Here is a 119,575-nt window from a genome sequence, read left to right as displayed (position 1 = left end):
TGGCTTAAAGCAAGGCACACCTGCATTTAAAAAAATTTTTATTACTTATTTATGTATTTATTGGTGAAGATTTGGTGCCTTGAAACTGTATTTCAAGTGGTGTACCCAAGGTGCTGATTTTCAGCTCAGGCTGAGGACTGTCCCCTCCTCCCCAATCCCCAAGTTCCCAGCGCCAGCTGTTTCCTGGGCTGGGGGGTCTCCATACAGAGACATAGGTTTGGGCTGGATGACCCTTGTCCCCAGCCTACTGCTGGCTTTCGGAGCCTCCTGCCTTCCCACGTGTGTTACTTAATGTTGTGCAAGATCCTCTGGTCTGCCCCAGGGGAGGTGCCGCAAGGAACCTCAGACACTAGAACTTGCTGATTCATCTGCAGAGCCAAGGGCAGGTTAAGGGGACTGAGTCCCGGAAAAGGAAGTGACACCTGTCTGGCAGCCTCACCAACACTCCCCTCATGCCTGACTGCCTCCTCTTTCTCCCTGGCTCAATGTCTGTGGAGACCGAGCACCATGCAGGGAGCGGGGAACCACACCTTCTGCCTGCTCATCCCCAGCCCTGCAGCGGTCCCTTTCCAAGGTCAGGTCTTCCGCTCCCCCGCTCTGGGAGCGTCAACATCTACTTAGCCGCAGTACCTCCCGGTGAGGTTTATGATCGAGCTGTTAGGACTGCTCTCGGCCTGGTGAAATTGCACCGGATGTAGCTGGATCCTACCACTATCCACAAAATCACAGCTCCTGGCCAACTCCTAGGTCTGTCCTAGGGAGCATTCCATGGAGAATCACCAAGACAGAGTCCCTCCCGCACTTATTCGTTCGTGTATGAATGTTGATCGCATACCTGCTATGTATCTGGAACTATTCTAAGCACCAGGGGCACAGACAATTTTGCCCTTGTGGAACTCGCATCTAATGGGGGAGGCAACCAACAAGTAAATATATCAAGTCCCGGAAGGCGATATGTGTTACAGGGAATAGAGCAGGGAAGGGTACTGCGAGGGAGGGAGGGGTGATCCTAAATCAAGGGCAGTTGGAAGCCTCGCTGATGAGGTGCGGGGCACAGTGGTGCAGACAGCTGGGGAAGAGCCTTCCAGCAGAGGAAAACAAACAGCAGGAGGCCAGTGTGTGCATGGAGTTGAGTGAGCTCGCGGTGGGGGGAGGGCTGGAAGGATAGAGGTATTATCCAGGGAGGAGCAGGTTTGAAGGATGAAGTTTAGTGCTGTGAAGATTTTCCTAAAGTCTAACTCAAGTCCCTCAAGCCAGTTAGTTTAATTAAGCTGGGTTAAGGGTTCAGGTGCTGATTTGTTCTTTCTTTGACTCTAACCTCATCTCACATCTCTGGGGAGAGTGGCTGAGTTTCCCCTGTAAGGCAGTGTTTCCTGAGTTCCTGCCCAGGCCCGGCCTTCCTCCTGCCTCTCCACACCGCCCCCCACCCTGCCCTTTCCCACTCCCCCGGCATCCAAGGTTGACCCACCTGCCTGCCCACCTGCCTTAACCCCTCCCAGCACACACACACCTAATGTCCTTATCACTTCTGCATCTTCTCTCTCCAGCTAGACTGAGAGCCCCGGCAGACGGGACTAGTTTTTTCAACTGCTTGGAGTTTATTGCACTGGGCACCACAGAGGTCTCCATAAATACGCTTGAATTGATTCGGATGTGGATGCTCAACGCGGGCCAGCTCTCTTCTTGGGGACGCATGGGCTCCAAGCAGCCTTCTTTGTACAGCAGCCCCCCCACCCCCCCATGGGCTTGAGGGATGTGAGGAGGGCTGGAGGTTACCAAGCATGGTGGGGGCGGGATCCGGGGCTCACGCTGGGAGAGTTGAGCTGGAATTTCTGATTCCCTTCCCCCACCTTGGACTTGACTGTCTGCCTACTAAATTCCTGTCACCTCTAGGATGTCCCACAAGATGAGACGGTGGTCTTTCAACCCCTGGGTTCCAAGGTGTCCCAGGGGCTGCTGTAGGGCAGGGGAGGCTCAGTGAGATCCCTCTGCCCCACTCCCACTCTGACAGGGGGAGGAACTCTGCTTTTATTTATTCTACATGTGTGTTTCCAGGGATGGTTTCATTTCAAAAGAGGATTTCCTTCCAAGGACACACACACACACACACACACACACACACACAGAGCAAAACATCGATGTAGCTGAAAGTGATAGAAACCCTGGCTCTAGGGGCGCCTGGGTGGCTCAGTGGGTTAAGCGTCTGCCTTCGGCTCCAGTCATGATCCCAGGGTCCTGGGATCAAGCCCCGCATCGGGCTCCCTGCTCAGCGGGAAGCCTGCTTCTCCCTCTGCCTGCCGCTCCCCCTGCTTGTGTTCCCTCTCTCTCAAATAAATAAATATAATCTTTAAAAAAAGGAAGGAAGGGAGAAAGGAAAGAAAGAAAAAGAAAGAAGAAAGAAGAAAGAAAGAAAGAAAAGAAAAGAAGAGACCCTGCTCTAAGAGCTGGCGTTATCTGACCAGGGCTGGCCTCCTCCTCATCTAGAAACAGGAGGAACATATGGAAATATTTCTCCAACCGTAGGATGGTAGCTGTCATGTTCCTCAAAGCAGCATTTTCTGACTTTAATGTTCACGACCTGGGGAGCAGACACTCTGGTGATTCTGACCCAGGTAACCTGTACACCACGTCTTGACCCTGAACGTGCCCGATCTTGTCTGATCTCAGAAGCTAAGCAGGGTCGGACCTGGTTAGTACTTGGATGGGAGACAAACATTGCTTTTTTAAAAATTTCCTAAAAGAGAATGATTTCTGGAAGGATCTGTAAGGAACAAGTAAGGGCGGTTACCTCTGGGGAGGAGAGCTGGGAGGCTTGAAGGTGGGGGAGGCAGGTATTCTCGAATTCTGTACCACGTGCATGTGTAGTTGAACCACATACATGTATAAATAAATGTAAGTTTCTTTGAAAAATAAAATTAAAACATTCAAGTACAAGGTAAAAAAACCAACACCCTGAATATAGCCCTCGCCTTGTTCCCACTGCAGATTGGAGCTGAACCACAGGGAAAGCCAGCAAACTTGCTCCCGAGGACTCTGGGAGGACAGAGTGACCCGGGGATCTTGACAGGAGGGGCGGGGGAGTCACCCAGCCAACCTCTCCCTCGGGCGCAGCAGAAGGTGGGCGAGAGGGGTGGTCCGTGTCTCCCCGGAGGGGGCTGCCAGTGATAGCAGACGTGCTGAAGGGACAGACCAGGCAAGCCAGCAAACCCCCTGGGCTCCGGACAACTGCCTTGAGGCGTGGTGCTAATCTGCACGCTGGGCTCTTCCCTCGCTCCAGTGTCAGTCCCTCCAGGGCACAGCCCGTGTCTTGCTCGTCCTGCGCCCGGATGCACAGGCCTGAGGAGGCCCCTCGTGCCCCCCGCCCGGCGGAGGGGTGCTGCTGCGGCCACAGCCCCTTGTCACCGGCAGCTTTTCCATCCCAGCTGGGCCCCCGATCACCCTGACAGGCCGACGTTACCAACATCTTCATCCAAAATTGAGGGAACGGTCTTGCGTCTACCATCTTGTATTTTGTGGTTCTCCTGGCTGAGCCACTTCACTTCTTTGGTTTTGTCATCTGTCAAAGGGGAGCCCTGGTTTCTGATTTAGCCACAGGCCAGGGAACACCTAAGAATCCAGGGGTTCAAAGAGGCAGTAAGGGAGGGGCAGAGACCCGGTTCAGACCAGCTTCTGAACTGAAATATTTCTGCTGCCCCATCAGCCTGGGGAGGTGGCCGGCTGCCCCTTATCACTGATGCGGAGATACTCGGAAAGGGTTGATAAACCCACTTATTTTCTCCTGTCGCTTTGGTTATTATTAGGAATTTGTTAGGAGAGAGGGACAGGCAAAGGTATACTTTTATGCTTATTTAATAACCTTTTTTTTTGCATATTCCTGTGGCCACAGGCGCTGGGCAGGCAAGTATAATTACAATACAGAGAAAAGGAAGAACATTTAACTCCTTATGGCCGGCCCTTGCCTGCAGAGAAAGTATCCAGGAATATGAGGGCGGGAAGGCTTCTCTCACAGAGATGGGACAACTAAGGCCAGGATTCCGAAGGGGCTTGCCCAAGTTCCACCAGTCGGAAGGCTCCGGCGATCTTTAATGGGATTTATTAAGGAGAAAATAGGAGTGTTGGTTCTTAGCCCAGTCCTAATGGAGTGAAGCAGGGAAAGGTGGAGCCTGGGGGACAGACAGGAGGCGGAGGGTGGTGTCGCCCTACAAAAGGAGGGTGGGGAGCCCAGAACAGGATCCAGGACCTCGGTCCTCCCTCACGCTTGCAGATCCTTGAAGACTGCCGTTTCCTCACCGGAGGACGCAGGCGGCCAAAGAGGGAGATTGTCTGTCCACTCCTGAGCCCAGAGCCTCACCCCGAGGAACGACAGGGGCGGATAGGCGTTCTCCCATTTCTGCTAGTTCTGTTAAGTTCTCCTGATGTGCTTCTGGCCAAGTGCCTTCGCCCCTCAGTCTTGCCACCTGCAAAATGGGGTCACCGCCCCTGCCCCACCGCGCGGGCCAGGAGGGCCTAGGAGGAGGGGTTCGGGGCCTGGCTGCCGGGCAACAGGTTCCTCCCCGCTCCCCCAGGGCCCGGCCCAGAGAGGCGTCTGGAAATTGCACCGAGCCAGCCAGTCTGGGAGGGAAACAATCAGCAGCCCCGACGCGGGGATCAGAGCAGCTCCGCGGACGGCGGGGCGGGGGGGCCGGGCGGGCGGCGCAGGGCGGAGAAAGGCGCGTGTCGCACGCAGCGCCCCCCCCCCCCCGGCCCGTCCCCGCCGGTGGCCGCGGCCGCCCTTCCTCCCGGCGCTCGGCTCGGCGCGCGGCCCGCACGGTCCCGGCCCCGCTCGGCTCGGGCTCCCGCCGGGCGTTCCCCCCGCCCGCCCCCCGCTGCCTGGCGTGTGGCCCGGGGCGCCGAGCCGGTCACGTCCGGGAAGGAGGGGACCCGGCGGGCAGCGGCCCCCGCGCAGCCCCGGGCACGCCCCTGCGGGCGCCACGTCCCGGCGCGGGTGCGGTCCCAGGGCGCGACGCCCTCTCGGGGGCCCCGGGGTGGGATGGGGGGGAGCCCCGCGCCCGCCGGACGCCCCTGTCCCCAAGAGGTGGCGCTTCCCGGAGCCCCCTTCACCGCCCCGACCCTCGGTCAGCTGAGAGCTGGCAACTTGGGGGCCAGAAGCAAAGCCAACCGGGAGGAAGGGGCGCCAACGACCGGAGCTGGGGTCCCCTCCTCCGCTGCCGGGGCGGCTGGCGAGCGTTTCCTCCGCTCGGTACCGCCGCCCTGCCCCCGAACGAGCCAGAACTCGCCCTTGAACTGTAGGACGACCTCCTAGGCGGAGGAGGGTGGAGAGAGCCTCCGGGTCAACCTTGTGGTTTGATGAATGAGGAAACCCAGGCCCCGAGAAGGGCCCTGACTTGCTTACGGTCCCCACTGCAAGGTAGCGCCTAGGCCACGTCTTTGTCGCCCAGCCCAGGGCCCTTTCTCCGACACCCCGTACCCTACTTCAAATTAAAACAAATCCACCCTTGGGCTAAGGGCAGCCAGACTTTTTGCCAAGAGTGGTTTGGCTAAATTAGTGAAATGCCAGGGGGAAAAAAAAAGGAAGGTTTCTAATAAAAGCTGTCTCCACTCTCCGGGGTGTTCTCGCCGCTTACCGACCGGCTCCACAAATCACCTGCACAGCCTCGCTGGACACCAGCAGCCTGGCAGCAACAGGCCCCCCCCCCCTTTCTTGCCCCACCCCCCTCCCCACACACGGTGGCATTTTCTTCTCTGGTACCTGGAAGGGGCACAAATGCCCAGCGACCTGATTTGATCCCTTGCTGCCTGTGTTGTTTTCTCTGCCTTTAGAAAGTGGCCAGGGCTGGGAAAGTGGGGCTAGGAGACGGATTTGATTCTTCTACTGTCTTTTACTTCTAGCTAGGGTTCTTGCGTTCTACCCAGGGCAGATCTCAAACTGTGTCCCATGATTATATTTAGACATCCCTTCCTTCCCAGTCTTTAGGGAGGGCTAATTTAGCTATTGTCCAAACACACCAAGGCAGGGTTTCAAACCACACCAAGGATGACCCTTTGCTTAAAAGTCCCACATCAAAAGTAGCTCCTCCTAGATCCCCACCCTGCCCCCTGACAATTCAGTGAGGCAATGGCCAGCTGCTGGGTGGTGGTAGATTACAAAACTTAGCTTGGCCAAGACTTTCTGGGTCAGGGTAACCCAGAGGGGGAACTGAGAACCCGAGCTCAAAATCTAGATCATCCTCAACATGTGTGTGGTTGAGCAGATCATTCAACCCCTGGAGGACTTTGCCTCCATCCCCACTCTCTTGGAGAACCATTCCATCTTCTCAACTGTTAGAGAAACAACATCTCATCTTGAGCGTGATGACTGACCTCAAAATACTTTCGGGTGATTGATCTACACTCACAGAAGGAAGAGAGGCACATCTGACCCCCCAATCCTTGTCATACCTGTGTGTATAATGTATATATGGAATTCTGTGTCCCAGAGAGCCACTTGAGGGTTTAGGAATCCTGGGTCTTTCACCTTTCTGTGCTTCTCACCTCAGTCACTGAGACTGAGGTCCTCACAGACCTTTAAATAGGGAAGCCACCTTCAAGATCATGCATCCTGGTCCTTTGTTTCTTTCTTTTTTTTTTTAAGATTTCATTTATTTGAGAGGGAATGAGTGAGAGAGAGAGAGAGAGAGAGAGAGCACAAGCCAGGGGAGAGGCAGAGGGAGAGGCAGACTCCTCTGCGCTGAGCAAGAGCTCCATGTGAGGCTCGATCCCAGGACCCTGAGATCATGACCTGAGCCGAAGGCAGACGCTTAACTGACGGAGCCACCCAGGCGCCCCCACTGACCCTTTTCATTTTGAAATGATTCCATAATTATTAATTTGTATATTGAGTACCTGCCATGTGTTACAGCCGAAGACTGTTCTCTTCACTCAGGCCCACAGCGGGACTAGGAGACAAACAAGTCAGACGTTAGTTATAAACAATGTGAGAAGACGTGTGACAGTCATGTGCGGAGCGTAGGAGGGACCAAGGAGGGACCAGCTCTGCTTGGGGAAGAATCCGATATACAAAGGAGGTGATACCTGAGCTGGATTTTGAAGGATAAATGGTTGGCCCAGAAAGGTGGGTTGGGATAGAGGCTGAGTTAGGACTACAACCCTGTTTCCTAGGCTGGCTGGTGCTCTTTCCTCACATGGCCACTATTTCTATCACCTTGAGATGACTCTCTAGGGAATCTGAAGAGCTGAATTCCCAGCTGCCTCACGTGGGGCAGCCATGCTGTAGTCTGGGAAAGGCCATGATGCTGTTCAGCCTTGACCCTGCATCCAGCAGCAAGACCAAATCAGCCTGGGCAATAGAGGGAGGAAATAAGAGACAACCGATCAAGCAGACAGACCATGCCAGGCAGCAGTGAAGATTTGAATCTTTGAAACTCTTGACATAGCCTAGTTTTGTTTTGCCTAGGCAAGGAGAGCAAAGGTAGATTCTATTTCTTTCTCCACTCGTAGGCACCAGAAGTGTAGCCTGGTGAATCCAAACAGTGGATTCTTGGTTGTCTGTGTGTGGCTTTTCCACTAGTGGAGAAACTCTTTCCCAGACTTCCTGGTCCCTGCCATCTGGCATGGGGTGCTCAGAGGAGGCAGATGTCTTAGTTCAAGACAAACCCAACTCAGAATGGCAACTGGCTGGGCTAAACATGCAATTATAGAATGAAAATCCAACAAAAAATGAAGTTGGAACCTATTGCTCTTTTTGGATCAGTCTCTATATTGCTTCTCGTCCTTTAAAATATGAACGAATTAGAATTTTTACATTATTTTAAAAGACTGGAATATGAGCACTAGGTGTTATACGCAACTGATGAATCACTAAACTCTACCTCTGAAACTAAGAATACACTCTATGTTAATTAATTGATTTTAAATTTAAAAAAAGACTGGCATAAGAGAAACACGTAAGCGAAAGGATGAGGTCCTGGGACTGACTTCCTGAGAGGCAGAGCGGCAGCAAGGCCGTGAACTTGCAGGCTGGCTTAATGGCCACTTCACTCTGGGGGAGTCAGTTTCCTTACCTAGAACACGAGAGCTGAGACCCCAGGACCCTGAGATCATGACCTGAAATGAAGGCAGATGCTTAACTGATGGAGCCACCCAGGTGTCCCTATAGAGTTCTGACTCTTGAACCTACCCCTCACCTGCCTAATTCTGTCCTCCACCGTGTGGAAAACAGTGTGTCCTGGTGACCGTCTCGCACATCAGTCTAGAACGCCAGAGTGAAGGAACGTGGTGAGGGTGGAGAAGGAGAAGCATGTGCCCAGGGCCCAGACCTGAGAGAGCATGTGCAGAGGGAGGACGGGGAGGATGGTCTCAGGGACAGGCAGAGGGGCTGTAGGTGGTGGTGGGGGTGGCCAGAGGGAAGCAGGGGAGGCAGAAGAAGGGCCGTAGACAGGTCTGCCCGTTGCTGGTCAGGTGGCCTTGATGGTACCTGCTCTCCTGTCATTCCCACAAACTGTGGTTCAACTCATGGGGCAGCTCTAGGGATTCACCAGAGTGGGTCCCCCACTTGGGTGGAGGTTTCAGAGTCTCCATCATTGGTGTCCTGAGCCGAAGTCCCCAGCTCTCTCCCTGACCTGTCCCCAGGGTCTAAACACTTGGATCATGAAGAAGTGGAAAAACCCAAAACTCTTGAAAAGCATTCTGTTCTTTCACTCAAGACAGTGGTGTGAGTCTTAATAGACCCAACCCAAACATGTCACATCATCCCCAAACACATAATTGCACTCCTTCTCCTTGTGGTAGGGATCTGGGCAGAAAGATGGGGCTCCCCCACGACGAGGACGGTAAATAAAGGAGTCTTAATTTGTAACCAGCTCCTGTTTGAAGTTCTAATTTTGTAGCTTTCCAGGGTGAGCATTATTCTGTGGTCTAAGATTGGCTGGCATCTTATTTGCTAACCCAAGCCACCATCATTCACCTCAGCCGGCCTACATTCCTGTTCTTTAAACATTCTGCTGCTCCAGGCCTGCATTGGGCTGGCATTTCCCTGATGAGTTCGCTGGATTTTCATCCACCACCGAGCTGGCTGCCAGCAGTGGATGTCCTCCCACCTGGGCCCCGCGGGAGACCTCGCAAAACCCAGCTGTGAAGCTGGTGCGTCCTAAACTGATTGTCACAAAGTCACAACCGGAAAGCAAGGAAAGTCACTTCCACACACCGAATACCCACTGTTCTCATTTTTCAGGTCAATATTCCTGACTCCAGGGGAGCGTCCCTCATTCCTCCAACGGATCGGTCTCTCATTCCTCTGCTCCTGGCCCCCTTGATGTGGTCACTTCACACTTGAGGGGCTGCTGGGGGCTGTGCTCCTGCATTCATCCTGTGGGGACCCCTGACCCCCCACCCCAAACATCAACGCCTGTCCATTTCCCCAAGGCGGTGTGTGTGTGTTGGGGGGGATACTTCCCAGGAAAAGTCTTCTTTGGCTTGATCTGTGCCCACCCATTCAGGCTGGCCACACTCTGTGGTTTCCATTCCTATCATCCACTGACAACATCACAGAATGGGACTTACCACCATTAACACTGCGCACCAGCGGACAGCACAGAATCCTGGTCTGCGCGGTTGTGGTCCTGAATGGTTTTCTTCTTGCCTGGTCTCCTCTTTCCCATCAAGTCCATAGTAGTGGATACCACACAACAGGTGCTTGGGACAGGTTAGCTGTGGCCTTGCGTTGGGTTCCCTGGAAACTGGTGATTTGGGAGCAGGAGGCTTACTGCTCACTCCATTACTCCTCTTTTTTTTTTTTTTTTTTAAATAAGTCCTCAGAGAGTGATGCTGACATAGGCCCCGTCTCAGTCAGGGCTCTAGCGGAGAAACAGACCAGGAGGAGGTATTTCTCTCTCTAGCTGTATCTTCATCTCCATATCTAGCTGTATCATCTATCTGGAGATTTACTGCACCGGACTGGCATGCACAACTGTGGGGGCCAGCCAGACAAATCCAAAATTCAGCAGGCAGGCCCACAGGCTGAAACTCTAAGGCAGGAGCAAACGCAGAATTTCTTCTTCAGGGAAACCTTGGTGTTGATCTTAAGGTCTTTCAACTGATGAGACGGGGCCCACCAAATTACCAAGGATGATCTCCTTTACTTAAAGTAGTTAGATAAAGATGTTATTAAATAGCATCACAGCAACACCTAGATTAGCATTTGGCTGAATAAGGGTACTCTAGCCTAGCCAAGTTGGCACACAGAACTCACCATCACAAGCCCTGTGGCAGGAAAGGCAAACCCATTCTCGGAATATGTGTTGATTCCAATCATGATTAATTGTTGCTTCATTAATTGGGAGGGATCCAATCTAATCAACTTATCATCAAGTGGCTAGTTGATCTTTTTGAGGGATGGTGATGCCATCTTAGAGGCGTGGCACTGGTCTCTTATTGAGAGATTGGTTGATAGTAGCTAGATGAGTCTTGGTGAGTGGGAGCTCATGCTAGTTGGCCCACTTATAACTTTCATTATTTACTCCCGTGGATCTCCATTCATGTACCCATTGAGTGAGCACCAGGCTGACCAATGAGAGGGGCTCGTTAATGTCCACTGGCCCGGCCATTCGGTCTACTTAGTTACGTAAGTGCATCTACCATGGTGGATGCCAATGATGGGCATTAATGTGTAATGACATGTTCTGTTAATCCCCTCCCCACATCTCATGCCCCTTCCCACAGGCCTGTACCCCTATCTCATTACCATGCCTCTTTGTCCCTGATCTTCCAAACTTTCTCTCTCAAGCCCCACTTGATGATAAGTTGATTAGATTGGATCCCTCCCAATTAATGAAGCAACTAGTCAAGTCATTTGCTGCCATCCATGTCTCTGGTATATTCTTACCTTGGGCTATTTTTCTTTCCACACATAGTGAATGCCCAGGTGTACTGCCAAAGCTCTGCCCACTGGGAGTTCCCCTCACTGCTGTTTTTCAGAATCACCCAGAGTAGGACTGTAGTGCACACAATGTCTATTCCCAGCTTGCGTCCAGCAAGCCAACCCATCTGTGAACCAAGCTCTGCGTTTTCCCCCTCTACCTTCAGATGATCATAAAGGACCCTCCACCCTCTGCCTCCACCCCCGCTCTCAAGTAGCCAGCACACATGTAAGCTGAAGGAGAGGTGCCAGTGTCATGGTGGTGGATTGCACGGGGGGTTGGGCCACATGCTTGTGTAGCTTGCTTCCACGTCTTACTCGTGTCCCCTGTTTTTGCCAAGTTCACTCCTGGATATATTCTTTGCATCTTAGAGTGCTGCTAGGCCCATGCGACTTTATGAATTGGTGGGTCTGGCAGCATTGAGCTCACGAGGGAAAGTTCTGGCTGCATGAACACTGATGGCCATGGTCACGTGTTCTGTTTCTACCAGCATCCAGCAGCATTCCAGAAGCTGTTTTGCCAGAAGTTTCTAATGATCTTACACAGATGGCATGGCCCCGTGTCTACACAATTCTCCTAATGGGGCTTGCCATAACCTCCGCATAATTTCTTCATAGATGCCTCCAATATCACAGCTGTGAGGCCCTTCCCTGGCGGGTGGTAGGCCTGCTCGCACATGGCCTGGACCCACCGAAGAACCCTTTCGTATTCTGGACCCCACTTGAAGTGGGCGTCCCTCTATGCCATCAGTGTTACGAGTTGAAGCAGCATGACTAAAGTATGGAAAGATCCAGAAAGGCCTACTAGGCATTGCACTTGTTTCTTTGGGGTGGGAAGTGCAGGATGAAGTAATGTGTCCTTTATTTCAGACGCCCTGGGTCACTGGACATGTCACTGCCATTGCAGGACCGTAAATCGCAAGGCTTGTTTTCCACCCTCTAGAGTGTATGTGTCTTAGCAAAGCCTCAACATACTTACCGCTGCTAGCCCATCCAGTCTGATTAACATGATGTCCCCAAGAGTGGGTCACTGTGATGCTCTGCAGGATGTTAGGTAGGTCCCTTTGGACCATATTATATCAGAGTGGGGGGGGTAACACAGGTAGAGGGTAGGGGGAATTAGACAATAACATATACTTTTATCTGTCTAAATGAATGTAAGTTTTTCCTAATTCTCCTTGGCAGGGATGGGGAAGAAAGCATTCATTAGATCAGTGGCCATAAAGCAGGCGCCCAAGGCCATGTCAGTCAGCCTTAGCCAAGATACCACATCTGTGTCAGCGGGCCTACTACTTGTTGAGTTTGCCGTGGTTGTTTGAGCCCCGTAGGCTCTGTCCGGTCTTTGCAGAGGCCAGACCGGTGAATTTATGAGGCTATCATGGAGATGACCGCTCCTGACATGTTCTGTTAATCCCCTCCGCAGCCCTCTGCAGATCAGCACCCCCCACCCCCCTGATCTGACACGGCCCCTCATTATGATCACTGAACTCACCTGCTTCTGATGTTTGCTGCCATCTGGCCTCTATCATGTAAGGATCCCATCATTCCCGTTGCTGCTGGGGAGTCTAGTCCAACCTTATAGCACCCTACAGCCCTTGATCCCAGCCCAAACCTTGTCCCGGCTCCATACGTGGCAGCTGGGTCCTGCAACTTCACGATACAGAGCCTGTGTCAGTCAGAGTCCAGTCGGGAGACAGAAACCATGGAGTCATCTGAACGGGGAAAGTTTAATATGTAAGTAATGAAGTCTAACGGGGACCTGGAGTAATGAAGGATTGGCTAGTAAAAAAACAAACAAACAAAGAGAACTCAAAAGTATCTCACAATAGCAGATGAAAGGACCAGCCACTGCCCCATAATGCGGAGATAGAGCCCTTTAGTGGCCTCCCCAGGGCTGAGACCTCGATCTCATCAAGAGGACACAGTCATGGCTCATCGGATGGCAGGGAAGTCGTCGTGCTGAGCAGGTGGGTCTTGCGGGAAATTTGCCCTGCAGAACTCACCAAAATCTGCCCTCTGGGATGCCTGGAAATCCAGGGAGGTCGGTCATTGGAGGCAGTCCCCACTGAAGTGTCTGATGAGGGTGCTGGGGAGGCTGCTGGTCTCTGAGTGCTGCCGACTGCCAGGTCTTTACCAGACCATTGGTAAGCTGCCCAGGCCACGGAAGCCAGGGGCTGGAGAAGCTGCAGGAGCCTGCCAAAAGCTTCACCCTAGAACTAGGAAGAGAATCCCTTTCTCCTGCAATGAGGCAAAAATTGACAACTGGCCCAGTCCTTTTCTTCCTTTAACAAGGCCAGCATTTCCCTAGCTGGGTTGTGACTTGGTTACTGGTCTGGTGGCCAGGAGAAGAGGTTGGGTAGATCCAGAGAGGTGGCTCTGCATCTGCTTTCAGCAAGAGGGGAACATTATCCTTTTGCGGGAGGGGTGAACCACTTCTGCAGTCCCAGAGGGTTAAAGGAGATCTGGAACTTACTGGACCCAGATGTCCCCAAAACAAATGCCAGAGTCCCACCCCTTCCCAACCAGGCCCCTGACCTTGTCATAGTAGGTTCTCAATGGATAAGAATTCAGCTTTATTTGGAGCTCTGCTACTTTTATAATTAAGTCTTGGGCCCGATCTTCAGCTCTTCTGCTTGCTGGCCGCAAGAGATGAAAGTTGCTCCTTATGTTCCCGAGGCAGTTAGTTTTCTATTGCTGCATAAAAATTACCACAAGCAGGGGCACCTGGGTGGTGCAGTCGGTTAAGCATTGAACTCTTGGTTTTGGCTCAGGTCATGATCTCAGGGTCATGGGATCAAGCCCCGTGTGGGGCTCTGTGCTCAGTGCAGAGTCTGCTAGAGATTCTCTCTCTCCCTCTCCCTCTGCTCCTCCCCCTGCTCTCTCTCTCTCTCAAATAAATAAATAAATAAACAAACAAATAAAATCTTTTTAAAAAATTACCACAATCAGCTGTTTAAAACACCATCCACTGATTATCACGCAATTCTGTAGGAATCTGGGGAGGCTGGACTGGGTTCTGCTCGGAGTATCAGGTCAGCTGTGCCATGAAACAGAGCATGATCGTGGGAGTAGAATTTCATCACAGTGACAGGTTTGGGGATTAGGACGTGGAATCTTGGGGGGCCACTTGTAGACTTCTGCTGACCATGCTCCTGCAGATTCACGTCCCTCCCAAATGCAGAATACACTCACCCCCCTCCAGGTTTCCACGGGTCTCATCCTATTATGGCATCAATTCAAAGTCCAAAATCTCATCAAAGTATCATCAGCTCCAAAGTCCAAACCTGCATCATCTAAATCAGACACAGATGAGGCCCCTGAGTACAGCCCCTTCAGGGCAGCTCCTGGACGCAGCTCCTCTCCATTTATGGGCTCACGAAACTAAAGAATTAAGTTATGTAGCCCCACATTCCCAACATATGGGGTGAGACAGGCATAAAAGAACAGTTAGAGTCTGGTTCAAAAAGGGGGAAATGTCACCAGTCCAAAGGAGTTTTCAAATCGAGTCAAGCACACTCTGTTAGGTTTCAGGCCTGGGAATAACCCTTCGTGGCTCACGACTCTGCTCCCTGGGCTCGTGGATCTTTGATCCTTGAGTCACTCTTCCTTTCTCATGAAAGACAGCACATGTTTGCTGCATGTCTTCCCAAACTGCTTTCTGTCAGTAAAATGTGGGGAAGCCGAAAGCTTCTTTCATTTTCTACTGTCCCTCTCAGTCCATCCTCATGCTGTTTCTCCAGGTATACTTTTCAAGAACCTGTGGGCTTTGCATGGAATACACAGGGATCTGCTCCATTAGACGAAAGTCTCTCCCCACAGATCTTTCCGGGATGATCCCTTCTATTTGACTTCTGCTGAGAAGGCTAAGGGGCAACACCCCCTAAGCTTCCTAGAGCCCCCCCCCCCGTTTGATTGAGACTATGAAGAATACCCTTGATATAGATTGAATTGTGTCCCCCTGAAATTCATATCCTTGAAATCCTAACCCCCAGCACCTCAGAAGGTGACTTTATTTGGAAATAGGGTTGTTGCAGAGATGATTCGCTAAGATGAGGTCAACCTGGAATAGGATGGACTCTTAATCCAATATGCCTGGTGTCCTTATAAAAGTGGGAAAGTTGGACATACACACACTGGGGAGCGCCATGTAGAGATGGAGACAGACATGGGTGACGCTTCTACAAGCCAAGGAAGGCCAAAGATCGCCAGCAGCCCAGCAGAAGCTGGAAGAGAGGCAAGGGACGGATGCTCAGCTTCAGAAGGAACCAGCCCCGCTGACACTTCCATCTTGGTTTTGTGGCGGAGACAATACATTTTCATTACATAAGCCGCCCAGCTTGTAGTCCTTCGTCGCGGCAGCCCTAGCACACTGATGCAACCCTTGCTCTCCTGTGACTGGCCTTTGGGTCCTTCTCAAGTTTCAGCAAAAGGTTGTAGAGTCACATACCCGAACTTCGCTCCTCGCCAGTGCTGGGTGGCCACTTCTGAATGTTAGTATCGTCTGCGTTCTGGGTAGGCTGAGCCTTTCCCAGATCATCACGTCCTGGCTCCTTTTTAAAAGTTTTCCCCTTAATTTCTTTCTCTCCTCTTGTATTTTATTTTATTTATTCATTTATTTTTAAAGATTTTATTTATTTATTTGACAGGGAGAGACACAGCAAGAGCAGGAACACAAGCAGGGGGAGTGGGAGAAGGAGAAGTGGGCTCCCCGCCGAGCAGGGAGCCCGATGCGGGGCTCGATCCCAGGACCCTGGGACCATGACCTGAGCCAAAGGCAGACGCTTAACGACTGAGCCACCCAGGTGCCCCATTGCAGTGGATTTAAACAAGCCAAGGCCCCATGACTTTCCCATTTGCCTTTCATGGGTGACTAAATACCTCAGCCATTCATTATCTTTCCCTGCTACATCAGCAGCACTCACCAACAGCCTTCTGATTCTACTGTCCTTAGATTGGTGCTCCCCCCAGCCTCCCAAAAGCCTGTGGTATTGCCCTCTCCCCACACCAAGTGCATCCCTTCTCCCAGTTCACCACAAGTGAAAATTCGACCAACGGCACCACTCCAGCAGGAAAGCATGTCCGTTCCACTTACCACTAGTGACAGAGTCTTCAGCACCCACTGCCCGGCGAGGGTCCCAAATCCCAGCTTAGACTCTGCTTCCCCAAATCAATCCTGGCACCAACTCTGTCAGATCAGGCTCCTTGGGAAGGGACTTGAGTGCTGAGAATCAAAACCTGGAGAGTCTTCAGTGAAGTAGGCTTGGACAGGGGTCAAGTTGGACCCAGAGTTGAACTGTTTCTGAAAGGGGGAGAATCTGGGTGGTGCCCCACAGCATCCACCATAATTACTGTCTTCTGTATCTCCTAAGAGCTAATATTTGTACTTTGTATTGTCTATTGCTGCTTAATAAATTACTCCCAAACTTAGTAGCAAAGAGCAGCAACTCATCATCACATAGTTTCTGTTGGTCATGAATCTGAACTCAGATGAGCATCTCTAGCTCAGGTCTCTCATTAGGTCATCAAGCTATAGTCACCTCAAGACGGCTGTAGCTGGTGAGCCCACTTCTAAGCTCACTCATGTGGCTGTTGGCAGGCCTCAGAAGACCACTTCCAAGTTCACTCACGTGGTTGCTAGCAAGCTTCTGTTCCTGGCCATGTCCTCCATAGGCGGCTTGTGTTTTCGTGACAGAGCAGCTGGTGATTGGAAAGAGAGAGGCCACACCCAATCTTTCTGTAACTAATCTTGGAAATGACATCTATCCCTTTGGTCATATTCTATTCCATAGAAGCAAGTCACTGAATCCAGCCCAACCAAAGGGGAGAGGACCACACAAGGGCATGAACACCAGGAGGTAGGGATCACTGGGGCCATCTTGGAGCTGCCTGTCACAGGCACGACCTGCCAAACACTGAGCTGAGCATTTTACCTGCATTGCTTTATTTAATCATCACCATGACCTTAACGGAGCTGCTATTAATATCCTGTTGGCAGATGTGGAAATAGGCTCAGAGTGGTTAAACAGCTTGCTTATAGGTACACAGATTACTGTGTGGGAGAGAAAAGATTGAGCCCAGATTTGCCTGTGAACAAGCCCGTGTTCCTCTTTTACTACAGGGTCTCCCTCAATAACACCTCCGGAAGGATCAAAGTCGTTGTAGGACGTTGAAGCTAAATAGGGTGTCACTATGCTTTCAGTGCCGGGACCGAGGCTGAGATGTACCAGTCAGGGCTCTAAAGCCAGGCATTCCCTCACTGAGGAAGTTCAGGAATAAGGCTGGGAACACAGAAGAGCAGGCCAGAGGCCTGGCTGGAGAGGGAACGCTGGAAATCAGCTGCGGATGTGAGGAAATCCTCCTTCCTTTCCAGTTTGTAGATCATTAGTAGACATATGTATGGACTGGAAATGGAGCAGGAACCTCAAAACAAATGAGCTATAGCCATTATTCAGATATGGCCAGAAAAGGTTAAGCTTCTTGCATAAGGACCTATGCAAACTTACAAGCTCTTAGTAACGGCTTGACCGAAATCCAAGGGCTGTTCCAAGTTATCCACTGCTGTGTAACAAGCCACCTCAAATCTTAGTGGCTTACTGCAATAATAATTTACTTCTGGTGATTCTTCGGGTTGGCTGGGCAGTTATTCTGCTGGTCTCACCTGGGCTCCTAAGCATGCATTCAATTGGAGGGTCAGCTAAGCTGAAGGGTCTGCGATGTCCTCACCCACGTGTCTGGAGCCTTGGCAGGGACGGCTGGGACCTCTCTCTCCACACAGGCATCATTCAGTGGTCTAGCCTGGGCTTCTGGTCTCACTGGGCAGTCATGTTCCAAGAAAATAAAGGCAGAAGCTACAAGACAGCTTGAAGCATAGGCTCCAGAACTGGTACCCCATTTTTGCTATTCTACTGGTCAAAGCAGCCACAAGCCCAGATTCGGGAGAGTGGAGAATGGCCACACCACTAAATGGGAGCTTACTGGAAGGAAGGTCAGGGACACACTATAACAGGGTGGGAACACTAGGACATGAGACTCAACCAGGGTCATTGTTAGTTCCATTTACAACGGAGGCCTTGAAAGAGAGTTCATCTTTGAATTGTGATGAAGTACAGTTGACCCTAGACCCACATGGGTTTGAATTGCGCAGGTCCACTCATCATGTGGATTTAGGGGAAACAGCACAGTACTGTAAATGTATTTTCTCTTCCTTATGATTTTCTTAACATTTTTTCTCTAGCTTACTTTATTCTAAGAATCCAGTAAAAATGCGTATCTAAAATATGTGTGAATTGACTGTTATCGGTAAGACTTCCAGTCCACAGAAGGCTAGTAATAGTTAAGTTTGGTGGGTTGGGGGTGGGGGAGAGTCCAAAGTTACACACGGATTTGTGACTGCACAGGGGGTCAGCACCCATAGCCCCCATGCTGTTCAAGGGTCAACTGTGGTCCTGGTGACCCTGGTACTGGCAGTGAGTCACAGGCCCCACGAGACAGGACTGCAATGTGCCTGCGATTTGAACGGTCTCCACTGCAGGGTGCTGGAATGAGCAATGGGCTAATCTGTAGGGAGCTTCAGAGTTGGGACCTAGTCAGAAATAGAAACCCATAAGACTTAAGATGTTGGATGTTCCAGGGGCGCCTGGGTGGCTCAGTCGTTAAGCGTCTGCCTTCGGCTCGGGTCATGATCCCAGGGTCCTGGGATCGAGCCCCACATCGGGCTCCCTGCTCGGCGGGAAGCCTGCTTCTCCCTCTCCCACTCACCCTGCTTGTGTTTCCTCTCTAGCTGTCTCTCTCTGTCAAATAAAAAAAAAAAAAAATCTTAAAAAAAAAAAGATGTTGGATGTTCCAGACACAACAGATGCTGTATGAAAGTGAATTCAGGCTGCTGTTGGAATAAAATAATACACATATACACTGCTTTAGAACAGGATTCTTCAAACTACAGGTAGGACTTAGGAAAGATATTTGCCTTGAATTTTTAATTCACTTATATAAATAAGCTTATAGATCTGCATCTTGGATTAGCTGAGTAATGAGAAGATACATTTCTTACCAAGGGTCACAAAGTTTGAAAGCCACTGATTTAGTATATATTGAGGCGGGGGGGGGGAGGGGGAGTATCTACTCTATACCCGTGGAAAAAAAGTGTGTTAACCTCACTTGTCCGAGTTACAAGATGACAAAGAGCAAGAGTGGTAGTTCTATGATTTGGACAGTTTTGTTCCATTCTAAGAGGGCTTAAAGGGCACTTGAGTAGTAAGATTTCTTTCCCACATCCTTCACTCCCTCGCTGGAATCCTGAGCCGGAACAAAACAGGGTGGATCCCGAGCTGGGAAGGCTTGTGACAGAAAACAGTTGATCTTGCACTTGGCTACGGTCATAGCTCTGAGGGCAAGCCTCACCCAGCATCTCACCACCTCACAATGTATCAGATCATTATTTATTGTTGAGTCTCTACCACTCAGGACAGAAGTTCCATGGTCTTGTTCACCGCGTGAATTCCCAGTGGCTAGATTAGTGCCCAGCACATACGAGGCATTCAAAGAACATTCGTGGGCTACACAAACGAGTGAGGGGGTGAACGGGGGTGGGTGTAGCAAGAGGAGCCTCGGCCTGAGCGCCGTATTTTATGATCCTTGCTTTTTGCTGAAGATACTCCAGTAAGCTGCTTCCATCCGGGCTTCCTGTTCTTCAGACTGCTTCAGATCTCAATTGGGATCCTTTTCTCAAATACTGTTTTCGAGGATATGTTCAGATCGCCGCTCAGCTGTGGCCAGGAGGGCGTTCCTGAAACCCATCATCCTGAGGCAGGCGGCCCCGGCAGACGAGAACTCATCACGTTAACTCGGGCCAGCAGCCCTGAAAACGTGTCATCCTTCAGAAGGAGGCCATTGGGTTTGTGAGCTGGGCACGACTAAAGGCCACAGATGACAGCAGATCAGTACTGTTCATCTCACAGAAAACAAGGACAATTCACTGAGCAAGGACACCTCAAAATGTTGCTGACAAGAGGGTGAAGAAGAAAGAAAGTTAAGAAAGACACACAACAAATATGGCTACTTTTTTTTTTTCTTTTTACTTTGAACATTAGCATTAAGTTTGTTACCGTACACATCCAAAGGCCCAGCATGTCGGAAATATCATGAAGTGGCACGCCTTGTACCAGAGTCTCACAAGAATAAAATAGACAATGCTACATCGAGTGGTTAAAAATACACAAAAAAAGTAGTTTTAAAAGTCTATAAATTTTTTATACTTAAAATCATGATTGAGTTGAAATAAAAAAGTGCATTTCAATTGCTAAAAAAATAATATTGGTATAGTTAACACAAGGGGGGAAATCAGTACGTTGAGGGATCTGACAGGATGCTGGAAAAGAGATGACTCAGGGAAGCTAGGCTAGCTGGGAGATGCGGGGGGAGCTTGGTTCTGCCTCGCCACAGCTCCCTGGGGCCATCCCTGGGGCCATGAGCTCTCCTCTCCCCAGTATCTTCCCCATCTGAAGAGATCCTGTCTTACCTACCTGTCACCTCCCCAACTGAAAGACTCCTCTACACTTCTTTGCAGCAAGAGAGGTACCTGCCCCACACGAGTCCAACTTGACCTTCAATTGCGTCTTCGCAGAGGTAGGAGAGGGACACTGCCCCCTTCTGGACTTGACACAAGTACCCCAGCCGCATGGCCTGAATCCTTGGGACCTAGCAGGCGGAACAGGGACCAAGCAGCTTCTGTTTTGTCAAACTCCTTTGGACAAATGTTCAACATTCAACAACAAGCTTTGTAAACCTAACGCTAAACAATTCCTGGCAAGCAAACTGGATTTTCTTTAAGAAATGAGGAAAAGTGCAAGTGATTGCAGTATTGTTGGGGAAAACAAAAATAAAAACCAACAAGTTACACCTGGCCACCTGTTACCTCAACCAATCACAGCTTCAGTTTCGCTTTGTCAAGTGTGGGAGTGGGTCAGACTTGGCCGGGGCTGGGGTGGCGGGGGAAGGAGCCAGGCAGAGATCCGGTAAGAAGGCCACTCCTGCCTCTCTGGTGTAAACAGTGATGATCGTTTGCCCTCAGTTATGACCAACCAGCTCACTGTGAGGAAGATGTTGCAGTGAGTACAACAAACTCGAGGTCAGAGCCCTGACGAGGGTCAGGAGCTGCAGGACAAGTCCCGGACAGAGAGGGAACACACAGACCGAATTCCAACCTGGAGAAGCGGCTGCTGCTGGGGACCTCCCCAGGGTCAGGATGCAGGGTCTGACCCCCCGAGGACTTGCTCCCAGGCATACCAGACCTGCCCTGCAGCAGAGGGGAGAAGCATTTCCTCTTTCCTACTCCAGAGCCAGGCCCGCTGCTTGTCCCTCTCCGAGACGTGATCATCCTGTGCTGCTGGTGGGGTGTGTGAGAAAGAAGCAAGCGGGGCTGCCTTCCTGCTCTGCACAACCGAGCCCCCAAGGGAGGATCCTAAGCTTTCCATCTTGGGGCACTGTTGTTTAAAGCGGCTAATTAAGATGCCTGACCCATGAGGACCTGTGACCCACTCATCAATCTTTGCATCCTGAAGGCTGAGCAACTACTGGACTTAGCAATAAGGGAACATGTCTTAAAAACAAAGATCTATAAACAAGCACGGAGCCAAGAGAGGATATTCTGTTAAGAGACTTAAAAGCGGGATCTTCCAAAGTTTGAGAATAAAGAAGCTAAAGGACTTCGTTGCTCTCTTGTGGACACAGCCAGTACTGCGGATGGAAGAGAATCACACAGCCCTTGGCAAGAAATGAATAAAATGCGTACTGAAACTGATGGAAGATTGAGAGGAATTCATCTGACTTTCAGAGGCTGCAGATCTATCCTCTGGGATACAACTTTAGAAGTAAACACCTAAACCATGCCACACAGTCTCTTTCTTTTTCCCTTTTGGAAAAACCTAATGAGTTGCATCATCAAGCACAGAAAAGGATATTTCCAGGAGTGTCAGAGATTCTAAAAGAATAAAATATTTCCCACCAACTTTCAAATGCAATTAAACGCAGCCTGGAGTCCTCTGCAGGATGCGATGCGACGTCTCTGTCTCTGCCCTTCTGACCACACGGACCCTATTCACCTGTGAAAGACAGGCCGGGAGGAAGCTGGGTTCGCTCAGGGGAGCTGGATATTCAGAAACAACTTGATTCTTTGGCACATCCGAGTCAGAGAGAGGCTCTCTGGCTGATCAAAACCAGCAAATGCAAGTATTACATTTCCTTCTGAAGTGAAGCAAAATTCAGCTTCTGCCCCTTCTTGCCCCATTCCCATTTCCTACGTGTCCCCGAAATTGTTTTCAAGTAATCTGTATCATCCCTGATCTCACCGGAGAAGCTCGAACAGTGTGAAAGGAACCTGGAACTAGAATGTGGAGGAGACACTTCTCAGGGCCCTTTGATACTTACGCCAAGCGTGCCCTATCCTAGAAGACATGGAACAAGAACAGTCTGTCTCAGGGGTGTGGCTCCTCCAAGTGTGAGGCCGCCATGACTCTCCCCAACCTGTTGCACTGCTTCTGACTTCAGAGAGAAGCCACATGTTTCAAAGTGGTTACTTTAGGTAGCCAGTTACAAGAAAAGAGGCAAACTTCTAGGTCAATAACGGGGACCATCAAGGCAAATTAAGGTGGAAAGGATTTAAAACATGAAACTCTTGTTACTTATTTCTGTAGTCTACTTTTTTGCATTCTGGAAACTGGTCTTTCAATTCCAAATAGCCGGGGAGGCCTTCAGATGTCTTGAATTCATTCCTTACCAAACATAACCAATTGTCCCAATTTTGCACTGTCTTACCAGTTAACATATTGTCACCAGGCAAAAAGGGTTAGGAATTTATTAACAGCTGCCTTCATAGACCCCCACTTTGTGTGGTTATTAGTCTCGAAAACCTGAGTATTAGTATTATTAACTTTAAGAAGAAGGGACATGGCATTTTGGGTCAGAAAGGAAAAATTTTTGACTAAGACCAAAATACTCAACTTAATAGCTTTCATTCACTTAAAGAAAAGAAAATGCAACCCAATTTCCTCATTTTAAAGAGTTCTATTTGTTTTCAGTTTTGGAGGAGATCCGAACAGGAGCAAGGGACCCGCACAACGACACACACACACGTCAGTTCTGACTGTGAAAGATTAGCCGATTGCTACAATGGTTTATCAAGAAGGTGCTCCTATCACATGGAGAACACACACTGCAACCCCCTTTTTATTACATCCTTCATATATCATGTATCAATCACACTCTAAAAATTAATGAGATGAGAACAAGTAGAAAAGAAGGTAACTGGAAGTCTCTGAGGGACAGGCGGATGAGAGAGGCAGATCAACAACCAATAAAGGACTTCTGATTAACCCAGAGAGCGATTTCAAATTCATCTGACTCAACTAGAATTATGGGTACAATCTTCCAGAATGTTTCTGGAAGAGAGAGGGCATGCAGGAGCAGGGCCAGCAACAGCAGTATTCGGGATCCCTTCATCAGAAAGGGGAGGCATTCAGGGAGACCCACCAGGAGATGTTCCAAAGAGGTGCTCAGTGACCTTTAATTTTAAAGGAACATCTCATTTCTGGTGAAAGAAAAAACAAGGAGTAAAGATAAAATCTTTCATCATTAACGATGGAATAGGTCAAGAAATAAGATCGAAGCAAAAGCATAAAATATAATCTGAAAGTGACATGGGTAAACAGAACAGGAATAGGTCCAGAATTCGCATCTAAGGGCCTAGTTTGTAGAGCCAAACCAACGGGAATAAGGGTGACTTCCAACACTCAGGAGAATGAAATAATCAGAGGTAGGATTCAGACCAGGGAAAGAATGTTCCAGGATGCTGGCTTTTTGAAGGCACTCAAGAACAGAGTGAAAGACTGAGCTGCAGTGAGCTAACGGGGCGGGGGAGGGGGCCTGGGGGGGGGATCAGGGGGAAGTGTGGACTCACGTATCTGTCACAAGGAAATAAACACAACTCCAGGAACGTTGTGACAATACATGTATTATCGAGGAATACATAGAGTAACAAGGTAGTAGAAATCCACTTTATAAGTAGTTTCTTACAACAAATATAGCTTCTACTTAGGGAATAAGAAAGAGAAGTCTGTTTTCTGGATATGCCACTCTGCAAAATAGCTGTGACTTAAATCAAGAATTGGATTAAATGGTACATTATCTGGTCCTTTAAACAAATTTACTGAAGCTAAGGCTTCAAAGTTGGGACAACCAAGGAGTTTGCTTTTCCTTTGAATCTTGCAAAACCTATCCTCTAAGACAAAAAGATCTGATCATAGAGTCTATAAAAAGTCTAGAGAGTATAAAAGTATAGAACTATGAAAGTGGACATATTGATGGCAACTTGTATGGCTTCCATAGAAAGTGTGGAGAGGATCTCTGGTTTGCTTTGTCGAGGTAGCGTCCAGGGCTGGAAGGCCATCATTATTTAGTAAAAATGCTACAGATGACAGGAGCAGGGTAGTTCAGTTGTTCTTATTGCATAAAAACGCCACTGTCTCTCGTGGCTAATGACCTTTCATTCCTGAAAAGAAATGATCTCTTGGGAAATTTCCTATCTCGGTTTAGGCAAAGAGAAATTAAAACCCGGTATTTGTTGGCTCAATGTTATCGTCTGAAGAATTCCAAGCGAGCCGGTTTTTGTCGCGCTAGAATAGTTGATAAAATTCTTGAATGTAACTTATCCCCCTTTTCATTAAAATACTTCCCGTACCGTCTAGAACAGCACCAAAATGTTGGTCACGTGGATCGGCAACGTCATACAAGTTGTCTCTTCTAGACAGTAGCTCAAACAGAACGGTTTCCCCTAATTTCTGTTTTCTTCCTTCTTCTTCCTCTTCTTTTTACAATAAAACCCTACCTACCATTCTGTTTCACTGACTGAAATCTGCAAGATGGGGAAAATAAATACCATCGGCAATGGATTTCTATTTCTGCCTGATCTTCTCAAAATTTAAAACTTCCAGTGACATAAAAATAAAACACACATATCCATTCGACAAACAGAAGAACTGAAAACAATTTCAAGAACTAGAAAATTCAGTCGACGAGCGTTTCTTTAGCGTATTTTGGCTTCAGTTAGTATCCTAGGGACAATCAAATTATAGGGAGCCTCTAACCACAATGAAAAGGTACTTCCAAACAAAGGTAGTTTTTAAAAAGATGGTACAACCACGGTAATGTCATGCTCAGTCATCAATTTAGAACAATTCATGTAAATGGTAGACTGTGAAAGTATACATAACTGACTTGCAAAAGATTTCTTTGAACTTCCATAAAGTCTTATGTGGAGACTCCCGGCTTGCTAAAAAATAAGAATCAAATCACAAATATACACGGAAATGAAGCCACGTGCCTTTAAACTTTTCATCTTATTTTCTTCATTCAAATTAAAAAATCTAACTCAGTATGAGCCTACCTGACTCAATTTGAGAAAGCAGCAAGCAGCCTTTCGTTAAGGCTAAGGAAGAGTTCATATTTGAATGATAAATCTACGAGAAAAGCATAGAAAAAGAAAAAAAAAAAAAAGCAATGTCAGCTCAAGAAAGTCCTTGGGGGATTTTCCTCGAGTAAGCCTTAACCCTACCAACGATACAAGCCTTTGAGGACAGTAAAATTAAGTAATGAGAAAAAGCCTCAATTGTATATCTATATAACGCTGAAATGTGGCCTTTGTTGTCTTTAAAAGACGAAGGACAGATAAGGGCTGAGAACTCAAACTCCTCCATGGTTCTTTTTTTCATAAACAGATAGCAAGCAGGCATGAAGTTCTGAAGTCACAGGGAGCTGTGCTCTCTGTCAGAGGGAACACACCACAGAATGCAACTTTCATCCTAGTGAAGGACCCCAATCAAATTTCCAACCCTGAGTTCGAGTCTTAAGCACATTAAACCTGAAGCACATATATGTTTAAGGCTTAATCCTGTAGTTCTTGTATTCAGAAGCATGAATGTTACAAATATTCTTAATGCATTTCATTATTTATATGTGATATGACACTGATGAGGAGTCATTATGTTCTGAGCAGTGTTCCTGAAGACCACAAATCCCAAGTCAGGGAAGGTAATACTTATCTAGGGAAAAAAAAAATTAGAGGTTTCCAGATTGTTCCACAATACATTTCACTGTGAAATGTATTATGTGACAATGCTGATTTAAAAAAAAAAAAATCCTTTTTTTGCTTCTGTTAAGGGTGGTGGTGATTATTTGCTTAATACTGGTTTTCCTATGTAGTAGGCATTTTCTTATGGCTATATTCACTTGGATGAAAAAATCAAATATGACTACCTGAATTTTCCAGTGTATAATTATAGTACACTTCATAAAATGGTTGATTTAATGGTCTCAAGTCTGGAATTCAGAATTGCTGCCCAATATGGTAAATTTATGTAGAATAAAATAAGGTACTATAACCAATTAATTAAGTTGCAATTTACATCTTTAAAAAAACCATCTTAATATTATAGGCTTGGCCATTAAGTAATGATACGTCTACATGATGGTGTAGATCCACCCACAAACTTTTCATGGAATGGGAAGGAGATTGTGGAGTAAGAGGAGGCAGCCACTAAAGAAATAATGGTCACAAACAAATTAACTTTCCTTATCGGTTTGGGTACCCGGGTGTCCAAAAACTGTATACAAAGATTTAAAATAACATTCTTTAGAAATTACATCCACAAACAGGAAGAAAAGTAGGTCTTGGGCTACTTTTCTGCCTCATTCCAAAATTTTCCTATGCTCATCATAGAAGAGGAAAGGCAATAATCAAAAGGAAAAAGTGTGGAAATTTTAAACCAAAAAGCTAGTAGAGAACGTGATATTTACAAAACAGGGACTTGACCTCACTTGAGAGTTCCATTTTTTCCTACCACAGAGCTAATCAGCCAGAAAAGTGCTTGAAGCATATCTGCACATTTAATATCAAAAATTAAAAATAAATAAAAGCCAGGGTTCTGATTTAGGCAATGATCTAAGAGCCTGAGGAAAGAAAAATGAAGAAATAACCAGATTAAAACACAGAGGGAGAGAGAGAAAGAAAGCAGACCTAGCTTTGGAACTCAGTTCTCTGAGATGAAAAAAAAAAAATACACAATTTTTAGCTATACTGAGTCTGGAGAAATCTGATCAGTTAAATACGAGCAATAGGTTAGCCCTTCTCTTCAGCCTTTCCTATATAAGCTCCTGATTGATCGTGCTCTTTCGAAGCTTCCCAAACCTGGAAAAGTAACCTGTCTTAAAGGTGTTAGAGACGCTGCTCTCACCACCTGTCAACACTGTGTCACGTAATTACCTGCAGAGAACTGGGCAGCAAAATGTAGTTTTCTTTCCCTCGCTACAATTTAAACTGTGATAGAATAGCTCAAAGTTGTGGATATATCCATGGATGAAGAGACATTTGAAAACTCACAGTCAATTTGTTCTCATGCCAACTTCTCAGCTACTGTCAGCAACATCACGTTTGTGATTTTAGTGTACTATTTTATCTTGTCACAACAATTCTAGAAAAACACAGCAACCTCAAAACGAGCAGTGTATCATGAGACTTCCATTTGTCGTCGCCACAGGTGGAACACGGGCAAGCTCTGGGGACAGTGAGAAACAGCCATGACTGAGGACAACCCCCCCCCCCCCCACAACCCGCTTCCTCCTCCTGACAGTGAACAGCTTGACTCAGAGTTTTAAAACCCGCAAGCTTTAGGTGACTTCCCTGGGAAAGATCCAACTCCTTGCCAATCGTTCCATTCAACGCGGTGACCCCACCAAGTGAAACGCGGAGGACAGGAGCGTGTCAACAAGCCTAACACACTGACACTTGAGTGTGATGCAGAGATTTGAAAAACTAGCAAGGACTTACGCCAAGTTCTGAAAGCAAAACCTCACCGTGCAGTAACCTGGTGTCTGGAGACCCTCTCAGATACAGCTAGTCTCTGAAGCACCTTTGAGTTGTACGGATGTAAGAATAACTTTGAACTATAGAAGTTATATGCATCTTTAAGAATCACATTTTGATGATTATAAAAATTTTTTTTCTATTTTACAACATAGGCCCAGCTACACTGAAAAAATTACACCGCTTATTGAAATACATTTCATTTTAGAAACAGACCACTAAAGAAGTCCATACAAAAACTCTAAAATAATTTCTGTAGTAAAATAAAGAGTGCGTTAGGAGAGCTACACAAAGAAGAAACTTCCCGTCTTTCTCTATAATGCTGGATATACTGGGAAACACTGCCGGCTCCATTCTGAAGCCAGCACCAAAAGCTGAAAAGAATTTGTTACGATACACAGTGATACAATTAATGCTCTGGATTAATCTCACAGCCTTCCCGATTAGTACAAAGGAAACCAGGCCTGTCCCCTCTTTGAGGAGAAGTCCAGGATATAAAAGCAAGCATACCTCATCAGCTGATATGAAATTATAAAATTCCACAAGTCTGAGTATTTGAAATTTATAAAAGTCACCAGAAAATGCAAGCAAATTGGGCTTTAGTTCGGTGGTTCCCCTGGTTTAGATGACAGTTCCCTCCATGAGCTCAAGGTGGTCTTCGCGTTCATTCCCTTGGATGTGTTGATTCACCAAGACAATGACAAAGCTCTTGTGGAGGCTGAGGAGAGTCTGACAGCTACAGAAATGCTCACCAACTCCCTCTCTGCAAACTCACACGGGCACACAACTCGTGGAGAACACACTTAAGGAGATGGATGTTAATGATGCTGTGCTGAACTGTTCTTCTCGGCCAGGTGCCGCAGAAAGTTGTCCTCACCCGGGCCTCTATGATTTAAAGGCTCGCTCTTAAAGAGAGCTGGAGGTGGGGGGAGGTGAGGGACCGGAGGGATGGGGAGGTGGTGGGGGTGGTGAGGGTGTGGGTGGATGTGGAGGTGTGAGAAGGGGTGGGGGATGGGCCGGGGGGGAAGAGTGCTCACAGGATTCATACTGATCGGAGGGGTGGGGGTCGTGGGTGTGTTCACCACAGAAGGAACTGGGGTGGCCGGGGAAGTTGTGAGTGGGATCTGGACAGCAGGCGGCACATTCACGGGGCTGGTCACCCGAAAGCACTTCTCCTTGTGGGCCTTAAGCATGTTGGAGAAGCGGAACCGCTGGCCACACACGTCACACGGATAGGGCTTCTCGCCTGTGTGAGTTCTGCGGTGCCTCTTCATGTTGGGGCGGCTGGTGAAGCTTTTGCCACAGATTTCACAGATAAAGGGTTTCTCTCCTGAGATGAACACAGACACAAAAAAATGATTAACATACTAGGCGGTAATTACATGCTCACGCTATTCCTCATATTTAACCAGGAGATTAGCACTCCTCTCCCTTACAGCATGTCATATTCAAAGAGTCTCCCAAAGTTGGGAATTAACAAGTAAGAGCAGATAGGAGTAAAACTTACATACAACCTACCATCTGGGCATGATTAAAAAAAAAAAAAAAGGCATCTACAGTAGTGATCCTTCACATCCTACGTGAAGAACCGTTCTAGTCAGTTCCCTGTGCTCAAGGCGGCTAAGACCGCGGCCATATCTCTGCCTCTTAAGTTTAGGCAAAGTTCGTCTGTTAGCCATTTCTGAATTCCAGACAAAAGAAAGACTGCTAGAAATGTCCCGTGGAGCAAAGAAGCCTCTTGGTGTCTACCCGCACGTAATTAGCGTGTGGCATACTTTTTGGTGTTGGGACTTGGAAAATGCTGGATGGCTCACTGGCCGCCAGGACTCCCACGCTGCAGAGACTCCCAGTGGGAGAGCTGCGGGCATTTCTGCAGACAGTTTCTTCATTCTGTGGGAGTACCTGGCACATCTGAAGAGCACGTGGCGCTCCTAGTGCCAGCCTACTAGCTGCCCCCAAGAGATTCTGACAACCCAAACTGTCCCTACACCACTCCCAAATGTCCATGGGTGTGGGGAGGGTTGGGAGGGGACTCCTGGCCCTGGCTGAGAAGCATGGGGCCGATGAGTCAAAAAGGAAACCAAATTCCATAATTCTAAAGGCACCGAGGGAGGAAATAAGGGCTTCATTTTTAGGGTTCCTAACTTTTCTTTGCACAACGACACGGTTCCATGCTGTCTGCTGCTTTTCTACCTGGGCCACGGCGGGAAACAAGATGGCTTTTGAACATGTATGTCCGTTCGCCACTTCATACGGAATGCCAGGGTGAGCACCTGTGTACACGTGTTTCTGTGGCCATCTGCTTGTACTGATGAATTCCTTCGTCAGCTCTCAGGGTACAGCTCGTACCTTTACCGTAACTCCTGCTGCAAGGGGCTGTTCTCGCCTCAGGTACGGCTCCCTTTGGTTCTGACGGCATCCTTGCTCTACTCTGCAGAGATAACAGCTATGGTGTATGGAGGCTTCCTGTGTGCCTGGTACCGTTCTAACCGCTTTCCATCTATGAATTCTGGTGATCCTCACAGCGACAGCCCGTATGAGGCAGCTGTGATCATCTCTACATTACTGATGTGGGGAAATTAAGGAACTTGCCCACAGTTCTACAGCTAGAGGAGAGCCAGGAGTTCTAACTGCAGTCTGGTTCCCCCCAGAGCGTGCTTTGACACATAAAACACGGCACTGCACACCCTGATGCTTTGTGCATCCCCGCACAACGAGGGAAAATAACATCCCTCCTGTTCTCCACTCTGGACCCCTTCGTACACGAGCAGAGAACACCTCTTCACCCATATCATAGTCCTTATTTCTTCTGTCCTTGGAAACTGACAGCCCCCGTTGCCCTCCTTCTCTGAAAGCCAGAATTTTCCTCGCTTCCTCAAGAGACTAGACTGTGCAGTCAGGAGGGATCAGTCTTGTATTCAACTTTTTATTTTATTATTTTTTAAAGATTTTATTTATTTATTTGACAGAGAGAGACACAGCGACAGAGGGAACACAAGCAGGGGGAGTGGGAGAGGGAGAAGCAGGCTTCCCACGGAGCAGGGAACCCGACGCGGGGCTCGATCCCAGCACCCTGGGACCATGACCTGAGCCGAAGGCAGACGCTCAACGACTGAGCCACCCAGGGCCCCTGTATTCAACTTTTTAGATAACTTCAGAGCCCACCTTGTTTTCCATCTTTTTAATCCATTTCCTCCAATTACCTTAAAAACTTCAAATCTCAAGATGGCATACCCATCTGATGAACAGCGTCATTAAAAACAGTATAACGAAAGTATAGAAATCGAATTACTAACATGAAAATCCATAATCTATGAAGCTTCTAGTCTATTAAGTAAAATGAGCAAGTTATGAAAATGCACACATGGTATTATCCACTTTTAGTTAAAAACAGGTATAGAAAAAACATGAAAAGAACTACAACAAATGTCAGTGATTCTCTCTAGGTAATGGGATGATGAGTGATGTTTTATTTTTTATGCCTACATGCACTTTCTGTTTCTCTCAAATAAACACAATTTACTTGTATAATATAATATTTTAAAAGCACACCTGTTTGACAACCTCTCAAACCCCCCTGGGCTCTCCAGAGTTAGTATTCTTTACTCCCAACAGCTATATGGAAACAGAGCCAAAGGACTCACTCTCTGAATTATTAGTCTAATTGGAGCAAACACTCTCACTTGATTCACTAATCACTTCTTAGGCACACTAGACCCTACATCCACAAACAGGATTCATTGTAAGCTTACTGAAATATATGGACATTAACTTTCTGTTGTGTGTTCCGACCTGGATCAAATCCGGGATCTCTCTATCCATCGCCTGTTTGTAGTCTTGTAGGCTATAATGATTGGCCACAGAAAGGCCAAAAACTATTAGAACCCGCCTATCACAAATCCATGGGTTCAAATTAAAAATGGGTCCTTTTTGGGGCACCTGGGTGGCTCAGTCGTGAAGCGTCTGCCTTCGGCTCAGGTCATGATCCCAGGGTCCTGGGATCAAGCCCCGCATCGGGCTCCCTGCTCAGCGGGAAGCCTGCTTCTCCCTCTCCCACTCCCCCTGCTTGTGTTCCCTCTCTCGCTGTCTCTCTCTGTCAAGTAAATATTTATCCTTTTTATTGCTTAGTAATCTTTTATTCATTTCTTAAAGTCCTACCCAATTTTCCACATTTGTTGTTCCAGAAGTAAGCCTACAATCCCACTTACCTCTAACTCTCACTACTCATCAGGCCCCATCTCCTAATTGTACTAATAATGAGTGATGTTAAGGTCTCCGTGAGACCTCAAGATTGTAATGAGGCTGAAGTAAGGAAAAATAAAAACGTAACATTTGCAATCAACCACCTGCACAACGTCCCACTTTAAGGAAGCGCTGGTAACTGGGTGGCTGGAAGATACATTAAAGCTAAGTCCATCGAGGTAACTAGAAAAGTATCGATATCAACATCAACACACCTAAGGACATGACCTAGCTGCTACATATAAAGCTAAGCTGATTGTAAGAAGCAGTACTGTAATGAGTCTGAACAAAGAACATTACACATGAAGGCAGAGCGTTTACAGGAAGATAGAAAAGAACAAGAATTTGGCTGGCTACCTAGCTGTTTTTTGCACTGTTCAAAGGGACAAGCGATCTGGCTTCCAGTCTACTTAGTATGAATATCCTTGAGTAGCGATCAGAAATCTACATATCCATATATGCAGCTGAAATCTCTCTAAAGTCTTCAGCTTTAAACCCATTTTGCAAACTGCCTACTGGGTATTTCCACATGAACGTCCTGTAGAGGTCTCACAACTAACAAGTGCAACGTTAAATTCATTATCCTACTTAGCAAACCTGCTCCTCCCTCTACCATTCTCTGTCTTGACAAATGGCATTCAAGAGCCAAATCTGGGACTATCCTTTGGTTCTTCCCTCCTGCACCACTTTTATCCAATCAGTCCCCCTGTTCAGCTGACCCTATCTTGTGTATCACTTTCATTTCACCCACTGCCATCACCGCAGTCCATAATCATCACCCCATTCCCCTAGGTTACTGTGACATCCACCTGACTGGTGTTGCCTTCTCTTTTATTGCTCCCCACCTCCCCGCCCATTCTCTACCCCGTAGGCAGGGTGAACTTTCAGACTCGTGTCACAATCTGCTCAAAACCATTCAAGAAATTCCCACTGTCCTTAGAATAAAGTCCAAACTTTTTTCATGGCTTATGGGTTTTTTGGTGACCTGGCACCTGCTTACTGCTCTCTGGTATCATGTCTCATCAGACTTCCTGCCCAGCCGCCCCCATCCACCAAACTCCAGCCAACTTCATTTAGTTCCATGTACTTGCTCTGTGCTCTTCAGCGAACCTTGCGTGTCTACCCAGCCTGACTGTGAGCCCTGTGAACCTAGGGTTGTTTTAGTCCAGTTCACTACAATAGCCCAATTTAGTAGGTTCTTAGTTAATGTTTATAAATCAAAATTTGTTAATTCTAAGACATGCATTCCCTGGCATACTGACATCTCTGAGATGGACATATATCTTACACTTGATGGCATGCCATTTTTATTTGCAGCCTTTTCTCAGCAGTGTACAAATTAAGTTTGTCTTACAAGGGATGGCTTCTTGGATTTGAGGATGTATGGTACTCACCATTATGATCACTCAAGTATCTTCCTCTGCTGTAATGCCCTGTCCCTATCAATTTTCTGATGATAATTTAGCTTCTAACATACATTTTTACTTAGGCAAAGAACATGCTGACCAAAGAAATAAGAGTTCTGAACCATCTGCCACTCAGCTTTTTCACTGTAAATCAACAAACCAGCAATATGTCATTAAGACGATTTAACACAATCCCTCTGATCCTGATCTGCTTGAGTGCACTGCCTCATTCTGGATGCTGAGAACAGACTCTGGAATGGTGCTTTTTGCCCTCATGATGTCCTGTATATCCCTCCATTTTATGACTTGCTACATTAAATTATATCAGAATCATTAAAATATGTGGTTCTGGAGTCAGGCTGCCTTGGACAAGTTATTTGATCTCTGAGCCTGAGTTTCCCCGTTTGATAAATGAAGATCATAATAATAGGCGATTGTGAGCAGTTGAAAATACAAGGAAAGCACTCAGAACAGTATCAGGCACATAGCAGACACTCAGTACATTGTAGTGCTTCTATGATTATGATTACTATTATTACCACCACCATCCCTGTCCCTGAAGTGTAAGCTCCTTGAGGACAAAAACCAGGTCTGAATTCATCCTTGTGTTGCCAGGCACTTAGCGCTGTACCTGGTACAAGGAGAATCAGCAATCATTCTATGTTGAACTCACCCCACATCCACACCGTCCTAGGAAACCCTGCCTCAGGGCTGGGCAGCCTCCCTGGACAGGGTCTGCCTCACTTCTCTTTAACTGCAAAGAAACAGCCCTATCAGTGGCAGTTCCTGCAATGGCCGTAATCCCCAACAAAACATACTCTAAATGTGGTTACTTCCAGCCTCAAAAGAGCTATCTCTTTTCTTCAATGCTAAGCCTGCTCCTTGTATTCTCCCAGGTGCTCCTGTCATCCTTATTTAACACCAAGGAACCAGAGACCCGCGGAGGCTGTAGAGAATGCAGAGCCAGGCGTGTCCAACCCCACCAGCCGGCCACTTTCCCAATTTGAGTATTACGAGCAATATTTTTTTTTTAAGATTTTATTTATTTATTTATTTATTAATATTTTATTTATTTGTCAGAATGAGAGCGAGAGAGCGAGCACAAGCAGGGCGAGCAGCAGGCAGAGGGAGAAGCAGGCTCCCCGCTGAGCAAGGAGCCCGATGCAGGACTCGATCCCAGGATCCTGGCATCACGACCTGAGCCGAAGGCAGACGCTTAACCGACTGAGCCACCCAGGCGTCCCAAGATTTTATTTATTTATTTGAGAGAGAGAGAATGAGAGAGAGAGAGCACATGAGAGGGGGGAGGGTCAGAGGATGAAGCAGACTCCCCGCCAAGCAGGGAGCCTGATGCGGGACTCGATCCAGGGACTCCAGGATCATGACCTGAGCCGAAGGCAGTTGTTCAACCAACTGAGCCACCCAGGCACCCTATTACAAGCAATATTAAAAGGCAGATGACAAACCAGGGGAAAGTACTTTAATATTGGCGTGAAACGAGGTCCAGGGTATGTAAATATATATAAAGAAGTATTAGAAACAATAAAAAAAAGTCAAACACTGCAATGGCAAGATGAATACAAAAAAGACACAAGCAATTCAGGAAGGAAAATATACTGACACTCAATAAGCGCATGAAAAAATGTCCAATCTCACTTAGCAATGAATTAAATGCAAATTAATACAATAAGAAACCATTTTCCACCTATCAAATCAGCAAGGGTTTTATTTAGCATTGGAAAGGGTTGGGAAGATGGGTATTTTCATGCACAGCTAGTAAGAGTGTATGTGGATGGCTATTTTGCAATACATACCACCAAATCTTAAAAATGTGCACATCTCTTTGCCCTAATAATCCCATTTCCAGGAATTTATCCTAAGTGAATAATCATGGATGTGTTAACCACAAAGCTGTTTATCACAGTATTATTTATAACAGTAGAAAAATTGGAAACAGAAATCATCTAAGTCCAGTAGGGAAATGGCTATATAAAATGGAAACAACATCCTTTACTTTATAGGACTATTGTAGAAGTTACACTGATTATATGAGGTAATGTAGGTAAAGCACTTAAGATAGTGCCCGGCATATATGTGCATAATAAATGATGGGTATTATTACAGCAAATTTACCAGAAGGAATATTATACAACCATTAAAATGATATTGCTGTTACCACTTTGGAAAACAGTATGGAGGTTCCTCAAAAAGTTGAAAATAGAGCTACCATATGATCCAGCAATTGCACTACTGGGTATCTACCCCAAAGATACAAATGTAGGGATCTGAAGGGGTACGTGCACCCCGATGTTTATAGCAGCAATGTCCACAATAGCCAAACTGTGGAAAGAGCCAAGATGTCCATCGACAGATGAATGGATAAAGAAGATGTGGTATATATATACAATGGAATATTATGCAGCCATCAAAAGGAATAAGATCTTGCCATTTGCAACAACGTGGATGGAACTGGAGGGTGTTATGCTGAGCGAAATAAGTCAATCAGAGAAAGACATGTATCATATGACCTCACTGATATGAGGAATTCTTAATCTCAGGAAACAAACTGAGGGTTGCTGGAGTGGGGGGGGTGGGAGGGATGCGGTGGCTGGGTGATAGACACTGGGGAGGGTATGTGCTATGGTGAGCGCTGTGAATTGTGCAAGACTGTTGAATCACAGATCTGTACCTCTGAAACCAATAATGCAATATATGTTAAAAAAAAAAAGAAGATAGCAGGAGGGGAAGAACAAAGGGGGAAATCGGAGGGGGAGACGAACCATGAGAGATGATGGACTCTGAAAAACAAACTGAGGGCTCTAGAGGGGAGGGGGGTGGGAGGATGGGTTAGCCTGGTGATGGGTATTAAAGAGGGCACGTTCTGCATGGAGCACGGGGTGTTATGCACAAACAATGAATCATGGAACACTACATCAAAAACTAATGATGTAATGTATGGTGATTAACATAACAATAAAAAATTTTAAAAATGATATTGCTGTTAATGACATAATACAGTCAAAAGAAGAGCCAGTTATAATAAAGACCCAATTTTCATTTTACGTCTATATACATGAATACATAAACACTTATGTATAGTATCTATCTATATGTGTATTAAGAAACTAAAGAATTTTTTAAAAATGTATGCCAAAATATTGACAGTAAGGTTTCAGTGATGATCAGTTTTGTTATTAACTTTCACATTTTCTCATATTCTTTTTAGTAAGTATGTACTACTCTTTTAATGAGAAGGCTATTGGGTGGCTATATTTCTTTGGAAGAAATAGGGAATGTTGAGCTTGCCTATTTGGCCAAAGAAGAATATTTAACATAAAATTTTATTCAACAAACATGACAGTCACAAAATATATACTCTGGTTTCATATTATGGACATTTCAGGTCTACAGGAAGAAGGACAAAGGGGAAGGCAGGAGGAGGTGAGAAGAGGGAACCGGGAGAAAGACGCCCAGGAGAGGCGCAAGGAAGAGGAGGGCAGGGCAGTGCAGAGGTGTTAGGGGCTCCCGGTTCCTTCCAGTAAATGATGCGGCCACGGCCAACATCTCTGGGGCCACCATGTCCCAAGCATCGTGTGTGAGAGTGACACAACTTCTGCCTTCAAAAAAGCTTATTTTCTATCTAGTTCCTCAGCTTCCTGCTTTACAACAAAAAACTGAATCCTAAAAGCGACTCGGAACTAAGAGCCTGTCCAAAAGCCACCAAATTAGAAGAGGAGAATTTGTTAATTACTCTGCTATATCCTGCCGTCCATCCACTTAGGCTTCAAAGTTCTCAGTACCCTTTAAGGGGCAATTTATCTAAGTAAACTCTTCTCCTGACTCTTCATCTAGACTAATCCTTAAAATCGGAGGGTGCTCTGCTCTGAATGGGGAGGAAGCCCACTGGGCAGGCATTTTTCTCTGGACTTCAACAGAAAATTGGGAACTAAAGCGATCCAGCCATGGCAGAGTTTCTTCACCTCTGGTTGAACAAAAAAGAGCAAGGGGCTACGCAAGATCATCTCTTGTGGTTCTTTCTAGCTTTGCTACTCTATGGACAAACAGAATGTAGAATCCTATGATTAGATTTTATGCTGAAATCCGAAAAATGGTTCATACTGTTCAATTTGTACAAAGACTAGCTAAGCCCGGAATACCAAGTTAAGGCTGAGATACAATGATGCAGTGTTCACAGGAGGAGCTAGCTACTTCAGCCAGTTCCCTGCAAGCTGGGTAGTCAAATGCTTACAAGATTCACATCCATGCTAGGAAGCAAAAACCTCTACAAACACAAAATGGTTAAAATACGATTTAACTTCATCTGATGGGAGTTGTTCCTGAAAAGTGGTAATTTGGGGGAAATCCAATCCGATCAAACTTTAAGCACACTGAGAGGGTATTCTATTTAAAGCAGTCAGTGTCCTTCAGTTTTGAAAGGTCCAGAAGCCTTTCCCTTAAAAAACATCACACATATTGTGCACAGTGCACATACACAAATCAAGCCGCATACAATTTTAGGAGATCCTGTGCCCTGAGCAAAGAATCCAGCATCTTGAAGGGACCCACAGTTAAAAGGCACTCACAAATAATCCTTTTTTTAAATGAACAGAGTGATGAAAGCCCAATTTTTCAGGCTAATAAATCCGTATTTTTATATGCCAGGTGAAATAATTCAAGTAGAATTTGCCCTTGGAATGCAAAGTCGTGCTTTCGGTTTTTACATAAACAGACTCACAGGTGATCATCGACAAGTGCTTGAGACATATCTGTACTTTTCCCAAGAAATTCTTACCAGTGTGTGTTTTCATGTGTTCGTCGAAGTACTGCTTCATGTTGAAGTCCTTGCCACACCACTGGCACATGAACTGTTTGTGCCCAATGTGGATGCTCATGTGGGAGCGCAGCTGGTACTTGTACTGAAACCTTTCGTCACAGTTCTGCATTGGACACAGTGGAGATTTTTGAATGCCAAGCATAGGAGCTTTACTTGAGCCCACCCTACAAAGTCTCTGAGATTAGGTTCCTTTTTCACGCTTAAAATAGGACCTGCTGTGTCAACTGTTTGGCTCTGCTATATTTCTACGGCTCAGTTATTCATAAAAGGGGAGTTTTCTCAAATAATTAGCACTGAAGTTTCCCCCAACTTCTCTGGATTACTGAAGGAAGACAAATAACTCATCGTGTGTTACTCCCGGGCTTAACCTAGTCTGAAAGGGTTAAGATGACCTTTCTCTGTCTGGCCGTGAGCTGACACAGGGCACTCGCTCAGAGCGGGTATCTGGAGGGCCTCTCGCCTGTACTGCGCACGCCTCTCCCTCACTGCTCACCACGAATACAAAAGCTCGTCCCTAGGCCTGGGCCTGGGCGGCAGCACGCTCCTTACCTCGCATCTGAAGGGCTTCTCTCCAGAATGCTGCAAGGAGTGCACCTTGAGGGACATGCTGCGTTTGAACGACTTTCCACAGGTTTCGCATGTAAATGGCATGTCTTTCGTGTGTGCTGCAACACAGAATGCACTATACTCAAAATAAGCCCACCGAAAAGCTCCAGCCGGGAAAGACTCAGGTCCTTCACTGGGACTGCAAGGAACTCATGCCATCTGGACTTTCTACACTTTAATTTGTGAGGTCTTAATAGCAACGTTCTGAAGAGAAACAAATCACAAGGTTGGAAAGGAACCTGTCCCGGGCCAGTCGGTGATGCTTGCTGAGGACATGCTGCAGTTAGTTTCGACAAGTCAGAATGGATTAAAGGAAGGCCGTTCCTCGGATCCTGCCCCATCTGAAGTGTAAAACACACCAAAAAACAAGGACAAATTATAGGCATGAGAGAAAAAGCAGAAGAAACTTACCAACCATGTGTTTCCGCACATGAGCCATGGTATAGAATTTCTTCTCACAAATTTCACAGGAAAACTTCTTTTCTGCATATCCATGGACGATCTTGATGTGTTCATGAAGGGACCAGAGTTTCTTGAACGATTTGTTACAGGAAACACACTGAGCAGGATAAATAGAAATAATCTTTATTTACAGGGGCTTGCAGAAAGCCGGAGCTGCCTACTGGCTGATGAAACGGGCATGCTAGAGATTCATGGCACAAGGCCAGAATCCAAACAAACAAATGCCAGTCCTCCGAGGAGTCCAGATGCCAACACCAACATCTGTATGTTCTATTTTTCAAGATGCATCTTTTAGAGATGCTTTGGGAGTACGAAAACAATGGCAAAAAGTAAGACAAAGAGAAATGGAAAGTTCCGCTAATTGAAAAGACTTGACTGCTTTTAATCAGTATAGTACCAATGGAGAAGAACCAAGTTTTTAAAAATAAATGGATTACCAAGAGCAGCTGCCTCCTACACATAGGTCACTAAGCAGTTAACAGGTATTTACCAGGGAATACAAACTAATTTTAAATGAGCATAAATAAAAATGAGATAAAACACATATTAACAGTTATAGATCTGTGGAAGTATAACAATGTTTCTGTACCTTAAAGAAGGCATCTGAAGCTTTCATTAACACAAATTATTGAGATTTTATTATATTTTCCCATATCTAATTTACTCTATGGGACATGTCCCTTCTAAGCCACCAGTATCATCTTCCCTTTCCCTGGTAGCCAGCCCCAGATCTCTGGTACACACGTCTACAGGAAACACACGCAACAGTGCCTAGTTTCTTGTATTATGAATCAGTAATAGTCTGGAATATCAGGCCTAAAGTGTATCAGAATAAAGTGCTTCTGGTTAAAGCAAAACAATACTAGAAAGTTCTGGGTAACCACCGACTCGGAGACATTTAAGGGAACAAGTTAGCTATTCACTGGAAATAAAAATCTCTGAACATTAGTCACTTCAGGAAACAAGGACTCTGAGAGGAGTGAAAAAAATAAATAAGCCTCTGGTTGGACCCGCTCGAGAGAAGGACAGACCTACCCCTACAAGCCACTGTGCAGGGCAGGGTTTCAATTTTTACTCGTTACTAGGCCGCCAGGATCATGAGGATTTATATGTATGAACAAAGCAGTATTCTTCAGGAATGTAAAGAGAGCTCTTTCAGCAGAATCCACAAAACCTGAATGCAAGTTGAAGTGCCTTATGGTGAGCAACAGTGAGGAAAGTCACAGAATGAGGATGTATTAAATGTTTTCTTTCTGTAACTTAATAAAGCAAATTTAAGTAAAAAAAAAACCAAACAAACAAAAACCCCACAACTTTATGGACATCAATAGATATACCTTTCAGCAATGAGTCATCAGAGAACCCAAGTCTGACCCCTAGGGTGCAGCACTGCATCACACTCCCCTCGGCCTGAACTGTCACAACCAACTCATAACCAAGCAAGGCCAGTGGTAGTTACCGGAGGGTCTGGGCGCCACGACTCAGCCTTCTTTTATTACCAAGCGTGTAAGAGACCAAGTCACAACTGATGAACCAAAAAGCAATGAATTTTTGGCAAACATAGTTTATATTTAAAAAATCTCTTTAAAGTAAAGCAATGATCTCAGTTGTTGATTAAAAGCGAGAGGTGAAGTGAAAAAGAAGGAGCACTCCAGATCAAGCGCACTCCAAGAAACAAACCAAAACAAAACAGTTGCATTTTTCAAAAGAAGTTTGACTTAAATATGGCACAACACATTTGTATTTTACATATCTGATGGAGACAGTAATAGACTTACCTTTTATGAATATTCATTAATATGCACTCACAGGTACAAACCAATACAGCTCAACATAATATAATTCACTTGACATAATATAATTAGCACACCTCTTAACCTGTCACAATATAGTCCTTTCAAGACATCAGCCTGGTTTGAAAACCACATTCTGTTACCTTAATAATGTAGCATTACGTAACCCTACCACCAGGTGGGCAACATTTTCAACCAGCTCAGCCTCTGTTTAAAGTTTGCATATTCCCATGGGCTCAGCCTCTTGATAAATTTAATGTTGTCATCTCTCCACTGGTAAAAGCAAACTCACTCCTGGAGATCTTCCATTTTCACCGGTCTGAGTCATTATGGTTTTTGTCCCCATCAGCTGCACTAGAATCTGGCATCCTTCCAAACCTAGAAGGGGACCTCTCTCTATTCCTGACCTTCACTCAGTATCTCCCACCTTGACAGAGAAGATGCCAGAATGAATTATATATTACACGTCTCACAACAGTGAATCTCAGTGCAAAGTCGGTGTTGACTTTACCTCCTGGGCAATCAGTCACCTACAACAGATTACCCCTTCCAGTGTACCTGCGTTCCCACTAGTCCAGCGTCAGGTAAGTGTAATGCTTTTGAAAGAAAAGGTTAAGCCCGGGTTTTGAAAAGACCAAAGCAGGAGCTTTTAAAAAGATACATCGGTGAAAACTGTCCCTTCAGCCTCTACTGTATTTATTCTCTTGGGCAGATACCAGGTGAGTCTGAACAGCCAGGTGCTATCCTGGAAAGTGTGCCCTCTCGGTGGTGAAACCTACCTGAATATTTTTTTCACAGTCTGTTTGCTGGTGAAGGGACAGCTCACTTTCCAGGACAAACTTCTTGCCACACTTATCACAAATCTGCATGCGCCTGTGAGTAACGTTCATGTGCTTCTCCAGGTACCAGCGAGTATTAAACACCCTGGGGCACTTCTCACAGGTCAGAGTCTCTTTCTCTTCACACTTAGCTTTCTGGACCGGCGCTTTGGGCTCCTTGGCAGCCCGCTTCTTACGCTTAGGCGGCTCTACGCTCTTCCTACGCCCTCTTGTCGTCCTGGGAGTTGGGGAAGTGGTGGCCGTGGCCACGGAGCCGGCTCTCCTGGTTCTCCTGTGTGTGACGCTGGCCTTCTCCGCTGTCTTCTCCTTCTTCTTCTGCCTTCTGTTCTCTCCATAGTCATTGCTGTCATCGGTGGCCTCTTCCTCACTCTCCTCCTCCTCCTCCTCCTCGCTGCTTGTCTTAAGAACAGGAGTCTCTTTGGACTGAGAAGAGACACCCTTTTCCCCTTTAGATACATTTAACGTTTGGTTATTAAGGTTTACCTCCACTATGATCTGCTCCCTTTTGTAAGAAACCTCCTCCTCCTCCTCCTCCTCCGTGTCATCAGAATTCTCCCGGTCTTCCTTAACAGCATGCACATCAGACACTGCCCTTGGCTCCCTGAAATACGGCTGTTCCTCGGCTTCGTGGAGATGGGGCTTGCTCATCTTGGGGTCCACTAACACAGAATAAGGACTTCCCGATTCCCTTTTGTACACTTTGGTGGACAGGTCAAGTTCTTGGTTGGCACCATGATAAAAGGCAGATGGCACTGGAGCCCGACGGCTATCTTCTTGGGCCATCCCTGCTGCATGCACAGCGCAGCTTTCCACCCGCTCCTGGCGAGAGCTGGCTGCGTGGCTCATGGGGGAGCGGCCCGATGCAGAACGCAGATCAGACTGTAGAGAAATAGCTTTAAAACAGGGTAATTATTAAGACTCAAATCTTTTTCCATCCACAAAGAATCACTCAAAAAAAAAAAAAAAAAAAAAAAAGGTATTCCTGGAACCTGTGTGCAATTCTTCCAGTGTGGCAGCACCGAAGCGTAAGTCAGAAGGTTTGGTATTATGGCAAGAGCAGAGCGCTAGTGACTTTTCTTCTGAAGGGAGCTGCAATTGACTTGGAGCATCTTATCTACAAAGAAAAGCAAAGAGGAAAAAAAGGTCAGATACCATGATTTCCTTCTCACAGCATGGACATACATCATACAACACAGCTGAAAATGATTCAACTCTTTACAGAGGCAATTCTTTATGCTGCTTAAATGGTTCGGTGTGGGCCATTATTTTACTGGGCTACTGGTTTACTAAACTCAACACAATTTTGTTAGAATGTACATTCTGAGATAGCAGCAGGAGTCTACCTGTCCAGTGCCCTGAGGATCCTTACAGCTTAGCACAGTGCCAAGCACTTAGGTGTTCAGTACGTATCTGATGACAAAATGAATATGTACTATTGCATGGCATTCATTGTGCTAGATGCTACAGGACACGCTGATATGACAGAATATATGGTCTCTGTCCACAGGGAGTTTATAGTCTTGTCATATAAACAGGTGTCCTAGGTGAAACACACAAGAGCTTTCTGCTGGCTGGCTTTGTTTTCAACATCAGTCACTACCATCCACCACAGTTAGGGCTCAAAGAACAAAGCTGGCTGTGAGCTAGGCACTGTGGACCAGGGAAATAAAACAGCTAGTTGACGTAAGAAGAGACAGAAGAGACAGAAAATGTCCGTGGCCTTAAATAATGTACAATCTCGGTAGGGATATTATTATAGATATTACTGGTTTCAGATTCATCAGAGTAATTTCAAAGTTGCTAAGTATTTTTAAGTTTGTTCCATGCATAGCTCACTAAATCCACTCGAGAGCCGGGGAATTTTTCATGTGTCAGTTGCACAGAAGTCTAATAAATTCTAAGAAACAGTAACCATCAGGTTGATATGGTTCCAAGAAAAATGAAACCATCCATTAAAAAAAAAAAAAGAGAGAGAAGGGCGCCTAAATTGCTTTGTGACACAGCTCACATTGCTGTTTAACCACCCACCTCATCCCTGAGTCATACGACTGTCACTGCAAGCACATACCCCGTCTAGCTGACGGAAGGAAACTAGCATTCGCTGAGGGCCTGCCATGTGCACCAGCAGGCAAAGGTGCTTCTCCTTATTCCTATTTAACAGCCACCACAAGACTCTGGGGGTGGTTTTTAAACTCATTTTTGATTCTTTTATCGAAGTGATCACTAAAAAAGAAAAGCACACATCATTTGTCCAAGTCACATACACGGCAAGGTTTCTAACAAAAAGAGTAGCCCTCTGCCGACTCCATCCTATCTGATCCCGTAGCCTGGAAACGAAAATGTTCAACTACATTAGCTCCTCCTCCCCAGCATTTCCTTCCATATTTTTCTTTTTAAAGATTTTTATTTATTTATTTGACAGAGAGAGAGAAAGAGAGCACAAGCAGGGGGAGTGGCAGGCAGAGGGAGAGGGAGAAGCAGGCTCCCCGCTGAGCAGGGAGCCCGATGCAGGGCTCGATCCCAGGACCCTGGGATCATGACCTGAGCCGAAGGCAGACGCTTAACCGACTGAGCCACCCAGGCGCCCCTCCTTCCATATTTCTAAACATGATTATATTTCTATTTCTTGATTTTTTCATTTTAAGATGTTACTACTTGTCTCCCACTATAGTTTTTCTTACCTTATTGCTCACAATCCTCCCTCCAGCCTCCCGACACAGTTCTATCATAGCTTTTTCTTAAATCAATATTTATTCTTACATTATGATGACTCTACTATGTGGTCCACAACTACTCTGTCATTCCTCTGTTCCTATCTTCTGTTTTCTTTGTCCTTATGGATTTGTTCTTTTAAAAAAAGTGATTTTGGGATGCCTGTCTGGCTCAGTCGGTTGAGTGTCCAATTCTTGATTTTGGCTCGGGTCATGAGATCGAGCCCTGTGTCGGGCTCCGTGCTTTGCGTGGAGCCTGCTTGGGATTCTCTCTCTCTCTCCCGCTCCTGCCCTTCCCCCCACTACCCCCCCCCCGCTTACAAAAAATAAATAAAAAATTTTTAAAAAATTTAAAAATAGGGATGCCTGGGTGGCTCAGTAGGTTAAGCGTCTGCCTTCGGCTCAGGTCATGATCCCGGGGTCCTGGGATCGAGCCCTGCGTCAGGCTCCCTGCTCAGCAGGGAGTCTGCTTCTCCCTCTGCCTGCCACTCCCCCTGCTTGTGCTCTCTCTGACAAATAAACAAAATCTTTTTAAAAAATTAAAAACTAAAAAATTAAAAAGTGATTTTACTTTCATTTCAGAAAGCCCTGGTGATAAATGCTGCCATGTTTTACTTGACATCTGTAAATGTATTTGTACTTGTTTGTATTTATAAATGAGGAAATTATGCCTCTAAGAGGCTAAATAATTTGTCTAAGATTACATATCTCTTAAATGACAGAAGCAGTGCTTGACCAGGCCTGCCTGACTCCACGGCTCATGGTCTATTTCTATTCTGGTAAATGACACTCCAAAATAACTTAAACTTGGTTGTCCCTATAACCACATATTTTGCACATATCAAAATTTCACACCTCATATTTTAAGTAGGACGATCTCAGTGGCTTTTAATTCTACTTAGCCTTATTTTGCATGTGCCAAAACTTCTGACCCATGGAAACTAATCTAAACTACTACAAATACCATTAAACTTACTCACATAATTATCTCAAATTAAGCAAGGGAGGAGAGATAGTAAAATTCAATTAACCAGCAACAGCTAGGAATTAAAAAAAAAGCAGGAAGACAGAGAAAAATAATTGAGGGGAAATCCTCTGTGGTCATAATGAATGTGTTCTTCCCAAAGACCTCTGGGCTCTCAGCCTCTGGGCTCGTGGCGGGACTGCAGGTCCTGACCCTGACCCCGCCCCCTCCCCTGCCGTGGGGTGGGGCCATGTGACTACTGCGGGAAGGTAGCGCCTCCTGAGTAGAAGTGGCATGCAGAAGGACAGGATATTTTCTAACCCATGAGACCCTCTAGATCTCTTTTCCCTCTGCCACAGGGACCACCAATCTTCAAGATGACAACTGCTGTCACTGCTATCCACCCAGGTCCTGGAGTGACGGAAATGATTTACAGGCTGCGCACGGTGCAGTGGATTTTCTCTTTCTTTTTCATTTAATTTTACACAGAGTGTGTTTTTAAAACCTCTGCGACCTTGTGTTGGTTAGTACTGTAGCATCATGCATAACCTGGCCTCTCCTAGCTGATACAGATGGAATCCAGAAGTGGGTGCTGCCTCATCCAGAAAACTCAAATATATGGCAAAGGCTTAGGAGCTGGTGAAAACGGGCAAGGAAACGGGTACAGGAGGCTAACAGGCAGCAGTGGGGACATTCTCGGTGACACTGTCACCTATTTATCTCAAGATAGAGAACTCACAGCTCTAACAGGAAAATGGACTGGGAAGACAGTGTGTTGGTTGCTGTTGGCCGTATGTGACAAATAATTACATGAAAAGGATGAATTCAGAAAAGAACTGATTGGTTTATAATCAGGATTAAAGGAGTTCAGAAAGTCAGCGATTTGTAAGGCTGGAAGAAGCAGATGCTTAATAAAAACAGAGAAGGTCTTGAGCTACAAATGGTAACTAGAATTCAGTCTTGAGGCAGGATCAAGCCAAAGATGTGCCTCTACAACCCTGATAAAACCTCCTGATGGATTAAGGCGGTGCCCAGGAAAACAGCTTTTCTAAAAGAGACACCGGGGGGTCCTCTCACCAAAGCAGTTTCTTAGCGTATTTTGCTACAAAGCCTATTTCTCTAATGTGAATTAGTTCAAATGCTATTAGTAAATGGGGAAATGATGTCCGTGTAACACCAAAGTCCTGTTGGTTAATATGAGATTTTCCCCTGCAAGTTAATGTTTAAAAGGATCAAGAGAAGGCTTTCTCACAATGAACAAGATAGCCTGAGCAATACACGAAGACCTTAAGAAAAAAGCTGAACATCCTACTTCTGTACCTTCCTTTAATCCAAGTAGTGGTTGGTTCACCTGCTCCGTGAACCACTAAGCTTTCCACTTTACATCTGGTGAGGTTGAGGGCATATGTTTCCCCTCCTGTATTTAAAGAAGTTTTCGATGGGGCCTCTGGGTGGCTCAGATGGTTAAGCGTCTGCCTTCGGCTCAGGTCATGGTCCCAGGGCCCTGGGATCAAGCCCCGCATCGGGCTCCCTGCTCGGTGGGGAGCCTGCTTCTCCCTCTGCCTGCCGCTCCCCCTGTTTGTGCTCTCTGTCAAATAAATAAATAAATAAATCTTCAAAAAAATTTTTAAAAAGTTTTTTTTTTTTTTTTTTTTAAAGATTTAATTTATTTATTCATGAGAGACAGAGAGAGAGAGAGAGGCAGAGGGAGAAGCAGGCTCCCAAGGAGCAGGGAGCCCGATGCGGGACTCGATCCCAGGACGCTGGGATCATGACCTGAGCCGAAGGCAGACGCTTAACCATCTGAGCCACCCAGGCACCCTAAAAAAAAGTTTTTGATCACCAAAGCCTCCACATCTCATACGTCAAATTTTTAATTATAATGAAATTGGTCCCTATTGTAAGCGAATGTCTTCAAGACCCCAATCTCAGAGGAGGAAACAACCACCCAGGGGATTAAGCCTGGAAAGGTTCAACTGACTGATGCTGGGTGCGTATGCCAATGGAGATTTAGTATATTTATAATATATATTTAATATATTTATTTATTGTAATACATTTATTATAATTATTGTTGTTTTTACTAGTGTACTGGTTACAATGTTTCACAGATTTTGAGTGCCCTGCCCCAATCTGATTTTTTCCATAAGCCCCATTTATTTTAATGTATGACTTTGCAGAATCCAGGAAGGCCTATATGGCATTATAGCAGAAATACCTGTACTCAAAATCAAGTCAAGGAAGAAGTATGGGCCCATTAAGACAGACAGCTATGTAGCAAATTTAAGTATGATTAGGAAAGAACTGTGGCTGGGGCTAAGGCCCATGGAGCTGACTGGAAACTAATAAATAAAAAGCCAATTAAATTTTCGAGAGTTATACTGCCAAAAGAACCTCCAGACTGGGTTAAAAGAGACGGTGACTGTTCAAGACTTAAAGTGGTCTCTGGGTTCTCAAGCATCTATGGCAGGAAGTAGTTAGATTAGAAAGCTGTCCATTCCCCTAAGGGGGAATATTCTTCATTGTCCATTTCACATACAACCAAAGAAGATAACAGGAAAAGAAGAAAAGGGGGAAGCAAGCTAGGGAGGAAAGAAAACAGACAAGTGAGCTACTCCTAATGAGCCAAATTAGGGTCTATTCGAGAACATTCCCCAACCCTGAGGAGGCCCTCTCAATGACTGCTCAGAGTTCAGAATTTGCTACATATCTCCTATTCTTCCCCCTTTCAAATGGGAGTATTTTTATTTGCTGCTGATAGTCCTGATTGCATTTTGTATGTTGGGGCAGTGATCATGTGTCCGTTTCTTTCAGAAGTCTCTGGACCGAGAAGAGCAACCTCTGGATCCAACATGGAGACTACCGTGCATCATCTCCTCACCGACAGACCACCAGTCATCATACCCTTGCGTCACTCAAGAGATCCTGGACTTTGATGCCATGACTGGAGAGGACCTTGGGGTTCCCTACCTTGCGGAGGGAGGGAGTATATTTTGCCTATGACCAGAAGGATGGCGCTGTTTATCAAGCGTTTTCGGCTGTCTCTCCGGCGAAGGCAAGCCGCACTGGCCGTCCCTGCCGTCGTCGTGCAGGACTACCTGACTAGTTCTGGCCATCATGTTGTGAAATAAGAGACGTGCATCACTGCAGAGCTATTGCATTTCATCGCTAACGAGAGACCCTCCAGGCCTCTTTCTCGTCTCCGGCATGGTGACCAGTAATGTACAAGAAGACGGTTGTTCCATCAACCTGCATCACGGAGTGACAGGAACAGAGCTTCTCTGCTGATTGATCATGGCCATGCAGGGGGAAAGAAAGCCTTCACTGATTTAAGCCACTGAGACTGGGGAGTGATTTGTTACAGCAGCATCACCTAGCTAATGTAGTTCTCTGTGAATATGTACATGGATCAGCTATCTCAGTCCTCAGCTAGACAGCACAGAAAAAATTACTAAGTGAAAAGGGCTGCATTCACAGGGGAAGTTAGAAAATAAGACTCTTCTTTCTTTTAAAAAATTACAGTTAGAGCGCTTTATTCTATTTTAAATGACGCACACATATATGCATTCCCATATAAACCTGAGACTGGTATCTCCCCATTATTACAGTAAGGGAAACTCACAAAAGCATCAATAAACCACACGGTCACAACAGAAGATGTAGTCTGTTCACTTTGAAACACACATAGGCTTTCTGCCCACATATTACTTTGTTCATTCGATTTTGGCACCTTTTCCCTTATCTCAGTTTTGATGATCATCTTCCTTTATTCTCCTTCCAGAAGATTTAAACTATCTCCTAAGAGCACAATTGAGTAACCTTTACAAAACCAAAAGCACGGGCGCCTGGGTGGCTCAGTTGGTTAAGCGACTGCCTTCGGCTCAGGTCATGATCCTGGAGTCCCTGGATCGAGTCCCGCATCGGGCTCCCTGCTCGGCAGGGAGTCTGCTTCTCCCTCTGACCCTCCCCCCTCTCATGTGCTTGCTCTCTCTCATTCTCTCTCTCTCAAATAAATAAATAAAAAATCTTAAAAAAAAAAAAAAAAAACCAAAAGCACGTTAGGGAAATTAGAACATTCCATGTTTCATTATCCAACTCTTAATGTGTATCCTCAGTTCTAACTTACTTATTACAAATCATCTTAACTTCATTTTTTAGAATACTCCCTAGGTGAATACATGGAGCTCTAAGAACCTGAAAGCAGACAGAAGCAGCAAATAAGAAATAACCCTCATTGATATTTAAAGCTGTTTAAATTCATCTCTCTTTGGTATTAAAACAAGTTCTTAGAGATCATTTTCTCCTGCTTCTTAAAATAAATTCCAAACTAAAGTGGGTCATTCCTTAGTGTCTTGCTATAATTAACATTACACAACTTAGGAAAATATGTGATATGTTTGTTAAAGGATATACAAATTGAGAAGCAACCAGTCCTGGCACTCTACGTGCTTGACCAGCTACTGCGAAGAAAATACAATCTTAAGAAAAAAATTAGGGGCGCCTGGGTGTCTCAGTTGGTTAAGCTTCTGACTTTAGCTCAGGTCGTGATCCCAGGGTCCTGGGGTTGAGCACGGCATCGGGCTCCTTGCTGAGCAGGGAGTCTGCTTCTCCCTCCCTCTCCCTCTGTCCCTCCCTCCGCTCATGCTCTCTCTCTAATTAATAAATAAAATCTTTAAAATAAATAAATAAATCTTAAAAAAAGAAAGAATTAGAAAATATAATAGCATATTATAGATAGTAAAGTACAACTTCCAGAATGCGCTTCTTTCTCATGCCATTTTTTTCCCAAGTGGACTGCAAAATAAGTTTACACAGTCTTCAAAAATGTTTATTTACATTTAGTCTTAAAAGAAAAATAACTTTGTTCCCCAAAACGTTTTAACAGTTAATTTTTGAAAAATCCAACAGTTTTCTTTCTATTAAAATATGTACCTATACATCCTCCTCCTATGTTAAAAAGATTCTATTTGGGGCGAGTCTTTTCAAGTTGAAAGGGCAACTCTGTAAAGCGTATCACTCTGCCACCTATGCTTATCCCACCTGCAGAACCACTTCCATCAGCCCATTTCCAAAGCTTGAACTACCCATGCACTGCCAGACCGTGGTCCTGCTGAGTGCAGAGGTTTCTAAAGCGTACAACTATCCATGAGGATCAGGCCAGAAGTACAACTATCAAGAAATGGAAAGGAGCAAGGAGGGAAAGAGGAGTGCATATCAGCAAAATTCATCCCCAAAAAAAGATCCACTAGGAAGAATGGGCAGGATGACAGTCAGGTCTGTGATAATAATGGTCTGATAGTTTACTCAAAGCTTATGGCTTTTGCAGAAGGCTACTCACTTCTTTCTTATTAGGAAAGTATGTTAGTGACACATTTGCCAAGTAACAACTAATCTCAAAGTCTTTGGACAGTCACATAACTATTTAACAACTACTATTCACTTGAGTAAAAAAAAAAAAAGTAGAAATCTGAAAGTTTAGAAGAGAAAAATCACATCTAGTTGGGAGAAATCAGGAAAAGTCGCTAAGGACAGTGTATTTATTTCAGCAAAGATTGAAGGGCAGATATATATATGTATATTATATTACATGTAATAAAACAAACACAATTAAGCAAGATAAAATAAATTAAAAATAAGTAAAAAAATTGAAGTAGGAAAGATGATACTGGGAATTAGGATAAAATAAAAGCACAAACCATTTTATACTAAATAATCTATCAGTACTGACATAAATAAAAATTTAAATATCTGAATTATAATTTTAAAAACTTTTTTACAAGAATGTGTTCCTTATGAAATAATTATTTCATTTCCCTACCCGGTAATTAAGTTGAGTTTAAAACTCATGTCCACACTAAAAGCTTAATTTTTTTTAACATTTATTTATTTGAGAGAGAGAATGAGAGAGAGTGTGTGAGTGGGGGAAAGGGGCAGAGGGAAAGGGAGAGAGAGAATCCTCAAGCAGACTCCATGTAGAGTGCAGAGCCCGACCCAGGGCTGGATCCCAGGACCCTGAGATCATGACCTGAGCTGAAATCAATAGCTGACCGCTTAACCAACTGAGCCACCCAGGTGCTCCTAATTTTTTTTTTTTAAGATTTTATTTATTTATTTGAGAGAGATAGAGAGAGCACAAGCAGGCGGAGAGGGAGTGGGAGAGGGAGAAGCAGACTCCCTGCTGAGCAGAGAGCCCAATGTGGGGCTTGATCCCAGGACCCTGGGATCATGATCTGAGCCGAAGGCAGATGCTTAACCAACTGAGCCACCCAGGCACCCCTAATTTTTTTCTTAATACAGTAGGTTCTACTTGTCTGAAATGAATGAAATCTTACTGTGTCCTTGTCTTTTTCTTAAAAAGAACCTCTAAGAGTAAAACAACCTTCAAGATACTGACAATGGAAATCTGACTACTTAAGATCCTAAACCGCTACGTAATTTTAACAAGTACAGTAAGAATCATTCAGACCTCTCTGATCTTGTTCTTTTATATAAAACAAGCTATATTATTATGGCAAAGAATGTGTGACCAAACAGGCTTAATGATGGGACCAATAACAATAGTTTATTTTTAACACGAGCTTTGGTACTGTCAACCCTGAAATTTTACCAATCTATCCCTCAGCCACCTTGAAATGTGGGGGCCAAGAAAACAAACTGCACAGCTGAAAGCTCGGGGAACTGTACTCTCTGACTGACCAAGTGTATATGGTAGTGGTGATAATAACCTGCGTTTATATGCTGTTTTTCAGTTTGCACAGAGCACATTTATCATACATCTGTTAAACATGTATTCGGCATTGTAGAAGCTGGAGCCATCAAGGTGTTCAAAGGTCTAACTAGGGAGGCAGACACGAAAACCAGTAATCACAGTACAACGTAATAAGGACAACTACAAAAGACAGCACAGCCCAGGGGTGAAGAGCCCACACTGAAGCCTGACCACCTGCACTGGAAACCTGGCTCTGACACATACTAGAGCTAGGTGGCCTTGGGAGAATTATTTAACCTCTCTACGTCTCATTTTCTGCATCTGTAAAATGGGGATAATAATTGTGTCTACCTCATGGTGTGTTACCGGGATTAAATGAGTTAAGTATAGATGCTTACAGAGCACTGCTGTAAGTGTTTCTTGAATGAACACACTCACCTCTACATATAAGGTACAGAGACAGCACAGAAAATGGAGGTGATTAACTGCTGTAAAAGGTGGTGGACCCGGCAGAGGAAGTTTCAGAGATGAGACAAAACTGGAGCTGGTTTTGAAGGACAAGCAGAAGTCGGAGAGATGGAGAAGGGAAGCAGGCAAGTTGCATGCAAGAAACTCAACATGAACAAGACAGGAATGAAACCACACAGGGTTTTGTTTGTAAGCATCACTGCCCTACAATGACTTGGGACTGTTGTTCCTATTTCACAGCTGAGGCTCAGTTTAATAACTTTCCCCCTGTCATTGCTTGTTAAGTGATGGAGTAAGGACTGGAATTCTTGTTTTCTAACTCCTTGTCCCAGTTTACCAACCATCTCCTATTGAGCTAACATGGTAGATAACAATTACTTCAAAAGATGTATTTAGGCCTTGAACAAAAAAATATCTCTAATGACACAAAGTAAAAAATAAAATTCTAGACTAGTATTCAAGGGTCTAAGGTTTTAACCTTAGCTAGTGAATGCCCACCTCCCTCCACAACGCCTTGAATGTTGGATTAATTCACATGGAGGGCGCCTGGGTGACGCAGTCAGTTAAGCATCTGACTTCGGCTCAGCTCATGATCTTGGGGTCCTAGGATCGAGCCCTGCATCGGGCTCCGTGATCAGCGAGGAGCCAGCTTATCCCCTCTGCCTCTGCCCCTGCTGTGCTCGCTCTCTCTCTCAAATAAATAAATAAGAAATCTTTGGGCGCCTGGGTGGCTTAGTCGTTAAGCGTCCGCCTTCGGCTCAGGTCATGATCCCGGGGTCCTGGGATCGAGCCCCATGTCAGGCTCCCTGCTCGGCGGGAGGCCTGCTGCTCCCTCTCCCACTCCCCCTGCTGTGTTCCCTCTCTCGCTGTGTCTCTCTCTAATAAATAAAATCTTTAAAAAATAAAATAAAAATTTTTTTTTTTTTAAAGATTTTATTTATTTATTTGACAGAGAGAGAGATAGCGAGAGCAGGAACACAAGCAGGGGGAGTGGGAGAGGGAGAAGCAGGCTTCCTGCCGAGCAGGGAGCCCGATGTGGGACTCGATCCCAGGACTCCGGGATCATGACCTGAGCCGAAGGCAGACGCTTAACGACTGAGCCACCCAGGCGCCCCCCAAAAAATAAAATCTTTAAAAAAAAATTCACAGATACATTTCAGTTTTCAGAGTGACTCATCCGCACTTTGTGTGTTTCAGTTCATCTTCTTCCATCAAAATTGTTAGGTTTTCAATGGATGAAACCTAAATAAATCTGTGGACTTTAAACTTGATGTGTAAAGTGCAAGTTACAGATACAAACTTTACAGTGAAAAAAGTGTATCACAAGATCTGTAGCATACTATAAATGTCCTTCATTTCCAAGGGTGAGCACAAAATCAACCTGGGTTGCACGAGAAACCCTACCAACACAACATGTGGGAGTCAACTTTACAACAAGTAAAACCTCAAATGACACACATCACTGTGCCATATTTTAGATAAATATTGTAAAATGTTCTCAGATGCCTATATTTCATATAGTTGAAAAATACAACCAATTTTAATGCAATCTCACCTAATACAATTTCATACATCAATTATTTTTTAAGCAGTCCATCTAATCTATTATCTGTAAGAAATGGAACTGAGAAATGCCTGTCACCTTCAGTTTTAGACAAAGCTTTTGTAAAAATAAAATTCCACTGTAGTTTTTTTACACGCGCATTTAAATGAGACTGCCATTGTGTTTCCTCAGTAATACGCAGGAGAAGCTAGGAGAAAGAGGACAAAGAAGAGGTGCTCCTCCTAAGGTACTACCTAATTACCTTCAAGCATCAACAGTCCCCACATTTCCATAGAAGACAATAAAAACGAGTATGCATTACTCATCACAATGGCTTAAGCAACCTCAACTTTCACCCCTAACCCCCTAGGGCCAAAGAAGAAATAAAATACTAAGTAGGCTACACTGCAGGACCTGGATAATCACATGGTATATTCAGAACATCTTTCCATTATTCAATTCACAGACATCATCTACAGACAGGAGAATGTAATTTAAACAAAGGAGTTCTTTTTAAAAGAAGAGTAAGAATTTTGTATTACTGCTATCTTTTCCATTAAAAGTCTGACTAAGTCCTGACTACAGGAATGCTCAAATGAAATTCTATGCCCTTAAACGGTCAGAACATACCCACAAGATACATAATCTTGGAAAGTCTCAGTCTGGCCTTGACCAAAGTTGCTTTATGGAATGCAACTAGTTAATGCACTAGTCTGTTTTCAAAATGGCTACCTGTGTGAGTACCCTGATCATTATTAACTGATATCCTGCTCATTAGCTTTATTAAGAAAAATTAGAGACTTTAAAGGCCTTGTGAATCTTTCTTCACACTGTGGCTATGATGAGAGGCTTATCTATATGTCAAATGAAGAGATCATCATGAACTTGAATGAAAAACTCATTCAGAAAATGAAAATAACTGAGAAAGGCCCTCATTACATTCTTACATTTACAGAAATAAAAATCACAAATATTTCAGACATGTAAACAATATCAGAAAATGCTAGAATTTACACATTAGACCTACCAAAAGACAAAGGACTGTTACTGTTTTCTAATTAACAGAAAATATTTTACACTTCAAAAATTAACACTTGTGGGGCGCCTGGATGGCTCACTCGGTTAAGCTTCTGACTTTGGCTCACATCATGATCCCAGAGTCCTGGGATCAAGCCCTGAGTCTGGCTCCCTGCTCAGCAGGGAGTCAGCAGAGAGTCTGCTGCTCCCTCTCCCTCGGCCCCTCCTCCTGCTCGTGCTCTGTCTCTCAAATAAATAAATAAAATCTTTTAAAAAAATTAATACTTGGAAAAAAAAGTTTAACAGAAATAGTCTTCAATCAGCAGGTATAAACAAATAGTCTAAAACAAAAATATTTGACAGCAGATGAGAAGGTTTAACCCAAACCATAACATACCCAAAACATGGCCAATGGGAAAAAACAAATGATAACATACCACCTGCCTTTTCCTTCCCATAGGTAGTATGTTACTCTTCTTAGCAGCAATTCTTGAACTTTTGAGAATCTTTGGAAAATTAAAAATCTTCTCCCCCAGAAAAATGAACATACAAAAATTTATATGCAATTTCAAGGAGTTTGCCCATTTCCAGAAACCCATCCATGGAACCCCTAGGGATCCAAAAACCCCAAGCTAAGACTCATATCAGAGAGAAGATTTTACTTCTCCTTATTTGTAATGTATATTTAGATTAGGTTTATAAATTAATTTTTTCTCCTCTTCCTACCCTCCTTCCTCTCAATCTCTACAGCATATCCATGATCATAAGTGAATTAACAGTTGAATGAAAGAACAGTGACGAGTAACATTAAATGTAAAATAAAAGATCTTGTATGAACCCCAATATACTACTTATCCAGGTATATGACTTTGGACAAGGCAATTGATCGCACCCAGTTTCACCCTGTAAAACCAGAATAATAGTACCCACAATGATAGAATCTGATAACAGGCAAAGCTCCCAGTAGGTCTGGGGGAGGGGTTCACTGCTGGCTCCTTTCTCCTTCTTAATTGAGAAACTCTTAAAGAAGTTACAAATTATGGGTGGCAAAGGAGAGATTTATGTAATTTTAGAGTTTGCTGCACACATTTTTCCACAGTGAACATGAGGTAATGAAGATGAAAAAAGGCAAAAGATAGGGAAGGGAAAATAAGTTTGAAAAATGAAATGGGCGGAGTGCCCTGGTGGCTCAGTTGGTTAAGCGTCCAACTCTTGATTTCGGCTCAAGTCATGATCTCAGGGTGGTGAGATCAAGCCCGGCATCGGGCTCCACACTCAGCGTGGAGCCTAATTAAAATTCTCTCTCTCCCTCTCCCTCTGCCCCCCACTCATTCACTCTCTCTCTCTCCCTCCCTATAAATAAATATATATAGAATGAAATGGGCTAAACAGACATATGAAAAGATGCTCATCATTCATCATCAGGGAAATGCAAATCAAAACCACAATGAGATACCACCTCACACCTGTCAGAAGGGCTAAAACCAAAAACACAAGAAACAACAAATGTTGGCGACGATGTGGAGAAAAAGGAACCCTCGTGCACTGTTGATGGGAATACGAACTGGTGCAGCCACTGTGGAAAACAGCTTGACAGTTCCTCAAAAATGTTAAACACAGAGTTACCATATGACCCAGCAATTTCACTCTTAGGTATATGCTCAAGAGAAGTGAAAATAAATGTTCATACAAAAACTTGTTCATAGCGTTACTCATAATGGCCCCAAAGTGGAAACCATCCTAATATACATGAACGGACGAATGCATGAATAAAATGTTATCCATACAATGGAATATTATCAGTCAAAAAGAAGGAATGAAGTACTGATACAGAGTACAACATGGATGGATCCTGAAAACATTACGCTAAGTGAAAAAAGCCAGACCCAAAAGGCTACACGTTGTACAATTCCATTTATATGAAGTGGTCAGAATAAGCAAATCCCTGGAGACAGAAAGTAAATTAGTGACTGACAGGAGCTGGGGGTAGGCAGGAGAGGACTGCTAATGGGTTCCAGGTTTCTTTTCGGGGGATGAAAATATTTTGGAACTAGATACTGGTGATGGTTGCACAACCTTGTGAATATACTAAAAACCACGGAGCTGTACATTTTTTAAATGGTGAATTATGTGGTTGATGAATTCTATCTCAACAAAAGGGGGAAAATGAAATAGGCTATCTGGACACTAACAGTGTCAAGGTGGTCTGAAAAAATATTATCTGAAAATTACGATAGTTTACATAAAAATGACACTACTGGATGGCGAGGCAGGCCAGAAACTAAGAGCTGGGTTCTAACAGCAGGGACGCGGTGACCCTGAACGAACGGCGACCACACCCTGCCCCACGAGCTGGGCTCTGCTGCGCTCTTCCGCTCCGCTGGGCAGGCGACTTCACCTTGCCAGTTAAGGGGTTCCCTTCCAGCACTGACATTTACTGTTTGTGTTATTTGTTTCCCTTCTTTTGCCTAATCCATCTGGTCACCCAACCTTTTCAACAGGAAGGGATGTCACACCCGCCCCTCTCCACCCCCAACTCCCCCACCAGATTCCCACCGAGCACTACTTTTACAATATTGTCTCAGAATTTGCATTTAGATCATACTTTTTTATTTCTTACTAACCAAACATAAAAAAAAAAAACCCAGCCATTTAACTTTTTGGTTAAACTGTCCAGCTTTACTATAATTTCCTTTTGACTTTTGAACATTAAAATTAGCTTACTGGGGTGCCTGGGTGGCTCAGTCGGCTAAGCATCTGCCTTCGGCTCAGGTCATGATCTCAGGGTCCTGGGATTGAGCCCCGCATCGGGCTCTCTGCTCAGGGGGAGCCTGCTTCTCCCTCTCCCTCTGCACCTCCCCCCAACTCATGCTCACTCTCTCTCTCAAATAAATAAATAAAATCTTTAAAATTAGCTCATGAATCTCAGGTTGGGGATGCCTGGGTTAAGGGAATATATTATGTATGGTCTTGAAATAAGTATGATACAAATGAGATCAAGCCCACAACCTTACCCATGGTATAGGTTAGGTTTTTCCAAAAACAGTTTTTCCAAAACTGGGTCCACCACACTTTCTCAGGGTAGAGAGACATGACCACACTTAACACCATTCCTTGGATGATTCTACTCAGTCCTTTGCCTTAGCAAGAAAGCATTTAAGGCAAGATGCCCAACAGGATGTGGAAGAAATCCATGAAGCCTCAGATACTGGCCAATATCCACTACTGCCTTTTCCTTTTTTTAATGGTCCTTAAAAAAAAAAAATATGTTGCAGGCTGAATGAAATAAAACCAGGTGACCATGCCACACCTATGTCAAAATTAAAGGCAAAAGTGATGGCATAGAGCACAACTTTATTCAGTAGAGGTGTTCTATACTGGATGCTGGCAAATGGACCCAATGGATCCTCTCTCCCTTTTGGGAAGTAGAGCTGAGCACAGAAAAGAAGTGGATGACCAGGGTTGGGGTTATGAATCTCACAAGACAGTGAATTACAGTTATGAATCTCACAAGACAGTATATTCAGCATCTCACAGTCTTGGAAGTGATGGGACTCTGTTTACTAAAACAGTTACTCAAACACAAGGTTTATTTATGAATGCCCAGATCTCCTTTTTTTCCTCCAAAGAGAGAAATAGCTTTTTGATTTTTCTTCTGATTATAAAAGTGACATCTATACTTAAAAAGGGTTTATACATTAAGCATTTTTTAAAAGATTTATTTATTTGAGAGAAAGAGAGTTGGGGGGAGGGGCAGACGGAGAGAGAGTCTTAAGCCCACTCGGTGCTGACCGTGGAGCCCCATGCAGAGCTTGATCTCACGACCCTGAGATCACCACCTGAGCGGAAACCAAGAGTGGGACACTTAACCGACTGCGCCGCCCAGGCGCCCCCATGAAGCATTTTCTGTCCAATTCTCACACTCTACTTTTTTTTTTTTTTTTTAAAGATTTTGTTTATTTATTTGACGGAGAGAGACACAGTGAGAGCAGGAACACAAACGGGGGGAGTGGGAGAGGGAGAAGCAGGCTTCCCGCTGAGCAGGGAGCCCGATGCGGGGCTCGATCCCAGGACCCTGGGATCCTGACCTGAGCCGAAGGCAGACGCTTAACGACTGAGCCACCCAGGCGCCCCTCTACTTTTTATTCATAAGCTTTGACTATCGTCTACATACAAAGCACCAAGAATCTAATATATGGAGAAGATATTAATTACTCATTCCTTCAAATAATTACTGTGTTGGCTCTAATCTTCACAAGCTTAAAGTGTGTTTGGAGAGCAAGCGACTATACAGAAAAAATAAGTCGCAATTGCCAAATAAAAGAAATGCTATTTCTTTTAAAGGTGCCATATAATTATTTAAAAGGGCAAGAAAGATGTCGGATGCACAGGCTATGGAAGGCCCTGTGCAGGGCATGAGATCTGAGCTAGGCCCTGACAAATGGGAGGGATCTGAAAAGGCAGAGAGGAAACGAAAAGACAGGTGGAGGAGAGGGCTGTGTGAGTAGAGGTGTCATCAGGAATAAGCACAGTATCTTCTGGGGCTGATGAAGACAAAGGCCCAGCCAAAGGAGTCTGGCCGGCGATTAGGAGGTGGTAACGTTGTAAATACAGAGTAGGGACAGAAAATGGAGGGTTCTGATTGCAGGGCTGAGAAATACATGCAACACCAAAGGTGGCAGAGAGGCAAAAAAGGAGAAGTCAACAGAATTTGCTTATTAGATGTGATGGATAAAGGAAGAACTAGATCAAAGATGATATACACAATTTAAATTTCCATTCCTACAGCTAAGAGGAAAACACAGGTGGGAGAGGCAAAACAAAAAATATAAATAAGACAATCAGCTTCAAATTCAAAGAGAGTACCTCTTTTGCACAGTGACTAGAGAACCCTTTTGCTAAATACTGCTAAAATTCCTTTATAGTGACAACCACTACCGAAAAATTAAGGCCAAACCTCCTTCGAGGTTAGACCCCTCACCTTACCCTCTCTAATCTCATTTCCCTCCACATCCCCCCACAAATCCTATGCAACAGCTTTAGGGTCTACTCAGTGTTTCCTGAGCATCCTCGAATTTCTCTATGCCAGTCATCAGTGTATCCTGCCCCATCTGCCAAGAATGCCCTTATCCCCTCCCTAACAAGTGAACCTCGCTAATTTTTCAATATTCAGTTCAAGCACTACTTATTCTTTCTGAAATTCCCCAGCCCCATCACTTCTCCTGTATTTGTAACTACTACCTCTAGTATCATTATTCATTCTATTTTGTATAAAAATTGTTTACATGTCCATATTCCCATTGCCAGTGATTGGTGTAGGGGTGGGCCCATGACCAAGTTTTGGTTAGTGAGATTTATGTGGAAGTCAGCTGGGAGGCTTCTGAGAAAGATTTCCAAACACTTTAAAAGCAAAATAAAGCAATAACCACCCCCTGCTGGATGTCCTCTTGTCTGGGCGTGATGCCTTGAATGGAGGGGCCCATCTTGCACACATGATGGGAGATGGCCAAAGGACAAAGGAGACATCTCCAAGATGGCAGAGTAGAAAGGTGGAAAGAACATGGGTCCTTAATGATGTCACTAAACCAGACTTAAACCAATCCTAGACTGAGGCATCTGTTACTTGTAATGATACATTTTCTCTATTTTAACATTATTTTGAATTGGATTTCCAAGCATCCTACTAGATACAGTCACGTTTAAGATGCAAACCAGACTTCTAAATACCGATGCCAAGTAGTCAGTTGGCTAGAAGAGTGTGGAGATCAAGGGGGAGTCAGGCCTGGAGGTGAATATTTAGGAGACATTGGCAAACAGAAAGAATTTAAATTTGGGGGCTGGGAAGACAGGATAAAGAAAGAAAAGAAAGCTTTGGGGCACCCTCAGGGCAGAGGAGAAAGAGCCAACAAAGAAGAACAGAGAAATGAACACGGAGGTAAAAGGAAACACTAAACTGCAGGGCACAGAAGCCAGGACATAAACACATTTTCTCAAGAAAGAAGAACTGATCAACTGTAGCAAATGCTGCTAAAACCCTGAGTAAGACAGAGAAAATTGACCACTGAATTTAGTGGCTGAATCATTCCCTAACCTGAAGGCCCCCTTGGCCTTCGGCGAGCCTCCTGTTCCCTGAAAAAACAGCAGTCTTTAGTTAATTAGTATACTGGCTCAGGGCTCAGACTTGGGCTGGGTTCTTGAGCTCTCACTCCCTAGCTGTGGGCCTTCTCAACCAGCTAGCGAGGGTGTGACCAGGAGGGAATGGAAGCTGAGGAACAGAAGCTGGAGTCGGAGTCAAAACAGGGAAAAGGTTTGAGTTTGGTTTTGAAAGATGAGAGAGACCTGGATGTGTTTGAATGCTGATGGGAAGGAACACCTCTTAGCACAAAGAATCCATTACATGAAAACATTGTGCAATTCATTATACTGGGAGGTTGGATCGTTAAGCTTTTAAAACATTGTATATAGGAGAAAAAGTATGATAAAGCCACAGTCTTAAACTCCACCTCATTTCAGAACCTATCAACCCAAAGAAATAAGATGGTACGTTACAAAAAGGAGTAACAGTAAACAGTAAATGGAAAGCGCCTAATTTTCTCTTGGTTATACTATAAAGATGGTTCTAACATTAAAACACAAAGTACTAAATCGCAAAAGTCCAGATATCAAAAGCGAAGGAAATCTAGATATCAAAAGCAAAGGAAATCTATTATACAGCTACCTCCTAAAACACTGTCAGTCTTCAATACTTTCCCAAATCTTAAGTATTTTTTTCTTTTGGTCTTACTGAAGAAATGTGTTGTCTGGAGATAAGCTTTCTATAAACTTATGTACAACAACCACATAAGAAAATATTAAAACATTTTATGTTCACTTCAGGAAATTCTAAAATTTAAAACCACTCCAAGTTAAAATATGACCACTTCAAAGAATAAGGGATAATCTCAAAGTTAAGACCAAAACAGCTTTTGATACAAACCACTGCATGTTACAGAAACAGTAACCTAGTTTCATTTTGAGTATAGTGTTTGTTGCCCTCAAGGTACCTGCAACTTTCGAGCAAGTTTTTTTCATTAAATGCCAGATAACAGGTAAAGCATGGGGGCGGGCGGAGCGTGGAAATTTTAATACATCTTCATGCAACAACTCATCTTAACTCTTCAGGTTAAGGAAAGAAAGGCCCAATCCTTATGAACACACACACACACACACACACACACACACACGCACGCACCATACTGACAAACCTCTGTAACTGGTGACATAACACTGAAATTTTAACTCCAGGCTAACCTACAGAACATGTAGCAATTTAACAATCTGCTTGTTAGGAGGAAAAAAAAAAACCCTCAGCATCACACAAAATTATTCTATTTGCTTCCTGGCCCAACAGCTGGTCAGTAATAACCTGAGCAGGAAAAGCTGACGGAAGACATTCAAATACAAAAGTTATTTTTCCACATAGAATTCTTAATTACATTTTCCCCAAATACGGTTCTCTATAGTGAATTGTGAATGTGCATGTTTCAGTAAGACAAAATCCCAAACATCCAGGTTTCTGAATGAACAACCTGTTTTAAGACACTATCTGCTCATAAACTCCAGAGAAGTTACTTTTAGGGTATGAAATAAATTAATTAGTAACAATACACACTTTAGAGATTTATATTTCAACTGCACTGGAATGTCTAAAAAAATGAGCCTATGAACAGCAAAGGCACCGAGCTCAAGAGGAAGTGAACAGACTCCTGGCTTGCAGACAAATGAGTAGGTGGAGGAAACATTTATGTGGGGAGGATGATTTTTATATAATGTTTCTTAATCTAAGGAAAACCACAGCTCTTCACAATATATGTGCTATAAATAGATGTAATAAAAAACCTGAATAAGTATTTATTTGCTTGCTTGTTTTGTTTTTTAAATAACTTTTGTCATTACTCAAATCCAGTCAGTGGTCAAGAAAACCAAGCCAACATGACCAAGCAGGTTGCCCAGTCAGAGGCCTGAGGACATATGACTAAATTTAATTTCCCTTCGTCTATTTATGTTGGAGAAAAGATTTCAGTCAGTAATGTGGACTCTGACTCCACATATACTTCCCTTACCACAATCAAAGAATTTTCAAAGTAGTTCACATCAATGCAAATTTTCTATCACTACTTTTGGCAATATCTTTAAGAAATGTGGCTAGAGCGACCAAAGATAGTTCTGATCACAGAAACATTTTTCAAGTAATCACTCTCTCCTTCCTCAGCTCCTCCCCGCTAAAAAACCACATTTATCTAAGAGTCACAAAGTTCCTGTCAGATAAGTACTAGTCTCTTTTATAAATGGAGGAAACTAAGGCCCACTGGCTAAAAGGTGAGTCAGAGGGATTCTGAAAGAAAGAGCAAGAACTAGTTGAATATATAACTGCTATGCTCTTTTCTCCCTTAAAATCCAACCAGAAGACAGATGACTTTGTTTTTTTTTTCTGGAAGTGGAGGGGAGAGGTGGTGGTAAGGAGATTATCTAGATTTTCTCATATTTTTATAATGAACATATATTTCTATAATAAACAAAACATCTAATTGTGCTAAATTACAAACTAAAAAAATAAATGAATTCATCATACCCATTCAGATTCAATATACAGGTCATTTAGATGCAAGTGTTAATGAAAGAAAGTTGGAAAAAAAGTGCAATCATAATTTAAGCACAAAAAACACTTAAAATCTACACCAAGCCTCCAAATATCAGCAGGCTCTTAGTCAACAAATACTTATTGAGCACCAATAATATGTGAGGTGCCACAGACATTATTGTGAACGTAATAGATACAATCCCTGGTCTCAGGAGGCTTATGGATATTGTCAATTAGTTTATAAGTAGGGTGAGCATATGTTCTACTTTGCTGGGCAAAGTCGTGGTTTATACCTGTTTCTCCCAAAGTAATTATTAAGAATGCCCCTCTCACGTATCTCCCAGTCTGGACAATAAATTATATGGTTACCTACTCATGCAAAAACAAACTACTCTTCCCACAGGGTAACATGTTTGTAAAATATATATCATTTCAAGGCTTTATCTTTCTTTTTAAATTCATTTATTCCTTTTTATTACACATTAAATTTTCTTAAATTATAAAAAGTTACTTATTTTATTTTTTAAAGATTTCATTTATTTATTTGATAGAGAGATAGAGAGCACAAGTAGGCAGAGTGGCAGGGAGAGGGAGAGGGAGAAGAAGGCTCTCCGATGAGCAGGGAGCCCGATGCGGGGCTTGATCCCAGGATCCTGGGATCATGACCTGAGCCGAAGGCAGCCGCTTAACTGACTGAGCCACCCAGGCGCCCCAAAAAGTTACTTATTTTAGATATCATCTCACTTTGCTATATGTACTTGTTATACAATGAAATCAAAGACTGGCTTTAATTGAGTAAGAGGAAATCAAAATCTGATTTTATCACATCAAAAAACGTATACAAATAAATCAAATGAATAAAAAAACCAAAAACTTTAAAGACTATGAACCCCTGAGGGCAGGTAGTTCTTTTCAAAATACTACTTCAACATTCTAACCTGTGTTTAGCTCAGTACTGAGAATGTATTGTGGTTTTCAGATATTTCCTATTAAAAGGAAAGAGGACAGAAAATGTATAAGATGAGTCTGGAACATCTTGTCATAATGGGAAGCAAGGAAGCTATCAAAGACTACGAGGGCTGTTTCAAAAGACTCAGGGGGCGTCTGGGTGGTTCAGTCAGTGGACTGGCTGAGCGTCTGACTCTTGATCTCAGCTCAGGTCTTGATCTCAGGGTGGTGAGTTCAAGCCCCACGTTGGGCTCCGCACTGGGCATGGAGACTACTTAAAAAAATAAATAATAAAAATAAAATAAAATAAAATGCAACTCTGTGACACTGAACATTAAAAAACAAAACAAAACAAAAAAGACACAGGAGCCAGCCTGATAAGCTCCTAATGGACAAAGATAGAACAACTGAGTATCAACAAGGATTAACAACAGCACTGGATTGAAACACATCAAATATGTTTAAATCCATTGGTTATCTTTAGCGGATACTAAAAGAACCAACTCATTCTTTTGAAAACTGGTAAATGAAGGGCAAGAATCAAGCATTTAGTCTGCCACTCCTATCAGATCTATACCTTAAAGAAACTAAATACCTGTTGAGGGGAAATTTCTTTTTATAGAGGTATTCCAGCTAATAGTTGAAGAAGAAATTATAGCATTTGATATTATTTTGCAACCCCTAATGAGTAGATATAGGAAAAGATCATCACTGGCTGATTAACAGTACCAAAAAAGAAACAACCAACACTATATGTCTCCGGGTAGAATTGTATGCCGGCACTTATTGAACAGTCTTCCCCTGACATCCACAAGAAAAACTGAACCTCAGTCTCATCAAGCTTGTAGATCTAAAAACCAACCAATTTATAAAAAATAAAAGGGACTGAGGAACATGTTAAATGACACCACATGGATACAATCGGCAAAATCCAGACTATGAGAAATTATACAACAAATGATCCGGATTCTTCAACTAAAACTGCAAGAAAAAAAAAAAGAGAAGGAAGGAAGGAGCACCCACAGATTAAAGAGACTTAACAGGCATATTAACTAATCATTCTTCTTTGGACTCTAATTCAACATTCTAGCCAGTGTCTGTCGAAAAAACAAATTGAAAAAACAATTATGAGTTCACTGGAAAATATAAACACTGATTGAATACTTAATGATGTTCAGGAAGTTTTTTAGTGTAATAACGGTATTGCAGTTGTCTTATAAAGAAAGAATTCTTATTATTTATAAAGAATATGATATGATGTCTAGAATTTTTTTTAAGTAATTTCTACACCCAGCATGGGGCTCGAACTCACAACCCAGAGATCATGAGTCAGATGCTCTACCAACTAAGCCAGCTAGGTGCCCCTAGAATTGCTTCAAAGTAATTGGAGAGGGGAGTGTAGTGAGGGTGGATATATATGAAACAGACTGGCCATGGGAAATGGGCATATTAGGTTTGTCACACTTTTTATTTTTTATTATTTTTTTAAGATTTTATTTATTTATTTGAGAGAGAGAATGAGAGAGAGAAAGAAAGAGAGCACAAGAGGGGGAAGGGTCAGAGGGAGAAGTGGGCTCCCTGATGTGGGACTCGATCCCGGGACTCCAGGATCATGACCTGAGCCGAAGGCAGTCGCTTAACCAACTGAGCCACCCAGGCGCCCGACACTTTTTATTTTTTATATTTGAGAATTTCTATAATATAAATATAAAAAGGCTTTCTTTTCAAAAGCAGCATTATCTCCTTTGAAAGACCAAAAACAGTATCACAATTTAGAAACATAATAGGACCCTAACCTGACATTGGAGAAAAAAACATTCTAACAACTACAATTAAATCTAAGTTAACTTTTTGGTATGACTAAGGAATTAGAGAGCAAGTAAAATATAGTGTGAAAATCCCTTCATACTAGGACTACTGTATATTTTATACAACTTAAACTCGTATCTCTAAAAACTGTAATGCAGGCAATATGGTACATTTCTGATTTAATAAAATTTTGATACCATATATGCTCACACATAATGATCACACATAAAGGAAAAATTAAACATGTTAGAAGTGAAACAATTCACCTAGGAAGGTCACCACTCAGTCAAGATTAGAATCCAACCTTCTGGACAGTAGCCACCACTACATTTTGCTTTGAATTTTCCAAGGACAGAATAAAACCAAGCCCCAAACTATGTCCTTCTGTGGAACTAAGCAGATCCGGCTGCAGGTGAGGCTGCAGATCCATATCGCTCAAGTGCACAACCAGTGTTTCCGCAGGAACTGGCATTCAAGCTGCTTTCTATGTGTTCTCGAGCTGATACATTACACAGCGGGTTCTGCCACCTTTGTATACACAGGTCCACCTAAGAGACTGTTAGGCAAACACAGAACACACACATTTACAGACACACAGGCACGAGCAGAAGATCATTCCATATGGGTTTCTAAATTTGCCACACTGGGGGCGCCTGGGTGGCTCAGTTGGTTAAGCGACTGCCTTCGGCTCAGGTCATGATTCTGGAGTCCCAGGATCGAGTCCCGCATTGGGCTCCCTGCTCAGCGGGGGGTCTGCTTCTCCCTCTGACCCTCTTCCCTCTCGTGCTCTCTGTCTCTCATTCTCTCTCTCAAATAAATAAATAAAATCTTTAAAATAAATAAATAAATAAATAAATAAATTTGCCACACTGTGAGATGACCGGGATTCTCTTCTTATTCAGTACTGTGGTGGTGGCATTACTGTGAGCACAACGGTTTGAAGCGTTTCACTGCACAAAAATCGGACGTAAGCACAGGTGATAACCACAGTTCTCACTGTTGAATAAAAACCCACCTTCCGGGGCGCCTGGGTGGCTCAGTTGGTTAAGCGACTGCCTTCGGCTCAGGTCATGATCCTGGAGTCCCTGGATCGAGTCCCACATCGGGCTCCCTGCTCAGCAAGGAGCCTGCTTCTCCCTCTGACCCTCTCCCCTCTCATGTGCTCTCTCTCTCTCATTCTCTCTGTCTCAAATAAATAAATAAAATCTTTAAAAAAAAAAAAAAAAACCCACCTTCCTCCCTTCCTGGTTTGCTCCCTCCATCCTAAGTCAGCAAATATCACGTGTCCTCAATTCTGAGCCATACATTTGTTTCTAAAACAAGACTGCTACATTATTTTCCCTCAGTTCTAGGATGCTACTGATTTTAAGTGTTTATTTTATGGTCAAGTCTATGGAAGATCCAAATGAATCAGCTATAGTCTCTGGCTGAGGCTCCAACCCTCCTGCTCATTTTTGGCTGTTCCCTCTCCTGTACCCCACTATGTAATGAACCAACAAGTCTAGGTTTACAAACTGCCTTGTCCTCCCTGTTCCAACTGCTAATACAACCTCCCAGTTCAGGCCCTAATCACCTCATACACAGATTATAACAGGCTCTCTGACTCCCTCTTTTAAACCACTTTACATAGAGATCATCTAAACTGCATTTCCCTAAAGAATTTGGATCATGTAACTCCCTAGCTACAAAACCTTTATTGGTTTCTAAAGCCTTGGAATAAAATACAGCTCCTCAACAGAGCATTCCAAAAGCCCTCCACCATCTGAGCCCCACTTTTTCTGTCTTGGCTCCCAAAGGCCTCCTCTCCTAACATCCTCGTACTATTCCTCAAACACACCTTGATTTTTTTCCACCTCTAAACCTTTGACTATGTCATTCTTTCCTTCCACCTAAAACATGGCTCCCCTGCTGTTCGATGATAAAATCCTAGCCATCTTTCAAGACCTAGCTCAAATGCACCTCCTTCTTGAAGCTTTTCTTGACCACATTTTTGTTTCCTAGAATGCTTAAGAGGATTCTTTTGTTTAGAAAAAAATGTGGCATGTTAATAGAGGGAATACTCAAGAGTTCCACTTATTTTGGGAGGAGAGTGATTTTTAAAAATCCACATCTACTTGATGTTGCCAATTCCTTTCTCCCCTTCCATAAATCAAACAGTTTCAAGGAATGATTCAAAGTAATATCATGAGTTTAGATGCCATGGTTTGCCTTAGGAGGTATTCTTTGCATTAGCAAGTGTGGAGTGAAAGATACCCAAGTACTTCCCTGTCTATCATGGTATTCCGCCTCAAGGCCAGCACCTTATTCTGAAGAGCCATCTAATACTTAAATTCTCTCAGAGCCAGTCATCACAGAGTGTGAAACCATCCACCATAGTAGACTGGTGACTACCACTTGCGATTAACAGACAAGTTAATTTCCTGGTAAACAAAAGATGGTTGTGTCCCATGTGCTCTTGGAGACAGCAACTTGTAACTATACTGGAAAGGGACCACTGAGCAAGAGTTACACTCACCCACATTATAGATCATGTTTTTATATGGAACACAGAGGGGTGGGGAAAAAATCTTCAAGCGTACCCTAAAACGTACCCTAAAATGGCCTTGGGCAGAACTGTCTGTAAATGCCAAAAGATAACTTTCAAGGTATTAATGTTAAAGATAACTTAATCTAAGTGGAGATCTAGACACATTATATATGATATATATATACCATGTATGACTAAAATTAATCTATGAACAGATATTCGAGCTCATTTAAGCATAGAGTTTAAAAGCCTGATTTAGGATGTTTCCAAATAGAAAAGGGATATTGAAAACGTAGTGAAATCTGAATTAACTCTGGAGTTGGCAGTAATATACCAATGCTGGTTCCTCAGTTTATGTAACACTTTAACATGGTTAGGTAAGAATTTAACAATCAGGGGAACTGGATGAGGGGTATACAAATACTCTTCCTGCAACTTTTCTATAAACCTCAAGCTATTCCAAAATTAAAAACTTATTTTAAAAAATTTAAAAAGAGGGGCACCTGGCTGGCTCAGTCGGTGGAGCATGCAACTCTCGATCTCGGGGTTGTGAGTTCAAGCCCCACATTGGGTGTAGAGATTATTTAAAAATAAAATCTTAAAAAAATTTAAAAAGAGACTTATTGGGATAACACAAATTGAGTTATAATCACTTTAATTAAAAGGTTTTCTTTGAATTAAAAAAGCATGTTGCTTTATCTGTTTACTTTTCTCCAAAGTGAGATTTTTAAAAACTGACTTTGTCTTTTCAAGCTTTGCTGTTTTTAAACATTCTCAGGTTTACTTGGTAAAGACTATCAATTAGCAAATAGGCTGGGTTTTTTCAACAGGATCATGTACAAACATGTGTACATATGGTTTGTGGCTTGAATCCCAAATTGGCTAATACCAAGATAGCCTGACTGATGTATGACATTACCTGGCACAGCCCATTATCAAAGTATGGTGGAACCTTCCCGAGAGGGGCTCAGTGCTATTTTCCTAAGTGTGAAGTGTGCATACTTTTGGACCCAGCCATCAAAGAATTCACCGTTAGAAGATAATGCCACAAGCATAAAAAGATGTGTATACAAGGGCATTCACTGTAGCATTATTTATTATAACAAAAAACTTGAAACCTAAACAATGGTATGCACAGACATTGGCACACTACGTAGCCATCCAGATGATGATATAGATTTATATTAATTAACAAAGAAATAAGTCCACATCGGGAAAAAAAAAAAAAAGACTAAATGGTAGGATCATGCCATCTCATTAATGTAAAAACCATGTCCTTACATGATATGTACAGTCATACCCAGAGATATCTCAGGATGGGGTGAGGGTGGGGAAGGAGAGACTTTATTTCTTTGTATTTTTCTGTAATCCTTAAATAGTTTTAAATAAGCATGGATAATTTTTTTTAGAAAAATAATAAAGCTATTCTTCTTCATGCTATATAGAAGCAATTTGTCTCAAACTCAAAAAAGTCATTAAGGGCAAGTTCCTAAATATGTAATCTTTTAAAAAAGTGATCCCCCATTCATGACAGGAAATGGCAAAATATTTGTGATTAAATTTTATAAACTGTAACCCTAGAAAGCTAAGAAATAGTTATATTATAAAAACATCAGACATTAGCCAAAAGATTCTAGGTTGTCAATGTTAACAGTAACATTAGCTATGTCATTTTTGCTTCTAGATGTGACACACACCATCACAATATTATGTTTAGCTCCAAAAGACAAACTATAGTTATAAGTATCAAGTAATTCATATGGATTCTATTTATAAATATGTATACTGCTTACAGTGTTTTTACTTTAGCTCAGAAGATCTGTCAAGAGACTTTTGGTGCATAAGCGAACACAAATCTGTCCTCTTGCCAAGGATTTCTCTTTCCACATCAATGAATTTGGGAATTACAGGAGAACTTACAGCACATTCAATACTCCCTATTATATGAGAGACAAGCAAACAAGATGCTCAGAAAAGTTAAAGGGCTCCTTTAAGTCAGTAGCTAGTTGACGGCAGAGTTGGACCTACCACCCAGATTCTTGTCATAAGGCTCAAAATGAATTATTTCTCTACACCTGTTAGAACGGCTAAAATGAAAAATACTGACAATATCAGGTGCTAACAAAGATCCAGAACAACTGGAACTTTCATGTTTCCGGTGGGGATGCAAAAGAGCACATTCGCTCTGGAAAACAGACTGACATACGGACTACACGACCCAGTGATCCTGTTCCCAGGGAGTCACTCTAGAGAAATGAAAACTCACATTCACCCTGAAACCTGTCCATGAATATTTCTGGAGGCTTGGTTCATAATCACCTCAAAATGGAAACAATCCAAATGTCCTTCAACAGGTGAATGGAAAAACAATCTGTAATCCATCCACAGAATGGAATATTACTTGGCAATAAAAAGGAACTGCTGATACACACAAAAACTGGGATGAATCTCAAAGGCATAATGCCAAAAAAAGTCAGTCTCAAAAGGTTACATATGGCATGATTCCATTTACAGAACATTCTCCAGAAGAGAAAAGGATAGGTATGAGCAACAGGTCACCGCTTGCCAGGGATGCGGTGTGGGGGAGTGTATGAAGGCAGCAGCAGGAAGTTTTTCAGGTGATGGAATTGTTCTGCATCCTGACTGTGGTGGTGGTTACATGAATCGCTAACATGTACTGATATTCACAGAACTGTACACACCACAATGTCAATTTTACTGTACGTTAATTTAAAAATTAAAACAAATGACTTATTCAGTCTCTGGTTTCTAAAAGCCAGAAATATTTATGGATTTTTAAATTCTATTTTTTAAGCTTCAGTTTTTTTTTTTTTTTTTGAAGACTTATTTAGTTGAGAGAGAGAGCATGTGTGTGTGCAAGTGAGCAGGAGGAAGGGGCAGAGGGAGAGAATCTTCAAGCAGACTCCTTGCTGCGTCAGAGCCCGGTGCGGGGCTCGAACTCACAACCCTGAGATCATGACTTGAGCCGAAATCAAGAGTCAGATGCTTAAATGAGACTGAGCTGCCCAGGTGCCCCTAAACTTCAGGGTTTTGTTGTTGTTTTTTTTTTAAGAATTTTCGTTTATTTATTTGACAGAGACAGCGAGAGGGAACACAAGCAGGGGGAGAGGGAGAAGGAGAAGCAGGTCCCCCGCTGAGCAGGGAGCCCGATGCAGGGCCCAATCCCAGGACCCCGGGACTATGACCTGAGCCGAAGGCGGACACTCAACGACTGAGCCACCCAGGTGCCCCAACTTCAGTTTTTAATTAGCAAAATAAAATGATTTAACAGGTCCTTGCTTATGAAATCTCTTTGCCAAGAAAAGAACATATTTAACTTGGCAAGTTACATAACCTCACTTTGTCTCAATTTCCCTGCTGGTAAAATGGGGCAATAATAATACACTACCTCAAAAGGTTATAGAGGATTAAATGGCAAATGTTTTGTAAAGGTTGATGAATAACAAAACTACAGACAGTATATAACTCTGGGACAGAAATGAAAGACAATGCCAACCAAGTAACTTTAAAGTTTTATCCTTCTGGAGAACTAGGTTCTGATGGGTGCTTTTCTGATAGAGCTGTCTCTAAAATACAGTCCAACCCTGGAATCAGATTTTCACACAGAAGTAAACGCTCACTACTGAGTCGTTGGTAGATTTTTATTCTGTAACCATTCTACATAAGCAAATTATTGTCTAAACCAGGCTCTGTGTTAAAGAAAGTCATATTATAGAGTTTAAAAAAAAAATCTTTCCACATATTCGTTAATCCCCTCAGTTCTACCTAACTTAATAAACAAACAGGTAGAGTGTGTGTGTGTGTGTGTGTGTGTGTGTGTGTGTGTACTAGGCAATAGTAGGGGTACTACCTCTTGGAAGACCATAGCTTAAAACACTAAGCAAGGGGCGCCTGGGTGGCTCAGTCGTTAAGCGTCTGCCTTCGACTCAGGTCATGGTCCCAGGGTCCTGGGATCCAGCCTCGCATCAGGCTCCCTGCTCTGCGGGAAGCCTGCCTCTCCCTCGCCCACTCCCCCTGCTTGTGTTCCCTCTCTCACTGTGTCTCTCTCTGTCAAATAAATAAAATCTTAAAAAAAAAAAAAAACACTAGGCAAAATGAGGATCCAACCTCAACCCTTCTAGAGTTTTTGGTCTTTAAGAATTACCTTTCTACATGGAATAAGGTCATAAATACAATGATTTTCTTCATGCCACATGACTTGGATTTCTACTTCAAACATAAAATTCTAAGCATAGCTTTTAATTTGAGCACTCTCCCAACCCCTTTAACCCAATAAGCATTTGTTTAGCATCTACTTCAAGAAAATAATTTTCGTTAAGCACAAAAGGATGATTTTCACATAGGGTGATTTTCAAACTGCCTGACCCACCCCAATTTTGCAAAATGAAATGGAATAAAAAAACAACAGACTGCCTAACGACCAGTAAGGGTAAGTACTGTTTCATGAAGTTTTTGTTTCAATTGTGGGTGGGGGTATGAATGTGAGAGAACACACGTGACCACACGTGTACTGCTTCTTACTGGGGGTCATGGTCAAAAAGCTTAAGAAAGAGTGCTAGAGGGAATTCAATAAACAGTTCTGGATTGAGAACGGTCCATTTCTGCAATATCTGGCTTCTGTGGACAAGTCTTTTAGTGCTCACTGCACCACCTGACCTTAGAGACAGAAGTGATCTTCAAAGAAAAAGAAAATCTAACTTTCCATTTGAGTTGATGAAAAGGTTGAAGAGAGACTGGGAGGTGGGACAAACTGTCTTTTGGATATTATTATAATACCTGACAAGGCGGAATAGATGCAGACGTGTATACATTCTTTTTTTTTAAGATTTTATTTATTTATTTATTTGAGAGCGCACGCATGCACGCAGTGGGGGGAGGGGAGGAGGGGCAGAGGAAGAAGGAGAGAAAGAATCTCAGGCAGACTCCCCGCTGAGCAGGGAGCCCAGACCTCACAACCTAAGCCAAAACCAAGAGCTGGTCACTTAACCAACTGAGCCACTCAGGCGCCCCAGAAGTGCATACATTCTTTCCCACAACCTGACAGGAAGTAACTAGCCATTTGAAAGTAGAACATTTTTGTACTATGCATGTATTTTCCAAATTTAATTTAAACATTGTGTCACTTACCAATATTATTTAACTTACCACATTATACAAGATTTAAATATACTTTATGTCAAACAACCAAATATTTTCTTTTAGAGCAGAACAAGATACACCTTAGGATCATAACAGTTAAAATGTATCTGCTTTGAAAAAAAAAGTCTTCACACTGTGTAATATATATAGACTTTTTCTCTTTGTGAATAATCTTGTAGATAAGAACTATCTTCCAAAATAATCTGGTTTTACCCACTAGGAGACTATAAATAGGTTTATTTTTTAATAAAAAGATCACTAGGAGCGCCTGGCTGGCTTAGTCAGTAGAGCATGCGATTGATTCTTAGATTTGGGGTCATGAGTCCAGCCCCACGTTGGGGGTAGTGCTTACTTAATAATAAAAAAATAATAAAAAAAATTTTTTGAGAGGACTCGTCCACTAAAACTTATACTAAAATCAGTTTTCATATTTAAAACCTTATTACAGGGGCGCCTGTAAAAAATTGTATTTTTTTTAAAGATTTTATTTATTTATTTGACAGAGAGAGATACAGTGAGAGAGGGAACACAAGCAGGGAGGAGTGGGAGAGGGAGAAGCTGACTCCCAGCTGAGCAGGGAGCCCGATGCGGGGCTCCATCCCGGGACCCCGAGATCATGACCGGAGCCAAAGGCAGACGCTTAATGGCTGAGCCACCCAGGTGCCCTTCTTATTACAATTTAGACAATTTCCTAGCTTATTTCTTCTCCAGACCAGATAAGCTAAATATGACTTTCATGTGCTAAATCTAACAAAGTCAATGCTAAAATTGCTACCTGCCTCGGAGCATCAGCTTAGGGAGCTGCTGTAGGGCAGTGTTTCTCAACCTCAGCACAGCTGACGTTTTAGACCAGATCATTCTTTGTTGCGAGGGGCTGTCCTGTGCACTGTAGGATGATCCGCAGCCTCCCAGGCCTCTGCCCGCTGGATGCCAGCAGCCCCCCCAGAGCCTCACTTGTGTCAATCAAAGGTATCTCCAGACAGTGCCCAACGCCTCCTGGAGGCAAAACTGCCCTTGGTTGAGAACCACTGCTTTACAGGTTTATATTTTAATCATTATTTCCATGTTTGGGCAATAAGGAGGAGAAAATGACAATAGTGCAATTACAGCAAAAAAAGGTGACCAAATGCACTTTTCAACAGAAATGATGGCGCCCCAGCAGTGATTACAGCACCTGGGCCCGCAGGAGCACCTTCCCCACCAGGCTCGGCGGCAGGCCCACTGCACTTCACAATATTCCAAACCAGGTTAACGATACTTAAGTAAGTTTCTCCTGTTGCTATTTGTTTAAAACCTTGGGTTTCCAAAAAGTTTAAATATACCACAGTTATAAAAATATTAAGTAAACATTTTTAATAATTAGCAATGCAAGAGGGATTATTATATCATTATTATGAAATGAAGCAATGAAAGAAATATTTATCAGGTACAAAGATCTTTCAAGAGACGTAACTATTTTTAAGACATATTCTGTCATATTTAACCCCTCTTTAAGGATAAAAATATATAGGGTTTGCTCTCAGGTTGACTTGGGGATTTTCTTAATATTGTAAAAATCCAAGCTAGGTCTTTGAGAATGTACTCAAAAAAAAAAAGGTTTGAAGTTATTTTGCCCCACTAAATATTTCAATATTTAATTTAAAATAGGACATTATAATTTTCCTATGGATAGTTGAGGGATACTTTTTAAACGAAAAATTATTTAGTGGGTATACATTCACATGGATCAAAAAAATTTTTTTTAAGATTTTATTTATTTATTTGACAGAGAGACAGCGAGAGAGGGAACACAAGCAGGGGGAGTGGGAGAGGGAGAAGCAGGCTTCCCGCAGAGCAGAGAGCCCGATGTGGGACTCGATCCCAGGACCCTGGGATCATGACCTGAGCCGAAGGCAGACGCTTAACAACTGAGCCACCCAGCCGTCCCGGATCAAAATTTTTAAGTACAGAAGAAAATATAGTGAATAGAGCACCATTACACATGATAGCCCAAATCAGAAATAATCTAAATGTCCATCAATGGTAGAATGGACAAATAAATTATAATACATGCATACATTTGCATATTATATGAGGAAAAACTAATTATTGTTATACACGAAAATATGAGTGAATTTTATAAACATTAAGTTTGAGCTAAGGACACCATGCACAAATGAGTACATACTGTATTCCACTTATGTATAGCTTAGAGATTTTCCCACAGCAACACATGAAGAGTTTCCTCATTCTTTTTTGCAGTTATAAAATTTATTCTACTGCATGAATATACCCTAATTTATTTACAATTCTATTCTGACATACATTAGGTTTTTCCCAAACTTTTGTTGAGTTTATTTAGATGAATTTGTAGGCTAGAAAGAAAACTGTAAGGCTCTCTACAAGGAGGATCTTTTAGGCAAGGTAACTTCAAATCCCAGCTTGAACAGTATATTATTACAGGAAAAGTCTCTGGACATCTGGGTCACAGTCTTAAGAGGAATTGGGGAAAATACATAGATTTACCTATACAACTAAGACCACACTCTCCTCATCCCCTCAAAACAAAACAAAATCAAACAACCCAACACTTCATCATGTGTTTCAATGTTCACAGGCCACTGACGTTACTTTATGAAAACAACTCATAAGGGCCTAGTGATAAATCTCATTTTGTAGGCCACACAGTGCAATTAGTAAGTTATATTCCATTGAATCTCCAAAACTGAATCAAAATTCCAAAGCTGAAAAGTCTAAATTCCAAAGCAGTTAAAGACTCTATTCTTCACTAGCATTAAAGACAAAAGGAATCACCCAACACTGTATATCTTTGTGAAATCCAGCTAAGAGTAAGAACCCTCTGATACCACATGCATAGCAAGATCAAGAAATCAGGCTCTGGAGCCACACTCCGCATCATTTCTATTTCTGTTCCCTTCCAACAGTCCCTTCTCGCTACACACTGATTGGTTTATCAAGAAACTGACAGGAGCAACTAGATCTCCACTAGGCCATTTGACTCCAGTAAACCAGAAAAAATAACAGTTAAAAAAAAAAAATAGCACCCTCCTCCCCAGAAAAAGTTTTCTTAGCAAAATGTATTATCATTGAGAAAAAAAATATGTAACTCAATCATCTAAATTTTATTTGTTTAGTTAGTCTGGGCTCACATAGCGTAAGTGCTCTTATTATTATTATACATCTGGGTGAGATTAAATTTTTTCAAGTGTTCTGCAAAATCTAAGGCAAGTCTAAGACCATTATTTGCCAATCCTTCTTTATCAGCAATCCAATACTAGTGACTGATTCCATTGATGGGAAAGCCCTAGGTGGCTCAATAATAAAGAAAATACGGATTAGCACAGTCCCCTGAGGTAAATCCTAATGCATTACTGATGTGTCTACCTTATCAGAAAAGTCTCTAGGTAACTCTTGGGGGTTCACAGACTTATCACAATGATATCCTGCAAAAATGACAGAATAATTCTACAGAAGCCAAGAAATTCTATTTTTAAAACTGTATACATGCCCCTGAATCTACTCTCCAAAGCAATCTCTTAAACTATATTTTAAAGAGGAAAAAAATGTCGTATTTTACCATAAAATTACCTTTCAGGATAAAAACAAGGCTAGGGAATACACACACACAATCTGTAGGTATAGGCCTAAAGTGGAGAGTTGATAAAATTTGACAGGTAAGGGAACTTTACTTTTCTTTCCTTCACCCACCAAAGCAAAAATGCCTAAGGCACTCAAACTTATAACCCTAATAACAGTTTATGATCAAAACCTCAGATGAGCAATGGGAATTCTTCAGGAGAAAATGTTCATAAGTGTTTTTTAAAATCATACATAACTGCTATATAAACAAACATTAACTAAAATAAGCATCTGATGTCTTCACTGATTCTACCAAGCACTTTATGGCTTGCATTAACCATGAAAATTTACACAAGGCTTTGCACGTGATTCAACTCTGGACACAGAACTCATTGAGACACGTTTATGTCCTAAAACACCCCTTTCACCACACAAGCTCTGAATAGGCTTAAAACAAGACAGCCTGTGGGTAGCACTGCAGAATTTGGAGCTAAGTTTTATTGTCTCTACCACGTTCAGCCAGCCATAGAGCAACAAATCAAAGTTCCAATATGCACACTGCACCTGCAAGACTTAGGTATGCTCCAAGTCAAATATTTGCAATTTTTTCATCCCAAATCTGCGCAAATGAAAGTATGCAGGTCGTAGCACCAGACCTCTTGTCAGCCAAAATGATCTCTATTTCCCATATCAGCCGTGTCCTACTGTTTTTGAGTCCTTCAAACGGACATGTGCCAGGAACTGTGCTAGCAGCTTGCATGTATTATCTCTAATCCTTAAAACAAATCCCATTCTACTGTTGAGCTAAGTGAGGCCAGAGAGGTCAAGGTGATTTGCTCAATGCCGTAGAGTCAGTAACTGGTGGAGCTGATTCAAATCCTGTTCTGCCAGGCTCGGAAGGACCATCTCCCTGATCCTCCTTCAGCTAAATTCACTACCTGCAACACCGGTTCCCTCTATCAAAGTAAATTCAAGCGTTAATTGTCAGAAATGGTGACAACAGCTGAGAAGACTATCATACCTAAAGCTGGAGCACAAGACCCAAGAGTTCCCTGCCAGGAAATGCAGTCACCTCCTTTAGAATAACTAGTTCCAAAGGCTATGGTTCAAAATATAAGAGAATTCACAGGGGTTTTTGTTGTTGTTGTTGGCTGTCTCTTCACGGACTTTTTACAACAAGGGAAATGAAACTCAAGAGTATATTCACATTCTTGGTGAAATTATCTAAAACCCTTGAGTAAAGGGTGATTTTTTTTTTTAACACTTTCTTTATCACTTTTACAGGTTACTTCTTCGACAGGCTCTAGACATTCAAAAACAAAATCAAATCAGTAGCATTACTAATCAACTTTTTTCTACAGACTTGAAAAGTATTTTCTTACCACACTACAAGATTACTTCCCATACTTTGAGCAGAAATGGAAACAGCTCTGGGTGTCACGAATTACATCTTGAGGCCACAGTTGCAGAAAGTAGGTGCTGTTTCCCTTGAGTAGGAGCCGCTGATCTGAAACCTCCTAAGGGAAGGGTGTCTGAGGAAGAGTGCTGAAGAAACTAAAGCAAGCTGTTTATATTAATGAGGGAGCTGCTGGCCCCACTACTCCTTAAGTGTTTCACTGCCATGCAATTGTTTTCCAGCCTCCAAGCTCTGAATCTGGCAGACAGAATGCTGTTCTCACAGCCATACGTGTTCTATGATCAGCTGCTCTGTGGTGTGTGGGTGTTTAACTAGGTAAGTGACTGGTTAGAAGAGGTTCTGCAATATTAAATCAAGGAAGCACACTGTCCCCTGAGATTTCAGTGATCTGTCACTCCACGACGCTGACAAAGTAACATATTTGCAACGTTGAAATGGTCTGGGTTTAGGATAGGCAAATAATTTCCGACAGTAAAGCTTCAGGCATGACATGAACAAAAAATATAACCTGTAATATAAGCCACTTCAAGCATGTTTATTAGATAATAAAAAATGCAATATTTGCCATCTCAGCATGCTTTCAAACTTCATAGGGTACACTGCCTAATTATTAGAATAAATGCTATTCTTCAGGTGTGTGGAACAGGTTCTATGCAAGATTCCAAGCCTCCCCCACTGCCTTCCAAAACAAGTTAATACCATGAATTGGGTAGCCTCTCAGAACCCCAAAAATGTAAAAAATAAATAAATAAAAGGTCTCAAAGGATTCTTTAAGTAAAAAATATTGTCAGAGCTGTAAGGTCCTGGAGAGCTGGGGACTATGTTTCTTTAATGTCACTGCCCATCACAACACCTATCACAAGTGGAATAAATCCCCCTTGGTTGAAATATAATCAAAAGGCAAAAGCTGGATGCAGAGTGATTTAAACAAGAATAGCTGATATTTATCCCCTGCTTGTTGATAGAATAGTGCAACGTTCATCCCTTGTTCTAAATTCTAAACACGGGGACTGAATTCCCTAACTGCAATTAAGATCCTCCCATTAAAACAAAACTTTAAAATGGATGGTTCTGGTGGCAGTGTCACCCTGAATAAAGACATGAAATCATATTTAATAAAGTTGAAAAAATCTGCACAGAGCAGGTGCTCTACTATGGGAATGATAAAGCCTTCTTTTAAGAAATCAAGTCAACCTCCATCAACACATCATGGATAGGTATCATGAAACAGACCACTGACTTTGCTGTTGAAATATGCTACATTTAGAAAACAGTGCAAGGAACATACATCATCAACTGGTCAAATTCAGACCAATTATTCTGACTCCAGTTTTAACTTTTTCTGAAATTCTCACATACATCTCCTTTTTACAGGAAGACAGGGAACGTAATGGAAGAACAAAACACAAGGATACATATATCATCTACTTTGTTGCTTACTGCTCAGGACCAAAGTACTGTAATGCCAATCCTCAAGAAACAAAACAAAACACAAAACTCAAGTTCCTTTCACTTTTGCATAATAGAGATCTCAACCTGACTGTCCCAGGACTAGCTTCAAGAGGACTGTAATTGCATACAAAAATCATGAGAGTCTCTTTCATGAAAAAGAGGACCCTAAAGGCTTTCATGATTCTCAAAGAAAGGTTAAGAACCACTGAAGCAGACATTTCCAGAATCACTAAAACTCAGAGGTGATCATTTTAAACAAAATTATACTAAAGGTAGTATCTATCAGAATACATGTGCACAGTCCTGACACAGGACTGTAGCTGACCACTCTCAAATCAGCCCTAGGCGGGAACATCCCCTGCATTCGTTGCACGCACATGCTAGCCACAGCAGCTCGTCATTCCTTAAGCATACACATGTTGTCAACAAAGCATGTGCTAGTTGCCATTCCCAGAACAATACACAGGCCTGGCCATCTCTGGGGAAAAAAAAAAAAATACACATTCTTCCCAAAACACCACCCTATGTAGTTACTATGCCTTGACGACCGATCTTACATATTAAAACAAAATAAATGGAAATGCCCACACACATGTATCTAATCGACTGAGGAAAAAAGCATCACTCAGGTATTACTCAGGGCACACCAGAGATGCAGATCAGGAAAACACTATGATAACGATGCTTGAACATGGGGACAATCAAAGACAGACTCACGCAGGAACATCCTGAGAACATGGTTGTGGAAAGAACCCCTCTCCAAAAGCAAAAGCACATTCCTTTGATTGGCACAAGCCATTCCTGACAATGGATCCGGAATGACAGGGGCTGCTCTGGCAATCCGGAAGAGTGTGTGTGTGTGTGTGTGTGTGTGTGGTTGTGTGTGTGTGTGTGGTTGTGTGTGTGTGTGTGTGTGTGTGTGTGGGGGAGGGATGTACTTAAATGTGATCAAAGACTGGCCCTCTTCAAAGAAGAGCATATGGGATCTCAAATCGTGAAGACAGACTTCGAGGGTGAGGCAGGGGCATTTATCATTTCTACAGGAGACATCCCTCGACAATGAACATGTTATGTGCAGATGTAACGGGGGTGTCACCACCTTTAGTGTCTCCCATCTAAGAATCTTAAGTAGAGCCTGATTGGAGGGGAGGAGGAGGTGGGGGTGGAGAAAGGTCTGCATTACCCTCTGGGGTGAGTGTTGGGCGGGTGTACACTGGATGCATTTTATCTCGAGCGGCACAATACTCCCAGGGGTTGGAGGTTTGGGCGCAACCGCAGGGCCCGGGAGGCAATGGGTGCACGCCACCAGCTGCAGGGCAGGGGAACGCTCGCTGGAGGACCGGTGCAAACCTCTCCTTCGGCCCGCTAACCCAGGCAACCCCAGCCTCCCCTCGGGCCTCGGGGCGAGCGGGCTCTCTGCAAAACTGGAGCCCGGCCCGGGTCCGGGAGCGAGGGGCCGAAGGAGCAGAAGCGGGCGCCCCCGGCCCGAGCTCGCGGCCAGAGGAGCGCAGCGCCCCGGGCCTCCCCGCCGGATGGGGGCTGCTCCGGCCTAGTGCACGCAGCTGCCTCGGCGAAGGGTTAACCCGGCGCCCGAGCCCCGGCCGGCCCGGCGGGCGGCGGAGAGGAAGGGCTGCTGCAAGGGGCGCAGCCGCGACTGTGGCGTGTGCGTGGGGGGCAGGGGCCCCTACTCACCCTGGCCGGCCGCCTCCGCCTCCGCCGCCCCGACCGCCGCCTCGGCGGTCCATCCCTGCGGCGGGGGGCCTGTAGCCGCGGCGCTCGAGTAACAACCGCCGGCCGGGCCGGCCCCTCCCCCCGCCCAACGTCTGTCCTCAGGGCCGCTCCGCAGACCCGGCCTCGGCCGCCGCCGCCGCCGCCGCCGCAGCGCTACGTGGCCGCCGCTCCGACGTCTCGCGACTCCCTTCCGAGCGCGCGAGGGCGAGCGGGGCCGGCGGGGCGGGCGGCGCGCGGGGAGGGAGGCAGGGGAGGGGGTGTGCGTGTGTGGTTGTGTGTGCGGAGCCGGGGGCAGGGAGGGAGGGCGAGCGGCGGCGAGAGCGCGCGCGCGCCCGCGGCCCCGTCCCTCGCCCGCCCCCCCTCCCCGCCCAACGGGGAGCCGACACCTCCCTCTGCCCGCCCCCCTGGCATCCCGGCCGCTGGGCGCGGCGGCGCGCATGCGCAGCCCCTCGGGCAGGCCCTGGCGCACCTTTTCTCCCCGCTGCCACAATGTGAGCGCCCCGCCGCCCAGATAACCGCCGACTCCCTCTCCACCCCCGCCTTCCCCCACTCCGCCCACTGCCGAGCGCCCAGGTAAAGGCGTGGACTGCGCGTGCGCACCGCTCTCCCTGGGTCTGGGGGCGTGGTTGCTGAAAGGAAGCCAAAACGCAGAGTGGGAGGGAGCTTGGGGCGGAGGGTGTGAGCCTCCCCGAAGTAGGGGCGGGTTAGGATTAAGGAAAGGTAAAGTGAAGAAAAGGGGCCGAAGTAGGAAAGTGGGCCCAAGTGAGACTTAGAAGTAAAGGAGCCTTTGGCTTATGAAATAAAATTTAAAAAGAACCCGTGGCCTCTGTTCCTGGAGGCCTCTGTTACTGGAGGGTAGGGTGAGTGACAGAGGACAGAAATAAAGGAGGCAAAATATAAGCAGTAGTGGTCAGTCACCAGATAAATGGGACAGCTAATAAAACCTGAAGAAATTTAGAGATTGCCGGAATGGTCAGAAAAACAAATTTAGAGCGGCGTTTCTTCTGTGGCCAGGAATAGAGCATGTGTGTGTGCTTGAGACATTGAACTGCTGCAAGAAAGGAAGCCTCCATTGAAAGTATTACAGCATTATGACTAATTAGCTATTAATCATTAATATAATTAATGGTACTATTAGCTAACAAGGTAGCATTTATCCGAGTTCCGAGCCAAGAGAGGGTGTCCATAATTGCAAGTGCTTGGCATACAGAGAGAGGAAGTGAGGCAGGCAAGGTAAAGGCCTAGGGAGGAGAGGACCCAAGACAGCAACTTGGAGGGTCAGGATGACCCTTTCCCACGATGAACCAAACTTCCCTGATGTTTCCCAAATCTTATCTCCATTGGAACTCCTCATCCTCCTTCCATTATTAAAAGCACACTTAACAAATGCCTTTGCATTAAGACCTATCTCTTTACACATTTTCAATACAGATGCAGCTACTTCTCTCCAAAATAGCCACCCCTCCCTCTCCCCCACCCCTGGAAAAAAGTCCCTATAGCAAGTAAAATGGCCTGAATCTGGGATAGGGTTAGGGGAAGAGATTGAAACTTGATACACAAAAGGGTTCCAGGGCTAGCCCTGTCCTTGGCACCTTCTGAAAACAAATGCTCAGTCTTTATTATACTTGGACTCCACATTCCAGGGAGTGTAATTTGGCACCTTTGGGTTGTGTTCCTCAGCAGTGAGCGTCTTCAGTGGATAAACACTAAAGGTGACATCATAATTCAGCAGGTAGAGAGAAAATCTTCAGGCAGAGCAGGAGGAAATAAGCATGCATAAATAATAAAAGGAAAGACTTAAGGGCATCTGGTTGGCCCAGTTGGTGGAGCATGTGACTCTTGATCTCAGGGTTGTAGCCCTGAGCCCACCTTGGGTGTAGAGATTACTTAAAACAAACAAATAAATAAATAAAATCTTAAAAAAAAAAAAAAGATTTAATGTAAGAAAGAACTTGGCCTCCACGGGCTGGTGAGCCCCGAACATCTGACTGAGATGTCTAGTTTTGCCCTTCTAGGACATTTAATCCATTCCCTACTCTGCCTGTCAGGGCAATCCAGCTTGGAAGACCAGTGTGCAGAGCGATGGCTAAAGAAGCAAGGTAACCTTCCAAGTGTCTATGACTCTCCACCCACAGGCCAGCCCTCTGAAGGGCTCCTAGTAATTAGAACAGTAATATTATTGCCTTCCACTTGAGGAGTGCTTTATGGTTTCTGCAGGGAAGTTATGTCCATTATCTCATGAGATCTTCCAACAACGCTGTGAGGCCGGCAGGACAGGTATTATTCCCAATGAAGGAAATTTGGGCCAAGGAACGCTTAATGGCCCAGTCAATCACTCAACCTAGAAAACAATGGAGGGTTTGACTCTGAAAGACTGCTACATATTCCTGTGGGTAAAAACAGGTAGCCTTGGCACGTGATAGAGAATAATTCAGTTCTACACCTGCATCTCCTTTCTTTCATGTGTTTTCCCCTTTTCTTCTCTTCAGGACCCTAGGACTTGCCCCTGTGTTTCTGAGGCCTCGGTGACCAGTACTTTGGAAGGCCTTGGGCCGCAGGACTTAGCAAGGAGATCCCAGTTGCTCTGCTCTCTCTTAACTCTTCCCTTTCATGTATTTACCCACAGCAGGGGCTGCAGACCAGTGTCCTCTCTCGACATGTCATAAGAAGAGGGCCTCTGCTCTCAGCCGGACTGCTAAGCCCATGCCCCCTTCTTCAGTGGCTGGCATTACAACTGACAGTCAATGCAAGCACCATTAATTTTTTTTTTTTTTTTTTTGCAAGCACCATTTAGCACCCACAGCTGGTCTCACTGGAAGATCGGGCTTCTGTCAACCAGGTTTCCTGGCCTTGGATAGTTCTTCACTAACTTCTTCATTAAGGCAGTGGACAAAACCCAGTAGAAGCCATTTTCTAAAAAAAGATTTTTTTTTTTTAAAATAAAAGAGAGAGAGAGAGAGGGAGAGAGCATGAGCCGGGGGAGTGGCAGAGAGAGAGGGAGAAGCAGACTCCTCATTGAGCAAGGAGCCCGACACAGGGCTTGATCCAAGAACCCTGTGATCATGACCTGAGCCGACGAAGGCAGTCGCTTAACTGACTGAGCCACCCAGGCGCCCCACAGAAGCCATTTAAAAAAAAGGTTTAGTGGACACACACATTTGCATGCACGCACACACACACACAGGAATATTACTCAGCCATAAAAAAAAAAGGATGAGATCTTGCCATTTACAACAACAAGGAGGGACCTAAAGGGTATTATGCTAAGTGAACTAAGTCAGAGAAAGACAAATACCATATGATATCAGTTAGAAGTGGAATCTAAAAAACCAAACAAATAGCAGAATCAGACCTACAAATGCAGAGAACAGACTGATGGTTGCTGGAGGGGAAGAAAACGTGGGGTTGGACAAAATGGGGGGAGGGAAGTGGGAGGTACAGGTTCCCAGTGATGGGATGAATAAGTCACAGGAGTAAAAGGCACAGCGGAGGGAATATCATCAGTGATATTATAATAGGATTGTATGGTGACAGGTGGTAGCTACACTCCTGGTGAGCACGGCATAAGGCAGCGAGAAGCCGAATCGCTCTGTTGTACCCCTGAAACTAATGTGACATTGTTTGTCAACTATACTCAAATAAATAAATAAATACTTTTAGTATAAAGTTCTGCACACTTTGACGGTTCTGAAAATCTTCAAGGATTTCATTTAAACAGCAGCAGATACATCTGGTTCTTAAACGGCCTCATACAAGTTCCCAGTTCACTGCATTTCCTCACTCCCCAAGCTTCCGGGAATGTACCCACAGTCCCTAATAGTTCTTACCACCTCTACTTAAATAGGGGTGGTGGCTGTGGCTCTCTGTCCCCTCATTAATCTAAGCCGCTTCTCGCACAGCAGACTTGGGGCCAGGGCCCTGGTCATGGGCTCCTAGGTTCTCATACCTGCTGAGCTGCAACCTTTACTCAATCCCTTCACCTTTTAGACTTTGCAGAGAAGACGGGATTATCTGGCTCTTAGAGTCTTCCAGATCTGATACCTAGGATTCTATTCTAGAAAGTTGACTTTGTTTGCTAATATCTTACAATGCCATTCCTTTGCTGAGAATCACTAACCAGTTCCTATCTCTGAGCCTTTCCTACAAGAAGCTGCCCCCTTCACAGAATGGATAAAGCTGGCCCGGACTCTCCTGGTTTATTCACTTCTCTAAGTGACGGTGTGTAGAGACAGCTCAGAAAGATGGACTTCAGGCTTTTCTGTCATAGGGCTTGCATGCATATGTGTCCTCGTGCGGTGTGTATGTATGTTTCTGTCCAGTCTTAAAGGGATATGGGTCAAGGGCACTTTCGCTCTGTGATCCCTCACCTCCCACCACACCTGCTTGAATTCTAGTGAAGAGGCGAGATAAATGCCAGGATGTCCTAGAAGAAAAAGAGAGCACACCCTAAAAGGCCAGACCCATGAATGCAGCTGTTTTGCATTGGGGATGGAGGTGAGGGAGGCTATTGGGATAGCCAGTGTCCCTTTGGGCAAAGCTTGGTTTCAGCTGCAACATGGCCTGAGGCCATCATTGGGCTCACAGCCTGCTGCAGCTATGGTCTCTCATCAAAATGCATTTTATAATTATTTTTTTAATATATAGATATTTATAAGATTTTATTTATTTATTTATTCGTCAGAGAGAGAGAGAGAGTGAACAAGCAGGGGAGAAGCTCCCCACTGAGCAAGGAGCCCGATGTGGGGCTCGATCCCAGGACCCTGGGATCATGACCTGAGCTGAAGGCAGACACCCAACCCACTGAGACACCCAGGCACCCCTCCCCTGCCCATTTTTTTTTTTAAAGATTTTATTTATTTATTTGTCAGAGAGCACAAGCAGGGGGGAGCGGCAGGCAGAGGGAGAGGGAGAAGCAGAGTCCCCGCTGAGCGGGGAGCCCAATGTGGGACTCGATCCCAGGACCCTGGGATCATGACCTGAGCCGAAGGCAGATGCTTAACCGACTGAGCCACCCAGGCGTCGCTTTTTTTTTTTTTTTTTAAACAGCAAATAAGAACGAGGTCTGGATTTTAAGGGTCAAATGGCCAGACTTGGGTCTCCAGGATCCAAGTCCCGGACTTTGTGACATGGTGCTGCAGCCCTTTGCTGGATACCATACAATGCAAATTAAACAGATGTGGTCTCTGCTCTCTGGAAGTTTGGACTTAAATGGACAGCCACAATTCCGGCAAACATAAAAGGACAAAGTGATTCATAGTCAATTCACGTGTGCTAGTAAATAAATGAGTTAAATAGATAAGGAAAGCCATGTTTACCTGATCTACTAATTTTTTTTTTTTAATCTATTAGTAGAGAGGGCAATGTTAATGAGGCGCAGGTCTTCAGCCAGGCCCACCTCTGCCTACTTTGCACATGGAAAAATACTGTAGTTATGCTGCACGCTCTTTCGCTCTTTCGGTTCCCTGTCTTCAACAGTGTGTCACCGTTCCCGGAACAACTACCGAGTGTCACACAAGGTGGGAATCAAGAACCGTCATTATGAAATCATCTCTGCCCTTCAGTGACATCTTCAACCCTTTTCCTAAAGCAAACCACTGCAAAAGCTTCCATTCACTCTGCCTCTACGACCTCTACTGATGGGAAAAGGACAGATCAACTCAGTGCCCATCCTATTGTTAGAGGGCCTGAGATTCATGTTTATCCATGCAAGACAGCCAGTTAGGAGAGCACAGAGGTGGATTTGGAATTTGAGGGACATTGGTACTATTCCAGAGAAGCAAGGCCACCACTCCACCTGCAGCAGCTTAGCTTCTGTGTATCTAAGCGAAGGCAGAGAGGACCCTGGGGTTAGGGAATGTGGGCAGCTGAGGGCAGGAACCCCAGCAGAACATCCTCCTATGACGAACTATAGCAGCCCAATACCTCCCCTGGGGGTTCTGCCTGAGGGTCTGTCTCCAGCAGAGGGATCTAAGGCAGTTAGGTCCGAATTGTGTTTGAGTCTTTAAAGAGGCTCACAGATTCTTTGAGGCCGCATGCTTAATTGTTGTCTGTAATTGATGTGACATGTGCCCCAGAGGCATGCACTGAGGTCCAATTGAAGTGATGGTTTTTTAAAAAATTGGAATTAATTAATTAAAGAAGGCAGCTGTACTGGGCTGTGAGTTAGTGCCAAACTCCGTAACCCTAAACCAGCCGACCCACCCGACCAGCCTCACCACCTGAGGAACAATCCTGAGGTTCTCACGGAGGTGGGATGGGAGACCCGGGACGCAGTGCAGGAAGCGAGGGCTGCAAGGGAGAAGTTGGGGGGTGGTTGTGGTGGGGGGGTCAGGGGACCCTCTCCTTTCATAACCCCCCAGAATCTTGGCTCTTGTTTGGGTGCCAAAAGAAGTGTGTTGGGGGGCTAGGGAACTGCAGGAAAGGGAAGGCAAGGTCCAAGGAGGTATGTGAGATTATGGGGAGGGGCAGTCAAGGGACAAGAGGGGGTTCAGGGCTGGGGTGTTGGCCGCGGCGAAGCAAGACGGACCTGCTCAGGTGAGGACTACGAAGACTGGGGGTGGAGAGGACCCTGTGGGTGGAGCTCAGAGGAGGTGGAGCCCGGGTGTGGGGGCGGGAACATGGCGCCTGGGGCCTCTGGCATTCGGAGGAGGTATTAATTAAACCCCTGACCTGAGGTGGTTAACAAAGCTGTGGCAGCTTTTCATATGAGTTGAGTTAATAACAATAATAACAATAATAATAACAATTAACGATAATGAGACCTTATCTACAGCAAGTTATTCCTAGAGCTTTGTAGGCATTAAGTCATTAATTCCTCTGGCCCCTCGGGCCACCTTTTTCTAGCGGTAATGGGAGTGCAAGAGGACACAGACAATCCTTGTGCCTTTCGGCCTGTTGCCATTGACTGGGCGGGTTAGTTCATTACAGAGAGAGAAAATCCAGGGTCCTTTAGGGCTTCATAAACTGTTATAAGCTTTTTCATTTATTTAGAAATGATGCGTAAACGGGATGAGTACAGAAGTGTAGAACTCGGTCACCACAAATGCCTAAAGAACTTTGATGTGAAAACTCAAATGAGAGTCATCATCCTTATCCCGGTCAAGATCAAAGACAATTAGAGCATGCATTGTGTAGCACGTTTTTATTTTTATTTATTTATTTATTTTAAAGATTTTATTTATTTATTTGACAGAGAGAGACACAGCGAGAGAGGGAACACAAGCAGGGGGAGTGGGAGAGGGAGAAGCAGGCTTCCCTCCGAGCAGGGAGCCCGATGCGGGGCTCGATCCCAGGACCCGCACCATGACCTGAGCGGGAGGCAGACGCTTAACGACTGAGCCACCCAGACGCCCCGTGTAGCACGTTTTTAAACAAAAAATCTCAGTATACTTAAACAAGGTATCCTGGTGGTCCTTAGGTCACAGTGGTAAGATGATTCTCCCCATTGTTACAGGAGGCATGTGAGATCCAGAGCAGGAGCTGAGCTTGTCTGAATCTCAGAGTTGAGCAGCAGAAGAATCTGTCACAGTTTATGACAGTGAAATAAGAGGGACCAGACCTCACTCTCCTGACCCTTGCCATCCTTCTAGACCCATGGCCTTCCTTCCCTTCTCTGTGTCACTACAGAAAAAGTCACCTGTAAGAAGGTACTAGAACTTTCAGAACTTTGTAGACTGCATCCAAGAATAAGCAGTAAAGTGTTACACGGTGAAGTAGGGAACAGAACGTTCTGGTTAATAAAAGATTCTGGTTAACAAAGTAGTACTAAACATTTAGTACTAAATACTAAAACTATTCATTGTTTATCTGAAATTCAGATGAACTGGTTGTCTTATATTTTATCTGGCCACCCTACTTGTAGGTAAACTGCCAGGAGATTCATATTCACTCGTTTGGAGTTAAAAACAACAGGGAGGAGAGAGATACTTTGATAGCTTCAGGTTTATTGATTCTAGGAAATGGGGGCAGAGAAGACAGCCAAAATGTATTAAGGAATCAAGGGACCCAGAGCCAGGTGCCCACCAAATCTCATCATCATACCGGGTACATGGATAAAATGTCACCAAGTCTTTAACTGGCCCCACGTCAAACTAAATGGTTATTTCAGAGATCTCACAGAAGAAAGCTTAAGACAAACCATTGTCTACTCTTTAGTATTATCCAACATCCAGACAGAATCCCACCTTAAAACGGGAATAGATCGGAGCAGCCTCCATCCCTCATTTCTTTATGCCAACAGAGAGGAGGAAGGCGAATGCTCCACAGACCAATGCGCCATTTACAGTTGCTGCCTGTTTCCTCTGGGCCAGAGAATCCTCTGGTGCTCGGATACCTCCTTCCCTATCACGCTGATGGTCCTGGGGGAAATGGGCCCCCTAGGGAGCTAGGTTTTGCTCTTAGTGACATGGAGTGCTTTCCACTGTCCTGTTTCACTTCTATTATCCCATATAATCCTTCCAACCGCCCTTTGGGGTAGGTAGTTCCATTTACAGATGAGAAAAACAAGGCAGAGAGAAATGAAGTAGGAAATGATCAAAGGTTACAGAACTATTCCGTGGTGGACTCAGGATTGAACCCAGGTTTAGACCCCTAAGCCTGCTGTTTTAACCATGACGCTACACTGCTTAACACCCCAATTCAGTCACACCAGCCTTCTCTTTTTTTAAAAAAGATTATTTATTTATTTATTTGTCAGAGAGAGAGAGAGCACAAGCACAGGGAGCTGCAGGCAGAGGGAGAAGCAGGCTCCCCGCTGAGCAGGGAGTCTGATGTGGGACTCGACCCCAGGACCCCGGGATCATGACCTGAGCCGAAGGCAGATGCTCAACTGACTGAGCCACCCAGGTGCCCCGTCATACCAGACTTCTGCTTAGAATTCTTCAGTGGTTTCTGTGGTAAGCAGAACAATGGCCCCCTAAAGATGTCCATATTCTTTTTTTTTTTTTTTAAGATTTTATTTATTTGACAGAGACAGAAATAGCGAGAGCTGGAACACAAGCAGGGGGAGTGGGAGAGGGAGAAGCGGACTTCCTGCTGAGCAGGGAGCCCGATGTGGGGCTCGATCCCAGGACCCTGGGACCATGGCCTGAGCCGAAGGCAGACGCTTAACGACCGAGCCACCCAGGCACCCAGATGTTCATATTCTAAAGATGTCCACATCCTAATTCCTGGCACCTGTGAATATGTTACCTCATTTGGCAAAAGGGACTTTGCAGATGGGATGAAGGTAAGGATCCTGAGATGCAGACTTTATCCTGGATGATCTGGTGGGTCCAGTGTACTCATGAAGGTCCTTAGAAGAGAGAGACAGGAGCGCTGGAGGCAGAGAGGGAGAGGTGCCATGGAAGCAAGGGTCAGGATGCTGTGAGTGCTAGCTTTGAAGATGGGCGAGGAACATGAGCAAAGGAGTGTGGACAGCCTCGTGCAATGAGCAGGCAAAGAACGGATCTCCCCGAGAGCCTCCAGAAGGAACACAAGCTATGGACACCTTGATTTTGGCCCAGAAAAACTTCTGACCCCCAGAACTGTAGGATAATAAATCTGTGTTGTTTGAAGCCCCTACATTGGTGGTGATGTGTTACAACAGCAGTAGAAAACGAATACAACTCCCCATTACTTACAGGGAAATCAGAACCACTCTGCAAGGCATTCAAGGGCTTTGGGTTATCTGCCCCCCCCACCCCCTCCCCCACTGCCTGCCAGGCTTTACCTACTGAACTTCTCCAGGATCCTCAAGAGGCCATGGCCTCTCTTACTCCAGTGCATTTGCGTGTGCTGTTTCTTCCACCAGGAACATGGGCTCCTCATTTGTTTGTCTGGCAAAGTTCTCATCCTTTCTGTCTCAGCTCAAACAATACCTCCTCTGTGAAGCCTTTCCTGGGGCTCCTTTCCTGCATTTCATATGCGCTCCCATTAAAGGACCTGTCTGTTCCCTCCCTGGACTATAAGCTATTTGAGGGCACAGGATGTCTCTTCTCGCCTTTGATCTCCCTTTGCGCCCAGCACGGTCCCCGGCACCTGAAATAAAGGTCCCCAGAAACTAGAACTTTTATCCGGACTTGTGTCCTGGATGTGATGCAGCCCCTCCTTCCCCATCTCTCCTTCCATAGCAAGTATTGGGAGAGCCTTCCCTCCCCTCCCCTCCCCTCCCCTCGCTCCCCCCACCCCTTCCTAGTGAGAGATGAAGACAAAGGAAATCAGGCATGGCAGCATTTCAAGTTCAAGAAAGAAAAAGGCACAAATCAAAGTTTTGTGATAGTCCCATTGCACCCACAGTGTACAAGTGTACAATGCTTCCTCTCCGGGTCTTGGTTTCTTCAGCTGGGAAATGGGTCTAGAGACAAGCTACACAGAAACAGGAACTGTAATCAAACACCATCATATCCACACACACACACACACACACACACACACACACACACCCACACACCCGCCTAGCACTGTTCTTTACTCTCAAGTGAGTTCTCAGGTGTTGGTTGCTGCAGATCTTGGGGGAGACTTTCCCACATTCTTTGGATTCATGGTTTCTAATAGATACGCCTATGGTAGGTATCATCGTCTTGAGCAAAGGGTTCCCCACAGTCACTGCATTCATGGAACTGAGTTCCAGAATACTGAGTCAGATGTGTCTTCCGAACCTCCAAACTCACCTGAGGGCTCTCCCATGGACACATCAGACACCGAGTTTCTTTCCAGTAGGAATTCTCTGATGTTGTAGAAGATGGTTACTCCAGCCAAATAAAGACTTATTCACAGTTATTACACTTATGAGTATTTTCCCCTGTATGAATTCTCTGATGTTTAATGAGAAGTAAAAGGCAAATGGAGGTCTCAATAAAGGCCTATTATGCACCCAGCCCTGTGCTCAGTGTTCGGAAGGAGTCCAAAACGTACAGAACGGCCTCTGCCCTCTAGAAGCTTGCGACCTGGTTGAGGAGACAAGATTTGTGTGCATGAAACAGTGGGGGAGCATGAGATGCTGTGTAATCACACCAAGCTGCATAGTTTAATGGAATTAAATGAGAATTCAGAGAAAGGAGCATTCCACCGGGGATGAGGGAAAGGTGGCGGTGAGGATGCTAGGCTTTAGCTCGACCTGAAAGGATTGTAGGGCTGAGGCTGGAGGACAGAAGAGGAAGGTGTTTGGGATGTGGCTCTAGAGGGATGAAGATATCCTTCTGTAGGAACTCACCGGTTTGGATTTTGGAAGAGAGAGGGAGAGAGGGAGGGAGGGAGAAGGAGGGAGGGGAGAAAAAAAGGAAAGGAAAGAAGAGGGGAGGGGAGGAAAGGAAAGGAAAAGAAAAGAAAAGAAAGGAAGGAAACTCTTTCCAATATAGTGAGTTGCCCCTCCATCCCAGAAACTCCCACAGACTTAGGGCAGCAGCCTTTGAAAATTTTATTTCTCTAATGCGTTTCTTGTTTTAGAGCTTCAACCACTTTCACTTTTACCAGGCACACCGAAGAAGGAACCCTCTAGCACTGCAATTCATATGCACATCCCCACCCCACTCCCCACCCCCCAGCATTCCTGGGGCCCATTTCAGTTCCTTGACCATGAACATCACCCCCCCACGCCACCCTCCCCCCACCTCCGTGTCAGAGGCACCAAGTAGGGGGAGAAGGGCACCTGCCAGAGCACCCCAGGCAAGCACCCTCCCCGGCCCTCCATACCCTCGAAAACAACTCCACCTGGGATGTTGACACTTGGAGGGAAGGAGAGTCATCTGATCCAAAGGCCTTTTACTTAGGTCGGTTTTATAGAGGATTTTCAGGAGCATTGGGAGTAGGGAGCGCTTTATGACTTGTCCTTGTTTTCTCCATTCTGCAGAGGGCGGCCCACGAGCAAGGGGGTGGAATTTGCAGCGTCTGTCTCGTCTGGGTTAGACAGTTGGAAGACGTTTCTCCCAATTATAGTGGTTAAACACTGACTCAACAGCCAACAGCCTCATGAGGTGTCAGAACCTTCATTCATGGACAAGTTTCACAATGAGACACGACAGCACCACCTGTCATGGGCAGTGCCGTCAGAGAGCGGAGGAGAGTGGATTTCACAGGCAACAAGGTGGCTGCTTTCTGGAAGGATCTGACAGTTCCTAGCATGGCGGCGACATGGTCAAGTGCCTCCTCACTACCCCTGCTCAATGGGTTTGTTTGCACGTGGAATTCTTAGGCTCTTAGTTCCATCCCTGCTTCCTGCCACTTCCCTAGGAGACGGAATTCAAATTCTGGAAGGGAGGGACCTCACCTCTGGGGAGGGGGAGGGGGACACAGAATGGGGGCTGGCGCCTTTTGGGTCTTACCATGTGGACATCCTGTGGGAACATTCTCCCCTCCTCCTCAGCAAGATACACTCCGCTCTGTGGAGAATCCAAGCAGGAGGTCAGAGGGATCTATAATGCCACAGGGGAAGGAAGCCCAGATTCCCGGGCCCCGGGTGGCCATCCAGTCTGACCACACACCACACTCTCCTTTCGTCCTTGGTGTCTGTCCTTCCTGCGAGTTCATGGGCTCCCCCAGGGCAGGAGGCATGTCTGTCCTAGTCACCATCCGAGCCGGCTCAGTACCTGTCACAGTGCTTGGTACACAGCCACCGTTCAGTAAATGTTTGCTCACTAAATCAACTCTAGACTTGGAAGGGATCCCCTTAAAGAGCTCCTCGCTCTTGTCCAGAAGCAGAGTTCCATGGCAAACGCTGGTGTGTGCTGGGCATGGGAAGGGACGCCGTTGGGTAATAATAATAATAATAATAATGAGTTAGAAACACATGGGCGGCCCCTGGAAAATAGCCCAAAAGTTCAAATTGTATCTGCTAAGCAACAGGGGAACAATGCAGGTTCTCCGGGTCACCCCCAGGAGCCAGCAAGTGGGTAGAGGCTTAACAGGCTGCATTGGGTCTGGAAGAGGGGAGGGTCCCACCAAAGAGCAGTGCCTCTTGGAGCGGCCTGGTCCCTGTGGCGAGCTCAAGAGGTGACTTTTGTGGCTGGAGACGGAATGGCTCAGCCGGGTGGGCGTCGGGATGAGCCCTGCTCCTGTGTGAACTCGGGGAGGTGGCGGTTGGAGCAGAGGCCAGTGCAGTCATGGCCAAGAACGGCCAAGGAGGAAGAAGACGCCTCGGGATCCTGGTGTCGTATCGTGTGGAGCGGGGGTGAAGCCAAAAGGGAAGATTTGTCTTTCTCCAGAGAGAGCTTCCTGAGGACAGAGGCCATGTCTTTTTTTTTTTTTTTTTTTAAGTTTATGTGTTATTCATCTCTGCACCCAACTTGGGGCTCTAACTCCCAACCCTGAGATCAGGAGTTGCACGCTCTTCCAACTGAGCCAGCCAGGAGCCCCAGACAGAGGTCACGTCTCATGTATCTACACCCGCAGCTCCAAGGAGAGTGCCTTGCACATAGTAGCTGCTAAATAAACACTTGATAAAGGAATGCTTGGCTGGTTGGCCGACTCTGGGAGGCACTGAGGATCTGAAAGCGTGTGGAGGCCCCCAGGGCTCTGTTGCCTGTCTTCTCTGCTCCAAATGCCTCCATCTATCCTTCTGTGCCATCCCACCTTTGTTTTAAGCCAGAAGATGTTCCCAAAGATTGCTACTGTCTAGGTTGACGGCAAATAATAGAGAGGGTGACTCTAGCCCCTACAGGCTGGGTCTGTCTGCAGCTTTTCGGGCCACGCCCTCCCTTCTCCTGGGGCTCCCACGGCTAGACTGGGTCCGTGCATGTTGTGGGGTCCCGCTCAGTCCCCCACCCAAGCATCAGGTCATCCTTCACATTTCCTTCCAGTCTTTCTCCCTTTGATCTCATCTTGGCAAGCAGAGGCATGTCACCACGGGGGAGCCTTGTGTTAACAAATGCAAACACACACACACACACCCCCTACTTTCCTTGTCTCTGAGCCATTGTCTGTTCGTCTGCTTCTAGGCCTGACCCATCTTTACAAGACTCTTCCTCTCCCAGGATGCTGAATATGGCCTCTGATGCAAAAGAGTGGGGCGTTTTGCATGTCTGCAATGTTGGCCTCCCTCAAGGGATTGGGAAAGATCCACCCATATGTCAGGACCTTCCAGGGAGACGCGAAACCAAGATCCTGACCTCATGATGCCCGCAGCGTCTGGCAAGGAGGACACCAGCTCTGCTGTCCTGGCCACAGTCCAGTTCTCTCTTCTAGAATCCACACCTTCCCTGGCTCCCCTCCAGGCTGACAAGATCTGCCCCAGTTGGGGAAAGGATAAGCATGGCCTAGTGGGTAGCGGATGGGAGGGAAGAGAGGGGTCTCTACTCTAAAACCTGGGTCAAATCGTTCCCCAGCTCTGTGCCTCGGTTTCTCCCTTGAGAAATTCTGCCCATGATTCTAGGGTTAGGAAGCTGCTCAGCACTAAAAAGTTCCCTGAGCTCACGGGGGAAGAAACCTGCAGTCTTGTTGTGTTCCCTTGCAGCCGGGAGCCGCCCACCCCGCCCCGCCCCACCCCAGAAGGCCTTGCTAGTTGGTGAGGCTGGGCCAGCAAGGCAGGGTCCTGCAGGATGAAAGCTCGGAGAAGCCAGAGCAGGAATAATAATGATAATCATCAGCTGCGGCGTCTTAACCATCCAGGAATGCAAGGCCCCACGCCCTGTGCGCATCACACCCCAGGACACTCAAATGGCTCCTCTCCTTTCATTTTATTGCAGTGATCCCACACTCTGCCATTCCCAGCCCAACCCATGTGGGTTCCCAAGGAGTGCAGTCCAGCCACTGGTTCATCCACCACCCAGGTTCCATGGGAAGATTCGGCTCAACATGACCCAAGCCAGCAGCAGGACAGAACGCCCAGCTACTCGGAAACTCGGGCTCCAGGCTTTCCCAGAGAAGCAGCCTGCCTGCACCTGGCCTGGAGCACTTTCCCACAGACCCATCAGGGTCTGGTCACCGTGAGGCCCAGGAAGGTTGCCTGTGTCAGTACAACTCTGAATTCAAGGCCTGGCTGGCCCACGGACTATCTCGCCATAGGACCGCGAGCAAGTTTTGTGTTGTTTTTGACTTCTTTGGATTCACTGCCTCACCTGCTGCAAAACTTGCCAAGACTCCCCATTGCTCACTGCAGATAAACTCTGGATCTCATAGTCTAGCGTGTGGCTGTTTAACATCTGGTTCTAATCCACTTTTCCAACCCCACTGTTCTTCTTTACCCTCTAGATGCCAGCCAGAAGTAACTACTCACTGTTGGTGATACGTACCCCATGCTTTTTCATGTGGCGCTCCAATGCTTCGTGGCAAATGTCATTTCCTTCATCTACACCTGGCCAGACCCTTCAGCCTTCAAAGCCCAAGGCAGAGTTCATTGCCTCTATGAGTTCGCCCGATCCTCATCCCACCATGGAACTCTGGTTCCTCTGTGTGTGAAGCTCTCAAGCACCGATGCCCACCGCCCATGGTGCTTGCGTGTGTATCTTTTTTTTTTTTAAGATTTATTTATTTATTTGAAAGAGAGAGTGAGCGAGATCGAGAGAGAGAGAGAGAGAGAGAGAGAGAGCAGGGGAGGGCAGAGGAGAGGGAGAGAGAAACCCAAGCAGACTCCATGCTAAGCAAAGAGCCGGACACAGATCCCATCCCACGACCCCGAGATCACAACATGAGCCAAAACCAAGAGTCGGCCGCCCCACCGACTGCACCACCCAGGTGCCCCGCTGGCGGGCATATCTCAACTCACCCGGTGGATCATCCCCGTGCTGAAGTCTCATTCATCTCTGTGTCCCCATGGGCCTAGCGCAGCACCTTGCACACGAGGCACGTGCTCAATAAGTAAGTGTGGGACATGAATTGTAGCCAAGAATCATCCCCACCCTATTCACTTCCCCACACAAATGTGCTTTGAAAAAGTAAAAATAATTATTTTAATATAAAAGTTTATGCTTGTGTGTTTCCCCCCCAGCATCCTCGCTAGTGGGGTGCGGGCCCCCGGGTCTCCCGTGAAGGTGTTAGCTCCCTGGCTTTGGCTCCGGGGCTGACCCGAGGGATGCTTTTCCTGATCAGTTGTGGGTCCAGTCTGACCTTGCCCCTTGCCTAGTAGGTGGTGAGCCCTACCCTCCTTGGAGAAGGGCAGTCCCACCCTCCGGGGGCTTCCGTTTTTCGAAGCGCCAGCCCCCTCCATGCTCCATTGGACTTAACACACCAGAAGGTCCCCTTGAGGTCATGAGGTGAAAGAAATGAATGGTTGGATGGGTTTAGGAACCTCTCACCTGGATCCTTAGTAGAACCCTCGGAGCAGTGCTCACCCCTGCTGCCTGTTAGTGTTGTTAATAATAGTAACATGACTTCAATAACGCCTTGTATTTACTGAACGCTTTTCTCCAGGGAGCTCAACTCATCTTTCCCTCCAGAAGGAAGAGAGGCACCAAGACAATGAAAGAGAAGTCAGCCATTGCGGCCATTCTTCGTTCTAAGAAGTAAATGCAATCCGTAGTATTGCAGATGTGTAGAACTGATCAAGTAGGAGACCAGTACCTGCTCTGGGACCCGAAACCTCTGCCTTCAGAATGCTTGCCCAAATCAAATCCTGTGTGAGATGACCACTCCCGTGCTGAGAAGTTACATCTCATCAGTGATAGGATTTGAGCATGCACCCTGAATACACGTTCCATTATTTATAAGTTGTAGACGTGGCCGAATCATTATATCTCAAGACAATATATACTTGGGGTGAGGTTCGTATTTAACAATGGTAGAAAGGTAAGTTCATGTTTCTTTTATTCATTTTTTTTAAGTAAGCTCCACCCCCAGTGTGGGGCTTGAACTCAGAACCCCTAGATCAAGAGTCACATGTGTTACTGACTGAGCCAGCCAGGAGTCCTGGTTACTTCACATTTCAATATAATTGATAATTACAAATTACAAAGATGTTTTGTGACTCTCTTCATGTTAGACCTGATCAGACTGCCGCCGTTTTCATCTCGTGATGGGGCTAACAAAGAGCTCTTTCGAGAAGCTCCAGCTTTGCCATTTTCTCCTGTGCTGAATTAGGAAGATCTTTACCCTGAGGTTTCTTTGCAGGAATTTCTCTCTCTCTCTCTCTCTTTTTTTTAAGATTCATCCATTTATTTGAGAGAGAGAGTGAGCTGGGGGGGGGCAGAGAGAGAGGGAGAGAAGCAGACTCTCCGCTGAGTGGGGAGCCCTACATGATGCGGGGCTCAATCTCACAACCCCACCCCCCACCCCAAGATCATGACTCATGACCTGAGCTGAAATCAAGAGTCCGCCGCTCAACCGACTGAGCCACCCAGGCGCCCCTAGGAATCTTTTTACCCCCACATCCATTTATTGTGGAGGTTAGTTTAGCTCAAGTTAGATAACATAATCCACAATGTCACTTACTCAGGTAACGTAAGTTGTGATACTCTGCAGTTTTCCAACCATGATCTACAAACAGTGAGGGAGCCTTGTCCACCTCTCCAGCACGCTCCCATGCTTCCCCCAGGAGCCCCCCACGTGGCACACATGGCCCACGTCTCCTGTCAAGCCCCGTGTTAGAATCACGGTGAAGCTGCCTTGACTCCCTCTGAAGGGGGCTCTTCTATAATCCCACCTCCTTTCTACCAGCGCATGCGTCAGTTTGACCATCTCCAGCGCCCTCCTGGCTCTCTCAGCCACCCCAGGGCCACTTCCAAAACCTTCTTGGTAAAGCCCACTTCTCTCGCTTTATTCCCGATGTCCTTTAAGGGCCCCACGAAATGCTCAGTTGTACAGACTAGAAACCACAAACCCATCCCATGGCTGAGGACCCTGACCATTGCTAGGGCCTTTTAAGCAGTTGGCCTCCCTGCCACCGTGCTCTTCCCTTCATTCACCCTCCACACTTCTGCCAGAGAAATCTTCCAGATACACAAGTCCGATTTGGGTCTGCCCTCTTCCTAGCCTCTCATGCCGGTAGGAGGAAGTATGAACTCTTGGCCGGGCCCTATGGACCTTTCCAAATCGCTCACCCCTAGCCAACCACCCAGGAGAGGCCGAATACCATGTTCGCTCTTACTCAGAGAGCTCTTCACATTCTTTCTTCTCTGCCTGCTGAATTCTATTACTTAACCTCCAAGACCAGGACCCCTGGCACCTTCCAAACTCTGAAGGCAGAGAAAATTACCCCATCTCTCTGCACCTTAGCGCTTGGTACAAAATTCTCCTGTATATGCCGACATGTGGTCGTTTAGTTGTTTGTATCCTCCGCATGATGTTGGTTCCTGGACACTTGGGCACAGGTCTTACTTCTCTCTCTACCCTTCTCTTCCTGCTCCCTCCCAGCCTGGTGCAGCGGCAGACTCTCTGGGACGGGCTCTTCCACGGACCTGAGGTGTCAGGCCCTTCTTCCCCGTTGTCATCTGCACTGCCCCCCAAACCACCCCCCAACACCTAACAACTTAAAAAAGCAATTCCTAGGCGGCGGGTACCGTTCTTGGGTGTATTAGCTTACTAATGCTGACCATAGCGCCCTGTAAGGTTGGCCCTTCGGGCGTGCCCATTTTATAGATGAGGAAACTGACGTATGGGGAAGCCTCCTGACAGGCCTAGGTCACCCAGCTAGTCAGGGGCACAGCCAGCAGTCGAAGTCTGCCTCCTGGACCCAGAGCCCCGATCGTGACCTCCACGGCATAGAGTCCGTGCTCTGGCCCCTCGCTCGCCCTCACCGCTCTCCCTTTCCTCGACAAGAGTGGCTGCTTTCCCAAAGCCAGCGGAACACCCTTCCACCCTGCACAAGGCTCAGGGACTGCTGGCTCAGGTGGCTCTCTCCCTCCGGACAAATGACAGGCACAACAGTCTCCCCGTTGTCTCCCCTGTGTCTGTTCCCACAGGATGTCCACATGGTAAGACCCAAAAGCCTGCCTGCTCACTCCATTCCTGGGCCAGGGCTCTTTGGGGGAGATCTGAAAACTGGCATGGGTGGGACCCCATCACTCCTCTGGGAGGGCCTACCCGGAGCCCGCCCACGACCCCTTCCCCGGCCCACCAGCCCCTCAGGCACCTGGAGGGCGTTCCGCACCTGTTCTACCTGGTCGGCTTCCGGCCATTAATAACAGCTCATTCTCCTCTGGGGCTCTTTGTCTCTTCTGCCTTGCCCTCCCCACGCTTCCTTCCTGTTCTTCTTTCTCTTTACAACAAGAGTGGGTATTTTTAACCTGAGGTTTTCGCTCACCTCTCACTGTCCGGTTGGGACCGGGCAGGGCTCCTGGCGTGCCGGAGGGCTGGGAGCGGCGTGCCAGCCTCGGAGGCCACCGCCGTGTCCCTCACTGCTGGCTCCAGCCTGAGCCCCCACGCTCACCTCTGTCAAGCCCTCCCTCCTCTGCCTGGGGAGTAAACACCCCACACTGGCCGTGGGTTGAAACTCTGGAAACACGGGGAGCCGAGCTTGGCCCCCGGGGGGACGCGGGGAAGACTATCTATAGAGCCAGGTGAAGCTCAAGATCACCAGAACCTCACACATCCCCCGAAGAGCCACCAAGGCCATCTGTCAGGCCACCTGTGTGACCCACCTTAGTGATGCCCTTTGGAGGCTCTAGGGGGACTTCCGGGGAATTCGCCCACCCTGGGAGATGCAGCTCAGAGAGCTCCCCTCACCCTCCCCGTCCTCTTTGAAACTTCTCGAAGGTCTGTGCTACCAGGAAGCCCTTTGTGCTCCTAGCTCTCCTACCTCAGCCCCCAGCCCGGCCCACCAACCACTCCCCACTCTGTCCCCACCTGCTGGTCTCCAGCCCCCACCCCGGCCCACGGCTCACGTCTCTGCACCCCAGGAGCTCAACAGAGAAACTTCTGTTTGAAGCCTCAGCAACTGCAAAAGGGGAGATAACTGGCCTTTCAGGGTTTTGTCCTAACTGTTGTTTGTTTTGAAGTTCGGTTTCTGTACCCAGCTTTCTCAAAAAAGAGAACAGTGGCAACTAAACAAGTTGGTATCAGAGATTTTTTTGTTGTTGTTTTAAAAGCAACTGGCAGTGACTCACTGCAGGCTGCTGGGCCCACGGCTAATGTTCTCTAAAGTGAGCGACGGTTTTAATGATGGCCCGGGGCACTGCCGAGTCCTCCTGCCTGCTCTGAGTCACCGCCAAGGATCAAATAGCTTCAGCCTTGTTTTTATGTTGACCGTGTTTTAAAATTCCTTAAAAAACCAGCCCCCCTGTATAACATACTACGGATTGAAAATCAGGGAACAGATTTTCCACCCAGTCTCGTGGGCCTGGAGGACTCGCTGATGAGACAGAATATCTGTCCCTCTCATCTCAGGCCTCCATCCTGGCCACACCTCTGTTTCACACTCTGGTGACTGTCCCCACCCCTCCCTCCTGCACAACTGTCGCAGGGTCCCAAGTAGCGATGTCTTCTGGCCCCAACGTGAACTGTGGCAGCAACCTTGTTCTGTCTCCTTTGCCCCTGGCCCCCCTTTAGGAGTTGGTCACTCATTCAGTCTACAAACAATTCTTGGGCGTCTCCTTTGGGCAGAGAGAGCCATGCTGGGTGGGTACGAGGATGAGGCAAAAAGAAAGTAGTCACTGCTGCCTCCAGGGAGAAAACTCTCCCTCCACAAGCATCTAGAGAACCGACAGGCTCCAGAGAATTCCATCTCAGAACTAACAGCTGGGGGGGGGGGGGGTAGACATGGTGGGATTTATCAGAAAAGGCTTCCTGAAGGGGAGAGATCTGAGCTTAACTTTGTCACTAAGGCTGTCCCGGCTGGGCAAATGGGTGCACAGAGATGGGGAGCCCATCTTGGCAAGGGGACCCAGAATTCCCCGGCCACCTCCGCCAGGAAGCTGCCTTGTGAATCCTGAGCTGCCCCTTCCCCTCTGGGCTAACAGGCAATAAGGACGGGGGACCAGCCCCGGCAAGGAGGAAGTGGACTGGCTTCCTGTTTGTTTGTGAATCTCAGAGCAGCCCCATGCAGCCATGAACACCAGCTGAGCAGAGCAACCTTGGCCCGAGCCGAGAGTGCCAGGGAGCCCATCCACCGACCCAGCAAGCCCGCAACCAGCTGGGAGATGCAGGGACTGTATCCTAGGGCGGCCAAACTCAGCTGGGTAGCCCCATAGCAGTTACGCCAGCTTTGGCAGGGACGGGAGGTGGGGTAATGACTTCCCTAAAAAAGCCAGAGTCACACATTCATACTACGAAGCCTCTGGGCAGCTTGGGGAGAGGGGGGAGGGGGGCTCAGGCATTGCCATTCCCTGACCCCAAAGATTATTTTAGGCAAAACTCTTTTGCCTCTAGGGAAATCTTGTGCAGAGATCACCGATCACCAGGTCCTTTAAAAAATCAGGCAGCATGCACTGTGGTTTTGTTTACAACAGCAAAATATGCGAAAACCACCACCAAGTCCTCCAAAAACCAACTGGTGACGACAAAACACAACAGATCCACACAGAGAAGATGCTGTAGCCATTCAGAAGAACGGGGCGATTAGTAGGTGTAACTGTGGCGAGATGTCCAAAGGTACGTCCATAAATGAAAACAGCGGGTGCAAAACAGTGTGATCCCTTTCGTGTAAATAACTGGAACAGCAGAGGACATGTTCATATGGGTTCACAGATACATGTACTGCTGAATGCATGAGTTTTCTTCTGGAAAGAAATGTAAGCAACCTGACGGTGGTTATTTTGAGGGAGACGAACTGGGAGAAAAGTGGTGGGAAGGCTTCACTTTTCATTATTTACCTTTTGGTGCTGTTTGTGTTTTTTAGTCAGGTTTATATATTTCAAAAATATTACCTGTGGGCAGTGGAATTCTGCTCCATTCTGTTTTCTTTCTTTCTTTCTTTCTTTTTTTTTTTTTAAAGATTTTATTTATTTATTTGACAGAGATAGAGAGCACAAGTAGGCAGAGTGGCAGGCAGAGGGAGAGGGAGAAGCAGGCTCTCCGCTGAGCAGGGAGCCCAATGCGGGGCTCGATCCCAGGACCCCAGGATCATGACCTGAGCCGAAGGCAGCCACTTAACCGACTGAGCCACCCAGGCACCCCTCCATTCTGTTTTCTTCCTTATGTGTCTCTGTATCATTTAAAATAAAAAGGATCGGGGCGCCTGGCTGGTTCTGTCACAAGAGCATGCAAATCTTTATCTCGGGGTTGTGAGTTCGAGCCCCACGTTGGGTATAGCGATTACTTAAAAAAAAACCTTAAAAAATAGTATTGAACCGCTAAGTATTATTTTTAAGGCAATTTAAAGAATCAGGCAGTGTGCATTTACAAGATGAAACAGGTGGATCACAGATTCTGCAGGAAAATTTATGGGAGAAGATGGGAAAACGCTTTGCTTTAAGACCTGTACACATCAGTAACGGACAGTGTTGCTGGTTCTTCACTCCACTTTGTGGATTCCCTATGGCAAACGTTTGAGCTGTCTCTGGCTTCCCTCCAACCACCCCCGTTCCCAGTTTCGTTCCCCATTTCATGGCGTCATCATTTAGCTTTTGACCCAAACCAAACAATAAGGAAGAGAAAGCTGAAGAGAAGAAGAAGACAGACAATATAAGGCACTTCGATACACATGGAGCGATCACCTGTCATTTGGACTAAGTTGTACGAGCCTCTGTATAAAGGGCCTGTGTCTGATTCATCTTCTAATCCCAGGACTGTGCACAGTACCCAACAATCATTGGTGGATGAATGAATGGAGCAACCTGTGGAAACGGTGCTTGTTCTCTGCAGGTCTGTTTGCTCCTCCGTAGGAGTGCTTTGAGAAACTGGAAGGAAATTCCCGGAGCCTCAGAAAGAGAATCTGATGTTTCCTTTGTGTTTCATTAATTCATTAACAACTAGGAGGGGGCTCCCCAGATGGACCTCCGGCTGCCAAAGCCTGAGTACCCAGCTCCCTGGGAGCCTCCCGAGGTTAAGAAAGAGCTAAAGCTGAGCTGGGTGGCCATCTCCCACCTGGCGAAGAGAGGTAGCACCAGTTTGGCTGGTGGTTGGGGCGGGACACTTGGTATCTTTACAGCCACAGATGCCCCAGGAGTTCTATATCAGGAAGTTGTCTACAAAGGGTCACCTCGACCTATTTACTTGTCAGAGCTGGTGCTGCCAGCTAGTCCCTTCCCTGAGATCTTTTTCTGAACATCTTTTCTTCGCTGACATAGCCTGGCACCTGCAGGCGCCAGCAGGCTACTGCCATCTGGTGGAGAAGAGAGGCCACCGCCTTCCCAGGCTGGCCTGAAACTGAAGGGAGACGGAAGGAACCTCTGACAACCAGGTCCGCGGCTTTCAAACTTTTGCAGCCATGGAGGCCTTCCTTCAAATGACAGCAATGACTAAGGTCTTCATGTTGGCCTGATCAATTCACTGCTCTGGCTGCAGCAGGGAGAAGGAGGGACTCAGAGCCCCACTGGACCTGCCGGACCCTCCCCGCCGAGCTCAGTTGGCATATGGCTGATAGACTTCTGCTATCATTGTAAGGACGGGGAAACGGAGCCTTGGGGATATGAAGCGACCTGTGCAAACAGTGTTATAGCAAAGACTAGAGCACAGAGCCCCTGTACAAAACGCACTTGGGCATTTGCCCAGCCAACCTGTACCCTCGAGCTCAAACAGGGGCTGAACACAGCTTCCTGAGTGCTCGGTCAAGCCACCTATCTATCCCAAGACATCTGGGTTCCTGGGGAGGAGGAGCCCCGAACCCAACTCCTCCTGCATCCTGATTCTTGTTTGAATCAAACCAGGGACCCATGATGGTCCCTATGTTCCCTTGTCAATAGGCAGCATGGAATCAGGGGCACAGACATGCCCATTGCTATCTCAGGATGCCAAAGAAATGTCCTGGTCTCTGACACTGGGAGAGGCAGGCAGTCCCCTAGAACACAAATAGGGAAGGGAATAAGAATATTTTGAGCATCTACTGCACGCTGAGCCCTGTGCTAAGCATTTTTACATTTGTCAGCTCATTTACTCCTCAACACTGTGATGTGGATATTTATTTTCTTGGGTTTTAAAAAAATATTTTATTTATTTATTTTTAAAGTAATCTCTACACCCAATGTGGGGCTCGAACTCATGACCCTGAGATCAAGAGTTGGATGCTCCGGGCGCCTGGGTGGCTCAGTCGGTTAAATATCCAACTTTTAGCTCAGGTCTTGATCTCAGGGTCATGAGTTCAAGCCCCGCATTGGGCTCCATGCTGGGCCTGGGGCCTACCTGGGGAAAAAAAAAAAAAAAAGAGTCACATGCTCTACCGACTGGGCCAGCCAGGCACTCCCATTTCCTCAGTTTGTTGCTAAGAGGAAAAAAAGGATGCTTGAAGTATTTAAGTAATTTACCCAAGATCTCCCAACCTAATAAATGGCAGAATCAGAATCCAATCCCAAATCTTTCTAATTCTAGAACCCGTGTCTTTCCAGTAAATGGAGTTGCCTTCTGGAGCAAGAAATCTGGGAAGCCCAGCCCAGCCCAGAGTTGCATTGCGTCAGTCAGGATTACTGCAGTTCGCTGGCGTGTAGGGTCTCACAAAAGGGAAGACGTTGTCTCTGCCTCCCGCCTGCGATAGTCTAGCTGGGGAAAAAGTGTGCTTGGGAAAGCGATGAAGACTTCACACGCGCTCACCCACCTGTGAGTGCAAGGAAGGATTTACAGGACAAGGAGCCTCAGATCTAGAACGTGGAAGCTAGAGATGGGATGGAAACAGCACTAGACAGTCAGGAGGCCTGAACCCCACCCCTGGCTTTGCCACCCACATCCTGTGGGACGTTGGGCAAGTCCCCCCACCCTCCTCACCTAAACGCAGGGGTTGTTCCTGAGGATGTGAAAGTCTCCTGCTCAGTTCTCTACTGTTGTGATTTCAGTGGGGGCGGAGTTAGACAAAGAAGGAGGCCTGAAGGAAGTGAGTTTTGGACAGGATCTTGAAGAGGGGAGGGTTAGGCGCATGGAAGAGGGAAATGCTCACACTGAGAGGTTGAAAAACGCAAGCGAGGACAAGAAGCAGTGTGGCTAGCTAGAGATGGCAAGCTTATCTGCTGTTGAATGCTTGGTAGAGATCAGGTTTGGGGCAATCCACAATGAGCAGCATCAGTAGTTCTTTTGGGGTCTCTGGTTATCCAGGATTGATGTGGTCTTTTTTTTTTTTTTAAGATTTTATTTACTTAATTGAGAGAGAAAGAGCGCATGTGCGTGCATGAGGAGGGGGAGGGGGAGGGGCAGAGAGAGAGGGAGAGGCAGACTCCCCGCTGAGCAGGGAGCCCAACGAGGAGCTGGAAAGATCCCCTCCTCCCTATCCACCCAGGGTCCCGTGTAAAGGGGTTCTCTTTCACCTACAAAGCGGTTTCCCTACGCCAGTACATTTCCATGTTCTCGCTTCCAGCTCTGGGCATCCGGCCTTGCCAAAGCATCCCAGCCTCGACCAGCTCGGGCAGGCCTCACGGCTCCTTTCGAATTCTCAGTCCCTGTGTTGGCACACAGGGGCAGCATCTTTCTTATAAAGGGAGACCTTATGTGCTCGGAAAGCTGCGGTGAGTCGGCCAGAGGCGGAGGGATTTTAAGTTGGGCTCAAGACAGGGAGAAGGACAAGGACTGAAGGAGAGAGAGAGAGAGAGAGATGTTCCAGACAGAAGCAGGAGGGACTGAGCTGCGGGCAGGCGGCACAAGGGCAGAGTCCCACATAGAGGCCATTTGAAGCTAGAGAGTGAGGACACTGGGAAGTCGGCCCTGGGGGGCACATCAGTGAAGGGATTGGGCTGCTAGACCCTGAGCTTCGGATCCAGAGGAGCTTGAAGTACCTTAACATGATGGTGTGGGAGGAGAGCTCAGCGGCCCGGCTGCCGACCCTCCGTCCAAACCTCGGTCCTGTCCTGGCTCTTCCTTCATCTGTTCCTTCGGCAAACACTCAGGAGCTCCCACCAAGAGCCAGGGACCTTGGACTTGGGGAAAGATCAGTGGTTGGGGGAAAGAAGAGGAAGGGGGAATGTTCAATCATAGAAAGGTCCTGCCCTTTATAAATGTAGAGTAGGAGAGAACACACAAACACACGCGCGTGTGCACACACACACAACCCGAGGGGAGTGCTAAACCACACACACACACACACACACAACCCGAGGGGAGTGCTAAACCACACGCGCGTGCACACACACACACACACACACACACTACAACCCAACGAGGGGAGTGCTAAATGCCTCATGGGAATGTGGATAGGAATCCAGGCAAGGTAGAGGTCATGAATAGGGGGCGGAGGGGACTTTGCAGATATTTTGTGGAAGACAAAGTACTGGAGAATGGGAATATCTGGACCTGTGAAATGTGGGGGAAGGGCTCTCCAGGTTGAAGAGACGCCAAGCAAAGAGGATGCAGGGGAAGTGTGGGGGAGTATAGACAAGAACTCAATTTGGCATGTGTTTTCACGGGGGGGTGGGGGTTGTCACTGGCATTACTTTGGGGGCAATTCTTCGTAGTAGGAAGCTGTCCCATACAAAGTAGGTCTTGTAGCATCCCTGCCACCCACCTCCCCCTCCCCTAATGCCAGGAGCTGCTGGCTTTCTCAGTACTCCCCGCCCCACTGGAGCCACGAGGTTGGTTTGTGAAGGCAAGCAGGAAACTATACCCTTGGCCTAGAAAGGTAGCCAGCGGTAGCCGGACCGTGGAGGGCCTTGGATGCCAGGATAAGACCTTGCACTTGACAAAGCAAGGAGTGGCCACTGAAGGTTTTCCAGTAGGGAGGAGATAAGATCTGCTTTAGAAAAATGAAGTTTGGAACAATGTGCAGGATGAATAGAAGGCCTAAGAAAGGCAGGGAAATCTGGTACAACCTCTTGCGACCTTTTCACTCAAGTTATCTTCAATGAGGGTGGGCTGCTTAGCTCACAATTATTGGCGGATGTCAAAGGTCAAGCGGAGGTCCTGACAGCACATCTCCGTGCAGATTGCTGGAATGGCCTATTAGAATAGCATTTGCTAAATCAGGATTTAACTAATATTCCATTGCCTCTTCCTGTCTTTCAAATCAATGCACCTGGGGATGCCCACAATGCAACTCCTCCTCCCTTGGTCCTCCCTGGCAGAATTTGTGTCAAACCAGCAGAAGGAAGGAAAAGGCAACCCTTTGAAAATTCTTCTCTCCCCTGCCTATCCAGGGTCCATTGCTGCCTTAGTAAGCAAGCGACCTCTCAGTGCCCGAACAAGGAAGCAATTCAGCCTGACCCGAGAGAGGGAGGAAGGCACTCCCTACTCTGGCCCTTCGCTGGCCAGGACAGGACACGGCTTTTGAGCCAAGGCCCAGAGAATCCCGAGCTGATAAAGGCCCATTGTGGCAGCTTCTGGAGAAACCCAGAGGCCATCAGGGGGCTCTGGGGCTCAGGAGCCAGTTAACACCACTTGAACATTTGTGGATAGAATGACTTGGCGGAAGTCAAGGCAGAATGAGGCCCCCGGGCTGCCAGGGGCACTATCCATGGCAGGCCGGCTAAAGGCCAAACCAGCAGGAGCCTGTCTGTGGCTAGAAGGGCTGGCCTGGAGGCAGGGGGGACCCACAGGCTGTGGAGGGCTTCCCTGCAGACACCTGGAGGAAGAAACCCAATCTCCCGCCAAGTGCAAGAAACACAACTGCTCTTTTTAAAAAGGGCCTGGGGAGGGGGGAGTCTGCGGCCCTGCCCCCCACCCCCCCACAGGGGTGTCCACAGCAATAAACAGCAGGGAAGGAGGAAGCCCGTCTGGAAGCTGTTGAGAAATTCTCCCTGCTCAGGGCTGTCATGCTTGGAGCGCAGGCATCTCGCCATCTGCAGACCTCACTGCTCTTACCGCGAAGAACCAAGTGGGAAGAGACACCCCGAGATAAAGGGTGCCAGGGCAGCTGAGGGAGTCGGGCTCGACGGGGGCCCGCGGGTGTCGGGCAGGACCAGGCTTCGGCAGGAGGTTTAGCTGGGCCCATTGCACTTCTGGAGTGCTCCGGGGGAACGGGAAGGGACTGGACCTCCGCTCCAAAGCCCTGGGAGGGGAGCAGGTGCAGGGATGGGGGGACTGGGTCTCTGCCTTTCTCAGCTGACTGCTCGCCCTCACTCGGGGCGGGTGGCAAGGAATGCGAATCCAGGTCACAGACCAGCCTGTAGGGTCCTCTTAAAGACCGTTCTCCTTGGCCAGGTGGTGAGCCCAGGGATTAAACCGAGCACAGAGGTGAAAGCATCACCCACCGAGTGCTCACCGCACTGTTGTTCCTCCGTCTTGTTCCTCGAAGGATTTCAGGTTAGTGACCAGTTCACATCTCAGTGGTGGGTCCGCTCTCCCTCCCCACCATTCAAAACGCATCAGGTTGGCCCCCTCAGATGCCAAGTCATTTCTACATCAAAGCAAAACAGAATAAGCCATATAAACCCATTATATGAAGCCACATAATGAACATCAGCTTCGAACTCCCATGCACTGAATTGCACGTGGCTCCTGTGCCGTTCACGCCCCTCCCCCGAGGGGAAGGCAGAGTGGTACCGAAAGGCAACTCATCTCCACTCACGTGGCCTCCGAAGAACCCATCTTATGACAAACCTCACCTGACGCCACGGAGATTCATTTCAGGCTGGGGATGGCTCTGGAACACAGCACAAAGCTATGTTTTCTGAAACCAAAGCATCCCCCAGCCTTGCTGGAGATTGTCCCAGCTGGTGAGGCAAACACGTGCACACGAAAACTGCTAGAATGCTCTGTTCTGATCTCATGGCTCCCACAAACAAAAAAAGCAAACCCGTTAAGACTGAGCTGGAAGGTTCTGGGTGTCATTTATTGACGGCAGTTTACACACATTTGTTTTCTTCCCATGGCCATTTCCTTCAAAGCACAGGCACAGAGCCCTCTGGAAGGGCAGTCTCTGAATGAGGGAGCCAGAATGCAGGACGCACTCGGCTTTGGCAGGCGTGCTCAGACTCGGCAGGATGCAATCCTTCAAGCTGGAATTCCGTCGGGTGTCTTGAGACACCAAGGTGGGGGGTGGAGAGGAAGTCTCCAACAGGACTCACATCCCCGAGCAGGCCTGCTCGCTTGCTCTCCAAGGCCATCCCGGCGGCAGGAGCCTGGGGGTGCAGTGCAACAGGCCCACCCACCTTCCCAGGGGCAGATTCTTCAGTCCACGTCCTGCTGTTCACACCTGCTTCCGCCGGCCCCGCAGTTAAAGAGAATCAGCCTTACGGTGAGAGACAGATGACTTCCTCTCTGACCCTCCCCGGCAGCTCTTCAGCTGGGTCTGTGGAGGAACCGCTGGGAAACATGGAGGCCCGTGCTTTCCCGTCAGCTGAGTGTGCCGTCTTCCTCACGTCGCGCCTGAACGACAGGCTGGGGGCTCCAAGGGCGCTCAGGCCAGCCCCCGAGCTCCCCGGCCCCGGGCGCCAGAGCCTCTCTCCTGCCGACCGCCAGCGCCTAGGCCGGAGCGCCGGTGGGCCCCGGGCACTTGGCAATTTGGGGGAGGGAGGTGGATCAAACAGTGGATGGAAATGGGAAGAATGAAAAAGCTTCATCTGATAAGGAGAGATCTGAAGTGATTTCACTTTTATTTCCTTCACTTTAAGCCAATCGTGAAATTTCACAGTGATTTCTGGGGCGGGGGCAGAAGGGCGGTGGCGCGAAGAGTGGTCAGGGCCGGGGCCCGGCGGCCGAGTCTCACTGCGGCAGCTGCAGGAGCACGGACTGCCCGGCCGGCAGGTACGTGATGTTCCGAGAGCGCGACAGCTGGTACGCGATGTCCTCTGCGGCCTCCAGCTTGCGCAGCTCGATAAGGCCATCGCCCGCGGTGGCGAGCGAGTTGGCAATCAGCTCGGCGGCCTTGGAGTCGCCCTCGGCAGAGATGATGGCCGCCTTCTTCTGCTGCTCAGCCTAAGACAGTGGAGGTGGGGGGAGACCAAGATCACACCTGAGGGTGCTGGATGGCAGGCAGCGGCCTTGGAAGGACCAGGCCACACGCCCTCACTGGCTCCCGAAGGAACTCTGGGAATCTATAGCTCCCCCACCTCCAGATGGGCTCAACAAGCACCGTCCACCCAATCCTCCTCTTTCCTGCAATGCACTGCCCACCTCTCGCCGTTGCGGGGACACATTTCTGTTGGCTGTGTAAGTATCTGTCTTATTTCAAAGTCTTCATTAACGTTAGCAGCAATTCCAGCCCAGCCATCTTACTCTGAGCCAGGAGGAGCCAAACCGAGGAAAACAGGAGAGACAAAAGGGAGAAGCCATCCTCAGGCTCGACCTGCCCTCCAGTCCCTAGTCAAAGTGACCTTCGTCTAACACACCTGTTTGGGGAAACAGAGCAGCTGGCGAGGAGCTACATGCCCGTGTGACGCTCCCCTGAGCTAACCTGGCTCCTGCCCAGGAACCCAGGCAACAGAACGCGCTCTCCAGGCTCTCTCCGCCCGCATCAACAGGAGGACCTCTATCTGCAAGGCCCGCCTTGGTCCTGGGCGGAGGGTACGGCATTAACAAATGTTAACTGAGCACCTACTAAGTATTCCCAGGTACAATCTTAGACCTATGTTCGAGACTCTGGACACGGGGGGAAAGAAAAAAAAAAAAGCAAGGAAGTCCCTGCCCACAAGGGGTTTCCATTCCCTAAAATGAAACGTTGGCCACCCATACATCGCTCTTTTCCCTGCTTCAAAGAACTAAGGTTCTTGGATTAGGACTAACCCAAGAAAAACCAGCAGTGGGGAGAAGGGACAGCCAGAAATAAATACGCTCTTGCGAAGACCAGAAGACCAGGCTGCTGCGCAAATACAGCGTGTCCCATCACACTCTACCACATCTGGATGGATTTAGTGCTGGAAAAAAAATCCAGTGACGAGAGCGCATCTGGCGCAATGTTTGATCCTTTCTGCTGTCAGCTTTCACTGTGTAACCACTGTTAAAAATGACTTCGCAGTGAAGCTGAAAATATTCCAGGAGAAAACATTTTTATTTGCAGGAGAGTGTTTTTGATCTTAGGGAAGTGGAAGAAAAATGACCCTTCAGTGATTTTAAACATCACTTCACATATCCCTGACTAGCCCCCAAAGACTCTGGAACCAATTGCAGGAGGATGGTTCCTTCAGTCCCCTTCCGATGATCCCGGAAAAAGAGATGACAGATGATGAATTTCCAGGCCACCCAGCGAACGGGTAGACTGAGCACAGGAGAAAGGGGAAAGAGGCTCCTGCCATCTGGTTGAACGCTCACCTTTTCCACCACAAATCTGGCCCTCTCTGCTTCCTGCTGAGCCACCTGTTTGGCTTCTACCGCTTCTGTGAACTCCTTCCCGAAGGTCAGATGTGTCTAAGGGGAGAGAGGGCGCGAGATGAGGCAGTGTGATTGTTTAGGCAGCGCTGCCGCGAGGCCCCCACACCACTAGAAGGAACAGGTCAGGAATGGCTCCAGCAGCTGGAGGCCCCTGTGAGGCCAGAACACCCTTTCACCTCCACATCCGTGCCCAAACTGAGCTCCCACCCCCAGAAGCCTCGGCTGCCTCAACAGTGCCCGCGTGTCAGTGTGTCACCCGCGGTGCGGAGATCTCAAGCAGAAAACAGCCCGTGGGCACCAGACGGTACCTGCTCAACTGACCACCTCCCCAGGGGAGAAGACTGTGGGATCTAGGACCCCCACCTCCAACTAGTGCTCATCCAAGGTCCTATGATGGCCTGTTCGGAGCCCCCAGAGAGGCCAGATGGAAAACTGAGCCCCTGAGAGGGAAGGATGCAGCTGGTTCTCAGGGATTCGAGGGCGTGATGCTCTCTGCTTATGGCTTAACCAGTCCACTTCTTTCTCACAGCAGCCTCCCCACGAAACAGGAAGAGGATGAGAGACGGTGGAACGCAAATCATGGTATTCCCCACATGTGAGTGCTTCTGGTAAAGGGTTTAAGAGAGAAGGCAGGGAAAGCTATTGCTTAGGGTGAGGGTTTACAACTCTGACTACCCACAGACCTTCCCTACTGACACGGTATCACTGAGCCTGGGCTGAGGCGAAGGTCTGCAGTGACAGCAGAAACGGGACAGAGCTCAACTCCTGATGCCTGGTCTCGAGCAACTGGCTCATTTATCCAACTTTTTATTAAAATAAAGGAAGAAATGCAGGAAAGGATGGTATTGGTTTTGCTATCAAAATCTATTTGCCTCCTCTCCTCCCCGACCCTCCCAAACTCTGCTTTAAAAAAAGGAAAAAAAAACCAAACACATGAGCAGCTCAAAACTTCTCAGGAGTAAATTCTAGTCCCACTGTCTTCCCCAACTTTTAACACGCCTCGCTCTTAACTGCAGCTGTTCTACTTCGCCTGTTCCATTTCTGGATTGTGTTCAAGGTCTGGGGAAGAAAATACAGTCCTGAGAAGTGAAAAAATGAGTAATTAAGGAATAATGTTTCTTTCTAAAAGGGCCAGGTGAGGGCAGCATATTCCCCATGAAATCTCATTCTCACACCTGTTAGATATGGTTTCTTGTGGTCGGCCCACATTTCCCCAGAACAGAGTATGTGGTTAAAGACTAGCGAAATGCCAAGCTTCTCCTTAGGTTTTTACTTAGCATTTTCTCAGAGCCAAGGTGTTTAGGTTATCAGTGAGTGGGACGGCAGCCGAGGAATTGCTCTGGTTAGAGTCGAGCGACTGCAGCCTGGCATCCTGCCAGCAGAGGGAGCCCACCGGCCCTGCTGCCGCCTCGGGTGGAGCTGCGCCCTGTGGGTTGGTGCTGGGCGCCGCGGGTTAGGGCTGGGCGCCGCGGGTTGGGGCTGGGCGCCGCGGGTTGGTGCTGGGCGTTGTTTCAACAGCTGCACAGATGCTGTGTGTGAAGTGGTGCCCGTGAGCTGCACCGGAGAATGAACAGGAAACACTTTCCCTCGCTACCCGAACAGATCACTCCAAATGATTTTTCCCAGAGAATCTAGAAACACGACCCCTTCCCCTCACCCTCCTTGATCTGAAAGGCTATCCTGCCTGTATTGCTTTCTGTTTGAGTTACGGCATTCAGCGTCATTAACACACACACTCTACGGTCTCCAGAGGCTCGCTTACACCTCAGAGATGTCCCTTGCCCCCCACACCAGGCTTTGGGGAACAGAACCACTCATTTACACTCTATCACCTTTCACCGGGGGTTACCAGAGCTCACTTCACTAAGCTACATAGACCCTAAGTGTTAGGAAATTCCCGGGGGCTGGGTCAGGCTGGGAGGTCTGCAGTAGGGAGGAAGACTCTCTGCGCCCTCTCTAGCCTCACCAGGCAGTTTTTTCCTGTGTCAAACAGGGCTAGCAAGACATTACTTCCTAGGGAGCTCCCGGGAACACTCACAGTGTCGGGGAAGGTGAAAAATCTACTGGTTAGGGACCCTAGATCAGGCAAGGCTAGAAGAAGAAAAATGTGTGTGGCAGAGGGGAAGCAAAAGAACCCTCATCTGAAACAAACCCAAGGAGACTGCCTCATAGTCAAGAAGGTTCTGCGTTTTTGAGTCTCACACCTAGGACAGTGGAAGGCAAGACCAACAGTGTCCACCCAGAAATGGAGCCAAGCATCTGAACAAGAACCGCAGCCCCTTCCTCACAGGCTCCCTGAGGGTCTTACCAAGGACACGTCATCCAGGATGAGCCCAAAGGTCGCTGCTCGCTCTGTAAGGTCATCGCTCACCTGTCTGGAGACCAGCTCTCTCTGGGTGATCAGTTCTCCAGCATCAAAGCGAGCCTGGTTCCAAAGGAGGGCACAAGAGCCAGTCAGGACGACGAGGAAGCAGAAAGGCCAGGAAAACTACCGGCCACGTCCCAACCCACCCGCTGCCACTCTCTGCCTGCCACGTAACTATCTCTTGGGGGCCGGGCTGCAGGTTCCAGGCTCCAGGCTGAGGCCCTGTCACTCACCACCACCGACTTGAGGATCTCCGTAGTGATGGATGGTAGCACCCGCTCATCATAGTCCTCCCCGATGCTGGTGAAGATGCGGGGAAGCTGGCTGGCAACGGGCCGGAAAAGGATGCGCAGGGTGATGTTGACGTTCTGTAAATCTTAGGGTAGGGACAAATGCTGGAGTTACAAATAAAAACCCCGGTGGCCTTCTAGATGACCTCTCCTACCCTCAACTTGCTGTAATTTGTAAGTAAAGTTGCTGATGTTAAGACCCTAGAGGGCAGGAGCCCCTATGCATAGCTTCCTTGGTACAAAACCCAGCAGAGCCGCAGAGCTAGGAATTTTTAAAGGTTTGTGGTGATGACAGCTTTTCAGTGTGTGTTGAATGCCCTCGGACAGAAGCAATTCAGCTTACATGTCTAAGTGGTACCATGGGATGTTTGAAACAGCAAATGTTTTAAGAAAACAGGCCAATGCCAAGAATTTTCAGGTGAAGCCTTTCCAAGGCCCCCGCCAGGAGGATGCCTTGGAGAGGTTATCATGGGTCCTGCGGAAACAGTCCACACCGGCTGGACCAGGAGTACAAAGGCCAGGGCTGCAGTCCTACCCTGCTGTTTGCGAGTGACGGGACCTCACTAAGCCTTAGCCAATCTCGGCTTATTTCCCTGTCTGTCAGAATGGGGGTGATTTCATCTGCCTTCCTGAACACTGGGGGGAAGTGAAGGAGAAATGAGATGTAACAGCACTGTGTCAAATGTGCAACAGATGTAAGGGGTCATCAGACTCATCTGGAGCACGCTTCTCACTACTCGGCCCAGGCAAAGGGGGGGGGGGGCGGGGAGGGCTCACGAAGTTAATTACAACTTCCCCTGACGATTCAGGCCTGCCTGAGGTAAAGCATGGTCAGCATCCTGGCAGTCACCAATGATACAGGGACCAATCGCCCATGGGCTAGTTCTGAACCAGGCACCCAGAAAAGCGGGAAATGCATGCACACTAGTTCCTGATCCCTGGAAATTCCTACCAACAGTTTTGAAGATGAGTAAGTAATGTATCCTTACAACAGTTGTAAAACAGCAGAGAAAGCAATCTTGAAGAGGTGGGAAGCTTAGAACTACGCTCTTAAGTTAAAATTTTATTTTTCTTGATTAACCCCACCCCCCCTTTGATCTCTCGTGGGAGGCCAGCCAGACCCTTGAGGGGCCAGGAGCTGCAGGCCAGGTTGCCCAATGCCAACTTACTCGTCCCCGCCTCTGCCTGACATGCATCTCTGACTACAGTCCCAGCTCACACGAAGCTCCTCCCAGGAGCCTGTGCAGCCGCCCCTGGGGGCTAGCTGTTCTCTGGCCCCCTCCACCCCAAGCCCTTGGCTCTAGAACTCACCACGCTTACTGTAACTGCCCGTTCACATGTCTATGTCCCTAGGGGGACTGAGCTCCCAGAGGCCCCCGCTTCAGTTATCTTTGAACCACCCCCACCCTGCGACCCAGCACAAAATGTGGAACAGTCACAATAAGCAACACATCCGCTGGGGAACAACACTGAAGGCACCAAATGTGCCCGAGACAACAAACCAACATCCACACGACCCTCGCCTCTTGCTGCACGGAAACGTCACTGCTGAGCCAGCCCACCTGCCATCCCACTGACCACCTGTGCATCTCTCTGTGTAGGATGGTGGGAGAACGGCGATGGCAGTTCGTTTTAGGCCCACTGCGAACCAGGGGCATGTCAGCCACCAGGGGACTGCTCTCAAGGGACTCAGGCCCCCTGGGAGGCGCAGTCTGCTGAGCGGCCGACTCTTGATTTTGGCTCAGGTCATGATCTCAGGGTCGTGGGACTGAGCCCTGGTTTGGGCTCCACACTGGGCATGGAGCCTGCTTAAGATTCTCTCTCTCCCTCTCTTAAAAAAAAAGAAAAAAAAAAAAAAAAAGGTAACAATGTGAGGCCAGCACTGCTGGAAAAAGAGGCCTTGGAGAACAAGGCAAAGGGTAAGCCAGCCGGGAAGGCACACAGAATGGCTGGAGCCTGGTTTACACAGTCACTCTGGGGAATGAGACCCAACGGAAAGGGTCGACTGAGGGAGCAAAGGCACTTTTGTATTTCTTTAAAACTGGAGCACTATATTGGGGCGCCTGGGTGGCTCAGTCGTTAAGCGTCTGCCTTCGGCTCAGGTCATGATCCCAGGGTCCTGGGATCGAGCCCCACATCGGGCTCCCTGCTCCGCGGGAAGCCTGCTTCTCCCTCTCCCACTCCCCCTGCTTGTGTTCCCTCTCTCGCTGTGTCTCTCTCTGTCAAATAAATAAATAAAATCTTTAAATAAATAAATAAATAAATAAAACTGGAGCACTATATAACTTTTGAAATAGACCTTTGTGTATTTCTCTAAATCTGTACAGCTGTGTGTCTACCTTAGGTCCATATTTCTATGAATCTGCGTTAAAATTCTCCAGGAAAAATATGCAAGGAATTCTTATTAGGGGAGGTTCAGCTTCTTCTGGATCCTATGGCAACCCTCCCACACACTCCACTTCATGTGACCCACAGGCAAGACTCACCTTTGCTACCAGTGATCACTGGCACATTACGTGGTCGAGAGCGGCAATCAAAGATAATGGGTTTCTGTACCCAAGGGATGAGAAAGTGAGTCCCTTCTCCTACCACAATGTCCTGTACGCCACGGAACCGGTCAAAGATGACAGCTCTGTGCCCGGCATCCACTAGGAATGAAGGATAATGACAAGTCAGAAAAATCCCCTCACCTTTTAACCAAAAAGGCTATCTGTGAAAGCTCCTTGGTGCTGTTATTATTGTCTCCCCTCTCCTGCTGTCTTCCTGCACTTCTGATCTCTAGCAGCTTCTAAGTAGCCACAAAACTGAGCGATCCCCTCCCATCCCAGTGTCTTCCCAAGGACTCAGGTAACAGGATCTGTTCTTCAGCATCCTTTCTCCTTGAAACAACTGGCTGCTGATTTTCTGATTAACTATCCCATCCCCCAACACATTTTCAGGAAATCACCTCCCAAAGTTTCTTTCCAAAACTCACCAAAATCTTCACTGTTACTACATTCCATCCTGGTTCCAATTTAAGCCAGTGTTTCCCAGAAGCAGCTCCCTAACCTTGGAAATCCTAAAATTTGGAAGGTCCCACTCTTTCCAAGAACTTGGTTTCT

General features: G+C 46.2%; 2 protein-coding genes and 1 long non-coding RNA gene across 7 annotated transcripts in view; all 3 read right to left on the bottom strand.

The window, feature by feature from the left end:
* Window positions 1-19,967: 19,967 nt before the first annotated feature.
* LOC144380845 (uncharacterized) lies at window positions 19,968-27,551 on the bottom strand. The gene is made up of 2 exons (XR_013445036.1): window positions 26,077-27,551; window positions 19,968-26,004 (listed from the first exon to the last, which is right to left on the bottom strand). It is a non-coding gene; the product is annotated as an uncharacterized LOC144380845 (long non-coding RNA).
* Window positions 27,552-27,909: 358 nt separating this feature from the next.
* Window positions 27,910-82,943, bottom strand: ZNF652 (zinc finger protein 652). 4 transcript variants are annotated; one of them, XM_036095026.2, is made up of 7 exons: window positions 82,623-82,943; window positions 42,996-43,120; window positions 41,947-42,899; window positions 39,324-39,471; window positions 38,856-38,971; window positions 38,265-38,409; window positions 27,910-29,154 (listed from the first exon to the last, which is right to left on the bottom strand). In XM_036095026.2, the coding sequence occupies exons 3-7, from the start codon at window positions 42,850-42,852 to the stop codon at window positions 28,643-28,645; spliced, it is 1,827 nt and encodes a 608-aa protein (XP_035950919.1). In that variant the 5' UTR covers window positions 42,853-42,899; window positions 42,996-43,120; window positions 82,623-82,943; the 3' UTR covers window positions 27,910-28,642. The 4 variants fall into 4 exon arrangements, with proteins under 4 accessions (XP_035950919.1, XP_035950913.1, XP_077921734.1 ...); XM_036095020.2 differs by having other exon boundaries at window positions 41,947-43,120; XM_078065608.1 differs by lacking the exon at window positions 82,623-82,943 and adding an exon at window positions 82,114-82,189 and having other exon boundaries at window positions 41,947-43,120.
* A 28,378-nt stretch (window positions 82,944-111,321) lies between these two features.
* Window positions 111,322-119,575, bottom strand: part of PHB1 (prohibitin 1) — an 11,224-nt gene continuing 2,970 nt past the window's right edge. For both annotated transcript variants that reach the window (XM_036095007.2, XM_078065610.1), the window contains exons 3-7: window positions 118,961-119,122; window positions 116,418-116,560; window positions 116,128-116,244; window positions 113,760-113,855; window positions 111,322-112,427 (exon numbers count right to left, since the gene is read on the bottom strand). In XM_036095007.2, coding sequence (XP_035950900.1) covers window positions 112,215-112,427; window positions 113,760-113,855; window positions 116,128-116,244; window positions 116,418-116,560; window positions 118,961-119,122 — 731 coding nt within the window. In that variant the 3' untranslated portion in view covers window positions 111,322-112,214. The remainder of the gene's footprint in view (window positions 112,428-113,759; window positions 113,856-116,127; window positions 116,245-116,417; window positions 116,561-118,960; window positions 119,123-119,575) is intronic.

The sequence above is a fragment of the Halichoerus grypus genome, chromosome 2 (assembly GCF_964656455.1).
Source record: "Halichoerus grypus chromosome 2, mHalGry1.hap1.1, whole genome shotgun sequence".
Lineage (NCBI taxonomy): Eukaryota > Metazoa > Chordata > Mammalia > Carnivora > Phocidae > Halichoerus > Halichoerus grypus.
This window is presented reverse-complemented; position numbering and strand designations above follow the sequence as displayed.

Coding starts and splice junctions, on each gene's coding strand:
- ZNF652 (XM_036095020.2), bottom strand. CDS start 42,852: ATGAGCCACGCAGCCAGCTCTCGCCAGGAGCGGGTGGAAAGCTGCGCT. Junction 38,410..38,855: donor AGAAGCCCTTCAGATGCGAG/GTAAGGAGCGTG, acceptor TGTCCAATGCAG/AACTGTGACGAAAGGTTTCA. Junction 29,155..38,264: donor ACACATGAAAACACACACTG/GTAAGAATTTCT, acceptor TGTTCATCTCAG/GAGAGAAACCCTTTATCTGT.